The sequence below is a fragment of the Pelodiscus sinensis genome, chromosome 18 (assembly GCF_049634645.1).
Source record: "Pelodiscus sinensis isolate JC-2024 chromosome 18, ASM4963464v1, whole genome shotgun sequence".
Classification (NCBI taxonomy): domain Eukaryota; kingdom Metazoa; phylum Chordata; order Testudines; family Trionychidae; genus Pelodiscus; species Pelodiscus sinensis.
This window is the reverse complement of record NC_134728.1, coordinates 2,008,808-2,146,578: the sequence shown is the minus strand read 5'-3', so window position 1 is coordinate 2,146,578 and position 137,771 is coordinate 2,008,808. Positions and strand designations below refer to the sequence as shown.

Genomic DNA, 137,771 nt, shown 5'->3' with positions numbered 1-137,771 from the left:
TGTGCCTCTCCATAGAACCTTGAAACTTTGTATTAATCCATATAACCTTGTAACACCTAGATCCATATAAACCTTCTAACTTTGTATTAGAACCCTACATAGAAAACTTGTAGAAGAATAAGATTTTCCCCCCACTCAGTAATCAATTGCCCTGTTGAATGAATGAGGTGTGAATGAGTAAGACTTGGGAGCCAAGCACCTCCAGACAGCTACAGGAGTTGAAGAGGGGGTGGAAGCCAGACCCAAGGTGTCAAGTGGGCTGAAGAAAGGAGAGCAGACATACTGACTGCCTTGGGGATTAGAAGCAGGCACCTTCTCTGGAAAACACCCTCTCTGCAGCACAAAGGGACCAACGGACACAGACCCAGAGTTTGAATCTGGGATATATATTTGCATATGAAAGGGATGCTATAAAAGTGAGGTGTCTTGCAGAGGACCCCGGGTTTCGTCTTGTCACCATCAGAGCATCGATCCGGATCGGCAGAAGCCCGGCTCCACCCCTCCCCCATCTAACTCACCTGGCCAGTGCAGTTAAGGGGAGCAACTTGTTGGTAACAACAGCAAGATGGAGTGTGCTTGTGTGTGTGTGTGTGTGAGTGCATGAGTGACTTATATATATATATATCATATGCACATGATAAGTGTTAATTATTCTATGTGTGATCAATAAATGTGGCCCTGAAAAAGATCCCGAGTACTTCTTTTAAGTACAACATTTGCTATCCCTCCCCTTACGCAGGTCCCAACTGTCAGGGGGGTCAAACACTGGAATAAATTGCCCAGGGAGGTTGTGGAATCCCCGTCTCTGGAGATATTCAAGAGCAGGGTAGATAAATGTCTAGCAGGGATGGTCTAGACCCGTGGTCCCCAACACGGTGCCCGCGGGGGCATTTGTCTGCGCCCGCCAAGTGCTCAGGGCTGGCCTGGCCCCGGGCACGTGGCGCATGCGCGGTGCCGGAGCCAGCCCCGGGCACGTGGCGCACGGTGAGCGCCGGCCCCGGGGGCGCCGTGGATTGATCCCCCGCGGCGCATGGGGGGGGGGAGAGAGAGCCAGCGCCGGCCCCGGGAATGCAGCTATTGGGGGGGGGCCACTCGGGGGGAGCCCCGCCCCCCGGGTGCCCTGCGGGTGAACGGCCACGCCCCCTGGTGCCCGGCAACCCCAAATGGTTGGGGACCACTGGTCTAGACAGTATTTGGTCCTGCCGTGAGGGCAGGGGACTGGACTCGATGACTCTCGAGGTCCCTTCCAGTCCTAGGGTTCTATGATTCTATGACATGCACCCAGAAATGTGGGGGTTGAAGATGGACATTATGAGAAACTTTCTGCCTGTCCGGGTGGTGAAACACTGGGATAAATTGCCTGGGGAGGTTGTGGAATCTCCATCCCTGGAGATACTGAAGAGCAGGTTGGACAGACGCCGGGCAGGGAGGGTCTAGCCCCGTGGTCGATTGGGATCTTGGTGCCTCTGCCGGGTGATTTTGACTGGGTTGGCCAAGAGGCTGTCAAGAGCAGCACTTCATTTGCCCCTCCCCCCCACTGCTGCGCACCTGCCTCCCTTTGCCTTGGAGCTGCCCCCGCCCCCGCCCGCCTGGAAGCCTCCCGCTTGCAGTGCAGAGCAGGGGAAGGAGAGGAGGGTGCTGAGATCAGGGTGCCCCTCTCCCACCCTGTATCCTATCTCTAAAAACCGGGGGAAGGGGGGTGCAACAGGGCTTGGAATGGAGGGAGTTTGCTGGCTGCTTTTAGGAGTGGGGCAGGGCCAGGGCAGGGGGGAGCTGGCCTTAGCCCCACAGCCCCCCCCCCCAGGAGCCACCTGGGGTAAGCAGTGTCCATCTGGAGCCAGCTCTGAACCCCTGCTCCAGTCATGAACCCCCTCCTGTACCCCAAGCCCCTGCCCTAGCCCTGAGCGCCCCCAACCCAAACTCCCTTACAGCGCCCGTACCCTGAACCCCTCCTGCATCCCAACGCCCTGCCCTAGCCCTGAGCGCCCCCAACCCAAACTCCCTTACAGCGCCTGTATCCTGAACCCCCTCCTGCACCCCAACGCCCTGCCCTAGCCCTGAGCCCCCCGACCCAAACTCCCTTACAGCGCCCGTACCCTGAACCCCTCCTGCATCCCAACGCCCTGCCCTAGCCCTGAGCGCCCCCAACCCAAACTCCCTTACAGCGCCCGTACCCTGAACCCCTCCTGCATCCCAACGCCCTGCCCTAGCCCTGAGCCCCCCGACCCAAACTCCCTTACAGCGCCCGTACCCTGAACCCCTCCTGCATCCCAACGCCCTGCCCTAGCCCTGAGCCCCCCGACCCAAACTCCCTTACAGCGCCTGTATCCTGAACCCCCTCCTGCACCCCAACGCCCTGCCCTAGCCCTGAGCCCCCCGACCCAAACTCCCTTACAGCACCTGTATCCTGAACCCCCTCCTGCACCCCAACGCCCTGCCCTAGCCCTGAGCCCCCCGACCCAAACTCCCTTACAGCGCCTGTATCCTGAACCCCCTCCTGCACCCCAATGCCCTGCCCTAGCCCTGAGCACCCCCGACCCAAACTCCCTTACAGCACCTGTATCCTGAACCCCTCCTGTACCCCAATGCCCTGCCCTAGCCCTGAGCGCCCCGACCCAAACTCCCTTACAGAGCCCGTATCCTGAACCCCCTCCTGCACCCCAACGCCCTGCCCTAGCCCTGAGCCCCCCGACCCAAACTCCCTTACAGCACCTGTATCCTGAACCCCCTCCTGCACCCCAACGCCCTGCCCTAGCCCTGAGCCCCCCGACCCAAACTCCCTTACAGCACCTGTATCCTGAACCCCCTCCTGCACCCCAACGCCCTGCCCTAGCCCTGAGCCCCCCGACCCAAACTCCCTTACAGCACCTGTATCCTGAACCCCCTCCTACACCCCAACGCCCTGCCCCAGGGCTCAGCTCAGAGCCCCTCTCACACTCCAAATCCCGTAGCCCAAGACCAGGGCCTGCGCCCCAACCCCCTGCTCCTGCCTGGTGAAAGGGAGGGAGGAAGGGAGGACAGAATGAGCAGGGGCGGGGCCTCGGAGAAGGGGCAGGAAGGAGGCGGGGCCAGGGCGTTTGGGTTTGAGGTGGATCCTGGCTTGCACTTACATTCAAAGAGCGATCCCCTGCTCAAACAGGCTGGAGACCCCTGCGCTAGACGGTGTGGCCCTGTTGGGAGGGCCGGGGCCTGGACTGGACCTCGCAAGGGCCCGGCCCGTCCTAGGGTTCTGGGAGTCTATGATCTGCTCAACGTGGCTTCGTGGCCCGAGCAGGCTGGTGAGCAGCCAGAGGCGCCACGTCCAGGCGTGGGGCTGGGGCCCCGGGGTTTGGAACCGTCCCCACCGGCGGGTGACTGTGCCAGCTGCCCTGCGAGGCCCCCGCTCCCTCGGCAAACGGACTCGCCCCACGGGGCTCAGGAGCCCAGCAACAGGCCCCAGAGGCTGCTCCAGTCCGAGGAGCCGGGTGCACCGGGAGAGCCTTAGCTAGAGACGTAGGCAGACGTGTCTCCTCTCCCCCTGCCATTGGCCCCAGCATGCTGCTCAGGGTAGTTCTCAACATAAGAGCAGCCCAACTGGGGCAGACCAAAGGCCCATCCAGCCCAGTGTCCTGTCTGCCCCCTGTGGCCAGTCCCAGGTGCCCCAGAGGGCGTGAATAGAACAGGGAATCATTGTGTTCCCCTGTCGCCCATTCTCAGCTTCTGACAGAGGCTAGGGACACTGGCTAACAGCCATTGATGGACCTAACCTGCAGGAATGTAGCTAGCTCTTTTTTAACCCTGTTAAAGTCCTGGTCTTCACAACATCCTCTGGCAAGGAGTTCCACGGGTTAGCTGTGTGTCGAGGGAAGAATCACCTTTCTCCTCGCCCTTTCTCCCTATCAAAAATCCTCCCCCTACAGTACCCATCTCTGTAGAAATAGCCAGGCATTCCCCAGCCTTACATAGGGTTGAGTGCCCAGCTGCTGCTTGTCATAGCTAGGCTATCAGCCTCTGCATGGGGCTACATATCCATCCATCTGCTTGTCTGCCAAATCTGTGGGTCTAACAAGCCCTTCTCTGAGCTGTGCCTGTCTGTCATGTCTAAGGGCTGGGGCCAGGCCGTGACCCCACGTGTCCACCTCTCTGTCCTTTCTAGCCCCCCACCCATCCCTATGTCCATCCTCACCAGGCAGGTGCCTGACTGTCAGGGGTATCCCTGCTTCCGGCTTGGTTCCAGCTCTCAGAGGCTAAAGAAAAGGTGAAATATACGAACGTTTCAGGGGCTGCTGCCAGGCGTAATTTGCCAGGAGTCCGTGGGTTCCTTATGAACTGCAGTGACAGTTCCTGCATGCCGGAGACTTACTTCCAGCTCAGACTGAGCCAGGGAGCTGCTCCTGGAAGCAAACTCCCCTCCTGCTGCTGTTAAACCTCCCCGCCCCCCATGGACCTTCCTCAGCCAGCCGCAGGGAGATCCAGGCAGTGCCAAGCCTGGAGGAATTCACACCTACCCTGCCTGACTCTGAAACACCCCAACAGGCCTCTCTCAGGGGCAGCCCAGCCAAATGGCCACCGAGCCCCCCCCAAGCAGCAAAACTCTCCCAGGGGGAAGGGGAGGGAGGGAGCTGGGCCAGGGACCCGGCACGCTTGCAAGGCGGAGGTGTCCCTTGGCAGTGGGCTCAGTATGGTCCGTCAGGCAGAGAATGGAGCCGCGGGGAAGGCTCCATTCCTGGAGCCGGTGGGGGAGCCGAGGAGCGATCAGACCTCCCTGCGGTGGGATGAGGACCCAGCCAGCGGGGTGCCTCTGGCGGATGGAGGCCTGGCAGGGTCACTGCATAGCAGGGGCAGCGAGGGACTGAACGGGAGCCCTGGCAGCATCTACATAGTCACCCAGGGTGCTGGGGGGTGGGGCAGGCAGGGCCTACCCCACGTGCTCTGCCCCCCCATAACCTGGCTTCTCGTTCCCTTGTGACTCCTCTCGGCGCCCCTGCTGAGACTGGAAGCTGTCTGGGGCAGGGCCCCATCGCCCCGCGACCTACGTGTGAGTGCGGGGCCTAGCTCCGTCCCTGCCTGCAGCCCCAGCCGCAAGGCCATGCCAGTCATGAACAGGAAGCTGTGACTGGCGCCTGGGGACATTTTCATGAGGCAGGGCCGGGCAAAGCAGCTCGCCTCCCTGGGACACCAAGCGGCTCTGCACGGGGGCGCGGGGCTCTCCCTGGAAAAATGGTGCGGTCCCAGCTGTTCCTGCAGGGGTGGGGGGCTGTACGTCCTGATGGGGAGGGAAAAGAACGGTGGCTCTCGCCCTGGGGAGCCCTCCCCCGGGGCCGGGGAATCCCGAGAAGCCAGATTCTGCCCTCGGTGACGCGGAGAGAAATGTGGAGCAACCCCAGTGACGTCCAGCTGCAGTGCGGACCGGGCCGCAGGCGCGGCACCCAAAGACAGACTGTAAGGCACCCGCTGGCTGGGTGCTCACCCCTCTCTCTGCAGCGAGGCTGTGGGGATCCCCCTGCGGCGGGAATGGCTACGGGCCGGCAGACGAATGGGCTAAGAAAACACCCCTGCCGCAGCGCCACGGCCGTGGGGCTCTGCAGGGCGGAGGGGGCAGGGCACAACAACCAGGCCAGGAGAGGGGACTGCCCCCAGCAGCAGCCGCACACGGCGGCTCCGCAAGCCCCTGCGGTTGGAACTAAAGATCATTGGGGCTGGTTAATGCAGAGCAATGCACATGCTGGCCCGCCCTTCGGGGGCGAAAGGTCAGCGCCTTCTGCCCACTGCGCCCCCAGAACCAGGCCCCTGGCACATCCTCGCCCACCGCTCGACTCCAGTGCTTTGCCCGGGCTGTCGCGGGCATCGTGAACGAGCCATTTTCCAGAGGATCATAGTCCTGCCAGGCTAGAAGGTATCTCGAGAGGCCGTCAAGTCCGGCCGGCTCTGGGGAGGCAGAACCAAGTCAGTCTAGACGATGGGTTCCCAAACTGGGCGGCGTCCCCACTGGGGGGGCGTGAAGAAATCCCAAAGGGGGGGGCGTAAGGCGACTCAGCCTCTCCCCCTTTAAGTCCCCACCGTAAGTTTTGCTGCTATTTTTGTTTTTCCGCTCCGGTCAGTTCCTTTTTTTTTGCTCAACAAGTTTTGCTGTGATTGGGGGGGGGGGGAGCGTGAGGGTTTTTCAAAAATCAAAAAGGGGGCGTGATGGTCTAGACCGTCCCGGAGAGGGGTTCATCCAGCCTGGGCTTAACAACCTTCAGTGATGGCTGGGATTTCACCGCTCGCCCTGGGAACGTGCCAGGGCTTAACCCCGCCGGCTGGAGCTTCCCTGATGTCTAACCTCCCCTCCCTGCTGTAGCTTAAGCAGATTACTGCTGGTCCAGCCTTCCATGGATAATTGATCCCCATCCTCTTCACACGGGCTCTTAACAGACGTGAAGACAGTCTAAGCGGTTTGTCTTTTCCCTTCTACAGGAAGTTTTTTTATCTCTTGGTCATTTTCGTTGCTCTCTCAACTCCAGTCCAGCCACGTCTTTCCCCACAGCCAACAGTGGGATGCTGTTGCAAAGAAAGCACAAACATGATTCTGGGAGGCATGAACAGGAGTGTTGTGAACAAGCCATGAAGGCTGTGTCTAGACTGGCCAGTTTTTCCGGAAAATCAGCCGCTTTTCTGGAAAAACTTGCCAGCTGTCTACACTGGCCACTTGAATTTCCGCAAAAGCACTGACTTCCTACTGTAAGAAATCAGTGCTTCTTGCGGGAATACTATGCTGCTCCCGTTTGGGCAAAAGTCTTTTTCTGAAAGACTTCTGCACAAAAGGGCCAGTGTAGACAGCTCAGATTTCTTTTCCGCAAAAAAGCCCCGATCACGAAAATGGCGATTGGGGCTTTTTTGTGGAAAACCACGTCTAGATTGGCCACGGACGCTTTTCCGTAAAAAGTGCTTTTGCGGAAAAGCATCCTGCCAATCTAGACTCTCTTTTCCGAAAATGCTTTTAACAGAAAACTTTTCCGTTAAAAGCATTTCCAGAAAATCATGCCAGTGTAGACGTAGCCGAAGACTCCTTCTTCCGCTCTACTCTGCGCTGATTAGGCCTCACTTGAAGTCCAGTTCTGGGCACCACATTTCAAGAACAAGGTGGAGAAATTGGAGAGGGTCCAGAGAAGAGCAACAAAAATGATGAAAGGTCTAGAGAACATGAGCGACGAGGGAAGGCTGAAAGAACTGGGCTTGTTTAGTTTGGAAAGGAGAAGACTGAGATGGGACATAAAAGCAGTTTTCAAGTATCTAAAAGGGTGTCACAAGGAGGAGGGAGAAAAATTGTTCTCCCTGGCCTCTGACAACAGGACAAGAAGCAATGGGCTTAAATTGCAGCAAGGGAGGGTTAGGTTGGACATTAGGAAAAACTTCCTACCTATCAGGGTGGTTAAACACTGGAGTAAGTTGCCTGGGGAGGTTGTGGAATCTCCATCCCTGGAGATATTGAAGAGCAGGTTGGACAGACACCTGTCAGGGATGATCTAGACAGTACTTGGTCCTGCCGGGAGGGCACATGACTGGTCTCGATGGCTTCTCAAGGGCCCTTCCAGTTCTAGTGTCTGTGATTCTATGATAAAACGCGGCACCCAGCACTGGACACAGCTCTCCACCGGAGGTCTTGGCAATGCTGAATATAGCAGGACAATTACCTCTGGGTCTGACATACGACCCTCCTCCTAATACACCTCTGAATGATATTCGCCTTTCCATCCCCCCACCCCATCAGAGCGCTGACCCACATGCCATTCGTGATCGGCTGTAACCCCCAGATTTTTTCCACTGTGTTACCGTCTCCCTAATTACTCCCCATTTGCTAGCTGGGCATTTGATTTTTCCGTGCCAAGTGCGCTCCTTTCCGCTTGTCTTCATTGATTCCCCCACCCCTTGTGATTTCAGATCAATTCTCCAATGTGTCAAGGTCCCTTTGAATTCAAATCCTGCCCTCCCAAGCCCTAGCCACCCCTTCCCAGTTGGTGGCATTTGCAGATGTTAATAGCATACCTGCCACTGCAAGGGCCAAGTCATTCATGAAAATACTGACGAGTCCCAGGCCCGGGACTGACCTTGTGGACGCCTCTCAGTTCCCCCTCCCAGCTGGCCACTGAACCATTGAGAACTGCTCTTTCAGGACGATCTTTCACCCACTTTACAATCATGTAACCCAGGCCACCTTGGGTGGGTTTGTTTGTGAGAATGGCATGTGGGACTGGATGAAAAGCCTTATAAAAATCAACACATCTGCCACTTCCCCATAGCCACCAGGCACCCGATCAAAGACGGAAATTAGGTTGGTTTCTCATGGTTTGGTCTTGGCCCCCTTCCCCCTCCTGGATATTAACGCACCCTCTGAAACTTACAACGTGATTGTCTCATAATTTGGTCCATAATTTTGTCTCTTTCCCACTACCGAAGCCAGGCTAAATGGTCTCTAATGCCCCAGGTTCTCATAGACTCATAGACTCTAAGGTCAGAAGGGACCATTATGATCATCTAGTCTGACCCCCTGCACAGTGCAGGCCACAGAATCTCACCCACCCCTCCGAGAATAATCCTCTCACCTATAGCTCAGATATTGAAGCCTTCAAATAGTTTGAAGACCCCAAGATGCAGAGAATCCTCCAGCTGTGATCTGTACCCCATGCTACAGAGGAAGGCGAAAAACCTCCAGGGCCTCTGCCAATCTACCCTGGAGGAAAATTCCTTCCCGACCCCAAATATGGCGATTGGCTAAACCCTGAGCATGTGGGCAAGACTCACCAGCCAGACACCCAGAAAGTTCCTCTTTTTAAAGACAGGAATGATGTTTGCCCTTCTCCAGGCCCATGGGACCTCACACGAGTCCCTGAAGATAATTGTCCCTGACAGTTCCAAGATTGCTTCAGCTACTTCCTTAAGCACCCTCGGGTGCATCTCTTGGGGGTCTGCCAGCATGAAAATGTCCAGCTTATCTAACCTTTCCGTAGCCTCTTCTTTCCCTGATCTGGCCGGTTTTCCTTTCCCCTTGTTAACACTAACTGTGATGAGAAGCTGGTCACATTCACATGTATCGATTAGTAGCTCTCTTGCCCCACAAAATAGACAACCTACAGTTTCCTTTGTCTTTCGGTAGCTCCTCGTGTATTTAAAGAATCGCTTCTGATTTCCTTGTATGTCCCTTGTTTGCTGTAAATCCCTTTGGACCTTTCTAATTTTATCCCTCAGTGCCCCTCCTTAGCAATGTGTCACCGGTTTCCCGGTTATTAAAGGGCTCTGGTTGGAGCCATATGGGTCTCCCTCAGAGCCGCCCTGTCCATAGGACAGTTCGGGGCAATCGCCCCAGGCCCCGTGTTTTGGGGGCCTTGCAGGGCTCTGGGTGGCCCAGGGGACTTGGCGCTGGAGCTGGGGTCAGGCTCCCCAGCACTCTCACCAGCAGCCACTGGAAGAGGGGTGATCCGGCCCAGTCCACTCCACTCCCGCGGCTCCCAGCTGTGTTGCTGGGGGGGGGGAATCCCCCCCACGCTCACTGGTGGCAGGAAGTGGAGTGACACGGCTGGGAGATGGAGGAGCCGAGTGGGCTGGGGCCGGGTAACTCCACTTCCCATGGCTGCGAGTGAGTGGGGAGGGGCTGACCCCTGTTGCTGGTGTCCCACCCCCCTTCCCAGCTAGTCCAACAGCCCATGTCGCTTGGGGAGGAGGCTGGGGGCAGGGCGGAGCAGGCTGGGAAGCGGCTGGGTGGGAAGGGGACCTGGCGGACAGGGGTCCCTTAGGGATGGCCTTGGCTTCACTGTTCCTCTCTTCCCTTCCCACTGGGACCTTTGGCAGTTGGGCCTTTAAAAGCGTCAGTCCTGGGAAACGCCCCTCTCTCCTGAGCCCCCTTCTCCCTGCGGATCTCCCCCTTCCAGCTCCTTGCTAATGCCTGCTGCTTTGAATCCCCCGTCCTTATTCGGCGCCCTCCCCCGCCCCCGAAACTCTCCCAGGCCGTGGTGAGGTGCACCCAAGCGGCCTGCCTTCTGGTTCTCCACCAGCTCCTCCCCTGGGTGCATCCAGCTGACTGCCCTCCCCCTTGACCCGGGCACTGGTGCTGGTCTGCCGGGGCTGAGCCCTGCCGGGATCTGAAGAGCCCGGGGGGATGGGCAGCACGGGGAGTGCTCGGAGGGACACTCTCTGGGATGTCGCCCAGGCTCCAGACGGCCAAGCCCTGGCTGGCAGCGGGGCACCTCCGCTAGGCCCTGGCACCGCGTGGCAGTTCCAGCAGAGAAACCCCCGGCCAAAACACAGAGCCTGACGCAGCTTCTGCCTCACCGGGTCACTTGTGCCCCTGGCCGGCTCTCGCCCTATTGCCCCCCTGGCTAGGGGGCAGGCCGACAACCCCACGGCCACCCCAGGGGGCACTTGGCTGACTTCCCCCCTGCCTGGGCGCTCTGGGGCGCGCCCTGCTTGTGGGCGGAGGGCGAGAGGAGGGGGGCGGCGGGGAAGGCGAGGGGAGGGGAGACCGGAGAGGCTAGCTCCGCCGAAGAGGGGAGGCAGGAAAGGAAAGCTGCCAGCAATAACTCCTTGGCTCCGGAAGCCAGCGAAGATCAAACTCTCCTTGCGCGAAGGGCTGTCCCGCCCTCTCCGCGCCCCGGCGGGCTTTGGCTAACCCCGGCCGGAGGATGCCTTCTCGGGGGGAGGGGGGGCTGGTCTGCAGCGGGCCCGGGAGGGGGAGCAGCGGAACCCCCACGTGAGTTCCGAAGCTTTCGCCGCTCAGCTCTCGCTCCGCGCCAGGAAGAAGACTTGGCTTTTCCGCTGCCGGCCGGCGCGCACCTTCCTCCGGGGCGGGAGGAAACGCTGGGACCCCGCCGGGCTCCAGCCTGGCCGTCGGGGCTGCGTCTTGGCGCACTCGGCGGCTGCTGCGGTTAATGGAACCCCAGAGCGAGGGGAACGACGCCCCGCGCCCGGCCTCGGCCTGCGGGGCTGGTGCAGGAGCACTGGGGGGGGGGGGGGCAGCTCCCGGCTACTTCACGCTCAAGCCTTTACCAGCAGGACGCACTGCCGGGGGGGGGGGCTCCAGTGGCAGCGGCTGGCCCCATGGGCTGGGAGACGCGCAATGCGCACGGGGATCTTCTGCGCGGTTTCCCCAGGCTCCCCCACAGCGGCCGGCGAGCCCAGCTGGGCCCCCCTGCAGCTCGGGCCCAGCGGAGCAGCGTGAGGGTCTTGCCGGGGTGTGTTTGAGCAGGTGGCGCCGGCAGGGGCTGCGCTCCCGGTTAGGGAGCTGGGGCCCTGGGCACCTCCGCACCTGCGGCTGGGAACCACTGGACGTCAGGCCCGCCCCGGCAACGCCCCGCGCCTGGGAATCGGAAAGCAACCAAATGGGGGGGGGGGGGGGAGAGAGAACACTATACACATGGGCGCACTATACACATGGGGGTTGCACTATACACACGGGTGCACTATACACATGGGCGCACTATACACACGGGTGCACTATACACATGGGGGTTGCACTATACACACGGGTGCACTATACACATGGGGGTTGCACTATACACACGGGTGCACTATACACATGGGTGCACTATACACACGGGTGCACTATACACATGGGTGCACTATACACATGGGGGTTGCACTATACACACGGGTGCACTATACACATGGGTGCACTATACACATGGGGGTTGCACTATACACATGGGGGTTGCACTGTACACATGGGCGCACTATACACATGGGTGCTATCGGTCGAAATTGTCACATCATAGAAGCCGACCGCCACCCCGCCCAACAGGCCGCAATCCAGGGCTGCCGGCCGGCCCAGCCTCGCCAGGAGGGGACGGGATGGGGGAGCGTTTGAAAGCTCTGCCCCCCTTCCGGAACATGCCTGCCCCAATGCCTCCATCTTCCGACCCGTCCCCCCAAGCTCGCCCTTCTGCCCGCATGCCCCTCGCTCGGGGAACGATGAATAGCTCCTGGCTCTGGGGTGGCTTGGGGGGGGGGGACAGGTGCTGGCGGGGAGAGCTCACAGGGGCAGGGCGAGCTGTGAAAACCAGCTGGGCTCCCTGCGCCGGGAGTCAGTGCGGAAGCGGCGCCCCCGCTCCGGAGAGCAGCTCTGGGGGGCGGGGGCGCGCGTCCCACCGCAGCCGGGTTAGGGCAGGGCTGCGTCTGCGGGCCACCAGCGGCCCCGATCCTGATCCTCGTCGCGGGTAGGCACGCAGCCTCCTGCGGGCTTTAAATTCCGGGGGCTGGCTCAGCCCCGCACTCCCGTTGGCCGGCTGGGAAAGTCCCAGGCAGCCCCATTGGCCGAGCTGCTGCGGCCTCGCCCCTCCCAGGACTTATATAGAGAGATTCCTGGGCATCCCACTCGCGCAGACCGTCCCACCCTCTCCCGCGCGGAAGGGGGGAAGCCGGAGCCCCAGCTGGGAAGACGTCAGGCCCCGCCGGGGGTGGGGAGGGCTTCCTGCTTGGGTCTGGGTCTCCAGCGCCGCCGGGCTGAGCCTCGGGAGGGAGCCGCGGGCGCTCCAGCGAGGAGCCAGGCGCGGGGCCCGGGGCTCTCCCAGCCTGGAGCGCCCCGAGGTGCCTGGCGGCTGAAGGCTCCCCGCGCGCAGCCGGGCCCGGGCGCAGAGCGCGCCATGGCCTTCGCCATGCTGCGCCCCGTGGCCGCCCACGTGCTGTACCCGGACCTCAGCCTGCTCTCGGAGGACGAGGAGAACCGCAGCGAGAGCGACGCCTCGGACCAGTCCTACGGCTGCTGCGAGGGCCTGGACAGCAGGCGGAAGGCGGCCAGGAAGCCGGGCCAGGTGGTGATGGTGAAGCAGCGGCAGGCGGCGAACGCCCGGGAGAGGGACCGGACGCAGAGCGTCAACACCGCCTTCACCGCCCTGCGGACCCTCATCCCCACCGAGCCCATGGACCGGAAGCTGTCCAAGATCGAGACCCTGCGCCTGGCCTCCAGCTACATCTCCCACCTGGCCAACGTGCTGCTGCTGGGCGAAGGCTGCCAGGACGGGCAGCCCTGCCTCCGCACCCTCTACGGCTCCCAGGGGGAGCTGGGCACCGCGCAGCCCCGCAGCATCTGCACCTTCTGCCTCAGCAACCAGCGCAAAGGGGTAAGGCCCGGCCCGGCCGCAGGACCCCTGGGTGAAGGCAGGCGGGGGAGGGCTGGCAAAGGGGGGGTGCTGGGGTTCGGGGGAGGGGCTGAACGCGCGCAGGGGGGTCCCTGGGACGCTGCCGGGAGGATGCAAAGGGGAAGCGGAGGCAGCTGGCGTGGGCGCGCTGGAGCCGGGGCAGGTTGAGCAGGATGTGTGTGTGGGGACCGACTGCCGCCGCTGGCAGGGCCTTGGGGAAGGGGGGGCGCTGCCGTCAGGGCACACGTGCGAGCTCCGGTGCACTGGCCTGAGCCAGGCTCCGCTGCGTCCCGGGTCCGTGCCAGCCAAGCCCGGCCCAGTGCGTCACGCCCTGGGCGCCGGGGCTTGTGCCTGAAGGTGTCGACCGTGCCCGGGGGAAACCAAGGCACGGAGGGGGGCAGGGACTCCCGCTCGCACAGTGAGTCATTGGCACCAAGCCCGGAGCCCTGGGGCTGCAGGGCCAGGCGGCAGATCAGCTGGGCGAAGCGCGCGTCTCCTTGGCCAAGCCACCGCGGTGCCGCTAAAGCCAGTGTCGGCGCACGGACTGCGGGGCTCTGAAGTGGCGTTGCCCTCCCCCAGCCTGGCCCGCGCCCCTGCTCTGGTGGCTGTGTCGGGGGTCGGGACCCCCCCGGGCTTCCTGTCTGTCTCACCCGGGCGGGAAGGCTGATCTCCCGGCCCGGGGCAGGGCGCGCAGGAGCGCTAGCCCCTTCTGGGAGAGGCCTCTGCAGGCGGCCTTGATTTCCATGCGCTTGGCTGAGATGGAAGGTCGAGCCAGGCCAGGGGGCGGTACATTGAACTTCAGAGCGGGGGGGGGGGGGGGGGGGGGGGGTTAGGCCCTGGACTCGGATCAGCCCTTGGCAGGGGTGAGACTGAGATGCCAATACCGATGTGGCTCCGGCTCTGTGCCCAGCTGCCCCCCAACCAGGCTGTGGGGGATTGCCGGCAGGGTTTATTTGCCCCGCATCCCTCCGGCTATGCACTTACTGGAGGGGCTTCCTGGCCAGTTAGCCGGGGGGAGGTAAGGCCCGCAAGAAGGCGGATCCGGCTACTTCCCAAACATTTGCTCCCCACCACGTACAGTCCGGGTTTCCACTCGGGCCCAGGCTTCCCCCACTGAAATCCTGCTCTCATGCCTGGGACATCATAACCATCGCCCCCGCAGCCAGCCATGAGGTCACAAGCAGGAGGCTGGCATGAGTGGGGGAGACAAACTGAAAGAAACAAATCTCGGGCCTCAGACCCAGGAATCAGGGAGGATCTTGAGGGCTGTTGTACGAATGGGGAAACTGAGGCACAGCAGTTGCAGGGACTCACCTACCTCATCGCAGTGAATCTGAGGAAGGAGACCCCCTCCTGTGCCCCCTCTCTGGCCTAAAGCCCGGGCCCTGGCCCCCACTGCAGGCCTGCCTTGACTGGTACAGGGTGAGAGGCGAGAAACACGGAGCCATCCGCTGCTGTATCCGGTCCAGAGTCCCTGCCTGCAAAAGTCATCTGGGCGAGTCCTCAGGATGCGTTGGATTTCCCCATCCTCCCCCCCCCCCCCCCCACGCCACCCCTGGGGCTCATGCCCTGCCCTGCCCAGGTCAGCCAGGCCTTGGCACATCATGCCGCTTGGCAGGCCAGGAGCAGGGGTACATGGACCCTCCTCCTTAGCCCAGCTTCACCCCACTGCATGGGCTCCTCCCCAGTCCTCCCTGAGACTCTTCCCCAGTTCCCCTTTTACCCCCCCCGTCCTCCCCCCTTGTCCATCTCACCTCCCTCTGGCTATTGGTGTCTTTGGGCTGATGGGTGACCCAGGTGCTCAGGAAAGGCCACGTCCCACATGCCACTGCAGCGCCCCCCCACCCACCCCCACACACACACGTGGGTCTGGAACTGAATGGTGGAGCCAGGCCCCAACCCATGCTCTGCAGCTGTGCCCGGTGGCCCAGGGCCTCAGGCAGGGGGAAGAGGGAGACCAGGCCTTACCCCCTGTGGAAACCTGCCCTTAACCTCTCAGGCCTGAGCCGCTAAGCGAAAGGCCCCTGGGGGCGGCTGGCAGGGCTGGGTTGCAGGGAGATCGGTGCTCAGCCCGCGAGGGGAGCCACTTCTGGGACCCTCTCCCCCTCCAGAGGCAGGTTTGTTCCCCATAGAACGTGTCCGGATGCTGGGGCAAGCCCAGCTTCAACCACCGGGAAATCGGAGCTCTCCCCCTCCCACGCCCGCCAGGAGCCTTCCTCCCGCTGCTCGGAGCCCTAGGGGAGGGGACGCAGGGCGCCGGGAGCTGATCTTCCAGCTGTGCCCCGGACAGTAGCAGCAGGCCGGCTTCCCCGCCTGTGGGAACATGAGCCTGTGTCTAACGGGAAACCAGCATCCGCAGCCGTGGGGGGGAAGGGGCCTTTCCCGCAGCAAGGAGCCGAGAGAGGGAAGGACTCGTTCAGCAGGATTCCCATGTGCCCCGGCCAAGGCACTTTGCTGCCACTTGGCCGGTCCTCAGCCGTGTTTGTCAGTGTCAGGTCTTTGCTGGGGGCCCATCCGCAGGCTCTGGAATTTGGGCTCAAATCCTGGCTCAGGTAACAGGTGTCAGCGACTCGTCCGGCCCCCGAGTCCGCTCTGGACATTGCAGAATCCCCCCGCCCCGCTGCCCGAGGGTGGCCGAGAGGCTGTGGGAGCACAGGGAGGCTGCGTCGGCAGAGCTTTGAGGGGGGCCCTGAGCAGTGTTCCCCAGAAACTGAGTGCTTGGGCAGCCACCCAGGAGAAATTCAGGTGGTGCCCCACTGATTAACAGAGTACCCACAGCTGGCAGCCTGTGTTTCTACTGGTGGTGCACATGCCTCGGTGCATGGAGCAAAATTTATTCCACACATGGATGGGGAAAAAAGAGGGAACAGCAGCTCTGGCCCAAAGGAGGGAGAGCTGCAGGGCTTGGCTGAGGTGCACAAGTGGGGGCAGAGGCTGCGGAGCACTTGGGGCAGGAGGAGCTGGTACAACACTGCCAGTGTTGGCTGGAGCCTGGCAGAGGGAGCAGCTGCCCCATGATGGGTGCCAAATGGCGCCGCATCTCCTGGCTGATTCCTATGGCAGAGGGTCCCTCGGGTAGGTCCAGTGCTACCGTCGCAACCAGGGCTCCCTCGTGGGCAAGGCCCCTGCCTAGAGCCAAGCCAGCTGGCATGGCCTGGTGGGTGGCAGCAGGGCAAGTTTCCTGGCCGTTGCCAGTACCAGCTGGCACCTCTGCCTGGCACAGACCCTGCCCCATATCCTCGCTCTCCTGAGACAGGCTGAGGAACCCAAAGCCCCAGCAGGCCTCAGGCAGTGGGCAGGACAGGGGGGCAATGACCCCCCCCCCGGGGGCCAGGGCACAGCCAGATGGGACGATCCCGTGGTACTCTGCAGCAGACCAGAAGTTTGTTCCTTAGCCAAAATGTCTCCTCCTGCCACCCCCGGTGTGGGACGTGCTCGGGGGTCCCAGGCGGGGGGGGGGGGGGACTCTTAACCGGTGGTTTTCCTGGCCGGTGGCTTGTCTCCTGACACCCGTGAGGCGCTCTGATGCTCACCCTCCCCGATCCCAGTCCATGGGGGCCAGCCCCAGGCTGCTTCCCTCCTCCTCCCCGGGGCTTCACTTCAGGAGACAAGGGAGTAAACGTAGCTCCCGAAGGCGTAAAGAGCTAACTGCCCAGCCAGTGGGGGCCCCAGGGAGGCAGCCAGGAGCTTCACCGTGCTGAACGTGGGGCTGCGCCAGGGGACGTCTGTGGGGCAGCTGGGGGGGGGAGGACAGAAGGGGGCTTTGCAAGGTTCTCCACTGTCCCCTTGACCGTGAGAGCTGGGCACGTGCTGTGCAGCATGCGGGCGAGGGGTCGGCCTGCCAGCTGCAGCCCAGCTCGGCCTCAGGGCCTTGCCCCGTCTCTCACGCCCACCCCTTCCTCTGCCCTGCAGGCCTTCGCCTGGCTCCCTGGGGTTCTAACCTGGCAGGTGGCCCTTCCGCTCCCCGTCTGTCCAGTGTCCAAGCCCGAGACAGACTATGGTAGCGCCCTCTGGCAGCCAGCCCTCCGTCCTTAGCTGGGAGAGGGGATGAGGGGACAGAGCCAGAGCCATGGAGCCAGACGGCCCCTCCCTGGGCGGGCCAGGCTCGCAGGGCTCCTGTGGGACAGACGCACACCATAGGTGGAGTGTGGTGGCTCTCCCCCCCCCCCCCCCCCCCCCCCATCCAAACCACTCTGCCCCTTGGCCATGGCTGCCTGGCTCTGTCTGTCGCCAGGGTCCAAACAGGGAGGAGCTCGGAGGAAGGGGCAGATCCCGCCACGCCGGTGCAAAAGGGGCTCAGTCAGACACAGGCCCCCCCAAAGCCATGCAGCTCTCTGCCGGAGGGAGGGCTTCCTGCTCCGGCCTGGCGTGCTCCTCCCCAGAGCGAGCTACCCCAGCCCACCGCAATCTCTGTTCCCCGAGTGTCTCTACCTCCCCCCTCCGATGCCATCGTACCTGGGCTTGTCTGTCTCCTGCTAGGCCAGTGGCGCGGGGCACCGTCCCGTGGACACGGCCTGGGCATCGTGTCTCCAGCTGTCCCCTTCCTTTCTTGCAGGGCAGCCGGCGGGAACTTGGGGGCAACTGCCTGAAGGCGCGAGGGGGGAACCCGCTGCGGGGGCCACGGAGATGAGCCAGAGCTGCAAGAGCATCTGCCTGAGAAGCCAGGCCAAGTGGCCAACCCCCCAACACAGGAGCTGGATGGTCCCAAGCGGGGTGGGGGAAGGGAGCTCCAGAGAAGGAAAGGCCCTGTGAGACCAGCCCCCTGCACCAAGGGCGGCAGAGACCCTGGGCCTGGAAGTCAGGACGATGCTCTCGAAAGAGGAAAAAACTCCTCTGCCCTCCCCTGGACCTGTCCCTCGCGGCCAGCTGGGGCCCGCAGGGCTCACTGGCCCCGGGCAGGGGACGTTGGCCCAGCGGCTGCAGGACAGAGGAGCGGGCAAGGACGAGAGTGTAAAATAGCGTTCCATGGGCAGTGTCCATGCAGAGCTTTAGGAGAGTGACGAGTGCCGGTCTCCACGGCCCCTGCTCGCTTCATATTCAGCAGGGTGGAAAATAAAGTTATTTTTGGATCATGTGCGGGCTCGTTTGGGTCCCGGGTTCCCCTCGTTTGCTCTCGCCCCCCGCAGCTGCAGTCGGGGGCGGGGAGCCAGGAGCCGAGCTCTTTGGGCGCGGGCCGGGCGAGTCCGCTCGCGTCGGGCCTGCTGGGGGGGGCACCCGGGCTCTGCCGCCACCCCCCCCACTCAGCACTGCCAGCCTGCAGGAGGGGATCATGGGAAAGGTGTGACACGTGGGGGCGGGGCCACGGGCGTGTGACTCAGTGCCTGTCCCATACAGCTGTGGGACCGGGCAGCTGGGAGTCGCTTCCCAAGCACGCTGCATTCCCTTTTATGGACCAGACCTTCCAAGGTTCCCTGGCCAGGGCCAGCTCCGTGCTCTGGGACCCTCCCGCCCGGCTCAGTCCCCAGCCGCCGAGAGGCGAGGTCTCTCCCTGCGGACGCGGGCTTAGAGTCACTGGGGAGGATCGAGGAGAGCTGGCTCTAAGGCGGGGTGGGGAACCTACGGCCTGGATCAGTCCCCGAGGCTCAGGGCTTCCTCCAACATTGGGGACGCGGTGCGGCTGCTCCTGCCACTCCCCTGCCAGGCTGGAGCCCACAAGATCTAGGCGAGGGGGTGACAGGCCGCGTCAGGCGTCCCCCCAGTCCTGCACCCCGTCTGCAGCAAGAACAGTCTCCGCCAGCCAGAGACTAGAGAGGGGTGTATTGCTCCTCCAGGGTACAGCCCAGCCTGGACGTGGTAGTGCTACAGGAGTCGGGGCTAGGATGCCCCATTTCCCTTGGGTTGGGGGGGGTCCATCTCCCTCCTAGATCTCGAGCCCTCCCTTTAGGTTCACTCCCTCCTGTTTCCTAGCCAGCAACTCCCTTCCCCACAAGCCTCCTGTTGGTCTCTGCCTCCCTCCCTTTGTCCCTCCCCCTGGGACTCTCCCCCCCCCCCAATCTTCCCAGGCTGAGCCCAGGTGTCTGGGTTAATACCCCTGTGGGTGAGTGAGTGGGAATCACAGCCCAGTGCAGGGGGACCCCGGTGACAGAGCAGACAGCCCCCCACTACGCCACATGGGGTATGTGGGGAGGGTCTTTCTCCTTCTCAGCTGGGCCACGGCTCGTGGGTGCAGCCCCGGCTGATTTTTCTGAGGGTCAATGGCCCCCCGACCCACCCAGTGTGCTAAGGGGGGCGGAGAAGGGCTCTGCCCGGCTCCTCGGGCCCACAGGCTCTGCCCCCCCATCACCCTTGAGTTGCCAGCTCCCTTTCTCTCAACCACTGGGGTGAGGGAGGCATTACACCCCGGTCCAGGCCCCCAGGGAACCCCAGTCCCTACACATGGGCCTGCCTTGCTGAGAGCTCCCTCCCCCGGAACCTCTGCATACGTGGCTGCCCTGGCCCCCCAGAGCAGCAGAGCGGGCGAAACGGCAGCATCCCCGGCCTGCCGCCATCCCCTAGGGCCAGAGAAAGGGGCAGCGCGTCCTCCCCCCCCCCCGCCTGCTCCCTAGAGACAGCTCCCTTCCCCCAGGGTTTGATTTATGCAGTGACAGCTGGGCACAGCTGTGAGAGCCAGTCCCGCCAGGGACCCGGGGGGGGGGCCTGTTCTCAGTGTATCTAATCCGGACCAGACCCCCCTAAACGGCCGTGAGATTCTCTAAACATTTCTGGGACACTGAATCCCCAGCTTTGGCTTTATGGGGGGCAGGGAGCTGGGGGGCAGAGGGGAGTCTCAACAGCCCTAGCTAGACCCTCAAAGGAAGGTCTCGTGTTCCTCCCAGCGACCCCAGCCAAGGCATCGCAGCTTCCTAGCGTGTCCCAGCCACTGGCTGCGGGCTGGGAGGGTGCGTCCCAGCAGCTGCTGGGCTTCCAGCTGCTCACCCCGGCCAGCAGCATCGCTGCTCTGCTGCTCGGGTGGCTAGTGCCCAGCCCCTGGTGCACTCCAAGGTGGGGGGCATGAACCGGGCGCACAGCCGTCCCAGTGCTGGGTACGTGCAAGAGAGGGCTGACTCCAGCCGGGCACAGATCCCCACCATTGCATGGCCGCCGGGCAGGCCAGCAGGGAAGGGGTTACGCCAGGCCCACGCGGGCTGGCAGTGGAAAGGGGACGGGACGGAGCACGCTTGCTGGGGAGGGTCATACTCTCTTCCTCCCAACCCACGGGCGTGTTCAGCTCATCCCAGCTCCGTGCCGGACGGCCCCGCGCTCTCCGCCCGCCTCTCGCACTCCCGCGCCCTCTTCCTGCTCCCGGACCCCCTTGGAACGGCTCCTGGCTGCTTTCGCTGAGACAGGAAGGTGTCCCCGAGTCTCAGGAAGGAAAAACACTCAGCGCTGAACCCACAAAGACCGTCTCCAAGGGGCCGGGGCTGGACGGCCTCCAAGCCTGACATCACCTGGGAACTGGAACCCGAACTGCAGCTGCACTTTGCTCCTCGGGTTTTTTTCCCCTGTAACTTGTGTTTTCAAGCATTCTTTTAATAGCACGCCGCTGCCCCCTCCCGCGTCCCCTCCCAAATACTTCAGGCGCTTGGAGAGGTTAACCCTGAAGGGCCTACAAGGCCGGGAAGCAGAGCGGCTGCGGCGTCTTCCCGCCTCCTCTCCCCGCACCTCGGTAATTGTGTGTGCCGGAGGCATCAGTGGCAGCCGGGGGAATTTGGAGCCGGCAAGGAGAACGGCGGACGAGCTGCGTGAATGTGAGGGGATGGGAGTCGAGCACAGGGGAGCCCTGCTCACCCGCTAGAGCAGGCAGGTCGTAAGAACAGCCAGGCAGGGTCAGACCAAAGCTCCATCTAGTCCAGTGTCCTGTCTGCCCATGGTGGCCAGAGCCAGGGGCCCCAGAGGGGGTGAACAGAACAAGGAGTCATCCAGGGATCGCTCCCTGACAAACAGAGGCTGGGGACGCCATCCCTACCCACCCTGGCTAAAAGCCATGGATGGACCCATCCTCCATGAATGTACCTAGCTCTTTTTTGAACCCTGTTATAGACTTGGCCTCCACCACGTCCTCCGGCAAGGAGTTCCGCAGGTCGACTGTGCGCTGCGTGAAGAATAAACTTCCTTTCGTTTGTTGTAAACCTGCTCCCTGTTCATTTCAGGAGGTGACCCCTCGTTCTTGTGTGACGGGAACAAGTCAATAACTTTTCCCTATTCACTTTCTCCACCCTAGTCATGATTTTATAGACCTCTATCAGACCCCCTCTCTTTTCCAAGCTGAAAACTCCCGTTGTATTAATCTCTCCTCACGTGGCAGCCGTTCCAAACCCCGCGTCACGTTTGTTGCAGCACAACATGGCGAAGACGTGGAGTTTGACACTGGAGTTGCAGCTGACCCAACATCCGGGGGGAAATCAATATGACGTGGGCTGGAGACTGCAGTGCCATGCACTCCTTTGGGCCGGACTTGGCCTAGCGCCATGCCACGGCCTTGTGTGTTTGTGTGTGGGGGGGGGGAACTCCAGGGCCGACTTCAGCCCGGTGCCGCATGTGGAGTGAGCAGAAACCAAGCCCCAGGCTGTGACCTGAAGGTGCCGAGGGATGGGGAGCGTATCTGGAAGATGGGGTGTGACGGACCGGGCAGTGTCTGGGCACAGCTGAGGGCGTCCGCTCAGGGCAAATTGCTCAACTTCAGGGCTCCTTGCAGCCCCCAGACTGGAGACCTTGCCAATTAGGCCACAAACCCCTCCGACACCCCAGCAATATCCGTGCCCCAGATGGCCCCGGGCCTCATACACAGGTGGGGGGTCCTAGCACCCAATCCCACCTACCCCGAACAAGTTCTGTCCCGTTCCAAGAAACCAGCCACAGATCCCTGGTCAATTTACTCTCCGGATCTTACCCACAAATCACGCTGAGCCAATCCTTTAGCATCTAACATCTAAAGGTTTATTGCTACCAGAAAGAAAAGCAGGAGAGTGAGGTTGTTAAGGAATAGTACGTTACATGCATCGAATCTCCCAGTTCTCGATGCAGGCTCTAGCAGAGATGTTACAGCTGCTGGCTTAAAAGTCCTTGTTGCACATCCTAGGATCAGGATGGGTCCACAGTTCATTCTGGCCCTTCAATCCCTGCACTGCTGCCTCTGGGATGAAGTGCTGAGCTGAGAACCAAGATGGAGTCCCCCACATGGCCTCATTATACCTCCTTCCTGGTCTCTTCTTGGCTGCAGCGGGTCACCTGGCCAGCAGCCTATCCCTGCGTTCCTTGCTGGCAGCCCTCAGGTGTCAGCCCTCATTCTTCAGGTGTGTCCTTGGCCCATTGAGTGCCATTGTCCCACAGGGCCCCGCTAATTAGCATGTCCATAGGCCGGGCTCTGCCCAATGCTCAACCACATGCAGAGAAATAGTCAGTAGCCACACAAAATACATGCTTATCATTTCACACACAGGGGCTGTGTCTAGACTGGCCAGTTTTTCCAGAAAATCAGCCGCTTTTCCAGAAAAACTTGCCAGCTGTCTACACTGGCCGCTTGAATTTCCGCAAAAGCACTGACTTCCTACTGTAAGAAATCAGTGCTTCTTGCGGAAATACTATGCTGCTCCCATAGGCAAAAGTCCTTTTGCGCAAAAGGGCCAGTGTAGACAGCTCAGATTTGTTTTGAGCAAAAAAGCCCCGATGGCGAAAATGGGGATCGGGGCTTTTTTGCGGAAAAGCGCGTCTAGATTGGCACGGACGCTTTTCGGCAAAAAGTGCTTTTGTGGAAAAGCGTCCTGCCAATCTAGACACTCTGGGTCTGTCTACACTACACTAGTTCAAACTAGGGTGATTAATGTAGGCAACCGGAGTTGCAAATGAAGCCCGGGATTTGAATTTCCTGGGCTTCATTTGCATCTCGCCGGGCGCCGCCATTTTTCAATCCCCGCTAGTGTGGACTCCGTGCCGCGCAGCTACATGCGGCACGGACTAGGTAGTTCGGACTAGGCTTCCTATTCCGAACTACTATTACTCCTCGTTTCACGGAGTACCCGGAAATGCCCTTCCTCTCCAGTGCACACCTAGCCCTGGGCTTGCTCAGCCTGCCCGTCCCGGCGTCCCAGCCCAGCCCCACCCCGAGTCCCAGCCCAGCCCAGAGTCCCCTCCTGTCCCAGCCCATCCCCAGAGTCCCAGCCCAGCCCAGCATCCCAGCCTGTTCCCAGCCCGTCCCAGCGTCCCAGAGTCCAGTTCCCAAGCGGGGACAGAGTGACACCACAAGGCCCCAGCTGGTCCGTGCTCTGCCTTGTCTGGGGCTGGCCCAGGACTAAAAGCCAGAGGGGCTGCAGTTTGACGGTTTGCCAGGCAGCAAGCCAAGAACTCGCAGAGCCGCCCGGCCACAGCCCGGATCCCTCTGCGGGCGGGTTGGAGCCAGGGGGCTGCGTCCATCACCAGCTGGCCCTGCCTCGTGGGGCGAGACTTCAGCCTTACTCCCGCCCTGAGACGCCACAGGAGCCGCACGTGCAGCCAGTGCAAACCAGGGAGCCCAGCCCTCCTGCTGTCTCTTGACCCTCCTGCCCCACGCTGCCGGGGCGCTCTGGGGGGTCTGGCGGCGGGGCTGGCGGTTGCTCAGGTGGTCGGTGGCGCCGATCAATGTCACAGGTTCCTGGAGCCTCGGCGGGGTGTTTATAAACCTCCAGGTAGATGAACAACCTCATGCTCGCTTGTCCCTCACTGCCACCCTCTGCCCCCCCCCCCCCACTGCCACCTGCCAGGCTCCCTCCTGCCCCACGCCCTGCTCCCAGCAGCTTCCTCCCTGACCCCACAGCCTTGAGGGCTGGGGCACGGGCTGGAACGCTGCAGGGACCGGACGCCAGGGGGTTGGCGTTTCTGATGCATTCTCATGCAGTTCCCACCCAGGTGCTCTCTCGCTGGCGTCCCCCCATCTCCCCTCCAGCTGTAACCCCCCCCCCCCCGCACTGCACCTCCTCTGTGCGACCAGGCCCCGAGTGGCGCGCCGCTATCACGCTATTCCGTAGCTGACATGAGGACAATCGCTCCCACAATGCAACGCAGCGAGCCTGGAGACAAACGCCCTGCGGTGGGTTTCTTGGCCTGGTTGCCTTCGTTGAGCATTTATCTCCTAACCCGGGGTGGGCAAAAGGGCCTCCGTGGGCTGGATCCGGCCCGCCAAGAGGGTTGATCCGGCCCACGGAGGCCCGGATGCTCCCTCCACCTCCAGGCCAATCAGGCCCAGGGGGCCGGGGGAACATGCAAAGTTTCCTCCGCCCTGTGCGGCACATGCGCCATTTAGAAGCGCCACGTGCTCCTGGCGGGGTGGGAGGAGACTTCCCGCGCTCTCCTGCCCCAAATCCTGATTGGCCTGGGGGCAGGGGGAGTGTGCAAAGTCTCCTCCCACCGCCGGGGGCATGGCGCCTAGGCGGAACCTCCGGGGTGGGGGGCAAAAGCGCTCCCCACCCCCGGACCAATCGTGGTCTGTGAGTGGGAAAGCAAGGAAGTCTCCTGGCCCCGCCCCTTCCACGTGAGGCCCCGCCCCTTCCACGTGAGGCTCCGCCCCTTCTGGGATGGCCTGGGGCCACTTAAAAAATGTCTGAAATGGCTCCCATCAAAAAACGATCGTCCACCCCTGCCCTAGCCAGTCCCACGTGGCACGGGCCCACGGGAGGCTGGCTCACCCCCACTGCCCCCCAACTCCCGGCCAGGCTGCTCCTCCATTTCTTTGTATTGCTCCATCCCAAAGGGCTCTCCATGGAAAGCGCCTACGCAGCCTTGCGCTAATTAGTATTGTTGTTGGAAAGGGAAATGAAAGTGCCCAGAGGTTCGGGTTTTCCTGCCTCCCGGTGGGCGAGGGTACCGTGCTCGGGCGACGCGTCCAGACTCTCTAGGAGTGACGGGCTGTTTCGAGTGGATCCCTCTTCCGCACCCCACACTCCCAGACCCCTTTCTCCCTCCCGCCGTCGCCCCGGCCCCTCTCCGGCCCCAGGTTTGCCTCCCTCTTGTTTCCTTCATCTCTCGTGCTCAATCCCCAGCAGGGACAGGGTGTGAAACATTCTGCGCGGGGTGAAAAGCAGGTTAATTTCCAAACGGAGCTTCCCTCTGAAAACAATAAGACAATGCCCGGCCAGGGGCTGCCTGCGTAAACCAGCCCCGAGGAGGGGAAGTTGTAATATTTGTATTTAGCAGTCAGTAAATTGAAAAAAAACCCACCTCAAGGCAATTAGAGCCATTCCTGGCTGGTTCCTTCCAGGGCTGTCCAGGAGGGGCCCCTGGGGATACTCAACCCCCTGCCTGAAGGTCACCTAAGTGGCACTGGTTGCAACAAAAGGGCAGAACAAAGGAAAGAAGGAGAAGAGGCTGCCACCCTCCCCCAAACCGCCTCCTGGAGGAGTCACGGCCGGGCGCCTGGGCCCTCTGCTTCTGACGAGCCCTGCTGGAGAGCAAAGCGGGGCTCTGGCTCCGGGCAGCCGTCTGTGACAGTGGAGATGGGGAGGCCTCCGGAGGGAGCCCTGCACCTTAACCAGGGCGACCCTAGACCAGCTGCCAGCAACTGGCGCCCTGGGTGAACCATGCAATCGGCGCCCCCCCAAACCCCTCGATGATCTTGCACCACCATTCGGCGCCCCATTTAACTTGGCGCCCTAGGCTCACCTATATGGACGGGCCGCCCCGACCTTAACCTTTTCCCTGCCTGCGTGGCCGTTCTCTGGCCGCCCAGGGCACACAGCAAGCTGGGAGAGGCGGGGGTACATTCCCCATGCTCCTTCAGGCCGGTGCCCCAGCTGGCTCCATCAATGCCGCGCCACTGAGTCCGGCCAAGGCGCCGGACGCCGGGAGAGTTAAGTGGGACTGGACAGGTGGCCGGTCAGCGCCTGTGTCCTGCCTCCACTGGCCAATACATGATGCTGCTGGGGATGGTGTCAGAAAGCAGCCTCCTCCCCAGAGCCAGCAGGCAATGCTGCCCCTGGGGGTGGGAAGGAAAGATCCCTGCCTGACCCCCATGACCCTGAAGCATGGAATCGCGTGCCTCTTCGCACACGGGACAGGTGCTATTGCTTAGCCACAGCCAGGCCCAGCTTTCCACCACGGCTGCCATGCAGCTCTGCAGGCAGGAGCCTGGGGGCAGGTGGGTCTGCCATGCCTGGAGGGGGCAGTGGCCCTCACCGGGCCTTCTGCAGCAAAGGGCTCGGGGTGGCGCTACCCTGAGCAGAAAGGAACGCATGGAGCCGCGCAGGGAATGGCTTCCCTTATGGACCGGAGCCGGAGTCAGCCCGTGTGCCGGGCTCGCCTGGCCCACTCCCCAGGGGCAGCCCCTCTCTTCTCACGCTGCCTGGTCCAGTTCCCTTCCGGTTTGCCCCAGGGGCCTGCAGCCACACGTGTGCCCCAGGCCAGAGCGGCAGGGACACCGGCCCTTCCCGTGGGGCGCAGTGGGCTGTGCGGAGAGCGGGGGCTTCTGGTTTCCATTGGACTTTGCCAGGAGGGTCCGCAGGGCCTGGCGGCGAACATCCCCGCCGCCCTCTCTCTGCAATCCCTGGCCTGCCTGTTCGGAGCCCGGCCTCCCGGTCGGAACGCTTCAGGAATTCCAGGCCGCTGTTTTGCTGCTGGGGTGCTGCCCAGAGAGTCCCCTGAGAAAGACTCAGTGTTTCCAAGGAACCGGAATGCCTGGGCCCGAGCGTTCCTGGGTGAATCAGAGCCAACGGCTGTGGCTACAGTCACAGCTGGGAAGGAGACAGACACGAGGGGATGAGTCACAGAAAGGGTGTCTGACCCACCTCAGCCCTGAGTGAGAGCAATGCAAGGCCCCGAGCATGCAACAGGCAGGGCACGTCCCATGCGTTCGCACACCAGGGTGTAGTACTGCCACGTGTGCGAGGGCAGGGCACATCCCGAGCGTTCGCACACCAGGGTGTAATACTGCCACGTGTGCGAGGGCAGGGCACATCCCGAGCGTTCGCACACCAGGGTGTAATACTGCCACGTGTGCGAGGGCAGGGCACATCCCGAGCGTTCGCACACCAGGGTGTAGTACTGCCACGTGTGCGAGGGCAGGGCACATCCCGAGCGTTCGCACACCAGGGTGTAATACTGCCACGTGTGCGAGGGCAGGGCACATCCCGAGCGTTCGCACACCAGGGTGTAATACTGCCACGTGTGCGAAGGCAGGGCACATCCCGAGCGTTCGCACACCAGGGTGTAATATTGTCACGTGGGCAAGGGCAGGGCACGTCCCAAGCGTACACACACCAGGGCTGCAACCATAGAATTACAGAATACCAGAACTGGAAGGGCTCTCGAGAGGTTATTGTGACGGCGCGTTGGGGTTTTCCCATCTCCTGCACCCCGGTAATGGCATGGACAGACTCCACCAGCCAGTAGAATAGAGGGAGTTTATTGCTTCTCCGGGATACTGCACAGCACAGATGTCATCTGGTTACAGGGCAGGCCTAAGATGCCTCAGCCCCCCTTGAGATGGGGGAGACTGGGCCCCTAAATTCCAGCCCCTTTCCCTAGGCTGTCTCCTCCATGATCCCAGCCAGAAACTAACTCACTCTTCCAGCCCTGCCCCCAGCCAGGGCTCCACTCCCCTTCTTCCCATTGTTCCGCTCCCTGGGAAATAACTGGTCAGACAGGTTCTTAGCCCCCTTGCATAATGACTCACCCCTGCCCTGCTGGGCCGTGCTGCAGCCAGCAGCCAGTGGAGGTCACTCACAGCCCACTGCCCAGCATAGCAACCAGCAAGGTACCCCCCACTACGTCACAGTCGTCGAGTCCAGTCCCCTGCCCTCACAGCATGGCCAAGCACCATCTAGATCATCCCTGACAGGTGTCTGTCCAACCTGCTTAAATATCTCCAGGGATGCTGATCCCACAATCTCCCCAGGCAATTTCTTCCAGTCTGTAACCACCCTGACAGGCAGGAAGTTTTTCCTAATGTCCAGCCTAAACTTCCCTCGCTGCAATTTCAGCCCATTGCTTCTTGTCCTGTCCTCAAGGGCCAAGGAGAACAATTTTTCTCCCTCTTCCTTGTAACACCCTTTTAGATACTTGAAAACTGCTACCCTGTCCCCTCTCAGTCTTCTCCTTTCCAAACTAAACAAACCCAGTTCCCTCAGTCTTCCCTCATAGCTCATGTTCTCTGGGCCTTTAATGATTTTTGTGTCTCTCCTCTGGACCTTCTCCAATTTCTCCACATCATTCCTGAAATGTGGTGCCCAGAACTGGACACAAGACTCCAAGTGAGGCCCAATCAGCACAGAGCAGAGCAGAAGAACGACTCCTCGTGTGTTGATCTACACTCACAACACTCTTGTTCATGCCTCCCAGAATCATGTGTGCTTCTTTTGCAACAGTGTCACACTGTTGACTTATATTTAGCTTGTGGTCCACTCTGACCTCTAGATCCCTTTCTGCTGTATCCTTCCTAGACAGTCACTTCCCATTCTGTGTGCATGAAATGGATTGTTCCTTCCTACGTGGAGCACTTTGCATTTGTCCTTATTAAACTTCATCCTACTGACCTCAGCCCATTTCTCCAGTGAGTCCAGATCAGTTTGAATTATGACCCTCTCCTCCAAAGCACTCGCAACCCCTCCCAGCTTCCACAATTTTATAGGAGTATTCTCTATACCAGTATCTAAATCACTGATGACGATATCAAACAGAACCAGTCCCAAAACAGACCCCTGCAGAACCCCACTTGTTATGCCCTTCCACCCTGACTGTGAACTGTTAATAACTACTCTCTAAGAAGTTATCCAACGCCCCCACGCGTGCAAGGACAGGGCATGACCAGAGCGTTCCCACCCCAGGGCTGCAATGCCCTCCAGGTGTGCACGGGCAGGGCACACCCAGGGCATTCGCACACCAGAGCTATGCCCCCAAGTGTGCAAGGGCAGGGCATGCCCAGGGCATTCGCACACCAGAGCTATGCCCCCAAGTGTGCAAGGGCTGGGCATACCCAGAGCATTCGCACACCAGAGCTATGCCCCCAAGTGTGCAAGGGCAGGGCACGCCCAGGGCATTCGCACACCAGAGCTATGCCCCCAAGTGTGCAAGGGCAGGGCACGCCCAGGGCATTCGCACACCAGAGCTATGCCCCCAAGTGTGCAAGGGCAGGGCACGCCCAGGGCATTCGCACACCAGAGCTATGCCCCCAAGTGTGCAAGGGCAGGGCATGCCCAGGGCATTCGCACACCAGAGCTATGCCCCCAAGTGTGCAAGGGCTGGGCATACCCAGAGCATTCGCACACCAGAGCTATGCCCCCAAGTGTGCAAGGGCAGGGCACGCCCAGGGCATTCGCACACCAGAGCTATGCCCCCAAGTGTGCAAGGGCTGGGCACGCCCAGGGCATTCCTACCCCAGGTGTCAGGACTCTGTAGCAGAGCCTCCCTGCTAGTACCCTAAGGGCACTGCCGGCCTAGGGCAGGCTGCCTGATGGGTGGGAAGGGTCCAGAGAACAATTGTTGAGCTTAGCAGCAGCAGCCGTTCGGTGGCTGTTCAAAGCATTTGCCCAGGGGTGTGATGGGTCCTGTGCCTGCTATTCCCCTTCTCGCCCTGCCCTGGTCCCAGCCGTGCTCCTGCCTTGGCTGCAACCTTGCCCCTGCCTTGCCTCCCTCCAGACCTGCGGCTCCAGTTCCTGACTTTGACTCCGAGTCTTGGCTCTAGCACCTGGCCTCCAACTCTGACCCTGGCGACGGACTTCTGCTGTGACCACTAGCCATGACCACCCACATCACCGCCTCTGGCACCGGGGCTGGGTGAGGACAGGGCATGTCTGGTGCATTCCCGGAGCAGAGCTGTCAGCAGAGCTCGCAGGGAACTCGGGGTTTGGGACACTGCCCTGGAAAGAAGACATGGGGAGCAAGAACTTTCAGGGGACCTGGGACAGGGTGTTTGCCCTGCACTGGCCCTTTAAGGGCAAAACCCCAGCCCTGAGCAAGGGCTGCAAGCGAAGCCCCAGCTGAGGCAGCTCTGGCTAATGAGGGCCCAGCTGGGGGTGATATAAAGAAGGACCCCCTGGCAGGAGATGGAGGAGGGACTGTTGCTACAGTAGGGATCTGACTGCAGGAGCTCTGGCCAAGCAAACTCCCAGGCTGCAGGGGGGAGCCATGGTAGGTAGGTAGGCAGGCAGGCAGGCAGCAGGTTCACACCCCTTTGCTGGTGATGACTGGCCATTACAGATGGGCTGTGTCTAGACTGGCCAGTTTTTCTGGAAAATCAGCTGCTTTTTCTGGAAAAACTTGCCAGCTGTCTACACTGGCTGCTCGAATTTCCGCAAAAGCACTGACTTCCTGCTGTCTGAAATCAGTGCTTCTTGCGGGAATACTATGCTGCTCCCATTTGGGCAAAAGTCCCCTTTGTGCAAAACTTTTGCACGAAAGGGCCAATGTAGACAGCTCAGATTTGTTTTCTGCAAAAAAGCCCTCATTGTGAAAATGGCGATCGGGGCTTTTTTGCAGAAAAGCAGGTCTAGATTGGCCATGGATGCTTTTCCGCAAAAGCGCATCGTTATAATGCAAACTCCGTGCCAATCTAGATGTGATTTTTCCGAAAATGCTTTTAACAGAAAACTTTTCTGTTAAAAGCATTTCTGGAAAATCATGCCAGTGTAGATGTAGCCAAGCAGTTTGCGCCTGAAGCAGGGGCTAGATGAAGACTGCCAAGGGGTCACTGAGACAAGGTGGGGACAGGGGAACTGGGTGTTTTCTGGGAGGAGAATTGGGTGCCCTGTGGGGGGGAGGACTTTGGAGAGTGCAGATGGGTAAACAACACCCGCCCCCACCTTGGGAGGGAGCTCAAAGAGACTGGAGTGGGCACTGCTGGAGGGTAGTGTACCGAAGAGAAAAGAAAAACATGGGGAGACACAGCTTGAGCAGCATTTCCCAACCTTTTCCAGAGGGGGACCCATTCTGACAATTCAGGAAGACTGGGTGACCCAAGGCAATTCAACAACGGGAGGAGAGGGGACAGAGCCACCTGGGGACACACTGGGTGACCCTTTTGAAATGTAATGGCGACCCATATTTGGGTCCCAACCATAGGTTGGGAACCCCTGCACTAGAGGGAGGCGTCCAGCCAGCCAAACAAGCTAATTCCCAGGACTGCTGGCTGGAGGCAGTGTGGTGGTGGATCAGTCCCCTGACAGGACCCCACGTTCCCCAGCAAGCAAGCAGGCGTACGGACGCAGAGTTCCGGCCCATTGCAGTCTGGGAATTGGGGTGTCTCTCCGGTAAGCCCTGAGCCCGGCACGCTGCCAGCGGTGGAATTCTATCTCCCGCTATAGAGGCGAAAGGGCAAAGGCAAGCCCAGATGCCTTCATTTACCTGAATTAGAATTAGGGCCCCGCCAAATTCATGGGCCATTCTGGTCAATTTCATGGCCAAAAGTCCTACGTTTCATGCATGGGCATTGGGTATGTAAGGCAAGGGAAGGCTTTGCCTTCTCAAACCGCCAGGTACAGCCCTAGCCACGCTCCGCCCCCAGAACGCCTGTTGTGGGCTACTGGGGTTGGAGTGTTGCTGCCCCAGCGCCTGCCCTCCCGCTGTTGGAGAGGCTGGGCAGCGCGGTGTGCCCTCCTCCCTCCCCCAGTGCTGGGGCCACACTACATGTCCTCCGTTATTGTCGAGGGGTTGCGGTATTCCCCCCGTGCTGCTGCTGGTGGCAGTGCTGCCTTCCGAGCTGGGCCCCAGAGAGCCCCCCCCCGTCAGCAGCAACACAACGTGAGGCCGGCAGGGTACGTTGTTGCCGCCTGTACTTTGGTGGTGCTGACCACACGCCCGATGCCCGTGTTTGCAATGTGACCCCCCCGACCCTGCACCCCGTCTGCAGCAAGATGAGACTCCGCCAGCCAGTAGAACAGAGAAGGGTTTATTGCTTCTCCAGGACACAGCACAGCATAGCCGTGATGTGGACATAAGGAGTCAGGGCCTGGCAGCCCTAGACCCCTTGGGGTAGGGGTCCACAGACCCCTGAACCCCTAGCGCTCAGCTTAGTCTCTTCTCTTCGGCTATGTCTACACTCGCAGATTCTTGCGCAAGAATGGCTGTTCTTGTGCAACAACTTGCCTGCTGTCACACTACACGAGTGTGCTTGCACAAGTAAATGTACAGTCTAGCATTGTAAAACAGGGCTTCTTCCGGAAGAGTTATTCCTCTCCCCACGAGGAAGAAGCCCTGTTGCGCACGAGCTCTTCCAGAAGAGGCCAGTGCAGACAGGCAACATGAATTTCTTGTGCAAGAAGCCCCTATGGTTAAAATGGCCACCGGAGCTTTCTTGCGCAAGAGCGCGTCCATGCTGCCATGGATGCTCTTGTGCAAAAGCACATGGCCCTGTGCACGCGCTCTTGTGGAAGGTTTTTTGCACGAGAACTCTTCCACAAAAGAGTTCTTGCGCAAGAAGCCACCAGTGTAGACATAGCCTTAATGTTTTCCCCTTCTCCAAGCCACGCCCTTCCTTTGTTCAGACCCCTTCCCTGGACACGTAAGAACCGGTGGGCCATGGACTACGTGACCTCAGGGTCCGCTGGGCGACCCCCGCTGGGCAGTGCTTACAGACACAGGCCAGTAGGGGTCACCCACAGCCCAAGCCCAGCGACCAGAGAATGGCCGAATGGACAGCACCCCCCACCGCATGACCACAAGGCTGACCACAAAGGTGACCAGGGCGGGGTTGTTTCATCTCATTTGCTGGAGCCTGGCGTGGCGCTGGCGTGTGCGGTGGGATTTGTTTATTTGAAAAGATGGCCCCTAGGCGGCCTGAATCTGGCCCCTGGCGCAGCGCTGGATTTTTCCGCGGCTCCCGGCAGGGCCCGCTCGGTCCCGCGGACAGCGTTTAAAAAAGGGGTAGAAATTGGACCCACCCCGGGACCGTGCCAGTGACGCTCAAGCCCTGCCAGCAGGATGGAGGGCTGGCTGGTGACACATCCCCCGCTCCCCTGGTGCTTTCTGCACGTGTGTGCGAGGGGGAGCGGACGGCAGCGCCTCGGGGAGATCAGTCACACCTCTCCGGGGTGCAGGGATTCCAGCCGTGAGAAACGCAGCCTGTGGGAATCCAGCCCGGGTTTCCTTGAGACAGACTAATCTGCTCCGGCCCCAGGGGACGCCATCTGCAGTCAACAGTCAACAAGGATCAGCCGAGAAGTAGGGCACGCCAGAGTCCTGGAGGCCTGACCTGTGACGCTGGGACCTGGGCTAAGTGCGGCGCGGCCCAGGGGTGCAATCGGGATCTGGATCCGGCTTTGGAGCCCACCAGCCTCCATCTTCCAGTCGAAGTTCAGCAGGGTTGAGATGCCGGCGGTCGGTCCTGACCCAGCTCCCGGAGCAGCCTCCCAGCCACACGGAGAGGAAACACAGGGGCCAGCACGTGGCAGCCACGTCCACAGGGGTGCAGAGAGGCGGGTACCCCTTCTGCGGCACCGGCTTCGTGCTGCCAGAGAAGCCTGTGCAAGGGGACGGACCCAGGGCAAAGGCAGCAGGAGCGGGGAAGGGGCCACGAGGGAGGAGAGAGACAGCGACGGAGCCAGGAGCCGGGGCGGGCGCAGTGCTGTGGGACAGGAGCCCCCGTGTGGAAGGGGCGCTGCCACGCCCTCCCTCGTGGATGTGCTGTTGCACCAGCCGCGGCTCGGACACTAACGAGCGGCTGTCGGTGCCAAGTGTTTTGCAGCCGCTCCCAGCGGGCCCGCAGCCCCGTCCACCTCCACCTACCCCATCGCTGCCTTTGTCCCCCCCTCGCCCCCACGTCACTGCTGCGGCGTAGGTGTCGGAACAATCGCCTGGCCAAGGGCTATTCTTAGCGGCCGGGGCCAGGCGCGAAGCTTCAGCCAGCAAGCTGACAATGGGGGGAAGGGGCCTGGGCTTCCCTAGTGACCACTCGGCAGCAGAAGGACCTGTCAGGTTTCCTCGATGACCCAGGCCTGTACAATACAAGGAAAGCAACACAGGGAGAGACCCACGCCAAGGCGATCTGCTCCTTTACCTAATGGGCCTGACCCCGGGGGCAGCGGGGGGGGGGGGGGGCTGGGAGCGTCCAGGCAATCAGGGAAAGCAGCCGCTCTCCCAGTGCCTCCCGTGAGGCTGAGGCTCCCACCCCAGTGGGAAAACAGTTTCCATGAGGGAGGTCCAGCTGGGCTGAGGTTTGGTGGAGCCTTGTGTGGCGGCTTGTGGGGGCCTCGGGCCAGGCTCCTGTATGCCTGCGAGACCACGCAAGGATTCTGCAGAGACTCAGCCACGGGGCCTCACCTCTGGGGGGGGCGGAGGCGAGGGGCCCGGCCCCGGGAGCAGGGCCCACCGAGGGGGCTGGCGAGGTGGGACGCCCATTCCTGGATGTACGCAGGTGTGGAGGGGCCTTGGCTCTCCCCACCCCCGGCCCCTTCAGAGTGACGCTAGGGTTGCCGGTTGGTTTAACCAGAAATACCGACCCCCTCTCTCCCCTCGAAAAAAACACCGGGGCAAAATGCCTTTGAGGTTTTTGGGCTGTAACAGGCTGTCGGCAGCCGTCCACCATCTCCCCTGCGGAACCAGGTAAGCACCCGGGATTTTTGCTTCCTGGCCAGGGGAAAAATCAGAAAATCCCGGACGTTTTAGGATATTTTAGGTGTCCGGTATTTTCTGAATTTTTTTTTACCAGACAGGAGGCAAAAATACCAGATTGTCCGGGTCAATACCGGACACCTGGCAACCCAGGACTCCATGGGGAGCTTGTTCTCTGCAGCCTGGCTTGGCCTTGGCCTCTCTCCTGCGGCTGCCAGCAGGGGCCGTGAACCGCCGCGGCGTGTTGCTCCTCTGCTCTCGGCTGCGCCGTGGAGAACTCTACTCCAGCTCCTAGCTAGAGGTCTTGTCTCTTCAGCTCAAGGGGCAAAGGTTCGTGTTCTCCCCAGCGTGGCGGCTGTGACGGGACTCGAGCCTCCGGGGCACTGGCCAGGCAGCTGCCGGCTCATTGCTCGCAGGCTGCTGAACCACCAACAGCGTGTGGCCGGCTGCCTCTGGAGCCAGAATGAAAGCAGCGCCTAGAAGGCCTGTGTCTCCGTCTCGGGCACTCGGTCCCCCTGAAGCACCCTGCCTGGCAGGGAGGAACCGCGCCCGCTTCCCGCGGGGCCAGGGCTGGGAGCCTTCCATCTGCGGGGCAGCTCCGAGGGCCGCCTCTGCCTGCTGCGTCGGGGGAAGGCCGGACAGAGCCTCCCTCCGCTCCACCCCGCCACCGGCCACTCCGACTACGGCCGCTGGTGGAGCTTCTCCCATGGAGGCTGGCAGGGGATGCATTGGCAAATACGGCCCCGGCACCTCGCCGCTGCTGAGGCTGGGGGTGCACATGGCCAGGGCTGGCTCGAGCCATTCCTGCGCCCCAGGCAGTGGCCCCGCCCCCGGGTGCATGGCACATGCGTGGCCCCGCCCCCGGGTGCATGGCACATGCGTGGCCCCGCCCCCGGGTGCATGGCACATGCGTGGCCCCGCCCCCGGCTGCATGGCACATGCGTGGCCCCGCCCCCGGGTGCATGGCGCATGTGTGGCCCCGCCCCCGGGTGCATGGCGCATGCGTGGCCCCGCCCCCGGGCATGCTGCGCACCTTACGGCTGCCATCAGGCACGCGGTGCCCCTTAGAGCTGCCATCAGGTGCCCCCCATAGGTTGGTGCCTCGGGCAGCTGCCTGGTTAGCCCCCCCCTTTTAATCCGGCCCTGCGCATGGCTCATCCTGTGACGGGCAACAAGGAGTGCTGTGGCGCCTTAACAAAACGATCTATAGCCCCGGGCGCTTTCGTGGGCAAAACCCACTTCCTCAGATGGGCTGGGGACGGACAACAGAACCCCAGAATTTATAACCGAAAAAGAAGGGGGTGTGGGGCAGGTACCTGTCAGGTGTAGGACGGGGTGCTAAGGAGGCTGATTAAGAGGGCAGGACGTGTCCCATGATTCGCTTTTGGTGTAGACAGGAGGGGTAATGTGCAGGGCAGCCGGCTTTAGAACGCGACAGCCAGGGAACGCCTTTGTTCAAGCCCAGGGAAACAGCGTCACGTGCACAGCTGAATGTCAGGTCAGGACTCTCGCTCTGCAGTGGGCGGGTGAAACAGGGCCCCATTTCAGAAGGGCAAGTTCTCCTGGCCCTTGCCTGAGAAACCTGCCCGCATGACCTATCTTGCACTGGATCCATAACAGGGCTGGTAAATTGCAAGTAACTGACTAATGGAATAGTCGGTGCATTTTGCATTGACTATTCGATTAGTCAATAGGGCGCCTCCGCCTTTGAAGTGTAGCCACAGCCCTAGGGCTGTAAAAGCGAAAGCGCCACATGGAGCCCGGCGTCGGCTGGGGATCCCCTGCTGACCCTGGGCTCCATGTGGCGCTGCCGCTTTGAAACGCCACGTGCAGTGTGGCCCCAGGTTCCAAGTGGTACTGCCACTTTGAAGTATCCCCCTCCTTCCTCCTCTTTGCTGCCTCTTTCTGATAGTCAGTGGCGGGGGGGAGGGAGCGACTAGTCGATGAGCCTGTGGGCTAGTTTTTCGAATCTCTAATCCATAAAGGGGTGGGGGATGTTATTCAGGGACAAGGACATTGCAGCCCACATCTAGCTCCATCTGAATTCCTCCGGGGTCCTTCCCAGCTGGCCCTGACAGCCAGGGGTTGAAAACTTTCTTTTCTAAGCTGAATCACTGTTGTGGTGGGAGAAGAACGCCGGGGGTGAACTGACAGGCTTATGGGAGTGGGCTGAGGAGGCTGCCTACAGTGGCATGCAGCCAATCTGCGGCTGCTAGCAGCAAATAGCGCCAACATCCAGGGATGGGACATAGGATGGGGAGGGCTCGGCGTTACTACAGAGAATTCTTTCCTAGGTTTCTTCAGAGGGAGGGGGGTGTGGGTCTTTCCCACGTGCTCAGTGTCTAACTGATCATCTGGGTTGAGGTCAGGGAGGAATTTTCTCCCAGCTCAGAGTGGTAGAGACCTGGGGAGGTTTTCACTTTCCTCTAATAAAAGAAAGTTTTTCTTCACACAGCACGTAGTCAACCTGTGGAACTCCTTGTCAGAGGAGACTGTGAAGGCTAGGACTATAACAGAGTTTAAAGAGAAGCTGGATAAATTCATGGAGGTTAGGTCCATAAAAGGCTATTAGCCAGGGGATAAAATGGTGTCCTTGGCCTCTCTTTGTCAGAGGCTGGAGAAGGATGGCAGGAGACAAATCGCTTGATCATTGTCTTCGGACCACCCTCTCTGGGGCACCTAGCGCTGGCCACTGTTGGCAGACAGGCTACTGGGCTAGAAGGACCTTTGGTCTGACCCAGTACGGCCGTTCTTATGTTCACTACAGCATGGGCCACTTGCAGGTTACACTAGTGTCAATGGTGGATTCTCTGTAACGTGAAGTCTTTCGCCCACGACTTGAGGACGTGAGTAGCACAGCCCAAGACTGGGGGTTTATTACCAAAGTGGGGGTCAGACTGAGTGAGCCCGGTGGCCCCTTAGGGCCTCACAGTCGAGGGGGCGACAAGAAATAACGGTTCGCAAACTCAAGCCATAGTTTGCAACGGTCCCGAGGGGCCTTGCGGCACGAGGCTGGCCAGGAGAAGATGAGGCAGGGCCGGTGGTGGGTCTCACTGGGAGGTGCCAGGCTTGCAGCTGGAGGCAGAGAACGCCGACACTGGGATAATCCAGTCCCATCTGAGTGCCCCTGGGCAGGAACAGCATGGAGTCTAGCTCCTGGGTTTTCCACCCTATGCTGAGACTGCACCCCAGTCTGGCCCTCGTAGGGATGTAAAAACGTGTTTAAAAATATGACCATGTAACCACTAAAAATCCTAGCGTGACACGGATACATGCGCTGTGGCCGTCCCCACTCCCGGGGAGCCAGCGTGTAACCTGCAGCGAGACGGGCCAGGCTGGGCCCACTATAGACAGGGGCTGCTCTAGCTAGCCAGCCCCTGCCAGCGGCGGGGTGGGGGTGGGGGGGGTGAGCCCCAGGAGGTGGAGCAACCGGGGCTGGTAAGCCATTTACAGCCCTAGGCCCTAGAGAGAGAGACTGCCCATGTGTTTCCCCCGCAATGGTTTGAACATGCCTGGCGCCTCTGAGCCTCTGAGCACGCCACCCCCAAGCCAGGCCTCGCCAGGGACTCCGAGCAGACCGCTCAGGGCACGGTCCCAGGGCTGCAAGCAAGGAGGAGTGGGGCTTGGGAGAGTCAGTCTTGTTCACAACCACAAAGCTGCCTCTGCAGGACACGGTACCGCCGCTGATTCAGGCTAACGCGGGGGAGCAGGGAGAGACAGGAAAAAGGACACTGGTGGGATGAATGCTCCGTTTACTGGTAGTGGATGAGCTGGATCTGAAATCCCGTCAGGTGAACCAGGGGACCCCGGATTGCCCCTGGCAATATGCTGGGAAAACAGACGCTGCCTGGAAGCACGGCCAGAAAATCATTCATCTACCACCACCCTCCTCTCCTCCCTCCCACTTCCCACCAAAAGGCATGCAGCCTCTCTCCCTTCCTCCTGCGGGCCCCGCCCCATCGTTCGAATTCCAGCCCACGCCACTAGAATCCTGCATTGCTCCCTGTCGGTTTCCACTGGTTTCTGTTGGCTCAGTAGCCAGCGGGCCACCAGACCCACTGCTCTGTACCCAGCCGGCTGAAACTGTCCCACTGGGATTTGGTGGCTCTCTCTGTCCCCTCTCCTCTGAGCCGAGGCCCACAGGACGCCTGCAGCGCTTTGAGCTAGAGTCAACCCTGACCCTGCCCTGTAGGTCTCTGGTTGCTCATTTCGGAGGTTTGAGCAGGCTGACAAGGCGTCGGCACGTGCAGATCAGAGCCAAAGCCGTGAGCCCGGCAGCCGGGATCTTTTGGTGAGGGAAACAGAATCCCATCCTGTCACCAGCTCTCACCGTGCGGCCGAGAGACCCTCCGGCGCTGCCCCGCGCTGGACCTGTGTCACACGCGCCGCACTCGACTCTCACCCAGGGAAATCTGGGACCGGCGTCTGATGCAGCAGGCCCAGCGCCCGTCCCCAGCGGAGCCAGTCCCTCTCCCCTAGCCTTTTCCAACCTTCTCCAGCCTGCCGGGCTGCGCTACCTGGCTTCCTTTAGCTCCAGGGTGGGTAGTAGGCTCCGGGTGTTGCAGGACATTTCCAGTGTGCAGATAGAAACCCAGCACTTGATGTGTGGCCAGCCTGGCAGGGTTTAGCCCCGGCATCCCTGGGCCTGGCAGGTCAGAGCCCCGCCACCCCTGGGCCTGGCAGTTCATGACTCCAGCACCTCTGGGCCCAGCAGTTCATGACCTCAGCACCGCTGGGCCCGGCAGTTCGTGGCTCCAGCACTGCTGGGCCCGGCAGTTCATGGCTCCAGCACCTCTGGGCCTGGCCAGTCATAGCCCTGGCAGCTGGTTTCAACAAAAATACCGGGCACACTTGACATGACATCACCATCTACATACATCTGCTTTAGAAAATCCTGGACATTTCTATTTTCTCAATTTGTTTCCCGAACAGAAAGCTCACATACTGGACTATCTGGTTCCAAACTGGACACCTGGCCACCCTCCCGGCACCTCTGGGCTTGCTGCATGGGTTTACCAGTGTTACACACACTGCTTGAGCCCGGCCCCAGCTCCATTGCAAACAGAGCCCTGTGGACACCTCAAGATTTCTGCCAGGACTGAGCCGATGGTCCTGGTCTGCATCATACCCTGGCTTCCCAACTGCATTCCCTCATCCCCCCAGCGCCCCAACACCGCTTCTGCCACAGGGCAGATCCCAGGCTGGAGCCAATTCCCTGAACTCCTGACCCTTCCATGTCCCTCCCAGGCGTGGTGCTCTCCACGCACTTCTGCAGCACTCCCAGGAGCTGGAAGCCGAGTGCCGGCTGGCGCAAGTTCCAGGAGGGGGGCTGGTGGGAATGGAAACAGCATGAAACAAGACACCCCGGGGATTTCCTTGCGAGGAAGCAGCCCTGCGCCCGCAGGAGAAGGCCAGAGCTCGCCTCCTCGCCCCCCGTCCCTTCATGGAGAGCAGCTCTGGGACGAGGGCTTGTGAGAAAAGAGAGAAGCGGAGCAACAACTCAGCCCCAGCTTTTCCTTCTCTGCCCACAGGGCTGCAGCTAGTGCGCTCGCCCTGCAGTGGGAGGCTGCCGGCAGGGACTGAGGCAGCGGACGGGCTCTGTGACAGCCCATATGGCTCTGCCGCTGCAGCTCAGCCCCACCAGCCCTGTTCCAGGTCCCCCACCCCCAGGCAGCCCTGCTCATGCTGGCTGCAGCCAGGCCTGGGCGTAGGGGGCTGGGGTCTATTCCACACACTGAGCTCAGGCCCCGACTGAGGTTTGCATCCAAAGCCCGCTTCTGTCTGCACTAGGGATGTAATTGTGCAAGCGATTTACCGATAAGCAAAAGCTTACAGGTTAATACTCCCACCCCAGTACATTCTTGAGCAGGCTGGCCAGCAGCCCGGCTCAGTCCTGGCTTGCACCGGGTCTGGGACCTACCCCTGCTGCAGCTCTGCATTTCAAGTGTATTAGGAGCCAGGCGGGCAGGCAGCCCGGCTCAGTTTAGGCTCATGTCGGGTCCAGGAGCTCAGACCCTCCCCTGGACAGGGGCTGCTGCCACCCCGCACTGCTGCCGCTGGATCAGAGGCAGCAGCGAGGGGCGACAGGCAGCCGGTCCGTAAGGGGAGCTGGTTTTTAAACTGTCTCCCCTCGCGGACCAGCTCCCGCCTGTATCAGAGGCAGCAACACGGAGTGGCAGGAGGCTGCTCTCAAGTGCAGCCGGAACACACTGGCTGCCAGCCCCACCCCCAGGGACTATCGAATAGTCAAGTAACCGATAAGAATTCACGAGGTTAATTAACTAGTCAATTAACCAATATTTAACATCCCTAGTCTGCAAACAACTCTGCCTGACTCTGGTCAGCAAGCATTCGGGACCCTGGGCTTAGGGACCCCTCTGGGGGTGGGTCAGAGTGGAGTCCAGCTGAGATGCTGGTACAACCCCGTCGCTTTGTAGTGTAGACACGGGTCAAGCAGCAGGCCTGAGTCAGAAGGTCAGTGTAGTGCAGTCGGGAGGAGTTAGGCCGGCTGTGAGACCTGGTTTAGCGTGCAATGTGGAACCACCCAGTCCCCCAGGCTTTGCGGGCAGTGTCGGCATACCGAGTGTGGCCAGGCGCTTTACCTGCATCCCGACGCAGTTCCGCCCGTCCACCAGTGTCACACCAGCCCCTGGGACACACTGACACCTTGGCTAAGGGTCCCCGATTCTTTGTGAGCAACTCGGGTCTGAGACCGTCCAAATTCACTCAACCAAACACACTTCTTGCAGGGCACTTCTTCAGAAAGAGAAACATGGATGGTGCGCAGCGTGTGCATGGGCGGGATTTAAGGATAATGTTAGGCTGTGGCTACATTGGTGCGATCTTGTGCAAAAGCGGTTGCTTTTGCGCCAAAACTTGCTGCCTGTCTACACTGGCTGCGAGTTCTTGCGCAAGAACACTGACGTTCTAATGTGTGAAATCAGGGCTTCTTGTGCAAGTACTATGATGGTCCCGCTCAGAAATAAGCCTCTTGCGCAACTGTTCTTGTGCAAGAGGCCAGTGTAGTGCAAGAGGCCAGGCAACATGAATTTCTTGCGCAAGAAAGCCCAATGGTTAAAATGGTCAGAGCTTTCTTGCACAAGAGAGCATCTATGCTGGCACGGATGCTCTTGTGCAAAAGCACATCTCTTGCGCAAAGGCACATGCCAGTGTAGACACTCTCTTCTGGAAGAGTTTTTGCACAAGAACTCTTCCGCAAAAGAGTTCTTGTGCAAAATCATGCCAATGTAGACGTAGCCTAAATGCATGGAAAATCTGCCTTGTAGTAAGTCAGGGTTAAAGTTAATCACCAGGGTCTAACCTATCTCTGGGATGTGCCACTACAGCAGGAGGGAATGGTCACCCCGTCCCATTGCTATAACGCAAAGCTCAAAGTTGTCCATCCTTGCTCCATCCATGGAAAACCACCAGCGACAACTGCAAACGATCAAAGCCCACGATAAAACAGGAACTTACAACAGATCAGAGAGCCCGCCTTGCCTATGCATGGAGATGAGACTCTTTCAGTACAACCCTGAATGGAGACAGGCATTCTGGATGCATTCACTGAACAAACATCTTGTAGAGTGGGGGTGTTTTCACTGAAGTGTAGTTCCTGGTTCCTACGACACCAGCCGGCTCTGCAACAGATTGAGCTTCAGTGGGGGAGGGAGGATTTATTACACAGGAAAGGTGGAGGCATGTTTGATATTCATAAATGTAGGCCCTATGATTTTGGTTTGTGTTGTCGCCATTTGTCCCCTCCAATCAACCACTCTTGTTTCTAGTTGAATCTTTTCAATAAACCTGCGTTTCTTTCACTGAGTGCTCAAAGGGCGGTGCATCATATAGGAGCAGTGATTTATGGTGAAACTAGTAACTGGGGGACACTGCTCCTGGGGGGGGGGCGGGCAGAGGATCTGGGATTTCTTTGAGTAACCAGTGTCAGGGACTGGATATCCCAGAGGAATGAGTCAAAGGGCCATAGGGCTTGGTACGCACATACTGTCAACCTGCCTTGCCTAGAGAAGCATGCTTGAGAAGCTAACAGGCTGATGGGGTTAGGGAGCAGACCCCCAACACCACGGGCAAACCGGCCTTCCACTGCAATCATGGGGTGACAAGTGATTCAGTCCAGGATACCCCGAGACCCATCACGCCCCCGCCCAGTGTCAGCATCGCTCAGTCCTGGCCCACAGGACGTCCACAAGTCCTGTGCTGCTCTCCCCACTCCTCTGCCAACCTAAATCCAACAGGTTCAGTCCCGACAAGCAGCATCAATGCGCCTCACGTCCGCCCCACCCCCAGTCTGAGGCAACCTGCCTTTATCTTGACCTTCAGCCTTCCCATGGCGGATCCCTGCTGAGCAGAGAATGCCAGTTCTTCTGACTTTTGCAATGAGAAGAGGGCATTCAGGCCTTGATCCTGCAAACCAAAAAGTATGCATGTCTTCAGGGGCTCTGCTCACATCCAGAAATTATACAAAGGGTTGGGTGTTGCCAGGAATCTTCACTTTAAACCTCCGTTCCCCTTTGGAGGTGAAAGGCAGGTGTGTGTTGGCTCTGCTAGGCCATGTGCTTTCCCCACATGCATCTTGGGGGTGTGCCTCTGCTGCAGTAAAAGCCTCTGCAGAGACCTGACAACTCTCGGAGCATCCATCCAGAGAAATATTTAGGAAGAATGTAATGGCTTGGATTCCTGACAGCGTCGGAACTGTAGCTCAAACCTACCACCTGGTGGCAGACTCTGTTAACAGACTCGTTTGCTCCCTCATGGCCAGGGCCCCAGGAGATGATGCGCCCGTTGGAAAAAGAAAGTTTAAAGAACCACTTGGGCTTCCTATAGCCAAGCGAATGCCTTACCCAGTTTCTACACAGCGCCCTGTTTTCCAGGAAGGGCAGAGGCTGAAGGAATGACTGGGGTGATCTCATGAGATTTATAAAGTATGTCTCCTATTTTACAGCAGCAGCTGTGTATTTGGGCAAGCAGTGGACAATTATTGAAACAGATCCCTAATTCCTTTCAAAGGTTTCATCATCCAGTGTGGAATATACAAGCCTATCTCTGAGTCTTGGCTGCTGAGACTGTTCATTATGCAGCGAACAGCCATGGAGATCCAGGAAAGCTGACAAATTAGACAAAGGTTGTTTGCAATTTACAAATAAATACATAAAAATCTTAGGCAATTGAAAAAGGCTTTAAAATATGATCAATACCATGATGGAACTTGGGTGGTAGTTAGCTTCTGGCATCATCTGGGACAAATAACTATCTTAAGAAGGCACACTCCTCCTAGAGATCTAGGAAGAGACCACTGGAAATTTTAAATCCAATCTGCTTTTTGAGGTTATCCAAATGGGAGGGGGGTGAATAGGGAAGGTATAATAAAATCAAAACATGGTGACTGATATCAATAGGTTTTACACTTGGGGTTTTTTACAGCTAAAACAGAGACCGAAAAAATCCCTCCTCCAATTTTGCAAAAGAGTTCATGCCTGGATATGATATAAAAATGTACCAGGAAAGCCCCTGATCACTCAAAGACTTATGAATGCGCCTAATTTTACACACCTGAAGATTTAGGAGACCGATCACTGTGCACAAAATTAAGCACAGACCAGAGTTAAAAGCAGCTCTGAAGAACAGAAAATTATAAACAATATTGGCAACCAGGCTATCCATGGTTTATAGGGCACGTCCTGTGTGACGAGCTTGCTCGCCCTGACACATCCTGACACAACGCTTGGGCTGCACAAACGATCGGTGGGACAGGATGTTTTTGATGCCCATACAACGTTTTGTTCAGCATCCCGCCTCAGCCTGGCCCCTCGTGGCTTCGGTCCAGCGTCGCTAAGGCACAAAGTGGTTTCCAAGTGACATGGCATGTGACCCGACACCTTTGGCACGAGGCCAGGGGAACATGCTGAGGCAGCTTTCTCACTTTGCGGCATGCTTGGCATGACGTCATCGTGCCCTGCGGGGCTGACCTCACATTTTGCTATGACATCACCAGACGCCGTGGCGTTGACCTCACGTTCTGCCAGGACAGGATGAGCTCACAGGGCAGTATGACATCACTAGCGCGGCCTGCTTCGCTGTCATTGCCCCCTCAGGGTGGCCATGCCACAGGCTGGCACTCCAGGGCCATGAAGTCTGGCTAAACAGAGCAGCTGAGCCCCATCCAAACCCCGGGGGGAGGGGAGCCTGGGAAGGAACCGAGAACTACATTTCCCAGAAGGCAGTGCCGTGGGTTCGCACAGTGCGCATGCGTGATTTCCTGGCGCGCGCCGCACGCTTGCCTCCCCCCGCTCCCCTCCACAAGCCCCGCCCCGCGTTCCCAGCTTCCGCCGCAGCACGTAGCGAGCGAGTGTGGGGCGGGGCAGGGTTTCCGATTCCGGCCAGCCTCGCTCTGGTCCCTGCGGCTGGCTGCCGAGCCTTGTGCCTCCGCCATATTGTCTGTGTGAGGCCGGTGGGGAGGGAGGCGAGAGCGGCGGCCGCTTCAGGTACCGGCGGGCGGGGCGGAGCGAACCCCCCCCCCCTCCGCGGGCCCGGCGGGGCGGGGGGCGGAGGGGGCCGTGGCCCCCACCCCGAGAGGGGAGGGGGGCGCCCCTCGGAGCGGAGGGGCCCCTCCCCGCTGCCTGTGGGGCCGGGCGGGGGGCGCCCCGAGGAGGGGGCCCATCCCGCCTCCCGGCCCCAGGGGCTGCCGCCCTGCAGGGGGGGGGGGCTGCCCCGCCCTGCTAGGGGCCCGGGGGGGGGGGGGCTCCTGAGGAGGGGGGCCCGGCCCCTTCACCGCGCCCCGTGACGGGGAGGGGGGCAGCTGGGGGGAGGGGCGCTTAGTTCAGCCTGAGGGGAGGCCGCAGGGTCCCACCCCTCTTGGTTGAGGGGGGGGGCGGAAGTGGGGTGCCCTGTATCCTGGAGAAGAGGAGCCCCTCCCCACCCCGGCTCTGCGGGCAGAGTGCAGACCCCTGAGAGAGGCAGGGTCCCCACCGCTCCCTTTTGTCAGTTCCGGGGGGGGGGCTCCATCTGCTCCGCCACGATGGGGGTGGGGGGAGGAAGGGTCCACCTCTTTCTGATGCTGTCAGGGGAGTCCGTCTGCTCCCCATGTGCCACAGGATGTTTCTTCTTTTAGCCTCATTGGGGGTGGGGGGGAAATCTTGTCCCTTCAGCTGTGTCTCTCCTCGGCTTTGTGAATGGCAGGGGTTTATGTCCCAAGGAAATGTCCACTTATCACTGCTCTTCTCACTCCCATTATTGTGGTTCAGAATAATTTTATTGGCATAGCAAGTTATATTGCCATTGCTCAAGCATGTGATTAAAAAAAAAAAGACTCGTTGGGTTAAGAAAGTTTAGGCCACACACATTTTTCTCGTCAGTCTTTCACTGGGAGATTTGTACAAAGACCGAGGACGGAATATGATCCTTATATGTTAAACTTTTGGGCCCTGATCTTGTGTCAGGGTCCAGTAGTGCAGTCCTCTGCTCATGTGGACTCCCATTGACTGCAGTGGAACTCTGCAATGATGCAGGGGTTTGCACTATTGGAATGTGATGCAGCTCTGAGGGCCTCAAAAGTTATTGTTGTAATCCACATCATTTAGTAATAAGTGGTGCAGTACACTGTTGGGACCACACTACTCCTATTCTCTTTTGTTATACTCTCTTCACATTGCAGTTACCTGATTTGTGCACATACAGATCTTAATTGTACAAGTTTGGTTCACAACATGACCTACGTTATTTGAAAAAGTGGCCCATAGAGAATCATGATCAGGTTTAAGAGTCAACACTCCATTTAGATGACTGGGGGAAGTTCACACCTCTTCTAAAGTTGCTATTTTAGGCAACTTGCAGGCAACTGGAGACAACACATCAGCTTTGCACATGCTTACACTCAGACCTGATCTAGACTAAAAAGTGACATTGACTCAGCTACTTTGCTCAAAGATGTGAAAAATCCACATCCCTGGGTAGCGTAGTTAAGCTGATCTAATGCCGGTGTACGTATTTCTAGGTGGATAGAACTCCTCTTCTGTCAGCGTAGCTCTCACCTTCCAGGGAGGTGGATTACTTGCGCCAGCAAGGGGACTCCTCCAATCACAATAGGTAATGTCTATGCTGAAGCTCTACAGTGGCCCAGCTGTGCTGCTATAGCATTTCAAATGTAGACAAGCCCTCTGTCCAAGTTTAAAAGACTGCCTTTGTAAGCATAAGGGCTAGAAATATACTCTTTAATTAAAAAGAATGCGAAATCTGCAAAATCAGATAGTTATGGAGCTATGTAGTACCTAAGGCAGGCAAGATGTGCTCATGGGCTGAGTGTTTGGCTCCACTGGCATAGACTGGGCATTTGTAATAGGTAGGTATCAAACATCTGTCCAGTAAATGTATCCCTTTTCTGTTGAGGCACACACATCTGACACCTCAGGACTCCTTGTAGGTTTTGCAGATACAAAACTCTGCCACCCCTTTGATTCATTTCATAGCTCTTTTGGGGGTAAATGGGGTCTGTGAGGAGTGTGTTTACATCCCCCTATGGCCGTGTTTCTCAAACTATGGGTCCCGACCCCCTGGGGGGTCGTGAGCAAGTTGGGGGGGGGGGTCCCGGTATCACACAGTTTGAGAATCCCTGCCCTGTGGTGAAGAAGGGCCTTCCTCTTCCTTGGAAAGTTAGGTGTCAACCTTTTCTTACACCTGTAGCAGAGAGAGGAGGGATGGATTTCACTGTGAGGTGAGGTGGAGTGTAGCTGTTTGAGGATGGAGGTCGGGGTCCTTTCCCTTGCTCAGTGGTGGGAAGATAAGTATGGTATGTTGGGAGTGGACATAGGTTTTGGTATTTTATACATATTAGTGGAAACTACATTTTCCAAAATCTTGGTGCAGCAAGGGTGCAAAGCTCTTATGGTGCCTATAATATAAACTTCTCCTGGCTGTGGGTTTTTAAAAGGATGTGTTTTTTGAAGAGGAATAATTTATTTGCAGGTATAATCCCATAATGGCGTGGGTGGGGTGTATTGGAAAGGAATTGATCCTAAAAATGAATTGAGGGAGGACATAAAGAGCATTCCAAACCAAGGGGGTGAATGTTCAGTGGCAATGGTTGTGGTCGAAAAAAGAGGGTGCTTTGACAGCAGTGGAGAGCCAGATGATCTAGTATGGCTGGGATTCCAAGTGGATGGAGAAAGGGTGGTGAAATTGCTGATGTGGAGGGGAAGTATATGGGGGAGAAAAATAGGGAAATTTTGGCAGGGGTGCAATTGAAGAAGGTGGAGGTTATATAATAAAAATTGGGGAAGGAGTAGATCCTGGTGGGGGGGCATGGATATGTGAAAAAAGAGTTAGATCATGGTGTGGTCGGATTGGGGGGAATTAGATCCTAGTATGCAAGGAGCTAGGGAAAGAGGTGTCACTTCTTAGTCAGGAGGTATGAGAGTTGAGAATGAAGATGTGCTCCTGGGATGAAGGAAAAACATGTAATAAAGGTAATTTCTTAGGGTAGAAGAAGGAATTACTTTGAGTGTTAAGGATGTGTGTGGGGGGACATGCTCTGAGATCCGTTTCTGAGAGAAGGGGTGAGGTAACCAAAAAAGGATGTGAAAGGATTAAGAGTAGGTGACAGTGTAGAGGTGTGATTAGTTTCCACATCTCATTTCATCTGTAGGGAAGCGTGGGGATCTATTTCTGGGTTATCAAATGTGTCATTCTTTTTATCCAAGGATAGTGGATTGCTTATATTAATGTGTGTCCTTAATGGGGCTCTTGCGGTGGCATTGAGCTCTTCCAAATGAGAAGTAATTAATAGATTTTAAGTCCAGGAGGGACCACTATGAACATCTAGTCTCATCACAATGATCATCTAGATTTGATTACAAGGCAACTAGGCAACTGCTTTTTATGAACTACCTGGGTGCCAGATTAATTGCCAAAACCTTAGTCTTCTTCCTTGATGACTTCGGTGCAATTATGAGTTGTTTTGTTTATATAGACAACAGATAGTCAGGATGCTGTAAAACAAATGGCGTTAAATATAAGAAGGGCTTCTATCCTGATTATCTTCCATTTAACAAAACTTATTTAAAAAAAATGGAAAATTTGGCAATTTACCATAAGACTGCCACAGATTGGTCCCACACTACGAGAGAAACAGGGTGGGTGAGGTAATATATTTTTTATTGGACAGACTTCTGTTGTCACATTATAAGGAGACGAGCTTTTGAGTTTAGCACAGAGCTGGGCAAGATGTGGCACAAGGGCTGGATCCGGCCTGCCTAACACTTTGATCTGGCCCTCAGGCTGCATCTGACTGATTTCTGTGTGTATCCTGCTGCCTGTGCCACCACATTTCCAGGCCGTGGCTCAGGCAGCAGGAGCTATGTAAATGGCTCCCGGTTCCTGGTCGCAGTGCTACCCTGGAAGGGGCCGGAGCTATGAGCCTTTTAAATAGCCACAGCAACCTCGGTGCCTGTGGTAGCAGTGGGGACGGGAGCCGCAAGCTCTTTGCTCAGTTTTTACTTCAAAGCCTCCAGCCCCAGACAACTCTGGAGGGAGGGCTAGTCCCCAGCCCCTCCCCTTCCACCTCAAGCCCCCCCACTTCCAGGGGTGGAGCCGCCTCATGACCACCTACCAAAATTCATTGTGTGGCCCTCCTGCAAAACCCACCCCTGGTTTAGCACTAAAGAAGAGCACTGTATAAGCTCAAAAGCATGTCTGCCAAGAGCCTCACCCGCCATGATTTTAGAATACGAGAACCTTGACAAAAGAGGGTTCAGTGACCTCGTTAGTGAGACACTGAGGTGTTCAGAACAAATTAACTTATGAGGTTGGTTATTGCCAGGGCTTGCCAAGCCGCGGTGAGCCCTGCTCGCCAGCCGCGTTGTCCAGCGAGCTGCGCATGCGCAGATCACCCAAACCCGGCTCTTCTGGGTTGTAATCTACTCGCCAACAGCGAGTAGATTACATAGATTGTCGAGGCCTGGGTCTTGCTAATGGCAGTATGATCTCCACTATATTCTACATTTTTAGGACATTGGGGTATGTCCCTCTTGACAAAGGCACATACATTTGTACTATTTTCAGAATGAATAACTTGAAACAATTAGTTGGTAGGAAGAATGTTGCTAAGATGGAGGACAAATTCTCCTTAGAACAATTCACAATTGTGTGGTTTCTATATTTTGTATGCTAAGGATGGACTTCAGCATTCATATCCCTACTGAGTTGTAAAGATTGTTGAATACTGCTAGTCTTGTAAATTTAGTTGTCTTCAAAAGTGCTGGTATGCAAAGCAGAATTATAATGTGACATGCTCCTTAGTGGATACATTTCAATTGCCCGCTCTGTCTTAGGGATGTTAAATTGCAAGTAATCAGCTAATTGAATAGTTAATGGAAATTCCATTGACTACTCAATTAGCCCCCGCTGAGGCGCTCCCTTTTAAATGTATTAAGTGCCGGTGGCTCTTAATACATTTAAAAAGCAGAGGTGCAGTGTCTAGGACTGAGCACGAGCCGCGAATCAGCTGATTCCTGGTTCTCATCTGGTCCCCTGCTATACCTCTGCCCCTGCCCCGGAGATGGTGCTAGGGGGAACTGGCTTTTAAGCTGGCTCCCCCCAGCACCGACTGGCTCCCCACCCTCATTGTCTCTCTTTGATAGAGGCAGCAAAGGGGAATGGGGTAGAGCGACAAGTTGAGTCACTACTCGACTGTCTGATAAACATATGCTTATCAGGTAGTCGACTAGTTGCTTACATCCCTACTCTGTCTGAGAGATCTGCCCTAACAATAATTATGTAGGGTAACACTTCCTTGTACTGTAATAGTGACATAATAGTGGGCATTTAACACTGTTTTATGCGGATCATGGCTGTTTTTCTCCTCTGGTAGTATTTATATATGAACTTCAGGGAAGTTTAAGTATCAGGTTTGACTGAGTCAGGGTGAAAGTAATTTAAATTTCTGACAGTGGTGGGGGGTGGGGTCTGAGTGCGAAGGAGTTGTGATACACAGTACCTGTAAAAAATGTAAAAGTGGGATGGAGTGTAGGGAGCTCAAGGCAGGGGATGGGGATATGTGGGGGTGCAGGAGTCAAGGCAGGGACTTGGGGGAATGGACAACTCAGGGCAGGATGTATGTGTGGGGGGGAGTTTGCAGGGATCATGGTTAAGAGTATGAAAAGGGTCTTGGGCAGAGGTTTGGAGTGTGGGGGAGGGTGCAGGAGTTAGGGTTGGGGTGAGAAGGGGCTCAGGGCAGAGGATGGGGGGACCAGGAGCAAGGGTGGGGGCTGGTAGGTGTTGGGAGGGATGAACCCTGCCCCCCAGTGATTTGTATCAGAGCTGCTTGCTCTTCCCCTCTCTGTCCCTGTCAGGAAGCAAGGCGAAAGTGCCCAGCTCGCCTGCCCCCTGCCCATACAAGACAGAGGGAGAGGAATGCAGCAAACTGCACTTTCCCCTCGCTCTCCGACAGTGACAGGAAGGGGAACAGTGATCAGCTTCTGCGTATGAATATTGCGGGAAAGGGGAGGAGAGGAGAGGGCTTCAGCCCCTCTCCCTAAATGGTGCCGGAGAGCAGGGCATAGGACTGGGGCAGTCCCGGACAGAGGGGGGCGCACTCCAGCCTAGTGTGGCAGCCCGCAGCAGAGCCCTGGAAGCCATGCTGAGAGCGTGCTGAGCTTTCCCCTGCAACGGAACACCGTAGCCTGCCGTCTCCTTGCCAGAGTGGTACACCGGGATGCACCAGCTTACTTTCACCTCTGGTCTGGGTGCAGGTGTTTTAGGGAAACATATGTTTATGTATTGCAACTCCTGCTCTAGGATCTGGGACAAGCACATACTTTTCCTGCCTTAGTTTCTTTTGAAAATGACTTGAGGCTCTGGCTTGCCCTCCAGTTCTGTCAGTTTCTGATGGTAATACATTTTCTGTTGAACAAAGTTTACAAATGTTACCCACTTGACGGGAACAGCCAGCCAGGAGGATTTCCCAAGGTGAAATGTCCAAATAGTAAGAACTTTTTTCCTTTTGGATCCCAACTCCATTAGTACGTGGACCAGTTAAAAACTGTAAAACAAGCCCCCCAAAGCCCATAGTTAATAGCTGTGGCTTTGCTGTTTGAACTCCAGAGAATCCGTAAATAATCCATGAGGGAAACCAGGTAGGAGATTGCATATCAGTGCTCTCGTAGAGCCTGCTTTCTAATTAATAAGAAAAGCCCCTCATACAATGCAACAATTACGAGGTGGGGTATGATTTTCCAGAATTCAGCTGGATGGGAGGCCACTGTTAATTCAGTTGCAGAGATCAGTTGCCAAGTGAATATAGTGATGCTAAAGTCTCCCTTTCTAACTTGAAGGAGCAGTTATTTACTCTTGCCAAGTGTGAAGTTCGGCTGCCCCACATTTGGTAAAGGCCAACCAAAATAGGTTTATATTTGGTAGATTGATGAGGAGAGAAAAATTCTTTGCACTGGAATTGTTGCAAGTGCTTTTGCTTTGGGTGGTGTCTATTACAAATTAGCTTTTTTAATGCGTTCCATGACTTTCCGCTTTTGGTGCATGACTGGTTCAGTTATCCTGTGTGCTGTAATATTCTAGGGGCACAGTATCAATTGGTACAATGTGGCATTATGGGGAAAAGCACAATAAAGTGTACTGCTGTCTTATGCTAGATGTATTAGTTTGGCAACATTTGTCTACTCTGCTATGTTAATAAAGTGACTGACTGAATTTCTTTTCTGCCAGCAACTTAGATAACATATAGCACTAACACCTGCCATACTTTGGGGATACCTACAAGCAATAAGATGAAAGCTCCTTCAGCCCAGTTCAGAAGTGGGAATTCAAGAGAGCTTGAGCTTTAATAAGAGTACTTGGGGTTGGACTTCTGGCTGTGATATGTCATCTTAACAGAACATGATAATGTGAGGAGATTCAATAGACTTAATCTAGAACAAATCTTAGCATTTTTGTATCTATAAAGCAATTTCCCAGATAGCTTTCCTTCCTCCAATGTAGTGATACTCAGACTGAGGCTTGGGAGCCACAGGTAGCTCTTTGCCGCACAGGATAGTAAAATGCTGGATGATTTAATTTATCACCCAATCAAGAGGTTGTTACTATGTTAACCAGTTGTAGAATACTTGGTCATTTCGCTGTGAGAATTGTATAAATAATGCTAAATGGAAGCAATGAATTCACTCTGCTGTGATTCTTCTGGATGATGTGGATCGCTAATTTGGTTCCTGAACCACTGAGATTTGAGTATCACTGCTCTCCCGTAACTGACTTCTGCTGTTAAAGGAGGATCAGTGAGACTTTGGAGTGGAAGGGGGCAAAACTCCCAAATTTAACAGGCTATATGAAGTGTGTGGAGAGTGGAGTGGGAGAGAGTGAAAGGAAACCTGACTACTAGCAGTGTCCTGTTGCAGTAGTAGTTCCCAGCTGTTTTGCCAGGTTGCATATGTCTCTGCCAACCCTCACACAAATTTCCTCATCTAAACTGGGGACCATTGGAGGGATCTGTGTGTATTCCACTGAAATTTAGTCTTTAGAAAGTTGTCTGCAAACATCAGCAGGTTGATTGTGGCAGTGAGGACCCCTGTGAGATGGGTGTGGTACCTTCTCCATTTTATAGATGGCAAACAAAAGCAGAAAACCTGTTTTGCCTGAGACCACTGAGGGAGCTACCATCAAGTGTGGGATTACAGCAAAGGTGGTCCCTTGTTCTCCATCCTGTGCTTTGTCCACTAACCTGCGCTGTTTCACTCTAAGGCAGGGTGGGGAACCTAAGACCAAGGGGCTGGATAAGCCCCTGCTGGCCTGGATCTGGCCCCTGAGGCTCAGAGCTTCCCCCTCAGCATTGGGGAGCCCACACTGGTGCTCCAGCCCCCACCCCAGCCCCCACTGTGGCCTGGAGCACACAGAATCTACTAGCCTGGACTCTCCTAAGCTGTGGGGTGTGTGTGTGTGTGTGTGTGTGTGTTTGTTTCTCTTCAATCAGTGAGGGTTTTGGTGCCCCCCCCCGTGGGTCAGTAGTAGGGATATTAAGTAGCGTTTAATTAGCTAATTGAGAAGTTGATGGAATTTCCAGCAGCTACTTGATTAGTTGATAAGGGGGGGTGCTTGCTATCCCCGCTGTGCTCCCCCCCTCCCACGCTGCTTCTGATACAGAGGCAGCATTGGGGAGGGAGGGAGTAATCAATAGTTGTCTCGACTACTCATTTACATCCCTAGACAGCAGCCTCAGACCCCCAAAATGTTCCCACCCCTACTCTAATAGCCAGATACAGCTTTGGCAGGTCAACAAAAGAGCCAGCTGAACTGGTAGGAAGTTTGTGGCATTTTTAGTGCTCTCAGTGTTCATTTAGAGAGCACGCTAATACTGGAATTACTCTAGGGGAGTTGCTCCCAATTTCTTAACTAAACTTTCCTCCTATTTCCAGTTACAAGGGCTCAATCAAATTTTGAGTTTGTTGCAAATTCTTCCCTTGCTACCTGAGATGATAGAGAAGGTCTCAGGTTTTATAAAATCTGACTGTATTTCTCCACAGCTGAGCATCACCACCTGTTTAAAAAACCCTGGAAAAATAGCATTGGCTCAAAATGTACCTCAGGAAGCAGCAATGGTGAGAGGAATAGAGCGGGTGTGGTCAAACCCTCTGAACTGCATATGTCAGTCTTCAGAAGTTTGAGAGCTGTGGCACACCTGTTGGGGGCTCAAGGCTTCAACCCTGCTCTTGGTGAAGCCCCAATTCCTGGTAGGAGTGCCCAGTGGGGCTGGAGCCCAGAGACTCCCCTCCCTGCTGAGCAGAAGCCTCTATGCCACCACCCCACAGCAAGGCACAGGTCCAGCGCTCCCCCCACAAGTCTGGTAGGTGGAGAGTTGGAGAGCAGTGTGGGGGCTCCATGAGCCACTTGAACTGTAAAAGAGTCTCATGCAGCTCGAGCCATGGTTTGCCCTCCTTGGACTAGACTTGACTATTCAGGACCCATGGGGGGGCAAGAGGGCCATTTGGCTCAAAGGGGCCCTCAAATTTAGACACTTGTTGGTTTTTCTTGCACAGAAAAAGGCTAGAAAAGCCTTTTGTTAAATAAAAAATCAGATGGTCTCACTTTTTTTGTGCCTTATTTTGTTTTCATGTATCATTTTTTATTATGGCTAGGGGCCTCAAAATCTGGAAGTCATCGAATCGTAGAATCCTAGGGCTGGAAGAAACCTCAGGAGGTCATCAACTCCAGCCCCCTGCCCAAAGCAGGACCAACCCCAACTAAATCATTCCAGCCAAGCTGAGACTTAAAAACCTCTAGGGATGGAGATTGTTCCACCTCCCTAGGGAATCCCTTCCAGAAATGGGTGACAGGAGAGGGATCATGTGAGGGTTACCTATTGCGTTCCCTCTCTTTGGGACACCTGGCATTGGCCACTGTCGGCAGACAGGATACTGGGCTGGACGGACCTTTGATCTGACCCGGTATGGCCGTTCTTATGCTCTTATGAGGATCAGTGCTTCACCATCCTCCTAGGGAAATAGTTTTTCCTAATATCTAGCCTAGACCTTCCCCTCTGCAACTTGAGACCATTACTCCTCCTTCTGCCATCTGTCACCTTTGAGAACAGCTTCTCTCCATCCTGTTTGGAACCCCCCTTCAGGTTGTTAAAGGGTTCTATCAAGTCCCCCCTCACTCTTTGGTGCTCTTTAAGTAAGCCCAAATCCCTCAGCCTCTCCTCGTAGGTCATATGCTCCAGCCTCCGAATCATTTTGGTTGCCCTCCGTTGGACTCTCTCCGAAGCGTCCACATCCTTTCTGTACTGGGGGACACACTACTTGAGAAGTGGCCTCACCAGTGCCGAATAAAGTAGAATAATCACTTCCCTCAATCTGCTGGCCATGCTTTTCCTAATTCACCCTAGTATGCCATCTGCCTTCTTGGCTACAAGGGGACCCTGTTGACTCATATCCAGCTTCTCATCCACTGTAAACCCCAGGGCCTTTTCTGCTGAACTGCTGCTTAGCCAGTTGGTCCCCACCTGTACCAGTGCTTGGGTTTCTTCCATCCCAAGGGCAGGACTCTGCACTTGTCCTTGTTGAACCTCATGAGATTACTTTTGGCCCAATCCTCCAATTTGTCTAGGTCACTCTGGACTAAGCTACCTTTCCCCCTAGCTTAGTGTCATCCACAAACTTGCTGAGGGTGCAATCCATCCCCTCATCCAGGTCATTAATAAAGATGTTAAACAAAACCGGCCCTAGAACCGATCCTTGGGGGACACCCACTTGAAACTGACTGCCAGCCAGACATTGAGCCATTGACCACTACCTGTTGAGCCCAACAATCTAGCCAGCTTTCTATCCACCTTGCAGTCTGTTATCCAATCCATAGTTCCTTAACTTGCTGTCAAGAATATTGTGGGAGACCATATCAAAAGCCTTGCTAAAGTCAAGGTATATCACATCCACCAACTTCCCCATGTCCACAGAGACAGTTACCTCATCATAGAAGGCAATCCAGTTGGTCAGACGTGACTTGCTCTTGGTGAATCCATGTTGAGTGTTCCTGATCACTTTCCTCTCTTCCAAGTGCTTCAAAATGGATTTGTTGAGGATCCCTTCCATGATTTCTCCAGGGCCTGAGGTGAGGATGACGGGTCTGTAGTTCCCTGAATTGTCCTTCTTCCCTTTTTTAATGATGGGCACTACATTTGCCTTTCTCCAGTCATCTGAGACCTCTCCCGATCTCCACGAGTTTTCAAAGATAATGGCCAAAGGCTCTGCTTTGACATTTGTCGATTCCCTCAGTACCCTCGGATGCATTAAATCTGGACCCATGAATTTGTGTACGTCTAACTTTTTTAAATAGTTCTTAACCTGTTCTTCCTCCACCGAGGCTGCCCACCTCCTTCCCATACTGTGTTGTCGAGTGCGGTAGTCTCGGACCTGCCCTTGTCTGAAAACAGAGGCAAAAAAGTAGAGTACTTCAGCTTTTCCCACATTAAGTTACCTCCCTCATCTAGTGAGGGTCCCACAACCTCCCTGAGCACCCTCCTGTTGCTAACATGCCTGGAGAAACCTTTCTTGTTCCCCTTCACATCCCTTGCTAGCTGCAATTCCAATTGTGCTTTGGCTTTCCTAGTTAGACCCCTGCATTCTTGAGCAATATAGTTATACTCCCAGGCCTCTCTGGACCTCGGAAAGGGCCTGTTAACATTTCGTCTATTGGTAGTGGGGTTTTTAACCTTTGACTTTCAATACAATGTTTTGTTTGGATTTTAAAATTTGATTTTATTTTTAAGTTGACGTCCCTTTAATGGGCAAACGAGTTCCTGTGAGGAAAAAATATGCAATACACCAGTCCTGGTAATTCCAAACCAATTTCCATTTCTAATTGGATAATGAAAAATTCAGTTAGCTAGTTTCTGTATTCTGTAGGCATGCAAGCCAAGTCCCTGTTGCCAAATCAATTTGTTTTTTAATGTCTCCCATAGTCATTAATCCTTCTGTTTTAGAGTTCAGAATGAGATTGAGTGCTGAGTGAAGGAGACGCTACCCTCTTTTTGACCATCCTCTACAGCGTGTTAGATGTTTTATTTAGAGTAACATGCACTTTGGGCTAAGCCCTTTCCAGGCCCAGGAAGGAGGGCTCCTACTCCAAGGAGCCCACAGTTCAGGCTAGCCAGACAAGGAGGCAGAGGTTAGAAGAAAGGAAGCAATGACAGGCAATCTGTATGTGAGACGAGTAGATCTGCTTTTTAATTGTTTCCAGTAACACTGGACATCATTGGTTATTTCAGAGGTGGACTGAAGCCTTAATTCTGAAAGGTGGGTTTCTTCCTCCAGTGGTGTGGCAGACAAATAGATGCAAGTTTGGAAAGGATTCTGTTTTATTCTTGCTGCTTTGGCCAGCTGAGGAGAGGGGGGGTGATTCATCATAATTTTGCACCTCTCCGATACCTGATAAAAAGTGGTATTTCTGACTGAACAGGCTGTTTTATTTCCTAGCCTCGTGCCTCATGAGCACTGCTACAATTGCAGCTGTTAACAAACTTGGGAGGGGGGACACAGGGCCAGGAAACCACAGCAATGTCCCCGGCAGACATTCCCCATGGGGACAGGGCAGCATTGGGACAGCTGGTAGGTATCGGGGTGCTGGATGGGTGGGGGAGGAACTCTGAGCTTTCCTGATGGAGAGAGGCCAAGATGAGCTGGAGTTTCTCCATACGCCTTGGGCCTTGAGAATCCTGGGGGATGGGGCACTTCCTGGTTCCACCCAGACCAAGCCAGGTTGCAATCTCTCCATAGAGATTATAAAGAGAGGCTAAAGTATGAAGAGAGGCTAAAGCGACTGGGACTTTTCAGTTTAGAAAAGAGGAGGCTGAGGGGGGATATGACAGAGGTATATAAAATCATGAGTGGTGTGGAGAGGATGAATAAAGAAAAGTTATTTATTAGTTCCCATAATAGAAGAACTAGAGGACACCAAATGAAATTAATGGGTAGCAGGTCTAAAACTAGTAAAAGAAAGTTCTTCTTCCCACAGCTCATAGTCAACCTGTGGAACTCCTTGCCAGAGGAGGCTGCGAAGGCTAGGACTATAACAGAGTTTAAAGAGAAGCTAGATAATTTCATGAAGGTTAGGTCCATAAAAGGCTATTAGCCAGGGGATAAAATGGTGTCCCTGGCCTCTCTTTGTCAGAGGCTGGAGATGGATGGCACAAGACAAATCGCTTGATCATTGTCTTCGGTCCACCCCCTCTGAGGCACCTAGCGCTGGCCACTGTCGGCAGACAGGCTACTGGGCTAGATGGACCTTTGGTCTGACCCAGTACGGCCGTTCTTATGTTCTTGTGTGGGGAAAGTAGGAGTGAGTGGAAAGCCTTTGGACTCATCTAAGCAATCAGCCTTTGCTCTAGTTTTGTTTTTAACAAGCCCTGTTTGGTACATGCTCTTTCCAGGCTGATGAAGGAAGGGGAAGATTTCCCTGGATCTCTGGGGGCAACAGGCAGCCACAAGGAATAATATTAAGCGATTGGATGTTCTTGTCAGTGCTCCTCTTGTTCCTCTGGAGACATTCTTTGCCAGCTTAGTCTGACTCTTATAACTGGGTCATCTTCTGTAGTAATTGCAGACTATTGAAAAGAGTTCAGCAGTGCTCTATCTAGATAAGCTCAGAGCTTTCTGGTAATACTGTCGCTGGTGGAAGTAGCGAGGCAGTGTTTCTGCTACCCACTGTAGGGATTGTTATTGTTTAGTGATGCTTGTATCCAGGGATGTCTTATTTATACACTTACTCAGAAAGGTCAGGAGTTAGACAGCTATTGCAACATTCCTGAGGAAGGGACACCCAGTCTTCTAGGAAGTTCTTGGCTTCCAGCTCCTTTAGTGCCCGTGGAAGCACTCAGACTCAGTGTGACTTGCTTTAAGTGGAAGAATCCCATGCTCAGATTTTTCTGCAAGGTATGCCTGATTTCAGAAGAACTTGACTGAAAGGGAAAACGCATTCCCATAATGTAGCTACACTCTCAATAAAATGTACAAAGTGCTTTTTCAAACCAGTTTTCCGAAATACCTGCCCTCAGAACTGTGAAGGATGCTGGCATCTAAAAGGCAGCTTTGTTTTGCTGACATGTTGTGTGGAATCCTTCCACTGAGAAGTAAATTGATGCACAGGAATTGGTACTCGTCTTATTACTTTTTTGTGCTGTTCACCCTTTGGAAAACACAAATTTTGTGATGAGGGGCTTACTACTTAACAGGAGCTGCTGAAATTTCTTCAGAGCTATACTGCATTACTACAAGCCTCAAGTACCATGCTGCTTTGCTTTGGTGACACTTGGCTTTCTTGCTTTGCAGTGCTTAGTGACCCAAGATGCTTTTTGTCTTGTGGGCAGGATGACAATTTTGTGTATTGTTTGTGTATTGTGTATCTGCTGAGGACAATAATGTGAACTGTAAGTTAGAATAATCCAGCTCCTGGCATTTGTCTTCATGTGCCTGCCTTTCTGATAAGAGGGGCACTGTTTTCAGTCTTACATGTGCTTCTGCTGAGGACGAGGGAATTCAAATACCCTCAGGAGTATTGACCACTGTTGCTTTTAGGCTCTGTTTATGCTTCAGCTTGTACTGAGTCAGTTAACTGGAATGGTTGACTCTGGCACACAATTGCCTTCCTGCAACCAGTTCAGCACACGTCGTATTTCACACTGTGGACACGAGCCATCCCCACACACATTTAGGTGACTAGTTTGGTGGCTTCTTCTTTCTCCTAGCTCTCTGTGCAATAGGACATCCTGCGCATGGAGCGATGCCCTCCTCTTGATGCCACACTGCATTTCCTCCATGTACTCCAGCCTCTGAGACTCCATTTTGCCTAAACGAATAGGCATCGTCAGGCAGTTTGGTCTGTGCAGATGCACAAATGAGATTGTGAAGTCTAGAAAGTTGTTGTGTGGAAACAAACCTCTCTTGCTTGTAACCAGTTTGACAGTGCCTGTTAATTGGTGGCAAAACCACAGGTCAGAAATAGTGTGAAGAAAGGCCCGTGTTCTGTCTTGTGCTTGTCCCCATCATTTTTGTTGTTTGACAGACTGTGCATTTCGTTGACTTCACTGATGGTTGGTTATGGAGGGCGGAGTGCCCGCCAAGATTTGAGAGCATAAATGAGAGAAGCTGGGAGTGGAGGTGGTAGTGTTCATGCAGAAATAAACAAGTCACATGCTACATGTAGGCTCTGTCCACACAGTAAGACCTAGGCACAACACAACTGTTTGAAGCTTTTCTTCCTCACAGCAATGGGCTGAAATGTTGCGTGTCCACCATCACCACTTTCCCTAACCATGGTGGTATCAATACATTTTGGCCAAGAAGTTAAATCAGCTGCTTAATTTGTCTCCTTGGCATTGCAAATGAAATATGTATTTGAGTCTCTCTCCCCCCCCCCCCCCAAAAAAAAAAAGTTCTTATGAAAGATGACAGAATTTGACAGTGCTGCTCACTTTGGGGTTGAAAGGAAATGGAAGAGGATACGTGTGTAACGTTACATTTACTTTACAACCAAAAATGATCATTCCTGTTAAATTCTCTCATCCTTTCTCATATAGAACTGGAGGTGAAAACATTTATCCTTCCAGTCTCAGAAGTTTGTGTGGAACTGGTGGGGAAGCTCAGACTGGTGGTGGTTTCTTAAGGTGCCTTTTCCGAGCAGGCCTTCATTCTGTACATCCTGAGCCAGCCTATAACTTACATGACTTATGAAGCCACTTACTGTGAAATTTGTCCTGTCTTTAAGTAGTATGACTCGCTTTTTCAACAAAATGAAGTCATTCTCCTAGAAGAAGCTAGATCAGATGACGCACTCTAGCATTCTTATTGACACTTACATCCTTGTAAGAGTTCAAAGTAAGGCTTTGTCTACACTGAAAACATGGGGCAGCACTTCACACTGAAAGTGTGGCCAGGGCACGAGTGCTGTCTCCTACACTGTATGTAAACCACCTCCACGAAGGCAGTAACTGACTTGCTGCACTCGGATTGGAGGGGGTGTTTTTTCACACCCCTAACCCAGAAAGTTACAGCACTGTAAAGTGCCAATGTAGACTTGGCCTAAAACAGCCAGGTCAGTTTAGGCTAGCTTAGAATCAGCTAGTTCTACAAAGAATATTACTAGAAAACTCTACTTTGCTGTTGTGCCTACAAAACTTAACAATGATTAGTCTGCTGGTGTGTTGAGACCATTGCATATCATGCTGACTGAGCTTTTCTCATTGTTTTTGTAAACCCTTCCCTTCCCCTATCTGTTTCTCTTCATCTGTTGTCTTATCTTATACTTGGAGTGTAAATTCTTAGCGGGAGACTGTCTTTTTGTTTTGCATAATGCCTGGCACAATAGCATCCAGGCCGGTGACTAGGCTCCTAGGTACTATGATAATATAAATAATCTCAAATTAGAAAATTAACCATCTGAAAGATTGCTAATTAGTTTTATATGGTCTGTGTGCAGCCAACCAGCTAGGTTTCTAATTTTAGCTCTTTAGTTGCTTACATTGAAAGTCACTGTCACTGCTGGGCGGGAGCAGGGTGAGAAATGAATAAAAGTTTTGACAAGAAATGTAAGATTTTAATGGATTGCATTGTAAGTGCATTTTAGTAAACTTGTGGATTCTTTCACTGTGTAATTACACTTCAGGGGTTTTTCGTCTATCTGCCCTCCTGACTTGTAGTTGTGTAAGTCACGCAGAACCACCCTTGTGACTTTAGGCCTTAGATGATTGCTGCATGTTTTTTGACAGTAATACTAGTTTGTTGCAGTGGCATAATATTCTCTCTCCTAGAAGAGATTTTCAGTTGGTGATCCAGGCCTTCCCCACTCAGCTAAGCTACTCTGAAATGCACCAGTAAATGAACCCTTATTCTGCTTTTATTGGCGATGTTACTCGTATCTCTGATTCAGACTGTGCCGTGAGGATGCGCACCTTTGTAACCTTGAGGTAACCTTACATTATCATGGACTTCTACTTGGAGCTACACTTGAAAAGCATCTGCATGCATCAGTTACTGCAAAATGCAGCAGCCCATCCCTTGAGTGATATGATGGAGCCACTACAAGTGCCTAACCAATGCTGGGAACAGATGTTTTTTCTTGGGTGTAGCTCAAGATGTGAATGCCAGTGAAAATGGGGTAGGAACCGAAGCTAAAATAGGGCAAAAACAAGCTAAAAATTACTGAGACAGGTTAGATGTCTTCAAGTCACCAGAGCCTAATGAAATGCATCCTAGAATAGTCTAGGAGCTGACTGAGGAGACATCTGAGCAGGTCCCTTCTAGTCCTATGATTCTGTGCTGGTTACATTCTACAAAGTCCAAGAGTCTTAGATTTAGGTCACGTAAGAAATTGCCTCTCCCTTTGTGCTTACGATTGAGCCAGTAAATTGCTTCCTGCAGTTGGCGTGTCATCTATTAAAGGCTGAAGATGCTGTGCTCTCAGTAGAGGATCTACAGCTCCATGAGTTGCCCCTCTGGTTGTTTGGCACAACCCATATTTAGTGTACTTCAGAGTGCTGTGCATAGCTAGTTGCTAGAACCATAGAAACGTAGGGCCAGAAAGGATTTCAAGAGGTTATATAGTCCAGCTTCCTGTGCTGAGGCTGGACAAACTATACCCAGACTGTCCCTGACAGGTGTTTGTCTAACCCAGGGGTCTCCAAACTTTTCTGCCCGAGGGCCGCATTAACTATCAAACAGCAGTTCGGGGGCCGACTACACACTTGAGGTCCAAATAAAAAACAATCAAAACATGGATGTTGTTTTTAATTATTTATTTAATATTATTTTATTCAGTTATTATTTAATAACACATTGATACACTACACATGAACACCTGTATTAGTGTGAATGGTGAAATTGTTTCCTGGATGCCAAAATAGAGCCCAGCCCACTAGTGACCTCATGAGAGAGCTAGCCAATAGGATAAGAACGCACTGGCCAATAGGGAGCAATTGTCCACGCCAAGTCCCAACCCCTCTTGCTGTGAGGGACGCGCAGAGCCCGGGCTCGGCCGTCGGTCCGCAGGGCGTGTGGCCGTCCGTTGGCGGCTCCGATCCCCTGCACCCCCGGCCGGGGAGTCTCGCTGCCCAGGGCAAGGGCTGCGCGGGTCCAGAGTCCCTCCTCCGTCCCGCTGGCTCCTCCGGCTTCCCTCTCCTGGCTGCCTGCCCAAAAGAAAGTGAGTGCCGGCCGCCCCTGTCCTTCCGGCCCCTCCCCCTTTTGAGCCGGCACGCACGGGGCGTGCCGCTCACCCTGGCGTCCCTGCCCCTTCTCCTCCTGGGTCCTGCCGCCTTCCTCGCCTGCCGCGCCTGCGGCTGTGCGCCCTCGCTCCCCTCCCCGTGGGCTTTCCCCTGGGCTCCGCTGCGCTGCGCCGCTCGGCGCTTCTCCGGGGGAGGGGCTGTCAGTGTGGGGAGTTTCTTCCCCGCCCCAGCTCCGCGGCGCTGCGCCGTTTGGCGCTTCTCCAGGGGAGGGGCTGTTAGTGTGGGGAGTTTCTTCCCCGTCACAGTCTCCACGGGCCGGATGAGAGGGCCTCGCGGGCCGTAGTTTGGAGACCCCTGATCTAACCTGTTCTTAAAAACCTTCACTGATTACAAGGCTTCCGCAGCCTCCATTTGTTACGTATTCCAGTCCGTAATTATCCTGATATGTAGGAAGATTTTCCTAATTTCTTACCTAAATCTCCCTTCTTGCAGATTGAGCTTGATACTACTAGTCCTACCTTCAGTGGACATGGAGCCCAGTTGATAAGAACATAAGAATGGCCGAACTGGGTCAGACCAAAGGTCCATCTAGTCCAGTAGCCTGTCTGCCCACAGTGGACAGTGTCCCAGAGGGGGTGGACCGAAGACAATAATCAAGCTATTTGTCTCGTGCCATCTTGTGTTCTTATCAACTGGGCTTGACAAACAGAGGCCAGGGACACCATTCCTGCCCCCTGGCTAATAGCCTTTTATGGACCTAACATCCATGAATTTATCTAGCTTCTCTTTAAACTCTGTTATAGTCCTAGCTTCCTCTGGCAATGAGTTCCACAGGTTGACTATGCGCTGTGTGAAGAAGAACTTTCGCTTATTAGTTTTAAACCTGCTACCCATTAATTTCATTTGGTGTCCTCTAGTCCTTATATTATGGGAACTAATAAATAACTTTTCTTTATTCACCCTCTCCACACCACTCGTGATTTTATAGACCTCTATCACATCCCCCATCAATCTCCTCTTTTCTAAACTGAAAAGTCCCAGTCGCTTTAGCCTCTCTTCATATGGGACCTGTTCCAAACCCCTGATCATTTTAGTTGCCCTTTTCTGAACCCTTTCCAAGGCCAAAATATCTTTTTTGAGGTGAAGAGACCAGATCTGTACACAGTAGTCAAGATGTGGGAGTACCATAGTTTTATACAGGGGCAGTAAGATATTCTGTGTCTTATTTTCTGTCCCTTTCTTAATAATTCCTAACATTCTATTTGCCTTTTTGACCACTGTGTGGACATTTTCAGAGAACTCCAAGATCTCTTTCCTGATTTGTCATAGCTAAATTAGCCCCCATCATATTATATGTGTAGTTGGGGTTATTTTTTGATCACCATCCTATTTATAATATAATTGAAAGCTTTCCTCAGGTCTTCCCTAGTTGTCTTTTCTCAAGACTAAACATACCGGCTGTGTCTACACTGGGCCACTTATTCCGGAAAATCAGCCGCTTTTCCGGAATAAGCTGCGAGCTGTCTACACTGGCCCTTGAATTTCCGGAAAAGCAACGACGCTCTACTGTACAAAATCAGCCACTATTCCGGAAAAACTATTCTGCTCCCGCTCGGGCATAAGTCCTTATTCTGGAACACTGTTCCGGAAAAGGGCCAGTGTAGACAGCCCAGTAGTCTTTTCCAGAAAAAAGACCTGATCGCGAAAATGGCGATCGGGGCTCTTTTCCGGAAAAGCACGTCTACATTGGCCACAGACGCTTTTCCGGAAAAAGGGCTTTTCCGGAAAAGCAGCCTGCCAATGTAGACGCTCCTTTTCCGGAAAAACTGAAAACTGAATAGTATTCCGTTTTAAGCAGTTCTGGAAATTCATGCCAGTGTAGACACAGCCACCCAGTTTTTTAACCTTTCTCCATAGGTCAGGTTTTCTGAACTTTATCACTTTTATTGCTCTTCTCTGGACTCTTTCCAGTTTGTCAACTTTAGGAAAAAAGTGTGGCACCCAGAACTGGACAGTTCTCCAGCTGGGGCTTTACCAGAGCTGAGTAGAATGGGACAATTACTTCTGGTGCCCAGCATATGACATTCCTGTTAATACACTCCAGAATATTAGCTTTTTTCACAGCTGCACCATATTACTGACTTGTATTCAATGTGTGATCCACTACGACTCCCCCTGATCCTCTTCAACAATACTACAATCTAGCTAGTACCATGCTTTGTAGTTACACTTTTGATTCTTTCTTCTGAGGTGTAGTGCTTTGCACTTCTCTCTAGTGAATTTCCCCTTGTTGATTTCAAACAAGTTTTCCAAGTTGTCAGGGTTGTCTTGAATTCTAATCTTGTTTTGCAAAGTGATGACAGCCCCTCTTGTATTAGTGTCATCCAGATTGGATAAGCAAATGTCCATTCATTATCTGAGTTATTCATAAAAATATTGACTTGAACTGAGCTTTATGGGCCCTCATTAGATACACCCTCCCAGTTTGTCAGCAAACCATTGATAACTACTTTTGGAATATGGTCTTTCGACCTGTACATGCCAAGACCTTGAGGACCAAAGGAATGACTGTTGTTACTGTGCTGTTTATCTTACATTAATGTGTCATTGCTGATTTTTGTGTGTAGAGGGTGTCAGTGTTGGGACATTTGTGCAGAAGAATATGAAAATAGCGTAGAAGTGTCTTTCTTTTAGAACAAGAGGAACCTGGGACAACTTTACAGCACAAAATAGAAATAATGTTCAAAGGAGTGTTGGGTTGACTTCAGTAACTTTGTTGCTGTTAAGTTGCCTTGGAGGGCCTGGTCACATTTTGAATCTACTAAACTTAGACTTTTATTTCCTGAGAAAGTAAGAAAACTATGTTAAAAAGTCTGGTTATTTCTGGTTGGCACCAGCCTTTTCAGAGAGAATTGTGGTCAGTAGAAATTATCCTGCTTAGTTATGGAAGGACCTTGCTCTGAAACAAGTATCGTAAGGCTTTTTAGACACATTATGGGAGGTCTAATGAAGGTGATTAAGTTGTATCTAACTACATAATGGAGGAGTTTATCTAGTTATTAGCTAATTCCTTAAGAGTCATGGAGAAGCCACAGCAGTGACTCAGGGCCGGTGAGTCTATCCATTCCACAAAATGGATCCATGTACAGTAGACTTCTAATTATCTGGAATCTTTGGGACCTAAGTGGTGCCGGATTATCGGATATGCCGGACTATCAGGAGGTACTATAAGATGGTTTTTTATATATATATATATATATATATATATATATATATATATATTACCCTTTTTGCTCGGTTCAGCTGCTTGCCTTGTGACTCCTTTTTTGCCAACACTCACTCACTAGGCTCTTGCCATTTTGATGCCAGACTATTGGGGGTGCCGGACTATTGGAGTTTTACTGTAGTAATTAAAGCATAGCTCCTGCACATTAGCCTAAATAAAATGCTTGGATTTGGGTCTGTTTCTCAGTGGGTAAGATGAAGTAAATTACAGATGACAAGCACTGGGAAGCAGTAGGGAAGGATTTGGTTTACTGCAGGATTGTTGGCTGAGACACTAAGCATCAGTATTTTTGTTCATTAACATTGTCTCCACGGTGTCCTAGATGCTTTAGGGGTAAAAAGCCATAATCTCTGCCTTGAGGAGCTCTCACTTTAGATCTAAAACTGTTTTGAAAAGTGAAACGTGTGTAAGTCTTGATGTTCTGTGACTCTTTCTTTGCTTTTTACAGACTTGGGATTTGTTGGATGTGGAAAAATCAGGATAGGAAGTCAGGACCCTTGCATTTCTAAACTTTTACTGGTTTTCCCTGGTATTTTAGCAATAGATGGAAATTATTTTGGGATTAGTCTGGAATTAGATTGAAACTCCTGGGCTTGAGAGTAATAAAAAGCAAGCATAGGGACAAGGGGGAGTCAAAATAATTGTCTAAGCCCGTGGTGTCCAGCCAGTTCTGAAGCAGTAGCCACTAAGCCACATAATTCTGAAAATGTAAATAATTTTGAGAGCCAACTAACCACACTCAATCAGCCAAACTGCCATATGTGGGTAGTGTGTTGGACACCACATGTCTAATCCTCTTCTTTCATGCATATTTTCACTGCAAAGTAATTAAGTCAAACTATTTTTGCTCCCAATGCATTTCTAATTCTTAGACACAATTATAAGTAAAGGTTAAAATATTTAAATACAAAATATTGATGTAAATAGTCTATTCCAGAAAATCTGTCCTTCATTCCCCTGTACTATGCAGCATCATTTATCACTGCATTACAGATAGATGGTGGATTCTAGTCATATATGTTATCTTGTCGTGTGGATTGGGCTCTTCAACACACTGTGACTTGGGCATTGTTTCTCGACTGGAGGATTAAGGAGTTGGATGTTGTGCTGCTTTCAGAACATGGTTGATGTGAGTCTGTCGTCTGACCACGCTGCATTAATTTCCATGTGCAGGCATGAAAGTTAGAAAACTTTTTTTAAAGTGAAATTTTGAGTCAGCCAAAACTGATAAGCTAGTGTTACTTCCCACTTCCTCGGGCCCCGTGAGCAGGAAAATGCTCCAAGGAACAACCTATGTCCAGTTTCCAGTTCTGCTGGACAGCTTTTAATGATTACATTTAAACATTTTAATATTACCTTGAGATTTTAACCTTTGTTCATTTTTTCTGTAGCTGGAAAAATCAAAAGGCCCCACCCAGACATTCACCCTGTGTCCGGCTTTGAGATCAGAGGCTCTTAAACACCTAATACAACTCCACCCAGCAACCTGTCCGACATGTCAGGACCCGTGCCAAGCAGGGCCAGAGTTTACACTGATGTAAACACGCACAGACCCCGAGAGTACTGGGACTATGAGTCACATGTTGTCGAATGGGGGTAAGTGTTTTCACTTCGTATTGACTGTGCTGGGCAGGGTTGTCCTTATGGATCTGTCCAAGTGGTGTATGGGAAGCTAGCCGATCGAGCACCTAGAGTGCTTAAGGTTATTCTATTGATTTGCCAGTGTTCTAGTGTGAATGGTGTGTGGTAAGGTTGCAAGTTTTGTTACCATCAACTCTAGAAATAGCACAGTGCCTTGCATAGTGTCTGAAACATTTTCTTGTGCCACTATTTTAAAACCTCAGCAGCATAAAAACATTTTGAGCAGCCCCCTCTTTCCTTTAAGTTAGCTGCCTTTCAGTGCTGGTAGAAAAACTAAGATCTTATCCCTGGGTGAATAATTTGAAAAGCTGTCAAGGTACTTTTGTAAACCGGGTGATAATTGAAGAGACTTGCATAAGACTTTTTTTTTATGATGTCTTTGTGTCAGTCTCATTGCTCAGCTCTCTGCCAAGTCTGGAGAAGTTTTGTATATTTCATTCAAAGGAATGGAGTGCTAAATTGAGCTTGTAACGAAAACCTCCCAAGATTCAGATAGCATTGGTTCCAGCTAATATTGCTGCGTTGCTGCTTTTACATAGCAGCATCTGGGCTGTGTAGGCACTTCCCTGAGCCTGGCCTCTGAAAAGAATGTTATCTTCTGAGCAGAAGCCGTGCCCTACACTCAGTCCATTTGAAACAGGTTTTATATCCGTTTTAGTGCTGTCTCCCTTAGTCATTTTAATTGCAGTTAACAGTCTACATTTGATTTTTGTGATGTGCGTGGAAGTCCTGTACATCAAGTCTGTGCTGGAAGGGTCACACACATGCATCTGGGATGGTCTCAGTTGAAATACTTGATTGCCCCAGCCCCACATTCAAGGAGATGATCGGGAACTGGGCCTATTTTGTCACTTGTTCAAGGAGAAATTGATCAGCTCAAGTGAATGTGGTTCTTGTGACATCCTAGGACATAAATCCCCCATCCAAGGAAAGATGCAAAACAGACAATGACAGTGAAAGGTTTCCTCTCCCAGTGCGCTTCATCCCTGAACAGGACGGGCCACTTCTGAGGGTGAGGGTAGTTGTCTGCATGGCCCCTTTTATCTTTGACCCCTCTCCAGGTAGGAAGGTGGAATTCCTGTTGTGTAGGAACTACACAAAGACCAGGTCGTTACAGGTAGGCAGCTACCTGCTCCTCTGGTCGTTACTCACCAGGACTGAATTTGTACTGAGGTGGAAAGGCAAAGGTCGACATTTCTCAACTAGTCCTTGATCTTTTATTCTAGAAAGAGGAGTTCAGTCAGCAATTCTATCTAGCTTGTCTAGAAGGCAAGGCAGAGAGCTGATGTCTGGAGAGGACCGTTTTGTGAGAGAGGACTGATTGAGCTCCTTGGGGGGACTCTGTGCTTGTATCTCTTCGCAGAAATCAAGATGACTACCAACTTGTTCGGAAATTAGGCCGGGGCAAATACAGCGAAGTATTTGAAGCCATTAACATCACAAATAATGAAAAAGTAGTCGTTAAAATCCTCAAGGTGAGCAAGGGACCAGGTGGAAGGTGGAAATCTCTCCCTGGGGTACGGTGAACATAAAGTGCAGAGCTTCGAATAGGACATCTGAGTCTCCTGAAATAACTCGGTTATAGGAAATCTTACCCTGTGTGGCACGTGGAACCCCTTTGTTTCCTGTAACTCTGCACTAGATGCTGTCAATCCATGCCACCCCTCTGCTTACTTACTATGTCAAATCTGTCTACAGAAGACCTCTGCTTGAAGCAGCATCTGTTTCTGTGCCTATCCTTCCAAGGTGCTACCCTGTCACGGTGTGCTGTCATGGCTTTCTCCCCCCCCAAATTAGGGAACGAGGATTTGTTTAAGATCATTGCTGGTACACCAGACCTTCACTTTTAGAGCTGAGCTGCCGACATCAAAGGGATGATTCTTGCCCTGTGAGATGCAGTGAGCACTCTTAGGTAGTTCCCCCTTCTGAGCAGAACAAGAGTCAGGCTGGAATTGTTCCTCCTGAAGGCCACTGATTAGCTAAATTTTAGTCAAAATAGTCTTGCAGCACCTAGGAGACTAACAAAAAATGTAGATGGTATCACGAGCTTTCGTGGGCACAGCTCACCTCTTCAGATGAAGAACAAGTGGGTTGTGCCCACGAAAGCTCATGATCCCATCTACATTTGTGTTAATCTGTAAGGTGCTGCAGGACTATTGGTTGTTTAAGTTTTTCCAGTTACAGACTAACATGGCTCCCCCGCTGAAACTTCTAAACTTTAGTGACGACTAACCTCAGAGCATTGCTGACATTCTGTAGAGAAGAAAAGCTTAGTTAAGGATGCAAATTCAAGAGGTAGGCTCTCAACTGCTAACCGCTAAAGACCCTGGCATGTTGTCTCTGGCTAATAAAAGATTGTTAGCACCAGAACACAGATATCTTAGATCCTTAATTGGTGAACTATCGAAATCCATTGTTTCTCAAACTTGTATTGCTCGTGTTCCACTCAGAGCTTGCTGATCACATGGTGCTATTTTTCATTTCCATCTGTCTGATCATATAGGTAATTAAAAATACAAAAATCTCGATACTGCTATTCAGGTCATAAGTGGCTTTAGCTGTGGTTCTCACCAGGTGATTGATCAAGGGAGAGTGGAAGGAGAGGTGGTGTGCTGTCACATATTTGAGAAACCTCCCCCTTCCAATGCATGCAAAATCAGATAATGAAACTGGGAAGGTTGGCTATTTAACCTCCGGGTTCTGACAGCCACTTTTGAGAGACAGATGCTGAGTTCCAGTTTATCCATTAATCTTGCTCACTGGAATGTTCTGTTTTATCAATGCTTTGGGTTTTTATTTCAGCCAGTAAAAAAGAAGAAAATCAAGCGTGAAATCAAGATCTTGGAGAACTTGCGAGGTGGTCCCAATATAATCACTCTTGCAGACATAGTAAAAGACCCTGTGGTGAGTATAACTGGCTTAGGGATGAGGCTGAAATTGCTGGGTTGGACTTCAGTGCTGGCCTGTCATCACTATGTTTTCCCCTCTTAATTCCTGTTTTTAAATTGGTTAATCAGATCAGCCTTCTAATCGGTTTAGCTTCTTTCAGAGGGGGCTGGGGGCGGGGTGCTCGGCTTCCTGCCGCCACTGCCAAGCAAGTACAGTGAATTGGGAGGGTGGCAGAGCAGAGTGGAACAGGCTGCTGGGTCTCTCCAGCTCCCACCACCATAGTGAGTGCAGGGAGGGCTCGACCCCTGCCCCAGGCCCTCTTGTAATCCCCTGGCTTGCAGGGAGGGGGGTTTAGGGAAAAGGGTGCATGGGACAGGGCAAGGGTGGGAAGAGGTGGGATGTAGGTGGAGCAGAGGCGGGGCTTGGGGGAAAGGGTGGAGGTGGGATGGGGCCTGCGGGGGGAAGAGGGGAAGGGGTCCCAGACCCTGCAAGGCATGGCCCTGGCTGGGGGTGAGATTGAAATAGCTGTCTCTCTCAGGAGGGTGGATTTTTCACACCCTTGAGAGGCATACTATGCCAATGTTACCTTTTTGGTGTAAACTATGGGGCTGGTCACGCAGAACAGAAATGTGTGAATTCTTTCTGCAAACACAGGGCCAAAGTAGAGTAGTGATGGTTTCAGCTGTGCCGAATCTGTGAATCTTGGAAAACAAATGAAGTATATAAATTATCCAAGGGAGAAGAGATTTTAATGATGATCAAAGGAAATGACCAGATTAACTCATAACTATATACACAGATTGCTTATCAATGATTCAACATAGCTAAATACGCCTTCCTTTCTTCCTAGTCGCGGACTCCTGCTTTGGTTTTTGAACATGTAAACAACACAGACTTTAAGGTACAGTCTGGGACATCTGCTTGCAATTGTGTTCTTTTCCATTTGAAAGCCACCCCCCTTAATTTTTATTTATGGAGAGGGACAAGTACCTGGGTCTTGGACAGGTAGTTCGGTGGCTGTTTCCTTTTGACACATAGTCCTGGAATTAAAGATGCCTGATCCTGGGACAAAGGTTTGTAACTTGCCCATTTGTCATGTCTCAGTAGTACAGCATGCAATAGAACGCAGGAATCTCAGCCCACGTCCCATTCTGTTAAATGCTTCTTGTGTATCTCCCCAACATGCGTCACATTTGCATTCTAGCTCAGGTTCCAAGCAGTAGTTTGCTTTTACTCCTAATATAAAACTTCTTGCCTTGCTTACTTCCCTGATTTGAAAGGAGAAAATGCATGGTTCTGTGGGGAGGAGTTACGTGCTTTTTGACCTACCTTTGGAGTTATTTACTCCTTCACATAAAACAAGGACCAGGGGTCACCCAACGGAAGGAAGCAGCAGCAGATTTAAAACAAAGGAAGTACGTCTTCACTCAGTGACTGCCATCCCGTGGAACTTGTTGCTAGGGGACTTTGTGAATGGCAAAAGATAACTGGGTTCCAAAAAGAATTAGGGTTCATGGAAGGAAAGGTTTGTTAATGCAGTGGTCCCCAGCACGGTGCCCGCAGGCACCATGGCACCCCCTGGGCCTTTTCTGTACTCCTTCTGAGTGATCGGGGCTGGCCCCGCCCCTGGGCACCCGGTGCATGAGCAGCCCTGCATCCGGCAGCCCCAAAATGTTGGGGACCACTGTGTTAATGGCTACGCACCAGGATGGTCAATGATGCAGCATGCTCCAGGTGCCCCTAACCCTCAGACTGCCAGAAGCTGGGACTGGCTAATCCAGAAGGGATCAGTCAATTGCCATGGACTGTTTATTCCCTCTGAAGCATTTAGGTTTGACCACAGTTGGAAGACAGGGTAGTGGGCTAGAGGGACGGTTGTTCTTACCCACTATAGCCACTCTTCTGTGAACACCACCTGGAATAGTCTTAGTTCTGCAGAGGTCTTCAGCCTCTGAGAGCCAGCCTGCACGCCGTTGCTTTTTCTGACGCTGCACTGACGGGCTGCAGGTGTCTGTAGGAAATGGAACCAGAACTGCTCTCCTTGACAGGGAGCTGTACTCACGCTGTGTGGTACAGCTGAGTAATGGGAGGAACGGGGAAGTGCCGGAAGGCCGGTGGGTTGAGGAAGTGTTGCTACTGCTGTGAATGCAGTTGGAGAAACAAAGCTGCAGGAATCTGGTTGTTTGATTCTGTATTGGCATGACTGTGATCTCCTGCTGTGTTCTTAAACTGAAGCCATGTCTGTCTCCCACAGCAATTGTACCAGACATTAACAGACTATGATATTAGGTTCTACATGTATGAGATTTTGAAGGTAAGTGGATGTTCTCCAGTTCATCGATTTGTATCAGTTTTGTGTGGATCTGAGCTTTCCCCCTTGCTACAGTCCTGCGGTCGTTGGCGTGACTAGTCAGTGATGGAAAACAAACGCAGGTGGAGACAGATCAGGTCTCTGAATGACACAAGTGAGAGGGCTGATGTCAGGGTCACAGGATCTGGCCTGTCTTGTACCCACATATTCCAACTAGGAGTGTGTTTAAAAAAAAAAAAAAAAAAAACCACCACACCCCAACAAACGGTTAATAATGTAACTGTTAAAAGTGTTCATGGTTACATGCAGCTGGCTCCCTGGAGTGGAGCCAGGAGTCGGTGCACACCAGCTCCCGGTGCACGCAGGCTGCTGGCCCCAGTCCTGGGGAGCCGGTTGTATTGCAAGCTCTGCAGTATAAGGTTTATATTACAGAGCCCGGGGTGCAGGGCAATAACAGAGCCGGCAGCTGGAAGCCAGTGCACGGTGGGAGCTAGCTTATGCTCACCGGCTCCCAGCTGCTGGCTCCACTCCCAGGGAGCTGGCTGCCTCCCCCTGCTGCAGGCTCTGAAACAGAGCTAGCAGCTTAGGGCAACAGCTGACTCTGAGAGCGGGTCCAGGAGTTGGGGTGTAATTATAACAGAAACCGATAAGCTGAACCTTTGAAACAGTTACACTCTTACAGCCCTAATTCCAGCCCTGGGGGATAGAGGGGCTACTGCCTTTGAATTGTGGGGTACATTGAGACAAGTTGAAATACTAAATCATAGATGTGTGCATACAGCCTGCGGCAAAAGGGGAAATCTTGGACTGGGAGCTATTATATACTGGCTTCCTGCCTTGATGTAGCCTGTGAACTGAGTGTGTTTACAGCACAAAATCCTCTTGCATATGCATATTGGGAATAAAGTTCCTCTTTCCCATTTTGTAAGCGTGTTTAATCCTTGGTGCCTCATAGCTCTGCTTTTAGGGCATTATTGAAATTTCACTTACATTGGGAAGCATCCGAGTTAAAGCTAGAAACATTGCTCTGCCCAAAACATATTGATGGACCTATTTCTGGGGAGAAGGTATCAAAAAGGAAGCTCTGTAGGTTTTCTTTTTAGTAGGAGTCTGACTTGAACAGATCTTTGTTGATGGTCAAGATTCCGATGTGAAGAGATTGGAGTATGTATGAAAACACTTCCCCATTCGCTGGGTTTGAAGAAAGCTGTATCTCAGACATTATTCCTATATCCAGTATTAACTTGACAAGTATTAGGTGCATCAATCTGTTGTCTGAAGTAGGGAGTTACCTATTTGTGGAACCCCTCCTGCAGGTTCCTCCATGCCAATGCATGGGAGCTTTGTCAAGGGGAAGATCTCAAGCAACACAAAATAGTGGGGTTCCCTTGTGATTTCTACATTGGTGCAAAAGAAAGCTGATTACCTGTATTGAATGACGTCGTCTTTTCCTCTGTGCTGTACACAGGCTTTGGATTACTGTCATAGCATGGGGATCATGCACAGAGATGTCAAACCCCACAATGTCATGATTGACCATGAGCACAGAAAGGTAAGGAGCGGAATGCTGAGTGGGTTTCAGTTTTTCCTTCAGTTCTACAGCCATCGCTGTGCTGTAGTGCTGCAAGAGATCAGGGCTCAAAGTGGCAGCTTTTCCAGCATGTGAATAAATTCAAAATGGAAATCTGTAAACGGCCTTTAGACAACGAGGAGTCCTGTGGCACCTTAGAGACTGACAGAAGAAGAACTGGAGTGGAAGTTAGCGGCAGAGGTGTATGTATATTGTGTTAAAGAGGCTAATCAAGCCACTTCTCCAGTTTCATCTGATGAAATGGGTTCTACCCATGAAAGCACATGACTTTATAGATCTGGTACTCTCTAATGTGCCCCAGGACTCCTTGTTGTTTGTGCAGATACAGGCTAACATGGCTACCCCTCTGAGACTTTCAACTAAATAGCTACAGTTCTGTATAAAGTTCGTGATGGTTCTTCCTCACAGCCATTCACCCTGCTGTAATGTTCATACTGTAATGTGTATTAGGGATGTAAGCAACCAGTCGACTATCCAATAAGCATATGCTTATCGAATAGTTAACTAGTGACTCTACTAGTCGCTTCCCCTCCCACTCCTCCGCCACTTCTGTCAGAGAGAGGCAGCAAGGGTGGGGGGAGCAGGAGCTGGCTTAAAAGCCTGGTCCCCCCCCCTCTCTCCCCTCCCTTCCCCGGCACCATCTCCACAGTGAGGCAGGAGAGGCAGAGACGTAGCAGAAGACCAGGTGCAAGCTGGGACAGCTGATTCCTGGCTCACACCCGCTGTCATCCCCTAACGGCTCTTAATACGTTTAAAAGGCAAAGCTGCAGCAGGGCCTGGAGCTAACCCTTCTGCAACTTTGCAGTCCCCCTCCACTCCTTATCAACTAGTCAATTAGCTGATTAAACGCCATTTAACATCCCTAATGTGTATAGCTAAGGGTGATTACGTGTACATACGTTCAGGATTGATTCCTCTGTGTGGTTGGAAATATGGCCACTGCTTTTACTTGCAAGTCTAGCTGTGCTAATGATTATAACGTGGTTCCTTTGTCCCTCATAAACTACTCTTCTACGAGATGCCCCTGCTCTCTTAACCCAGACAGAAGCAGCTTGTGCTAAGAAATGTTTCCTTCCTACCATGTTAGATCTTGGACCTGAAATGCAGGGCTCCGGCTTGCTCAAATAGTCTCAAGCGTGTGGGAGATTTCCTGCACAACGATAGAGCAGTGTGGAGACTAATCCTCTATCAAGAATCAACACACGTGCTTGTGATCTCACTGCTAGCTGACCCAATGTGTGTCTAAAACGTTCCCAAATTGCAATTTTCCGAGACACACTGTGTAAAAGCATTAGAGAGCCAAGGCCCTGATTAGGCCTTTTCACCTTTTCCTCTTGCATTTCTAGCTGAGGCTAATAGACTGGGGTTTGGCTGAGTTCTATCATCCTGGCCAGGAGTACAATGTCAGAGTGGCTTCCCGATACTTCAAAGGGCCTGAACTCCTTGTAGATTATCAGGTAAGAATCAAGTGAGGTTCAGACCCAAGTTGCTTTGCTTTGGCTTATAACAGGGGTGTCCAAACTTTTTTCAAAGAGGGCCAGATTTGAAGAAATGAACATGCGTGAGGGCCGTCCCCGCACTCTCAGCCCCAAGGCGGAGGGCCCGTGGGGTTGGAGGCGGGCGGAGAGCGCAGGGCACGCCGGCCTCACGCTGGCCCGGGGGCAGGGCGAACCCGCAGCCGAGCGGGGGAGCGGGGCTGCGGACGTGCCCTACAGGGCAGGCTCTAGGACCGCGGAGGCCATGGGCGGCGGCAGCGCGGCCAGAAGCGGCGCGCTGAGCACGCCAGTTCAAAAGAGCGCCGGGGAGCCAGGAGAGGGGGAGGAAGCGGGGGCCATATTAAATCGGAACACGGGCCGCAATTGGCCCGCGGGCCGGACTTTGGACATGCCTGGCTTATAAAAAGTAGGAGACTAAGGAATTAGGACATCTGAAGACTTGTCAGAATTCAAGAACCAAGGCAGGGGGGGGAAAAGGGTACTTGGCACCAGTGGACTGGAGAGGCGAATGTATCTAAGAGGCTCTAGAGAAAAGCCAAAAAACGTGTAGGCTTGCTTCCCTGATTTCAGCAGCAAGGGAAGATAAGGGGACCAGCCTTGTACTAAGGAAGAGCATACAAAGAATTGAACTGGATTCATGTTTACACGCAGGGTAACCGAATGTATGGCATACATTGCTAAGCGAGGCCATTAAAAGTCTTAGCTAGGTTATTGCTGTAGTTCATTTTACCTACAGGCTGTTTCCATTGTGGAGGGTTACAGACTGAGTGCTGGGGACGGAAAGGTTTTACTGGCCCAGCACTCCCGGATTCTGTTCTGCTTCAGGGCCAAGCCAATTTATTCACCGGCCACTTTTTCCTAGAGGGGAGGTTTCTAGTCTTGCTTGCCCTACATGGCGTTTCTGGCAACCCAAATGCACTGCCAGTTGATCAGGTCCCTAGTATCTGCTTCCAGTGAGTGAACTGAGCTGTGGGAGAGCTCCAGTTCCATTGAGACAGAACGAGAGAGGGTATCTGCCACTGTTCTTTTAAATGCCACAAGTCCAGTCTAAGCCAGACAATGTTTTCTAGGCTTGCGTGGTATGAACATGTTTCATTCTTTACTCCTAACATCATCTGGCCGATCTAGTATATGGACAATGCTCTCACTAGCATTGGAGTCACTTAGGAAGTTAGCTTGCCTGAAGGAGTGACTTGTCTTTGCTTTTTCCAGATGTATGACTATAGTCTGGATATGTGGAGCTTGGGTTGCATGTTGGCCAGTATGATCTTCCGAAAGGAGCCATTTTTCCATGGCCACGACAATTATGATCAGGTGAGTTTGGCAGGTGCAATCCCTATAGGGATCCGGTCTCGGGGTTGCATTTCCAGCTGCTACAAAGAGGCTGAAGAATTAGCATGTATCATCACTAGTTTTCTTCATCTGACACTGTTTGGCCGCTCGTCAATGTGTAACATTTATCTGCATGTTAAATAGAAGCGTTTGGCTAGAAGGGGATGTACATCAGTTGAGCCCTGTCTCAGCAGGAGTGTCTGAAGTATTTGTCCTCATCAAGAGCACTGGTTGTATTTAGCCTAGTAGATAGTTGTTTCAGAAAAATGGCATGGACGTATGGAAAGCTACTGACTTCACACTAACTTCCTTATTTATCCCGTTGAGTACTTGGTACCAGAATTATATATGTTCTAAGACCCTGGGCCAAAACTTTCAAATGGGACACGTCTAAAATTAAGCCCGATTCACTTGCCGCTCCCCTGGATTTCGGTGCCTAAACCAATATCTGAAGTTACAGAACGTCGGCTGCCTTGTTCAGACCTTCGTTGCAAAGCCCTTTCAAAGAGTTCATTGCCCTGCAGTTGCTCATTCGGGGCTTCTGCTTTTTTTTCTCCAGTTTTATTCTTGCCTTCCTACACAGTTGCTATTTTGGGAATTTTCCTCTGCAAATTGGATTAGAATATTGCACGCTCTCCTCTAATAGTCTGCCATGACTGACAAGAAGAACGGGAAATTGGTATGGAAATGGTTGCAGCGTTTGTGACCGGCTCTATGCAGTCTGGGGAGTAGAAGCCACAAAAGACCACCTTTGAACATGGACTCAGCGTTCTGGAATAGCACTTCGGTGCTCGTAAGGGCATAGGCTGTGTTACTTTCATGCTTGTTTGTCATCCTCCGTCCCCTTCATGCTGGCTTTTTTGTTGTTGTTGGATACCAGTTGGTGAGGATAGCCAAGGTGCTGGGGACAGAAGATCTATATGACTACATCGACAAATACAACATTGAGCTGGATCCACGCTTCAATGACATCTTGGGCAGGTAAGCCAAAATCTTGGAGCAGGTAGACTAATGCTGTGGCAGGTGTGCTTTGTTTAGATGCAGGCCACTGACTAGGGAAGAAAGCCGCTCTAGGGCTCTTAAAGGTAACCCAGTTCATATGTGATACCAGTCTATTTGAGCCATGCAGATCCCTTGAAAAGGATCTTGTGTTGGCAGATGTGGCCGAGGCCAGATGTTGGCAGATTCTGGGAGGCAATAAATGTACAGGTGGAGTTAGTGACTAGGCGAATGCTACCACTCTTCAAGGGAATTGCATGAGGTAGCCATTGGCTTTGGCAATAGCAAATCCATCGCTGCCTAGGCCGGGATGGATTTTTTAGTACAGTGACCATGTTGGGTGGTGACACCCACCAAACTAGGCAGGGCAGGAGAGACGGGAGGGGGAGTAAGGAGAGAAAGTGTGGGTTTAAAGTGTGGGCATTGTTTTCACAGCCTGGACCAGTGCGCTCTTAAGAGGCCATGATGACTACTGCGCCATCCAGAGGTGGCAGGGTGCACTTCAACTTTATACTCTACTGTACAGTTTTGATTTGACTTGGTGCTACATTGATTAGTGACTGTACCTCTTGAGGTACATCTGACCAGCAGGCCCTGTTTAAAAAAGAGGAGAAGCCATATTCAGCAGTGATGTTACAGCCTCCTTTCATTTGGCTTTCCTCCCTCTGCAGGCACTCCCGTAAGCGATGGGAGCGCTTTGTTCACAGTGAGAACCAGCACTTGGTGAGCCCAGAAGCTCTGGATTTCTTAGATAAATTGCTGCGGTATGATCACCAGTCACGACTCACAGCAAGAGAAGCCATGGAACACCCCTACTTCTGTAAGTGCTGCTGACTCTCGTGGTTAGTGATGATGGAGATGGGAAACTGAGCCTTGTCTCTTCAGATGCTTGCATAGGAGCAAAGAGACTGTGTAACTCTGACGGCGGTCGATGGAGTAGTAGTCCATCACCACCTATGCCAGCCTGGGCTTATCTTGCTGGGAAAGGAAGGCACTCCCAGGAGGAAGAATGAGTTGTGGTTTATGGCCGTGTTTCTCAACCTTGTGATAAAGTACCCCTTAAAAAAAAAAAAAGTATAAGTACCCCCAGTACCTACAGTTTTCAGACACGCACATTTTTTTTTTACCATTGCAACACATGTGTTTAAACAACTTAATCGTAGCTGGGTGGGCGATGAAATGTTTGGGTGTAAAAAGTACAAAAATAATAAAGCGCTATACAACTTAAAACAGAAATTCAGTTTTCTCCAAATTTCAGTTGTGTTGACGCACCCCCCCCCCCCCCCAAACTTCTCTCAAGTACCCCTGAGGGTACTCGTCCCACTGGTTGAGAGAAACTGGTATATGGCACAGTCAAGACAGTGAAACTGTTGCCTTGATAATGAAGACTCTGTGTGGTGCTGCTTTGGTGATAGCCTTGTAATAACTACACCACAGATGGCTGACTTCTCATCTGTCTCCCATGTTTTAATCAATCCAGGTGAATAATACCTCATCCCATTCTACTGTTTAATGTTTAACTTGAATGAATAGCCTGTTCAGCTTTTGCCTTTATTTTGTTTAAGCGTGTGGCAAAATTCTCGAAGGCATTTGTTCAAACTTACTTGCGATTTCCACAAATCATTCTTGGTCTGCAGATTTTTCGTGAACAGTTGTAGCAATATGAAATCTGATTATTTGCTTAGTAAACACTGATCACATTGTTTTTTTGCTCCTTGATTGACTCATACAATTAATCCACACCAGTCTACAATGAAAATTGTGCAGTTTAATGTACAACTTAGTTTGCTTTTGGCAAATGTTAAAAAATTGATTTCCATGGGTATTAACAATTGTAATGCTTGAGGGCTAGAACTTTCATGAACAGCAAATGCAAAAAGACTCCTAGAAAAAAAAGTTGAAGAGAATTTTATTCCAACTATGAACAAATACATGCAGAAAATGGTTTCCAAAATGGCTCAGCTCTAACTTTACAACTAGGACAACATTTATGGTTATTTGTGCTGCTGCTGCAGAAATAGGGCTCTGGGTCTCTTATCAGCCATGGGTGTGGTATTGTCTGTCTGCAGCTGGGAAGAAAAGGGGCAGCTGACAAAACAGACATTTTATGAAAGATAAAGACCTAAAAAGCAAGTGTCACCTGACATGATTGTATCGTGTTAGACCTTCAATACACTGAACAACTTACGGTTGTGTTTAGAAATTACCAGTTAATTTGGGATCAGTCTTGCTCTCTGGCCCACTAAACTCACTTCCAAAGATCAGATTCATTACAAGTCAAGTCACTTAGGCCAGGTTCACACTACAGCCAGAGGAGGGCTGACGGTACGCAATTCCAGTTAAGTTAAAAACATAGCTGGAGTCGACATACTTTAAGCTAAGCTTCAGTGCTGTCCCTCAGTGGGAAGTCGATGGGGAAAAAAATGCTCCGGTTGACTTCCCGTACTTCCCATGAGAAGTAGGAGTTCCGGCATCGACGAGCGTTCTATTTAGTGGGTCTTTACGAGACCCCGCTAAATTGAACTCCAGAAGATCGATTGCCGCAGCGTCAATCTTCTGGGAAGTGACGACGTGGCCTCAGTCGTTCCTTGCCATACGAGCTGTGGATGTATTTCCCTCCGCTGCCGCAAGCACACACCCACGGAAACAAAGTGCTGCATGAATGTAGTTTCAGGGATGAAATGCAACCCTCGTGCACCTATACGCCTCTTACTGAAGTCGGTGGGATTTGCTTCTGAGTACCAGAGGGCAGAATCTGACATTCCATACAAGAATACTCAGTGCATGCTTATACAGTGGTTCGTGGTGCAAATACGTTTTGCAGGGCTTGTGCTTCTGGGATGTGGTCTGGCAGAACAGAACCTAACCTCTCGTCCGTTGTTCTTAGACCCTATTGTGAAGGACCAGGCTCGTATGGGCTCGTCCAGCATGCCCGGTGGCAGCACTCCTGTCAGCAGCGCAAGTATGATGTCAGGTCAGTTCCTTCTTGTGAATGCTGTAAAAAGTCCTGTGCGGCAGCCAGCCGTGAGGTGAGGGAAGCGGTGGAGAGTAGTGAATTCTGCAGGCAATGCTCCTGGCCTTCAGTGACAGGGGGAGGGTTCCAAAGGAGTGGGGGATGAAACTGGAGGGAAGGATGGGTAGGATTTCTCTGCCTTAATCTGTTATGGTCCCTGCTTGTTCTGCAGGGAAGGCCTCTATTGTTGAACATCTTGAGGGCAGGTTTGAAAGGTGTGGAGGGGGGAGGATAATGCTTATCCAGAGTCAGGTGTCAGCCAGGAGACAAGTGTACAAGCATGGGTGCTCCTTCCTACCCCTGGAGCCCAATGGGGATTGTGTCGAGACCAACGAAAGCTCTTTTCAAATCGTTCTGGAGAACGAGGGGCATTTTGTTATCCTCCCAGGGTAGCTGGCCTTTAGAAGCATATTGGGTTGCCTTGGGTCTGATGTGCCACGTCCTCTAATTCATACTGACCTGTCTTCTTGCAGGGATCTCCTCAGTGCCAACACCTTCGCCCCTTGGACCTCTAGCAGGCTCACCAGTGATTTCTGCCACCAATACCCTGGGGATGCCGGTTCCAGCTGCTGCAGGAGCTCAGCAGTAATGATGGGTTTTGTCTCCAAATGCCTGAGTTGAGTCAGGTGGGGAAGAGGTTCCCCCTCTATCTCTCCCCCAGGATGCAGCTTGCACCTGGCGGGGGAAGGGAGGGAATGGAACACGTTGGAGGCACCGTGTCTGAACAGTTGCTTGTGGATTTATAGTAGTTCAGTCATTATATAAAAAAATTATTATAGGCTGATTTTTTTTTTTTTTTTTTTTTTTTACTTGAACTTTTCGTAACTCAGGGGAATCCCTGAAAATACTGCAGATGGAATATTTCTCGGACAATTTTTTTCCCAAACGCCTCATCACTTGAGAACAAAGATGAACCAACTACATTTCCAGGCCGTTGTATCCTGCTGGAAATCTCTTCTCTTCATAGTCCCACCATTACTCCTCCACCAGCCCACACCTGAGGGGGAGGGAGGGTCTTGTGCTTTTCCTCTGCCGTCTACCAGACCAAGTCTGCACAAGGCAGTGGAAGGGGGATTCTTAAAGTACCAGTCACTTTAACACCATATTCTGCATATGACTCAACTGGGGTATATTGAGGAGACAACTTCAGTGTGTAGAGATGGTAAAAGCTTACAAGAAATAAGTGCAGATAAGGCCTAAAACCCAATTCTGTCCTGTATGAATCATGTCTCCCCAGGAGCTAACCAGAGCGCCAACTCTTGTCCTTGCATGTAATTTTAGTCTTAAAGCATAAAGTTACCAAACCAGTTGAAGTTCTCACCATCTCCTGTTGAAGGTGCTCCAGTAGGGTAAGCTGTACTCTAATCAATACCTTTCTCCACATAAGGTTCTTCTGGCCAATCCCTTGGCTTGGAATTCTGGAATTAATTTGTTACTGAGTATATTGTTTTTTAAAAAAATTGTTTATAGAGAATTCAAACTGGTGGCTATTTAAAGAGCTGGAAAATCAGACTGCGCCAAGTCACGTATCAAGTCATCACCCACCACCCCTACCCTCATGTGCCATGTGGTGAGAATACTGGTTACCTCACAGTCTTGTAAATATGCACTGAGAGGAAGGAGTGAGTAGACTAATTTAAACTGAAATGGTAGACCTGTAATTGTGGACAGATATTACTATTGATGACAAAGCACCCTTGTTACAGCCTTGCTATCCTTTGCTGTGTATATATACTTTGTCCTTCATATGTGAAAGATCCAGTGTTGGAATTCTTTGGTGTAAATAAACATTTGGTTTTATTTATCAAGGTTAGATTTAAGTTCCCTGTGTAGAGGTCTCACTGGGTTGGTGTTGCACACTTTTACACAGGCGTGGCCTGCACCTTCATATGCACCTTTGTATGATCAGTTGTAGTGAGCAGTGCAGAGAAGCCTTATAGAAGCATCACAAGCCAAAGTATCTCCTGAGATAAGGATCTTTTGCCATAGAACTCCTTTTGTTTCACGGCCACGCTGGGATTTGTGGCAGGGAAACAATTCCCAACGTTTTGTGCGTTGCTGTTCACTGAAACGAAACCACTTAAGCTTGTCAGGGGCTCCACTGGAGAGACTTTAAGCACAATGGCACCCATCATGTCTGGATCCTCCTTTTAATGCCACTGCAGCAGCTGCTGGTTCTGGGCATTGAGTGCTCTTCTAGTTCTTGCAACAAGTCCTGAAGCCTTGGCATTTCATGCCTGCTTGATTTCTGAGCGTCTACCACTTTAATTTTTTTTTGGCCGGGGGGGGTTCAACTATTGTTTCTTTATTGAGTCAGTTAATTCTGCAGCATAAGGCAGTGATTAAATTCAGAGAAAGTGGCCAGCATGGAACCCATAACCCCCTTCCCATTAAGATCACCTACATGGGAGATGTATTTTTAATGCACCCCAGGGTAACTTTCTTCTCCATGATGTCATCCAGTGGAAATGTATTGTACTTAATCTTTTTTCTATCCTAGAACGATGTGAAAATCGGACCATGTTGACTGTTTCCTTGATGTGCAGTAGCTAAAAGCACCAAGTATGGCAGAGATGCAACTTGTGGTTTGTTTGCACTAGGTTGGGAGCTACACAGGACACTTAACCGATTTATTTTTTGTAAATGAGGGAGGACTGTAAATCAAAATACTTGCCTCTTTCCTAGCTGAGCGCGCATACTTGTACAAGGAAACCACAAACAGCTCATAGTCCTTGTACCCATCAAGCCTTGCTAAGGAAAGCAAGAAAACGAGATGAGAATGGAAGGACGCCGTTCTGGAGGTGACACAAGCTCTTTATATCAAATGCTATGTCAGATTCACTGCACAAGCATGCAGCTAAACAGACTGGGTATAGTGTGTCCAAGCCATGAGGGGTGGGCAAGGGTTTACAGATTGTAACAACTCCTGTGTTGTAAATTACCTCATCTGTATACCTTGTATTGGAACACTTGTTTCTCCGCACCACTTGTGTCTCTGCATTGTGTTAGATGGCGGGAAATCAAATGCCAAGATATTAGTCCTGTTGGCAACTAACTTCAAGGTCTTTTTTAAAGGTTTTTTTAATCTTGTTTGAAGTGGCCCATTTTTGTTGAAGTTAGACTTTCTTTTCTCTTGATTTATTGGTTGTAATTGTATTGTAATTGTTATAACTAAACCTAACCATGCTGGGAAGAAGTTGTGCCATGGAGGTCTTTAATTTTTTTTAATAAAAACATTGAAACAAAAACATCCCCGCAGAGTGAGCAGTACAGTAACCTGCAGCTAGTTACACATGCGCACTTAATTGCTTTGATGTTGCACAAATTAAACTGGTGTCTTCCAGAAAAGGAAATAAAGATAGAATGTTGATGTATCCATTCTGATGTGGCAGAAACGTGTGCCCAGCTCAGACAGCACTTTATCTTCTGTACCCATACCGAGTGCACACAAGCAAGCAGGTCCTGGCATGTCAGAACTTGGATGGGGCCTCCAAAGAGCATCTAGGTGCTGCAAGAAGTGGTGTTGATTTGGCAGATGCATTCTTTCCTCTGAGTCGGTCTCTGTGGCGATTATGGACGAACTATTGTTGGCACCACTGTCACTTGGATGAAGGATGAAAACAAAAGTTCTGGTCGTTTGTGGTCACTGAAAACCTTGTTGGTCTTCGTAAGTATTAGCTTTTGTGGAGGAAAGTGGGGCTAATTTGAATAATGTAGCTTCTGCACCCAGACCGCTCTGCAGTTTCAGATGGATTAAGTCACTGACTCTCAAATTGTGGAATTAGAGGTGTGAAGAGCCCTTCCTCTTAACCCATGGAAAGAAATTTCAGGAACACAAGTAGTGTGATGATGGAGGAGGAGATGTAGTTAACTGAAGAAGGATCTTTGTCTGACAAAGCAAATGTTGAGCTTCTGGTGATCTGAGTATAATTCCTGACCTAAGATACGGGGGTGCTGCTCAAGAGTTACCACATTACAACCCAGAGGCAGCTGTATTTAAATAGCAATTGATGCAATCTCAGAGTTTCTTTAACTCCAAGAGGCTCCAGTGAGGATCAGGACCTCGTTGTGCCAGAAATTGTACCAATACCCACTGAACCTGCAGGAACTCCCTGTGTGTAAAGTGGTGTTAGTGGATGAGGTGCTGAAATGGGGCCTGAAATGTAGGGGGGGAGGAAATGAGAAGGGAGGAAAAGATTAAAGCAAACTAGCAGTAGAAAATTCCAGCTATGCTATAACTGTGTCTCAGTTGAGATTTTAGTACAATTACTAGTGACATCTGTTTCTGTACAGTCTCATTGGTGGTCATGTTTGCTTATTTTCATCCTAGTTTGCAGTGTAGACAGGAGCCCTTTGGAGTGTCAATTGATGGATTTGGCTTCTTTCTCTGTTCTGCATAAAGTTTCTTTGGATCACCCTCTCTCTTTTTCCAGGTACTGACCATGTGGACTTTACTTGCTGTGGAAGCCACATTTCTGATATTCTTAATGTATCCTAAGTTTGATCTTAGTCCTCTTACCATATTTGATGCTTAGGGTTGCTTTGCTTTCCATAGAACTTCTTCTGTTGCAGAAACTCCAATAAACTCTGAGCTTTCTCAAGCTTTGACTTTGGAATGAAATAATCGAATCAATTTTCTTAAACATCAATTTTCCATGACTGTTCTATAAAAGAACAGATATGATGCTGGTGTTTAGTATTCATATTTTTGTCAGTGTCAATCTTGCCCATTTTTCCAAATCTCCAATCTTATGACAGTTGTTTTCTGCTTATAATCATTTCTTGACATGTACCATGGTGTTACCATGTCTGTCCTATGAAGGTAAAGTGATTTTTATTTTGATGGATGCTTGGGTGACATTAGTACTCCTATATTTTGTCTTCCTGTTAATGAACATTCTTGTCTTGATGTGCTTGCCAAAACCTGGGTGTTTTCTTACTTTAAATTATGTGTTGAACTTAGCAGAACAAAGTCATCGATTGAGATTGATCATTTGTCCATAAAATTCCTCAGTTGCCTTCTGCAGTTACTTTCCTCATGGTATAGCAAATGATGAATGCAAACAGTAGTGAGGACATAATACATCCGTATCTTACTCCAGGTGTTGCTAAAAGCTATTGGCTGTTGCCACCATCTCTGGCTGCACGTTCAATTATGAACATAATGACTCAAATTATTGTTATTGTTATTCCATAGCATACCATAATTTTGCAAAGACTGTTTCGGTGTGCACTGTCAGAAGGCTTCTGACAATAAAATGTATCACATGGTGTTCACCCTGCCATACTTTGTTCTGAGAACAACAATACGATCCCAATGAAAGAGGAACAAGCAGGCTAAGTTGGAGATGTATCTGCTTATTGATATGCTCCACACTGCATTATTTATTATTATTGATATGCTCCAGGCACTGAGTAATGATTCCTCTTCAGCTGTGGTAGTTGGTAACATCACCTCTTTTTGACAGTTTTACTTAAGGACTTTCTTTCATTGGATTAATTTTCTTCTATTTTATTAAAAAACCCAAGAAAGTCTGCAAGCTGTTTTTTCAGCACTTGCTTTGTGTCTTTTCGGTAGCAATATTCTCTCCCCTTGTTAAGGTTACAGGTGGCTTTTCTAACATCCACTGTAATATCTCCTAAATTGATACCTAACTCGGGGTAGGCCTGACACGAATGTCTAGTAATTTGCTTGGGCTTGGTCAGTTTAAAACAGCCTGAAATTGTTTTGCCCAACTTTTCCTCTGTTTTTCCACACACAATCTGTCCATTTGCATCTTTAATAGGACTTCCAGTACTGCTAATGGTTCTTTTGATATTTGATCCTTATACAAGGATGTTAGGTCACTCTTTTGATATGTTTTGTATCTCCTCTAGCAACCCTTTTTACCTCTCTGGCTGGAGCTCTGTCTTCATCCCCATGCTTATCTGTCTTAATAACAAGCAAGAGTTTTTGTTTATGCTGTTTTTCCATTGTTGCCCCAGTCATATTGCTAATCCATTTTTCCTTTTTAGATGTTGTTGCTGTTAGGATTCACATTGCAGTTTCTAAATAGTACACTCTGATGTCTTCCTGCAGAGCATCTGTCTTGATTTTCTTCAGTTGACTACTAGAATGAACTGAAAGAAGACTGGTTTCAGCAAACTCAAATGAATTGCTCTTTTAATAGTGTATGTACAGTCTTCTACCCTTTTCATCCTCTTGAACTTGTTTAATGATACCAAGGTTATGGTCGCTGCCTGCATCAGCTCCTCTGTACACGTGTACGTATGTCTGCCAACAAACTAAACTTTGAAATATAGGTGTGATCTATCTGATCCTTCATAGAACCTGTGGAGGAGTTGTCACTGAATTTGAGAGAATATTATTCCGCCTGTCATAATATGAACATCTAATTGTTCTTCTTTTCATTTCTACACTGCTACTATACTCCCCCACTACTTTAAGCTAAACCCTCCTTGCTACATGCAACTTCTGTTAGAATTAGCCATAGATACACACAGTGGGGGGGGGAGGGGGAGGCCTTGGTTAACATGTGCTCTAACAAATCATAAGCATATTTTTCCTCTTCTGGATTTTTGTTCACATTAAGTATTGCTGTAAAGAATGTAAGGTGAATGTGAGCACTAATTCATAGAACTGAAAGAGACCTCAGAAGGCCATCAAGTCCAGCCCCCTGCTCAAGGCAGGAAGCTCCCTGTTTCAGGGCTGGGTCCTTCAGTGCCTGCTTTACATAATTCAACCTGGAAATTGATAACAGTAGCTTGAGGTCTGTCATCTACCTACTCCTACTAGAAAACAGCCTTGTTTCCCAGAACAAACTAGTTGAGTCTTCCTCTGATTATGGATATCATCTTCCTGGCTTTGAGATCAGTTTCTCCACGACTGTGTCTACACTGGGCCAGTTATTCCAGAAAATCAGCCGCTTTTCCGGAATAAGCTGCGAGCTGTCTACACTGGCCCTTGAATTTCTGGAAAAGTAACGACGCTCTACTGTACAAAATCAGCCGCTATTCCGGAAAAACTATTCTGCTCCTGCTCGGGCATAAGTCCTTATTCCGGAACACTGTTCCGGAAAAGGGCCTGTGTGGACAGCCCAGTAGTCTTTTCTGGAAAAAAGCCCCGATCGCGAAAATGACAATCGGGGCTTTTTTCCGGAAAAGCGCATCTACGTTGGCCACAGACGCTTTTCCAGGAAAAGGGCTTTTCCGGAAAAGCAGCCTGCCAATGTAGACGCTCCTTTTCCGGAAAAACTGAAAACGGAATAGTATTCCGTTTTAAGCAGTTCTAGAAATTCATGCCAGTGTAGACACAGCCCACGTGTCTGGCCAGTGTTAAAAAATCTGTTTTCCAAAGGCCTGTGAGCTGCCCTTCATGTCTGTCTCCTGAAACTCTGCTAGTCGAGCTTGCTCTGCCCCGCGCAGCCTGCAGAACATTTGCTTTCTGTCCACATGCGCGCACCCCCTCCCCGCTGTGGCTGCAGGTGCTAGTTTGGGCTAGTCTAAGTCTGGCACCAGCTGGGCAAAGCTCTGTCTCTGTCACCCCTTCTGCCCCCCCCCCCCCCCCGGTGCAAGCTGGGGGGGGGAGGGTCTCCCCGCCGTCCGCTAGCCCTGCAGGGATGCAGAAAGCAGCGCTGGCTGCGGCCAGGGCCATGCACGTGCGGGCTGGAGCTGGCCGGCGCGTGCTCCTCCCCCGCCCGGCACGCGCCGTTTCAAGCTGGAGCCGGCGCTGCGCGGCGGCAGGAGCATTGCAGGGGAGGGGCGGGTCCCGGGCTGGAGGAGCGGCGCGCGCATCTGCCTTCTCTTCCCCGCCCCCCCCAGCCCGGAGGCGGTGTCAGCCCGAGGCGCACGCGCAAAATGGCTTCGTTCTGCTCGCCGCGGTGACGTAGGACGTAGGGCGCGCGCGCGGAGGCGGGGCGGAGCTCGGGGCAGGAAGCGGAGCCGGGCCCCGCCCGGCCGGGATGCGCCGCGGCTCCCGGAGACCATGTCCCTGCGCAGGCCGGCGCCGCCGCACGGTACGGGCCGGGCCCAGCGGGGGGGGGACCCGGGCCCCGAGCCGCCAGCCCCGCCCCCCGCCGGGGCCCCTCGAGCGTTGCGGCGGTTTCTGGCGGGGGGGGGGGCGGTGTTAACGCCCGGGGGGCGGGGCTCCGGGTGCCCTGGCGCTGCGGCGGGGGCGGGGCTTCGTGACCCGCTGCGGGGGGGTGGATCCCTCGAACCTGTTCCCATCCCTGTGCGGAATAAATTTTGTGCGGTGCACCGGGGCCCGCGCGGCGGTGCACCCCCGGGAGGGAGGCTGCGGGCGCTCTGTTGATCCGAGGGGCGGCGTTTGACTCTCGTGGGCAGCCACCCCAGCTGACAGGCCGCGCTGGGGGTACCCCCAGGGGTCGTGCCTGTTGGTCCCAGAACTAGGCGCAGATCCTGGGGGCGCAGGGCCGGACTGTGATGATCCCGGGAAAGGGTCAGTGGCCTTCCAAAGCGTTTTTAGAAAGCAAATCGCACTCTGCCAATAGGTAGTAGCAGAGCTGCTGCCTTCCTCCAGTCACCCCTCTTCTTCCCTTCCTGCTGTCGGCTGCCTTCCATTTACCTCCAGCCAGACTCTGGGGCTCATGTGTTTGTCCACCCCCTACCACCATAGGGCCCCGCTCTCGTGTGCTTCTGAAACACAAAAAATGCACCTTTCGCGTCATAGCAGTGCCGTTGGCCCAGTCTTGCTGCTGTGCCCATGCTTATCTTAAAGCGCCTGAGTCCTCCCAATGAGTGTTTAGCAGAAAAGCAAGTCAAAGAGGGAAGGCTTAGTTTTGTGTCTTGACAAGCGGAACGTAATTCTTCTTCCATTGCCTGGGATCTGCGGGCTCAGCGACTGGTTTGAATGTGGGTCTGGAAGCTCTGTTCTCGGTAGGGCATGGGACAGTTCCTTTAGAAGTCTTTGAGCCTCAGTTTTCTCATCTGTAAAATGAGAGAATATTTGCTGCCTTCATAGGAGGGCTGCAGTCTTTACAAAGTGTTACTTACACGTTCAATATTATCACTGGGGAGCCAGTGCCGTCTCTTTCCTCGTACCATTGAAATGTAGAGTTCTGCAGCATAATTGCTGAAATCAGAAACTGGAACATGTGACCCTCTCTATGTAGGCCTTCAGCAGCCTTGGTGATCATCTGCATCTTTGTTTTATGTCTTTATTTAGCTGTTGGAAAGAGAGCATCTGTCCCAGGCTCTTTAGTCCTGGACATAAAACAAAATCCACTAGCCAGCTGAGCCTTATTTTTATGGAGGACCAGGAATTACTTGTATAATAAAACCCATCTCATCCCTGTGGCTGCACGTTTCTCTCGAAGAGGGTGTTGGTGATTGATACTTGCTGGGGACTTGAGTAGAAGTTGGTGGTGGATCAAAAACATGTTTGACAACATGCATTCTTTCCACCCCCACACAACGGTTCTTGATGTTCATGCTGGTAAAAGTTAAAAATAATTGAATGTGGGGGAGGCCAGTGCAGCACATATTTTCTTTCCTTGGTGTTGCTGCTTAAATTCTTTTAGTATAAAACAGGAGCTTTCTCTTTTGTAAGCTTTCTCTCCTCCTCTTCCTTGATTCATTCACTGGGTGCCAATCCCATGTTTGTGCTGACATTCAAGCGTTAGGCAGTAACTGAGTAGAAAAAAGGTAACTTCTTGGTTGTGCGGCCAAAAGAAGGAAATACATGGATACTAGAACTGCTGGGTGTGGTTTTGATAACTTTCTCTGCCTATTGACATCAGGAGACTTGTTTCTTATAAGGGAGCTGCAGTCCTGTCAAAAACTAAACAGAACTTGGTTGAAAAACAAGCTATACAAAAAAGTGAGTTTTGAAAGGGGGGCTGTTTAGATGGGTCCCATCCACAACTTGACCTCCTTGCTTGTTTGCAGGTGTTTGAAAATCCTGTCATGCTCATTTCTCTCCTTCAGAGACTTCAGAACATAATGTGCTAAACTGAGCACTCTGGAGTAGCTCTCCAGTAGCAAACAAGTGTGCATGAGCAGGGGGCAGGAAACACCTCTGGTGTCAAATGTTCAATGGGCTACTGTAAACTTCAGTCAGTGAAATCACGGTAGGAAAATGAACAGATTTCTCCATTAGGCCAGTTTCAGATCCCCCTCCCCCCATAAAAAAAATCCCATCCTGACTGACTTAATATGAATTGAATACAGTTCAAATCAAAAGGGCCTTATAATGGATTGTGAGAGGGGTTTTGACTGAAGCTGCAAAAACAGGATCCTGTTGGAAAAGTTTCTGAAGGCAGGCTGGATCTCAAACAAAACCTTCACACATACAGAAGGATTTTGCTGCCAAAGTGTATGGAAATCAGCTGATTCTCAGCTGCCTGCCTTTTCCCAAATATAGAATAGTGCTGGCAAGGAACCCACTGAAAATATGGCTGTGCTGGAATCTGCTCTAAGGAAAGATTTCTGTATCCTGTATCTGTTCAGTCCATGCGTTATGTGTCGTCCTTTTCCCCGCCTCGTGTCCTTAAAGATCAAATGTCTTACGAAGGCATCATTGTGTATTTGCTGGATAGTGCTTAGCCCTGACATTTCACTTTACAAATATTAATTTGACCAGTCCTAGCAACACGGGGGGGGGGGGAGGGGGGGGCGGCTATGATCTGTATGAAAATGGAGTATAATTCTAATGTAAATAAGGTCCCCTGAGTGCATAGGGCAGCATGGGGAAATTTTCAGTTAGGTGGTATTTCTAGGTACCGATTTGGTGGGGCAAGCTCAACCGAACAATACTAGAGTCTAGTTGCCAGCCAGTAGGAACACAGACTGCGCCCCAGTCTTGTAAAACTTTTGACCTCTCAGCTGGAAGCTGAGCCATCCAGGCCATGAAGGCAAACAGTTGTAAGTGACTTTGAATAGTAACTACTGCATCCGGTGCAGTGGCAGTTCTGTTGACACCATGTTTGAATTGAAGGACAAGAAAGTCCTGGTAGCATTAGCGATTGCAATAGGCACTACAGTTCTGCAGATGCAAGCAGAGAGATCTCGCAGGGGGCTGGGAAGGAACTTCAGAGCTGGTAGAAGGGAGGAGGCGCAGTGAAAGTGCCTCTGTTCTGCCTGGCCATTGGTCAAGATGCTTTGGTATCCATTGATGATGGGTTCTATATAATCTGGCCCTGAAGAAACAGAGTGAATCATCTCTTAGGCCTCTCCCATCTCTAGACAGAGTGACCCAATGTGTGTGTTCAATCAGTTGTCTTATATAGTCTTTGCATTGTGAGCTAAGTCAGTCTGTGCCTTCCTTTTGCATGCTGGCCAGTAGCTGGAAGCCTAACCCTTTGGGTGGTGTGCCTCTTGCAGACTATAATTCTAAGAAGCAAAGGAAAGTAGCGGAGATTTATCAGGCCCTGAACAGCGACCCTATTGATGTGGCTGCACTCAGACGAATGGCAATCAGCGAAGGGGGTCTCCTGACAGACGAGATTCGTTGCAAAGTGTGGCCAAATCTTCTCAATGTGAAGACAGAGGATCTGCCGCCTCCGCCAGGTACAGAGTCGCCCGTTGTGCTTTGGGACCAACTTGAGAGATCTTTGTACGTACTTGGGGCTGGAGTTCTGCTGTTTGTAACTTGTGGGGTTTTTCCTGTCAACGAAGATGCCTTTTCCATGATGCTTGCTTGAGAGTCACAATTGCACAGACTGATGCCCGTGGTTTTACCTGTGTTAACGTATTTAATTATGCTAATAGCAGATCCAGGAATTACCTGAATTTATTATTTTTCCATTGCACTGTAAGAGCCCTTTTACTTTTAGGCCACATTGTGTGGAACACAGCTGGTGCAATCCGGTGTGATTAGCTTCCAAAATGCATGTTAGTTAAACCAAAAAAATGCCACGTTGCAAATATATCTAGTTTAACTTCCATTGTCATAAATGGGAGCGTGGTTTCTTGAATACTAAATGGAAGTTCCTATCCCAGGCATGGGTGAAGCAGTGGCCAAATTACTGTAAATTGAAGCTTGTACATAGAAGAAGTCACATCTGAGGGAAGGAAAACTTGCTTTTTAATGAGACACAGACATGGAGGCTGTATTCCCTGTAAGCTGAGTGCCTGAGTAGTCACCCAAGAAAGATTCAGATGCCGCCCAGCTGATTAGCAGAACGCCCACAGCCGAACCATGTGTTTCTAATGGTGGTGCACAGTTGCACCTGCCTTGGTGCACAGAACAAAATTTATTCCACGCAGGAATGGAAAAAAGAGGGAACACTGAATGGAGGCGTTCCATATGTGGTGTTTTTTATTTCCACTGCTCCCAGAGCATAAGATGGGTTTTTGTGAGCAGAAGTATCTGTTCAAAAGTGTGTATATTCCTGGTTGTCCTTGGATAGCTATGGTTGCTGTAAAAATGCAGATCAGGAGACCTGGGATTTATGTTCAGCTCCACGCAGCTGCTTGCATGGCTTATGGCATGCTAATGATTTCTTTCCACTTACAGTGCTTTAAATATCTTAACTACCCATGCTTCATTTCACTCAGTTTCTATTTATTAAACGTGTGAGTTGCGGCTGCTCTGTGTCATGTCTTAGCTATATTTTGCCTAACTCCAGTGGCATGGTGATGGAGCAAGAACTTAGCCGAAGGACAAAGGAGAGATGATGTAAGGATCTTGAAACGGTATTTGTACCAAAGAGATTAATGTCTTGGTGTCTGGCTCTGGAACGGCGTACGTTGGTATTGGCCACGCCAGAGTGTACAGCAGTAAAAGGCAGAGCGCTGGGCTTGTGTGTAACAAGTAGAAACGGGGATCTAAAATTGGGTTCAGGAGCAGTTGCGGCCTACGTTTCAGCCTTGACTTGTACAGCGTTCTTCTCTGGCACTGCAGATGCTGCTTGGTGGCCTGCTTGGATTTGCAGTGTGCTTCTTTCTCCATCAGGGAAGGAGCTGCGAGAGGACAATGAAGACTACCAGCAGGTGCTGCTGGACGTGAGGCGATCCCTGCGCCGCTTCCCACCCGGTGAGCTGGTCTCTCTGTTCTGTGGCCACCAGGAGCACCTTGTCCCCCCAGCTCCGTGCAGTGCAGCCTCTCTTCTAGGGCCACAGCAGAGCTGTAGGAGCAACCCTCCAGGGGCCCGCCGAAATGGAAAGGCCTTTCCCCTCTGTTTGCCCAACACCCACTTCAGAGATGGCCTCAGGCTTCTCCTTGCACTGCAGCTGGTTTTCAGCATGTTCTTTCCACACAAAATTCTCATCCGTAACTCGCTGATTCATTCTGCTGGCCCCTCTCTTGCCGTTAAAACTCTCCCTGTATTTAGAGGGGCCTGACTCAGATATAGCCAGCCCTGCCATGTACTGCTGTTCATTCGATGTGACAGTCATGTCTGGTGTTTGAGGGGTTTACCATTGCCTCTGTGTACCTTGGGCAGAGACACATCTGGGTTTGAAACCTGCGTTCGCTACTGATTTAAATGGATTTTGTTTTTTAAGCGTTGCTAAAGTGTGTTCTTTCCAGTGACTCTCATGCATCAGCCTAAAACAACTCTCAACATTTAATGACAAAAGCTTCTTGCATTTGCTTAGTTCCTGTGGTTGGCTGGTGCCTGGTGTTATTTATAGACCCTTTTGCACTCGTCTGACTTTGCAGAGCAGCTGCTTGTTGCTCCTGGGCAGGAATTGGTTTTCACTGCCTGCTTTTTTCTTCCATATAAACAGTCAGCACGTTCAGCTTATCTGTATATTGTGGACACCCTGCAGATCTCTGCAGCTCACGCTTCTGCTAGCACCCTATTGCTCTGGAATGGCCGTATTTTGACAATGCTTAGAGATCTTTGTGTTGTCTGAACCTTGCTTGGGCTTGCGAGATGCTCGTTCCGCCGTGGGGCACCGTATCTACTTATACAGGTCCTGGCCAAAGGGGGTGCGTGTGCTGTTTTCTCTACATGTGGTGTTCTGTTCCACAGATGCATTCTGTCCACACACAGACCCCTGTCTAGAGGTGGGCAGGACAGTGGCGCCTGTGAGTTTTGCACACTCAACAGAGTTTTCACAAAAGAGGATTGTTTTATTTCTTAGGACTTCTGGGATACTAAAAATAATTAATTTAACCTAGGGATGTGAACGACTAGTCACTTTCCCTGTCTTGCTGCCTCTCTCAGAAGGAGGCAGCGGGGGGGGGGGGGGTACTTGAAAGCGGCAGCGTCCCCAGGCGGCATGTGGCATTTCAAAGTGGCAGTGGAGGAGTCCCTAGCTGATCCCAGGCTCCACGGGGTGCTACCACTTTGAAATGCCACGAGGAGCTTGACGTCAAGCTCCCCGCGGCGTTTCAAAGTGGCAGGGCCGCACGGAGCCCGGGGGAATCCCCAGCTGACCTCAGGCTCCATGTGGCACTTTTGCCTTTGAAGTGCAGCAACTTCAGACGCCCTATCGACTAATTGAATAGTTGATGCAAAATGCATTGACTATTTGTTTAGTCAGTTACTCGCAATTTAACATCTTTAATTTAACCTTCAGGATGCTTTACGAACACTAGTAAATACCCCCTTTTTCTTGCAAAGGGAATATTAATGTTCCCATTGTGCAGGTGGAGAAACTGCTGCACAAAAGGTTAAGCAACTCTGCAAAGGCCATTGGGGAGCGGGAGGTCCCGGAACAAGGATGAGAACCCACGAGTTGCTGGTCTCTAGCCCCATGCGCAGGCCACACTCAGATAGGGCCAGTTGATAGCTGTCAGGCCCTGGAGATTGCAGCGTGTCTGCATCCAACGGCTGGTGAGACGTGGCTCCTGTGGGCGGATGATGCAGTACGTGGCAGGCACCTTGTCAGGGCTCCGGCTCAGCCTGATGCAAGGCCCATCTGCTGCTGTCCCCACAGGGATGCCAGATGAGCAGAGGGAAGGGCTCCAGGAAGAGCTGATCGACATCATCCTGCAGGTGTTACAGCGCAACCCGCAGCTGCACTACTACCAGGGCTACCACGACATCGTGGTCACGTTCCTGCTGGTCGTGGGGGAGAGGCTGGCGACGGCTCTCGTGGAAAAGCTTTCGACTCACCACCTCAGGTACGTCAGCGCGGCTCCTGCAAAGCGAGGGGACGAGGGGCTGCCTGCGCCTTCGCTGTCAGTCGCCGCCTGTGGCAGAGAAGCCTTTCCTGCCATTTACACGGGGACTGGAGGGAGAGTGACGACCCTAGAGCCTGAGAAGCAAAGCATGCGCAGCCTGGCTGCTTTTAGCCAACAGTGGTAACAAGGCAAGAGATGCAGGAAAGTGCAGGAGCAGCAGCCTGAATAGCTCTTGGCTTCAGAGCCCTGCCGGGGGGAAGCCGACCTGAATGCACTGTGGGCAAACCCCCCTGTCATAGCCCTCCTGTGGCCACCCCCTCCACGTCACTCCCACGGCTTCCCCCAGGGCGGCCTAACACAGTGATCACTTTTCATGCGGTGCAATGGGCTGTCCTGGACCGGCTCAGTGGTGAGTTCGGCCTGCGAAGGGGGGCAGATCAGAGTCGGGGCGATGGTGTGGCTGCTGGGCTGGAAGCGGCCTCGGCAGTGCGACTGGTTTTGAAGGGAGTCTCCTCACTCTCCGCTCAGGTGCGTGACGTAGCCAAAGACAGGAATAAATCCAGACCTGTAATTTCAGTGCAAGCTTGTGGCTCTGCCATGTAGCTGGTCCTGCTTGTGATCACTGGTGTTGCGGGAGAGAGGCAGGGTGGAATGCAACAAGGAGAGCACCGTGAGACGCAGCTGTAGGGACACACACGCACGCACCTTGCTCAGGCGGGTTGCAGGTGTGTTAACTTGTGGCTTGCTCTGTGCGTCGTGCGCTCGTGGTGGCCAAGGGGAGCGGAATGGCCCGGTCGCCTGATGGGGCTTTTGTCCGTCTTCTGACAGGGATTTTATGGACCCAACAATGGACAACACCAAGCACATTTTAAATTACCTGATGCCCATTATAGACCAGGTGAACCCTGAGCTCCACGACTTCATGGAAAGGTACCTTGAGAGTCACCAAACCTTTCCCTGTCTCAGGGGGCGCCCGGCCGGCGAGCTGTTCGCACGGTGTTATCCCCCGGCGCGGTGTTATCCCCCGGCGCGGTGTTATCCCCCGGCGCGGTGTTATCCCCCGGCGCGGTGTTATCCCCCGGCGTGGTGTGGCCCCGCTGGGGCAGGACCCGCACAGCATCCTGGTGCTTTTCTCAAAACGGAGCTGAGGCCCCACCCGTGAGCAGTGGGGGAAACCCTGGTGGCCTCCGTTTTCCGGCAGCCCCCTGCTTTTGGAGGCCTCCACACTGCGTCTGGAGGCCTGGCTGCTTAGCTGTGCCTGCAGGCCAAATGAATAGCAGGTGGGGGGGCCAGGTAGTCTGTCCTGACGGCCTCGCGTGGGGTGTTGAGACCTCTGCGCCCAGGGCCTTTGCAGCGTGTCATTGGCTCTGAGGATCCCGGGGGCGTCTTTTGGGAACGGTGCAGGGTTGAAAGCGGGGGAAGGCGGGGACCCATCCAGAGAAAGCAGCAGGGGTGTCTCGTGCCCGCTAGCCATGTGGCTGTGCTGTCCAGTGTGCTAGCAGTGTCTCCGGAGTGGGGAGGCTGGCGGCAGACTCCCAGAGGCGGGAAGGTTTGTGCCACGCACTGTGCAGGGTGCTGTACGCTCCCTCTTAACCCCCTCCTGGAGAAGGAGCTTTGGGAAGGGGCCGTATGCCTGAACGAGCCCCTGCCGCACGCTGGCGATGTGGAGCGTGGGAATCCAAGCCCTCGTGTGACACGCCGAGATGCACCCGGGCGAATGTGGGGCAGCAGCGGCCTTTCCGTGATGGGCGGGTCTGTCTTTCGGGGGAAGTGGGGCCCTAACCTCTCATCAGTGATGGTCAGTGGCCTGCCCTTACCAGAAGTGGAGGACGCCCTGGCATTAAGGGGACGCCAGAAGGTGTTTTGATCTGCACTGGAGGGGGATCCCTAGGGTCTGGCGACGGAGCTGCTGACTAAGTGTCTTCTGATTGCACAGTGCCGAAGTGGGGACCATCTTTGCACTCAGCTGGCTGATCACCTGGTTTGGGCATGTCCTGGCCGACTTCCGACACGTGGTGCGATTGTACGACTTCTTCCTGGCGTGCCACCCGCTGATGCCCATTTACTTCGCTGCCGTGGTAGGTAGCCGCTGTTGTGCCTGCGGAAATGAATGAAACCTGCAGGGCCCGTTATCGCTTCCCAGATGGGGCTAGTGAATTCAGCTTGGGCGTCCGACCCTGCTCCCTCTGCAGCAATGTTCCCCAAATGGTTTCGAGGGATCCCCGGGGTTCCATGAAGTGAAAATAAGGGTTCCGCGAGAAAATTCCATTGCAATCACATTTTATGATTTTTAAAAAAATAATGATATTTAAGCATTTGTGAATTTTATTGAAAACTATTGTCATCTGTGTTGGCCACAATAAGCGTCCGGTGTAATGCGCCTCGCCAGAGAGTGGGGACAATGACGTCACGTGCGTGCGCAGCCAGTGGTGCGATCACCTGTTCAATCCCCCGTAGATCCCCGGACTCTCTCTCCGGGAGCGTGGATCACGTGGGTGACTGAATACGAATAGACTAGCGCCGCGTCGGACAAAATCGAGGCTTCGCCTGTCAAACCAGTTGCTCTTCTTAGGGGTTCCACAAAATTCTTCCAAGTTTAAAAGGGTTCGGTGGCCAAATACAGTTGGGAAACTCTGCTCTAGAGGGCTGGGGGCACCCGAGGCCCTTGGTGGGGGGGTGTTTAGTGAATTCAGCGCCCCCCTGGGCCCACTGCCCTGATCTCTGAACACCGCAGCGGATCTCCTTCCTGCTGGTCCCACAGGGGCCGTCACCATGGCTGCACTGCATGGCTAGGAGGGAAGCCGGACTTCCAGCAAGCTCAGCCCCAGGGTTTCATGCGACAGCAAGGAGTGAATGCATGGGGCAGAGCCCTGGTGCAGTACCGACTGCAGCTCCTTTCCGGGGCACTGCCCCACGGCAGCTTGCGCTGGGGACTTTCCCCGGCTCCGGCAGGCTTCTGTCTTGTGGCCTTGCGCCGTTTGTCCAAGTGCCGCCGACACGCGGATCGAACCGGACAGGCCCCGGGGCGCTCAGCTGCTCCTTCCCTTTGCAGATCGTGCTGTACCGGGAGCGGGAGGTTCTGGACTGCGAATGCGACATGGCCTCCGTCCACCATCTCCTGTCCCAGATCCCACAGGACCTGCCCTACGAGACCCTGATTAGCAGAGCGGGGGATCTCTTTGTCCAGTTTCCACCCTCGGAGCTGGCCAGGAAGGCAGCGCAGCAGCGTGCCGAGAGGTGAGCGCTGGCGGCGGGCGTGTTTGGTGCCCGGCGGGAAGCCCAGGGTCCGGCTCAGAAGGCGCTCGCAGGGACGGAGTAGGACTAGGGCGAGAGGGGTGCTTTGAATCCTCGGGCCTCTGCGGTGGGCAGCCAGAATGGCCCCTTTCACCTGCTCCCCCCTCTGTAAAACAAAAACAAGTCGAGGGTTTGAGCCCCGCCCTCAAGCAACATGGACCTGGCACCCTTGGAGAGCTAAGGAGGGATAAGGGGGGCCCAGATCATAGGGAGGTTGGGGGCTCCTCCAGTGGCACAGTGGACAAGGTACCTGCCTTCGGAGCCAGAGGTCAAGGGTTCAAGCCCCACCCCCAAGCAACATCAGGGTCCACCTTTTCCTCTTGCACACAAACACCCTGGCAGCTCCCCCTGTGCTGCCCTTCCCTGCTGGATCTGCCTCTCCTGGGGGCTGGGATTCCTCAGCTCCAGAGGCAGAAGCCACAGGCCCCCGCACAATCACAGCCCCGTAGCACTCGGTCGTACGCGCAGGCAGAGCCTTGTGCCAGTGTGCTCTGTGGTGACACCCCAGGGGGCTGGTGCCCACAACCCCAGCAGCACCGTGCGCAGGGACTGAGCCCTTCGCGGTGGCTGTTGTGGATGCCTGCTCAAAGGCCGCACTGCCCCAGGGAGCCGCTCTCCATGCCCAAGGTCTCTCCCAGGCTGTCTGGACCAGAGTCCACCCTTCGCAGCCACTTGCCCTGTGGTGCTGGCCGTGGCCGGGGGCAGCTGTTGCGACCCGCATTTCTCTTTGCACTTCGGTCCGTTGCTGTCAGGACAGCATGGGGCGGCAGGGCTCCCCGTCAGCCAGCGGGAGGAGGATGCCGAGGAACCCCCCCGCCGCTCGGAGCAGCGTCCGGCCTGCTGAAGGGGGCCTGGGCGCAGCCGCATCTAATCAGCTCCCCACCTGTCTTCTGTCTCCCTCGCAGGACGGCCGCGTCCACCTTTAAAGACTTTGAGCTGGCCTCCGCCCAGCAGAGGCCGGACACTGTGCTGCGGCAGCGCTTCCGGGACCGGCTCCGAGGGGAGGAGCGGACAAAAGCCATCTTGACCAAACCCAGGACCAACCGCTTTGTCAAGCTGGCCGTGATGGGGCTGACGGTGGCGCTGGGCGCGGCTGCGCTTGCCGTGGTGAAGAGCGCCCTCGAGTGGGCACCCAAGTTTGAACTGCAGATTTTCCCCTGAAGGAGGGAGAAGGGTGCCCTGCCGCCGGAAACGTCACCTCCTGCCGTGGCCAGAGAGGACGGGTTTCCTTCACCGAGGGGGAGCGTTTTCTAGGCCTGCTGCCCTCCAGAACCCGGCTGGCCCTCGTCCCCGAGGCAGGGCAGGGGGGCTGGCCCAGCAGCGGTGCTCCCCTTGTTCTCGCCTCCCTGGGCAGCAAGGAGATGCCTGCCCCCATTCTGAGGAGTTGGAAGCCAACACTTCCTGAGCTGGCTCTGCCTGGACCAGCCTGGCCGCTCGGGTCCCCCCCCAGCAACCGGCGGCCTGCAGAGCTGTGGGCCTGTCGCTCTCTGATGCTCTCGGATGTTCTCTCCGATTCCCGGGTGGATGCGTGGTCACGTCTGCAGCAGGAATCCGTCTGGGGGCTCCAGAGCTGGTGGGGACTCCAGGCGACTGACGTCCTTAACTTTCTGGTTCTGTCGCCCCCTTCCTGCCCTGTCCCCGAGCGCTCCGCTGTCCGCCCAGTCCTGGCTTTCCCGGCACTCATTGATTTCCTGCTCTGTGGGCCCCGTTTTAGTAGAGCAGAGCCCTCGGAACCAGTTCCTGTCCTGCGGCTAGAGCCCCCCCACCTTCCGGACTAACCCTAGGGTGCAAGGTTGTCGCCACTGTCTAACAGCATGCGCTTAGGACACTAATCTCCCCAGGCTGTTTATGGAAAGTAGCATCCCTGGGCTGTTGGAGTCCCTCAGCCAGCATGCCAGCTGGGCTGGGAAGAAGTGCAATCGGTTCTTTCCATTCAGAGAGCTAAGACGGCTGGGTGTGAGCGATTCGCCTCAGGTGAGAACAGTTATCTGCCAGGCCACACCAGCTCCTATGTCACTGTAGCTAGAGAAGCCTTTTCGGTGGCTGACGTGTAAATATTTCAGCAGCCTTCGCAGGGAAAACGGGCTCTTTCCACCCTGCGCAGTCGCTTCTGGCGGGACGGAAGCCACTGCCCCGGGAACCTCTTGAACACCTCTCTCGGCTAACTGCAGACTTTCACGTCCTGCAAATGCTGCAGGCGAGCGACTTTTCCAGAAATTGAGCCCACTTGTTCCCCAGACCTGCTGGCGGCTTCTCCTCCTCCCAGCCCCAGCACCTCCAAGCACCTAGTTCTTGTCTAACTTAAACTAAGCCAATAGACACTACACATCTCTACCTCCTCCCCCACTAAGCCCCCCCACAAGTGCCCTTACACGGCCACCGCTGCCCAGTGGCTAACCGCCCCCTGCTGCGCCCCACCCAGCGCCCTCTGTTCCCTGCCGTTCCACGCCCCCAAGTCGGGCGTTGGTTGAGGAGGTAGAGGCTTGGGCCCTGGGGTAAGCTGGAGTCAGTTTTAGGGCGCGTTGCTCTGTGCCCTTGCTCCGCATGGCCCCGTGTCATCCAGAAAGCAGGGACGGCCTAGAGAGCACAGCGCCGTGCACCGGAGACAAGCGGTGCGCCACCGGATTGGAGCAGGGCTCCGAGCAGAGCCAGCGCCCTCGGCACCTGCCGCCGCTCATGTCTGTGGCACGTGTTGATTCAGCCAACAGAGAAGAGGCAAGCAGGAATTTTGCACTTTCCCCTCTGTTGCTGGTACTTGGTCCCAGGCACCTGTCTTCTGGTGCCCTCTGGCCAGCCAGTTATTGGGTTTCCATTCAACCTAGCACTCCCCTTGGCCAGCACGTCTTCCAGCATGCTGCCTGTGAACGGGACTGTACGTTTCTGGCTGCGGGCGAGTGGGTTGCCCAGCCGGTGGCGTCCTCTGCGTTGCAGTGCGGGGAATGGGGGCATGGGCAGAGCTGTGAAATGAAGCACTTTAAAAAATAACACGCCCCTCAGACAAGGAGGGCGCTCGGCCCTGCTTTGGTTGACGTTCCTGGCCTGCCTCCACCCCGGGCCCTGCTTCCAGCCTTGGAGCCTTGCCGTTGGTTTCGCTGAGTCGAGGCCCCTTTCTGTAGCGTGAGCCCGACGAGCCTTTCTGCAGGGTGTGTGAGGGGCCCTCGCCGGGAGTGCCAAGGAGGGGCCGCGGGTGGGAGGCACTGGGGTGTGTTGGGAATACGAGCCCCCTCTGACGGGTTTATGCTCCTAGTTCAGAATCCTGCCCAACCTGTGCCGTTAAAACTAGGGGGCCGTGGCCTTTCCCATTGGGGCAAGGCGGCACCTCCCCCTTCTCAACATCTTTGCCCTTTTACATCAGTAATTGAGGCCTTTGCTCATGAGTCACGGGGCAGCTGGAGGAGGGCTAGCACCAAGCCATGCTGGGTGGCGCAGTCGGCTTTTAACCGGGCTTCGCCTGATAACCCCGCTAGCGCCCGCGCCAGCCCCACAGCTGGCAGGAAAGCTCTGTTAGTCCGTGCCCCAGTGATCGGCCGGGGGAGCTCTAGCTCCAGCACCCCCAGGGAATTGGCTGTTACCCAGCCTCCTGAGGGGAGACACCCGGTAACACCCGTGCTGGTTGGCGTAGGAAAGCGAGGCCGGGCCCTGTTGCGGCGCTGCGTGTGCCCGTGCGTGTACGGATCAAAAGGCCTCGTTGCTAGCCTGGAGCCGCTGCTGGAATCCAGCACAGATTGGGGATCCAGCTAGCCACCCCCGCCTTACAGCTCAGGTGTGAGCCGAGGGGGTCCCGGGCCTTCGGGACCCCGGAGCTGGACGGCTGATGCGCTTGGCTTGCACATGGGCTCTCCGGCGATGCGGCAGCTTCGTCCTCTTCACGCCTGCCCCACGCAGGCCTGGCCGGCCCCTGCTGAAAGACAGTGCGCTCCAAGCGGATTCCTCTGGATCGCGAATGTACAGACCCCTGTAACTGCTGCTTTGTACAGAGCTGTGTGAAATAAAGGGCCAGACCAGTCCCTGCAGCCCTGCCCCTGGGCCTGCCTCGTGCAAGCAGTTCTGCCTGCCTTTGCCTGGGGCTTGCGGCTTGGGAGGTGCCAAGGGGTTTCTCTGTCCCTGCCCTGAGCCTGGAGCCGGCCTGGCTGCGCCGGGAGTCTCCCTGGGCTTCTGCCCCCAGCGTCTCGCTGCACAAGCTTCCCCGCTTGCACGGGCTGGGGGGACCTGAGTGTTTGACACCAGCGCATGGCGCTCTTCATCCAGCCGTCAGCCCAAGGCAGAGCTGCTTGGCCCCGCTGCTCCTCCGGCACCGGGGTGGGCGGGAGAGTTGTAGGAAGGGCTGGGGGGCGCAGAGCTGTGCAAGTAACATCTGTCTCCGCTGCTCTAGGCGGCTCCCTTACCTGGGCCCTGGGGGCCCAAACCCGATGCACGAGCTGGAAGAACAAATGAAATCTCCAGGAGCCGTGTCCCCTCTGAGCTGAGCAGCGTCCAAGGACGGTGGCAAAGTGTCCTGCTCAGAGAGGTGGGCAGGCTCCCAGGACCACGCTAGTGGAGATACTGTGGCACCAGCCAGTCCACGGACTCTCCAGTCACCCCCAGCCTGGCAGCCCCGTCCCCCACTGAGCGGGGGAGAGTCCATTGGCAGGCGCTGCCGGCGCCCGTCTGCCTCGCGCTCAGGACCAGGCCGGTTCCCAGAGGGGCTGGTGCTGTTTGGTGCGGGCGGTGCCTTTCTCTCCAGGGGGAATTGGCAACGGCCATTGTGGGCTGGGAACGGCCCGGGCAGGCTGTCCCTCCGGAAGCAGGCACAGCACCCGTGGGTGGATCCACACACTTCAAATCCAAGTTGCAGCCCTTTATTGTTAATCCAGGTGGGGGTGGGGGCCACGAAAGCTGCCTGCTCAGAACCAACCCCACCCCAACCACGGCCCGGCGGGTTCCCAGTGCCCGCCAGGGCACCCACCTCTGTGCCAGCCGACTGAGACGTGCCTCTGAGCTGCAGGGGGCAGGCCTGGCGTGGCCACCCCACTGCCCTCTGCGGGGGGCTGCCCCTTTTCTTTGCTTGGCCACTGGGAGATGCAGGGCACCAGGCACCTTTTCACCGCGGCTGGCAGCGTGGGTCTGGCTGCGATGCTGCCCTGCAGGCGGGGGCAGTGTTTCCTGGGGTGGGGGGGGGGGCAGGACTCTCTCACCCTGCGGGCTACCAAGCTACCTGCCCCTCCCTTGAATGTTCCCAGTCCGCTGCCAGCCCAGTCCCCTCCTTTCTGCACAGCTGCCGCCGACCGATGAAAGGCGCCGCTCCTGAGATGGGCTCCCCCCTGCCCTCCCAGGACACTCGGGTCCGAGTCGCTCAACCTCCCATCCAGAAACAGGAATGTGCCGCTGGCCCCTTGGCTGCTGAGCCACTGGCCTGCCCCAGGGCCGGGGGGGGGGGTCCAGGAGCCTGGCCCCTGGCAGTGAAGGTGCAGGCGGAGCGGGGCCAGGGTCTGCTGCAGGCGTCATTCCAAGTGCCCCCTAGTGGGGGCTACATGGGGCGCGGCCGGTTCCTCTTGGCTCCCGCGTGCTCAGTGGCAGTTCTGGCAGTGGGGGTGGCATGGGACGCCGTTCAGCCTGCAGCGGCAGCCGCCGCTGGTGTCGCCCGAGCCCTGGGAGAGCAGAGCAGAGATGAGGCAGCCGCAGGGAGGGAAGGAGGCAGATGGGAGCGAGGCAGGCAGGCCAGGCCATGGGCCAGATGCTGGCCGGGCTGTTTTGGGCAGCTGGCAGCCGAGGAGGCTCTTGACACTGAAGTTCTGGGGTGGAATCTTGTTTTCCTCCCCTTTGTGAGGTGGGACAGGCAGGAAAACATCCTGGGGGAAGCGCTGGAGTTAGCCCCCCTCCCTGCAGCCAGCTGAGCTGTGAGCGGGGACAGCCCTGGCTCCTGCAGCCCAAGTCAGCTGCAGTCAGTAGGGTTCAGAGTGAACAGCCTTGCCGCACATGGGCTGGGCTGCCTGCTGACATGAGAAGATGGGGCCACAGGGGCTCGTGGTGGGCAGGTGTTTTAAACTCTGAGCCAAGCAGCTCCGCAGAGGAGCTGGGGTCCCCAGGTGGGGCCTACAGCCGCACGCGTGGGTCCCTGCTCCAAACCTACCGCCGGCCCCCAGCGCGGGCCCTTGGTCACCCAGCAGATCTCCGTGTGGCAGACGGTGCAGCGGATCCAGTCGCAGCCGTCCTTCTTCTGGACAACGATCTTACAGGTGGGACAGTACATGGCCTCCCCTCTCTGGACCATCGTCTGGAAGGAGTCGGGACAGTGACATCTACCCCGGGCAGACGAAGGCCCGGGTTTCCCATCCCCCCCTCGCCCGGATCCCAGCAATGTTGCCTACCCGTCCCAGCTGCTGGGGCTAGCATCCGGCTGCCCCGCGCTCAGACTCAGCTGGCTGGCAGCTTTACCCTGTCTCGGCAGCCGCTTCCCCCTCGCTTTGGACCAGCGCCCCGGCCGTTCGGATCCCCGGCGGAGCAAAGCACCCAGGAGCGGAGCCGTGCGGGCGCTGAGCGGTGCACTCGCTTCCCCCGAGCGTCCCCATCTCCCACCCCACAATCTGACCAGCCCCCTTCCTAAAGCAGAGGGCTGGGAATGGTCACGCGACATCACCAGGCCCGGCCCGGCCATGCCCACAGGGCTAACCTGCCGCCCCTCCCCCCAGGCCTGGCGCCCCTCGGCCTGTGGGCTCCTACCGTCAGCATCTCCGTGGTCTGCCTGGCAGCCTGGTCGTTCTGCGCCCGGAGCCTGAGGTCGTCCTGATACTCCTTGCAGTTCATGTTCTCGTGGATGGCCTGGGGAGAGCACCCGGTTAGCTCCCGCCGCCCGGCCACATGCCACGCAGCAGGCGCCACGGCCTGGACGCGCATCCCCACGGCTGCTGCCCCTGCCGCACCGAGCGCCCAGGCCCAGGGCCAGGGCAGGTCCCGGCTCGCAGCCCCTCCTCCCCGCTACAGCGAGTGTCCCCTGGGGACCTAGGTCACGGAGCTGGAGTGGGACCTGGGTACCCCACGCCCGGCAGGGCAGGGCCAGCGGACGCAGCCCACGCCTCTGGGGTGGGGCAGGGCGATGGGGCCGGGGCCGGCTCCAGGAGGGGGCTGGGGCGCTGAGCGGGGGTCTCCCAGCAGGGCTCTGCCACGGCTGGTTTCATGCTGCCCCGACTAGCAACCTCTGGGGAGAGTCCTTTGCTGTCCGGCCCGGACTTTGCACTCAGCTGCTCCAGGGAAAGGCCCCGGGGCCAAGCAGCCACCCTGGGACCCCTGGCTCTAGGGCTGCTGCTTCAGGGGCGGCGCCTCCCCCTTTGGGGCTCGTTAAAGCCCTGGGCAGCTCCAGGGGCGCCACTCACGGCTCAGAGGCCACCAGCTGCTTTAAGACTGGTCCCCCCCCCCCCCCCCCCCCCGCCGGGGCCCGGCTCTGGACCCTGCAGCTGCCCGCGCCCGGCGGTGGCCTGGCGGCGTCTCCCCCGTCCGGCGGGCGCTCACCTTGCAGAGCAGGCAGTTCACCCGTCCGCACACGGGGCAGGCAAACTCGTTGACGTCGTCCTCGAAGAAGCACCAGCCCCGGCAGTCCGTGGTCTGGCAGTGGTAGCTGCTCTGGCTGCGGTTCTCGGCGATGGAGACGCTCACGTCCAGGAAGCGCTGGTACTCGGCAGAGCTCAGGAGCTGCGCAAGGGACCCGGCGCGCCCGTCAGCCCAGACGCGCCCGTCCCCGGCGGCAACCGTGGGAACAGCCCAGCCTCCTCCCAGCCCCCACGCCGCCCCGGCTCTGCCCCTCCTGCCCTGCCCCAGGCCCGTACCGCTTTGATCTCCCGCTCCAGCAGCTGGCCCGTGCAGGAGTACTTCTCGTCGATGTACGGGCAGGGCACCTCCGGCTCCGGGCTGTTCAGGATCGTCCCCTTCAGACACTCCCTGTGGGGAGCCAGCGTGAGAGGGCACCAGCCCTGGGCAAGCTGCTTGCAGGCGGAGCGGGACGGGCCGCTCGGGCCCAGGCTGGGCAGCGCCGAGGGAAGGGGGGGATTCCACCCACTGGCAGGCCTGGGACCCCGGGGCCTCTCCTGGGGCAGGCCCAGAGGGGCTTCCAGGGCGCAGGCAGCCACTGGCACCCCACGCGGGATGGACCGGTCCATCCCTGGCACCCCGCAGCCAGCTCCCGCGCCGCTCCTTCAGAGCCAGCCTAGCTCCAGGGACGCCGCCGGCTGGTGCCTGCCTGCCCGTCACTCTGCCTGGGGGCTCGCGGCTGCAGCGAAAGCCCCGGCAGTGGGGGGTAACGAGGAGGGCGGAGGCCTTGGCCGCGGGGATAGGGCGGGGGGGCCGGTCAGCACCCAGCCACCGTCCCGTCCCGGTTTCACCCACGCGGGGCCGGTGTGAAGCCACCAGTGGCTCCCCTCTGGCAGGCCCCGGATCCCCTCTGGGTCGTGCTAGCCCAGGCCTGGCCAGGCCCCAGCCCGGCTGGTTCCCGGCTGCTCCCCATCGTTGGCCACAGGGGGGCGCCTTCCCCAGCTCCGCTCCCAGGCAGCAGACGCCCCTTGGGGGGAGCTGTCGGAGGGGGCCCTGCCTGGTGGCAGCGGGGGGGGGCCGGGGTTCCGGAGTGCAGGCTGGACGGGCAGGTGAGGGGCTGGGCAGAGGGCGGCGGGTGGAGGGCAGGGGGGCGAGGGGCTGGAACTCCCAGGCGAAGGGTGGGGGGGGCGAGGGGCCCGGGCTGGAGAGTGGGGGGAAGGGACAGGCTCCCGGGCAGAGGTTGGAGGGCAGGAGAGCGAGGGGGGAGGGGCCAGGCTCCCGGCTGGAGGGTGGGGGGGGTGAGGAAGTGGGGAGTTTCGGGGGCTCAGAGGGGGGGTGCTGCATACAGGGGGGCGCTCAGTGCCCAGCAGTTACTGGTTCAATGTGACAAGGGGGGAGAGTTTGTTGTTTCTGAGAACAGCCCAGAACTGGAGCCGAGGCGTCTGGTGTCCTGGTGTCCCCGGCCCTGCGCAGAGGACACGGGGGTTCTGGCCAGAGGCAGACAAGGGGCTCAGAGAGGGACCCAGCGACCGGCCCAGCGGGTCCCAGCGGGGGGAGAACATTGCACGGGGAGGGAGGCAGAAGAGGGGCCCAGCGACCCTCTTACCTGGGGAGAAGACAATGGGCGGGGAGGGGCTGTTGCGGGGGGTATTGGAGGCTCTGCTGGGAGACGGGGGCTGTTTCGGGGGGACAGGGCAGAGCAGGCAGGGCTCAGCGGGCTGCAGGGAGGCTGACGTGGGGCGGGGGGCCCAGGCCAGCTGACCTGAGGGACCCGTTGCTGTTCAAAGCTCCATAGACCCCCCTGTTGGGTGCTGGCTGAGTCGCTCTGCTCTAGAGAACAGGGGGGCGCTATCCCTCTGGGGGTGGAGGCCCCGGGGGGCCAGAGGGAGGGGACCCCCCGAGGGGGCTCACGGCGGAGGCAGGCGGCGGAAGGCCCTGAGACGTGCCGTGCCGGACCCCTAGGTGAGAGTTGGCCCCCCCACAGGAGGGTCGCCGCCATGGAGGGGCTCCCCGAGACGGGGCTGCCGCACTGGAGAGGGGGGATCCGCCCAGGAGCCGAGGGGCCAAGTGTGGGCACGACCTGTGAGCCGTTATGGGGCGAGGGGCCGGGGCTCCCAGCTGGGGGGCTGGGCTCCTGGCTGGAGGGTGGGGGGGGCGAGGGGCCGGGGCTCCCAGCTGGGGGCGGGTTGGGGGCTGGGCTCCTGGCTGGGGGGGGCGAGGGGCCGGGGCTCCCAGCTGGGGGGAAGCTGGGGGGCTGGGTTCCTGGCTGGGGGGGCGAGGGGCCGGGGCTCCCAGCTGGGGGCGGGTTGGGGGGCTGGGCTCCTGGCTGGGGGGGCGAGGGGCCGGGGCTCCCAGCTGGGGGCAGGTTGGGGGGCTGGGCTCCTGGCGGGGGGGGGCGAGGGGCCGGGGCTCCCAGCTGGGGGCAGGTTGGGGGGCTGGACTCCTGGCTGGGGGGGGGCGAGGGGCCGGGGCTCCCAGCTGGGGGCGGGTTGGGGGGCTGGGCTCCTGGCGGGGGGGGGGGCGAGGGGCCGGGGCTCCCAGCTGGGGGCAGGTTGGGGGGCTGGACTCCTGGCTGGGGGGGGGCGAGGGGCCGGGGCTCCCAGCTGGGGGCGGGTTGGGGGGCTGGGCTCCTGGCGGGGGCGGGCGAGGGGCCGGGGCTCCCAGCTGGGGGGAGGCTGCGGGGCTGGGCTCCTGGCTGGGGGGGGCGAGGGGACGGGCCCGGGGCTGACCCACCTGCAGAAGCTGTGCAGACACTCCCGGAGGGTCACGCCCTCCCCGGGCTGCAGGGTCACGAAGCAGATGGGACATTCGACCACTTCCTTGGTGGGCACCAGGCTCTGCCCGTCCAGCTCCAGGAGGTGCTGGTAGTTCTCCCTCTTCCGCCGCTCCTTCACCTGGGCAGGAACCACCAGTCTCAGGGGGGCTGGAGCGGGGGGGGCACTCACCTGCCCCCCACCTTGACCCTTGCTGGCCTCTCCCCGCCCCAGCAGCCTGCAGAGGGGGGCGCAGGGGCAGGACCCAGCCGGGCTGGGCCTGGAGGGAGGGTAGCAGCCCAGGCCTTACGCCAGCCCGGTGCCTGCCCCCCCGCCATGCCGGAGGCTCCCAGGCAGGAGCTAGTGAGGCCGCAGGGTCTGGCGCTATGACAGCGAAGCCTCCCAGCCCCATGGAGCCTGCCCCACGCGTCTCCTTAAAGCTCCCCCAAGGGCCCCTGCCCTGCGCAGGCTGCCTGTTGCCAAGGGCAGCGGCAGGGCCCAGCTGGGGCAGGCCTCTGGGCGGCACGAAGGAGCCCGGAGACTAGAGTCTTCTGGCTCCGGGGCAGGGCTACAGCCCCAGTGCTGGAGACAAGACCCACGTGCACCCAGCCCAAGCGAGGGGGGGCCTCTCCCTCCTGGCCAGGGTGGGTCTCCCTGGCCCGCCCAGGTGCAGGCCGGGGCTGTGTCTAGACTGCATCCCCTTTTCCGTAACAGGGATGCAAATTAGACACATGGCAATTGCAAACGAAGCGGGGATTTAAAGCTCGGAGCTTTGCCGGAAAAAAGCGCCTCATTGTAAGAGGGATAAGGGATCTTCCGGAAAAGGCTTTATTTTCCGAAAGATCCGCGTCTAGACTGGCGCTTTTTTCCGGCAAAGCTCCAAGCCGGAAAAAAGCGGCAGCCATGTTTATGCAAATGAAGCGGGATGGGGGGGATTTAAATCCCCGCTTCATTTGCAATTGCGATGTGTCTAATTTGCATCCCTTTTCCGGAAAAGGGACGCGGTCTAGACACAGCCCGGGTGTCTGCCGCCGGCGCCGCTGCACAGCTGAGTGCTCGCGCCGCGGGGAGCCCCGCCCCTCCGTCCTGGCGGAGAACCGGCGCCGCCCAGCAGAGCTTCGCCTGGAACCGCCCCCGGGCAGCCGGGCATCGAGAGAGGGGGAGAGCCAGGATCCCCCGTCCCTGCCTCCTGGCCAGTCTGTGCGGGGGCCCCTGTGTCGAGAGAGGCCCCGTGGGACCGCCCCATGGAGCCAGCGATTGCTTGCCCCTCGGGGCCAGTGCACGAGGCAGGCTCAGCCCGCGGGGGCCCTCCCCGCCCCGGCCTCCCACCTGCTCGTACTGCCTCGTGGCTTCCTCCTCCTTCCGCATCCTGGCCAGCTCCTCGGCGTCGGGCTGGTACGCCGCGGGCACCGTGTAGCCCTCCGGCCGCTCCTTACAGCAGATCTCGCAGCCGGGCCGGGTAGGCTTGTTGAGGTAGGTGCAGCTGGGACAGACCCAGCCGACCTAGGGAGAGAGCCGGGAGACCGGGGAGGTGAAAGAACCGGGCCGGGGGGCAGGGCCCTGCATCGGGGGCTCCCTTACCTTGGGTGGTTGCGGTGGAGGGGCGTCTTCCTTCTGCAAGAGCTCGTGGCTCTGCTCCACCAGGTCCAGGCTGTCGTGCGTCCCCCCGAGCGCCGAGTCCACCAGGTCCTGGCCCCCGCGAGGCTGCAGGGTGATGTCTCCGAAGCCCAGCTCTACAGGGAGGGAGACGCTACAGGAGGTGGGTCTCCGGGCGGCTCCCGCAGGCCCCGAGCCAACACTCGCGGCAGCCCCGGATTTCAGGGCCTGCCTCTTGGCCTCGTCCTGTGTGGGACGTCTCCTCTCGAGCCCACAGCTGCAAAGCCAGCGCCTCCCTCTGCGTCCCCAGCGCTGGGCCCTTGTAGCCAAGAGGGCTAATGGCATATTAGGGGGCATTAGGAGGCGCATGGCCAGCAGATCCAGAGATGTCATTATTCCCCTTTATTCGGCTCTGGTGAGGCCACATCTGGAGTATCATGTCCAGTTCTGGGCCCCCCACTCCAAAAAGGATGTGGATGCATTGGAGAGGGTCCAGCGGAGGGCAACCAAAATGATTAGGGGGCTGGAGCATATGACTTATGAGGAGAGGCTGAGGGATTTGGGTCTGTTTAGTCTGCAGAAGCGAAGAGTGAGGGGGGATTTGAGAGCAGCCTTCAACTTCCTGAAGGGAGGTTCCAGAGAGGCTGGAGAGAGGCTGTTCTCAGTGGGGGCAGGTGGCAGAACAAGGAGCAACGGGCTCAAGTTGTGGTGGGAGAGGCCCAGGTTGGATATTAGGAAAAACTCTTTCCCTAGGCGGGTGGGGAAGCGCTGGGCTGGATTCCCTAGGGAGAGGGTGGAATCTCCATCCCTAGAGGTGTTTAAGTCTCGGCTTGACAAAGCCCTGGCCGGGTTGATTTAGTTGGGATTGGTCCTGCCTAGAGCAGGGGGCTGGACTTGACCTTCTGAGGTCTCTTCCAGTTCTATGGTTCTATGGACTCTGCCTTCTGGGTCCCACGGCCGCTCCCCACTCACCCGCCAGGACTCGGCGCTCGTGCTGCCTCTGGGAAGCCTCTTTGCTGAGCCCGGCCTCCTTGGCAGTGCGGAGGTAGAGGTAGGCCGTGTCGCCGTCGCGCTGGATGCCGTTGGAGTGCAGCGTCTCCTGGTCCCTGGGCAGCCTCTTGCCCACCACCCACTGCTGAACACTGGGCGGGAAGCCGTAGAGGAGGAATACCTGGGCCAGCGACACAAAGGGACAGCCTGCATCTCACTCGGAACCGGCCGGCATCTCACTCGGAACCGGCCGGGGCCTCGCTCAGAACCGGCCGGCATCTCACTCGGAACCAGCCTGCATCTCACTCAGAACCGGCCGGGGCCTCGCTCAGAACCAGACGGCGCCTCGCTCGGAACCGGCCGGCATCTTACTCGGAACCGGACGGCCCCTCGCTCGGAACCGGACGGCGCCTCGCTTGGAACCAGTCGGCGTCTTGCTCGGAACCAGCCAGCGCCTCGCTCAGAACCGGCCAGGATCTCGCTTGGAACCGGCCAGCACCTGGCTCGGAACCGGACGGCGCCTCGCTCGGAACCGGACGGCGCCTCGCTCGGAACCGGACGGCGCCTCGCTCGGAACCGGACGGCGCCTCGCTCGGAACCAGTCGGCGTCTTGCTCGGAACCAGTCGGCGTCTTGCTCGGAACCAGCTGACACCTCGCTCAGAACCAGCCAGGATCTCGCTTGGAACCGGCCAGCACCTGGCTCGGAACCGGACGGCGCCTCGCTCGGAACCGGAGGGCGCATCGCTCGGCACCAGCCAGGGTCTCGCTCAGAACCGGCTGGCACCCGGGTGCTGCTCAGGGCACTCGCTCAGTGACCTTACGCTGGCGCCCATGGGGAATAGGTGCCCTGGCTGGGAGTTGGCCGATCACGCCGCACAAGCCAAGCAGAGCACAGGGCAGCCCAGTGGGACTGGCAGGCAGGCGGCAGTACCACGAGGGATAGTCCGCCACCCGCCCACAAGGCAGCTTCTACCTGCCCCCCGGGCGGTGATCACATGCTCGTACACCCCTGTGCGCACCAGCCACGTGTCTGGCATAGGGCTGCAGCCTTGACAGCATCCCAGCCGCATGGGAGGCAAAGAGCCAAGGGTTCCAGCGCCGCTGGAGCAGCTCCCGGGAGCCCCCTTCCTCAGCCTGGACCCGCCTTCTTGGGGGCCAGGCGCCTTCTGCACTCGCACGTGGTGGTGACACGTGAGGCTGCCTTGCTCACGCTCAGGCCCCCGTGCGAGGTCGCAGGGTCTCAGCCTGCCGGGTGCTGTGAGTGCCCCGGTCCCGCCCACGGGCCCGTACCATGTCCTTCAGGGACGCCAGCGTCATGTGCGGACTGACTTTCAGGTGGATGGGGACTGTGGTCATGTGGGCGTCTTCCACTCCCACCCACAACCTGCAAGTGGAAAGGAGAGAGGCCGTGAGTGGCTGGCGCGTCCTTGCTGCCAGCCCCGTGGTCCTGGTGCCGCCTGCCTCGGTTGCCAGCTCTCGTGCGCCTGCTTAACCCCTGTCGCTGCTTGCGAGTCCCCAACCGCCTCCTCCCGGTGGCCAGGCTGGGCCAGGCAAGGCGCTGGGAAGGGAAAAGCCGTCGCCTTGGTCCTCTCTGCCCAGCCCAGGGCTGGAGCCGCCCCATGGTTCCACGCCGCCACCGAGCCAACAAGGGGCTTAGATCCAGGGAGATCCGTGCGAAAGGGGCACCCGCCGGTCCTAAGTCCTTTGTGTCTGCCGGGGGGCCAGTGGGGTCCCCTCCAGGCCGGCTTACCCCTGACACCGCCGTGCCCGACTGGAGAGCGAAGGAGCCAGGGCGCAGCAGGGAGACCCAAGAACTGCAAATGGGCAGCCCGTCGCTGCTGGGGAGGGGGCGGCTGCACCCCCCCCCCCCCCCCACCTCCTGCTTCCTGCAGGCCTGAGTCGCTCGGAGCAGGCCTAATGCAGCTTTAAAGCAGGAGCGGGGAGGCTACGGCCCCCGGCTTCCCTGAACCCGGCCCCTAAAGCCTGGCGCCCCCCCATCATTGGGGAGCCCATGCTGGCGCCAGCCCCCCTCCCACCCCCTTGAGGGCTGGAGCCCACAAAATCGGCTGGCCTGGGCCCCCAGGCAGCGGTGTGCAAGGGGAACACGGGGACGGTCTTTCCGCGCTCACCTGATTTCCTTCTTGGGGTAGGCCTCCTGCTTCACCTGCACGCTCAGGGGCGCCCGCAGCTCGGCCAGCCGGCCCGCGCTCTGCAGCGCCAGCGCCTTGTCCCCGCCCTCGATGGCCTCCGCCAGCGCCAGGGCCAGCTGCTCCGCTGCACACAAGGAACAGGCTGGCTGGGCCGGCTCTGGGCCTGCGCCAAGAGCCACCGGCCCCGTCGAGGGCCTGGCAGGGCCACGGGGCACCCGGGGGGGGGGGGGGCGTTCCAAGGTGCCGCTTGCTGCCCCCGGCTAATCACCGGGGAGGACTCTTAATCGTTAGACTTAGGCCACAATTAAGAGAGGCCCCCACAAACGACGCTGCCCTGCAGAACCGTGGGCTCCCCTCCCCCCACCCGGGTGCCCCTCCCCCGCCGGGTCCTGCAGCAGGCGCGGCTCGTCCCCTGGCCCGGCGGGATGGGGGGATCGGCCTATTGGAAAGCGGGGTCCCCCCCCCCACCAGCCGGGGTGTATGGCACCATGAGAGACGGTCTCGGCCCGCCGGCCTGGCCGTTCCCCCCCCCACACACACCAGGGCCCCCACCTGTCTTCGTCGCCTCCTCCGTGAATTTTGTCCCCATGGCAGCAGAGTCCCGGGGCTGTTGCAAGCAAACAGAAGCCCGTCAAGGACCCCAGAGCCCAGCCAGCCGAGCGCAGCGGCACCAGCCGCCCCCAAAGGCAGCGGCCCGGCCTCCGAGCTGGGCTAGGAGCAGCCAGGGCAAGCGACCAGGGCTGCACCCTCCCTTCCCAGCCGCCGGCGCCCGCCCTGGCCCACCCGGCGGTGCCCGGAGCCCCCGGCTCCCAGAGCCCGTCCCGGTGGCAGGCTGCGGGGTCAGGGTAGGGCCCACCCGGGGGGTGCAGGCTCGGTCACCGTGCAGAGCCGCCCCGGGGACCAAACTCAGCCCCGCTGCCCTCCCAGCCCCTGCCACGCTTGCCAGCCCCCCGGGTGAGCGCCGGCAGGCCCAGCAGCGGCCGAGCCCAGCCCCCCCCCCCCGGGGGAGAGGGAAGCTGCACTCCCCGCACGCTGCTCCCCCCCCACCGCCGGCTCCGCTCTGAATTCCTGCCAGGCGGCCGCTCCGCCGAGCCTTCGCGCAGGGCTCCCCCCAGCCCACCCCGGCAGGAAGAGGAACTCGCCAGCAGGGAGCCCCGTGGGCACCCCCCCCCTCGCCAGGCTGGAGAGCAAAGGCCGGCCCCGGCCCGCCCGCCCGGCTCGCCTACCTCCCGCCGGAGCCCTGCGCCCGGGGGGCCGGATTCCGGAGCCTGGCGGCTGGCCAGGGGTCAGGCCCCGCGGAGGGCCGCAGTGAAAAGCGAGCGCCGGAGCCGAGCGAGGAGGAAGTGGAGCGGAGGCCCTGGAACGGGGCAGGGCGGGGAGCAACAGGAACAGACCCAAAGCAGCCGCGGCGAGGACAGAGAAAGCGAAAGTGCCGCTGCCCCGGGCTGAGCCGAATCGCTGGGCGCTGCCCCCCCACCGGCGGCAGAGCCCGACCCCCGCGGGGATCCCCGCCACCGCCCCCGGAAGGGCCCGCCTGGGCTTTGACGCCGGGACGGGGAGGCGCCGTGCCGGGCTCGGTGGGGAGCTGAGGCAGGCCGGGACAGGTCTGGGGGAGGCCCAGGGAGCGCCGCGGAGCCACCCAGCCCCAGGGCTGCCGTGCGTGGAGCCTTCGTCAGACGCAGGCCGGCGCGGACACGGAGGACGGCGAAATCACGACGCCCTGCTACAAAACGGGGCCCGGGGGGGGGGGGGCCTGCGGGGAAGGAGCTGGACCCCCAGTGCCCACGGGGGAGCCATGGAAAAGGCCGAGCTCTCTCTGGGGGGGACCCTTCCCCGGGGGGCCACCCTCCTGTGCTCTGCCCAGGCGAGGCCGCGGCTGGCGCCGGGGGCCCAGTCCTGCGCCTTAGGAAGGATGGAGGAGTCCAAAGGGGAGCAGCCGAACTGCCGGCAGGGCCCCAGCCCCGCGGCTCTGGGGACGGGGCAATAAACGGGGCACGTGCAGGCTTGGGGCCAGGGGCCGACATGAGGGTGGCGGGCTGCCCGAGAGAGGACTGCGCTCACTTGCTCTCCGGGTGCCCTCAAGGCGGGACAAGCAGCCCCGGGCTGAGGGGGCAGCCAGGGCGGCGGCGGGAGAAGCTCACGGACGCTCGGAGCCGTGAGGCCCCGGAACAGGCTTTCCGGGGGCTGTGGACACTCTCCTGGCAGGGCATCAGGGACAGGCTGGACAACCCCCCGGCAGGGCGGGCCTAGGGCGACTGGGTCCTGCCGCAGGCCGGGGCTGGACCTGAGGAGCTCTCCGCGGGGCCCCGCGTCAGGACTTCTCCCCCTTGCCCGGCGCGGCCCCCTGAGGAGAAGGGACGGGCGGGGCAGGAGCCCTGAGTGAGTCTTGGTGCCAGGGGTGCGAGTAGCCAGCCCACGCTGCCTGCTGGTAGGGCTGGGGCTATGGGGGGGGGGGGGCTGACTGCTAGAGGGAGAGGGGAGAAGCGGGACAGCGGGGCTGCCTTGTGCCCCAGGCCGGGCGAGGGGCCGGCACACCCACACCGGTGCCGAGGCTCTGGCCGCCTTGCTGTCCCGGCTGCCCCTTCCCGCTCAGCCGGGCTCACGGCCCACCCTCCCGCGTCCCAGCCCCGCTCTCGGCAGCCCCGACGTGGCTCGGGAAGGCCCCTCTCCGCAGTGCTCAGTGCGGCTCACCCCAGCACCTCAGCCTGCCCGTGTCCCAGCAGCTCGGAGGGCCCCAGGACTGCTAATCCCCTTCTGCAGCTTTCCCAGCCCGCTCCTCCCCCGGGGATGGGGGAGGAATTGAGGGCGCTCCATGCCCCGGGCTGGGGAAAACCCACTCTCCAGGGCAGGGGGCAAAGCTGCAGCTGATTTCATTTCCACGGCCCTCTGGACATCCCCTGTGACCCCCGACGCCTGGGCCCAGAACCAGCTCCTCCCGGGATGGAGGGAGACAGGCCATGGCGCTGGAGCAGTGGAGCCTGGTGTCGGCAGGAGGGGTGGGGGGTCTCCCCTGCAGGGATGGGGGGAGGGGAAACACTCCTCTCCTGGCTCTGTGGGGCAGAGATCAGCTGGCTTGGTTGCTGCTCCACAGGTGGACAATGGAAGGACCATGGTCTCTCGTCCTAGGAGCACCGGATTGCCACCGGAGCAGGACAATGGCCCACGGGGTCCTGTGATGGGCGGCTGCCCCGCACTATCCCTTTAAGGCCTGAGAGAGGGCGGGGGCAGGTATTAGCCAATTAGGGCCCAGCTGGGGCTGTATAAATAAGGGCTCCTGAGGCCCTTCATTCCCACTTGCTAGGGAGCAGCAGGATTTGGCTGCTAGGGAAGCTGGAGGTTTCCTGAGCCAGAGCAGGGCTGGGGAAAGGCAGGCAGGGCTGGGGAGCTCTGGCCAGGCGAACTCCCAGGCTGCAAGGCCGGAGGGTCCTAGTGCTGCAGGGAGGCAGTCAAGGAGGCAGGTCCACACCCTTGCCCATGCTGAGCAGCCATTTCAGATGCAGTTTGCCTGAGGCAGGGGCTAGCTGATGACTGGCAGGGGGTCACTGAGGCAAGGTGGGTCTAGGGAGCTGAGGGTTCCCACAGGGGGAGGACCTCATAGTGTGGGGGTCTTGCGGCAGGGCGGTACCCAGAGGGGAGGATGCCACCATGTGGGAGGGACGTGGGTCCTAACGCAGTGGAGGAAAATCAGGTAACAGCGGGGAGACACCAGCCGAAAGGGGGCCCTCAGCACTGAGAAGCTACTTCCCAAAGCGTCCAGCAGGAGGCGGTGGCAACGAGGCGTGCCGTGTTACAGGTTCCTTCTGCAGCAGCAGCCAGGCCGCACTGCCCAAGGAAGGTGTCAGCTTACCCCTGAGCCTGCCCTAGCCCGGGGGAAGTTTCACTCTCCGCTCTGGCATGACATGCCTGTAAGCCAAGGGTCGATAACCCTTTTGGGACAGCCATTCCTGTTGTCAGTACAAATGTTTCATCCCTCTTCCAGCCGGAGAACCCCTTGGACTCTGTAACGTCCGGTAGCAGTGAGTTCCACCTGCTAATCCTACACAGCTTTTAACATTTAGTGCTTTGAAGTGTGTTTATTCGGCTGACCCTGCTACTGAGGGGCCCGACTAGAGGAGAAAGAGAAGCATCCACTTTTCATGCCCATTGGGGCATTACTGGAGATTTTCTTTCTTCCTGAATTCCTCTGTCAAATACGACGGTCCTAATTTCTCCTCCCCTAGAAAACTTTTCTGGTCACCTGCTGCCCTTCCCTAGAAGCTCTGCATGTGCCTAACCCAAGCGTGTGCAACACAGAGGTGGGTGATCCGATCTCAACAGGCTATGCCTGGAGAGGAGGTCACGTTACAGCATTTGCAGTAGTATTCTCACTCCCTTTCTACTTGCAATCAAATGTCTTGTTTGCTTCCCCCGGCATTCATGGAGCAGCTGCTGTTACTGACCCGTTCACAATGAGGGCCAGGCCTCTTTTCTGAGCAGCTACAGGGAATTTGGATCCCGGCCACGTGGAGGACTGAATCTGGAGCCAAGTCCTGGACCGCTTTCTGTAAATCCCCTTGAACTGCCGGGCTAGGCCCACGTGGATCAGGGAGCCTTTGCGAAGCCAAACCAGAGCCCAGCTCGGCGGCAGCCAGGCCACAGAAGTTCCAAGCGAGCAGCCAACAGAACCTTTTATTTGTCAGAGGGCAGGACACCAGGTACAGGGTGCTGGGTACAAAAGGAGCTGGTCTGGGCTCTGTAGTGTCGCCACGCGGCTCGGGGAGAGGCGGGGCCCCGGGCCTGTGCCCGAAGGGTGGCAGGTGCCCAGTCGGGCTGAGCCAGGGGGAGCAGGCAGGTCCATTCTGTGCATGCCAGCCGTGCCCCCGAAACCAGCAGCCTCACAGCTCCCTGAGATGCGGGCGGCACAGTGCTTGTGGGCTGCCGGAGTGGAGGGCGGGCGGCCCAGGGGCTTGGGAGGAGCGAGAGCAGAGCCAGCAGCCTGCTTCAGTCACAGCACTAGATTGGGGGGGAAGGGGGGAAGAGGCTGCATGGCACCATAGTGCAAAGGCTGCCTAGCACCCCCCACCCACCCAATCGCTCTCTGCCCTCCTCCCCCACCCCCTGGTGGACTGCGGGCAGTGCCCCTTCCGTGCTGCTCCAGGGAGAGCACGGCATGCTGGGACTTGTAGTCCAGCTGGGGTACCAGGGGAAGGTGGCACCACACAGGCTGCATTCAGCGCTCAGGCTTGGCTTTGATGTGACCATGGAAACCCTCTTCCTGCACCCTCCGCCATCCTTGCTCCCACCCAGCTGCATCCCCCTCTGCCCAGCAGAGGGCAGCTGGCGGCCCCTTAGTGTTTCTACCCTCCCCGCCCCACATCCCCGGTTGTGGGTCCCAGGCCAGGCCCAACCAGGGAGCTCCTCCAACGCTCTGCCCCGCAGGCGGCCCCGCTCCAGGAGGCTGGTATCCCTGCTCAGCCCCCTCGGCACCATCCTGCTCCTGCACAGACAGCGCCGAACCCCGAGATGGCAGGGCCTGAATGAAGCCGAGGTCGGGGCCTCGCTCCCCTGCCCAGGGCCGAGAAAGGCACCGTCCTGCGAGGGTGTTGCTGGTGATCAGAGTTTGCACAAGTTCTTTGGCACGAGTACGTGGGAGTCCCAGACCAGGCATGCTGGGGGCTGGCTCCCATCCGCCCTGAATCAGGTCCAGAGACTAAGGCACCTTCCTGCTCTGCAGGATTCACACGCACCTGGACAGCCACAGCTCTCCCCCCTCCCTCCCACCCCCCAAAGGCACGTAGGTTTGTAAGTCCTGGCTCCAGGCCCTGCTGGGACCGAGAGCCACAGTGTTATCCGGATCAGAGCAGCTACCCCCATTAGCCAAGCTGGCACCAGCCCGGCTCGCCTGGGGCATGGAGGGCCCTGTGCCGATGCATCCATGGGGATCCTATGACTGCCTAGCCGTGCGGGTCGTCGTCCTCCTCCTCCTCGTCCCTCTGGCTCCAGGTGTCTGGCACAACTTGCTCCAGCCCCCGCTCCCCCGAAGCGTTTGTGCACGAGTACTCGGAGGCGGCGCCACTCGCTAGCCAGGGGTGGAGCAGGATCTCCCGGGCCGTCAGCCTCTCGGACGGGTTCTTGCGCAGAAGGCACCGGATGAGGCACCTGGCCTGGGGCGAGAGGCCCTCCGGGATGGAGAAGAGCCCCCGGCGGATCTTGCTGAAGAGCGTGGCTGGCTCAGTGTCCAGGAAGGGGTAGCGCCCCACCAGCATCGTGTACAGCACCACGCCCAGGCTCCACATATCCGCCGCCTTCCCCGAGTAAGAGTTCTTGGCGCTCAGGATCTCTGGGCCCACATAGGCCGGGCAGCCGTGCTTGTCCGACAGAGAGTCATCGGGGCCGCTCAGGAGCCAGGAGTCCTCCAGGTTCTCCAGCACCAGCGTGGTCCTGCAGAGAGAGAGGGAAAGCGCCAGGTAGTCGCATGCCGAGGGCTGCTGCGGCCCAGCCGGGAGAGGGAGGCCGCTCAGAAACTCTTGGCTCCCACACAGCAGCTCTGGCCACGAGACAAAGCCACCGCCCCGTAAAAGGAGGCAGGAAACTAACTTTGTAAGTGACCGAGATGGGGACTGGAGTGAGGCGCCCTGGGAGGAGGCATCTGAGCCAAGCCCTGGTAGCCGGCAGCTCAGGAAGAACCCAATCGCATCCCTTCCTGGCTGCACGAGCAGATCTCTGGGAGCTAGGCAAGGACTTGATGGGGACTTTTCAGCTTGGAAAAGAGGAGACTCGGGGGATCGGATAGAGGTTGATAAAATCATGATGGGTGGGGAGAAAGTGACTAAGGAAAAGTGATTTACTTGTGCCTGCCACATAAGAACTGGGGGTCACCCACAGCGTTCCCTCTACGATGGGGGACAGCCCAGCTTCACAGGTGATGAATGAGCCCCGCCCAGCCAGAGGCTCAGGGCTCTGCACCCAGCTGACTGAGTGGGTGGGGCTAACTAATGGCCAGTGAAGCTGTGCTACAGCCCCGCTTAGAGAGAACACTGGCCACCAAGTGAAACGAACAGGCAGCAGGTTTAAAACAAACAAAAGGAAGTTTTTCTTCACGCAGTGCATGGTCAACCTGTGGAACTCCTCGCCAGAGGATGTGGTGAAGACTAGGCCCTTAACAGGGTTCAAAAGAGAGCTCGATAAATTCTGGAGGCCAAGTCCATCAACGGTTATAAGCCAAGCAGGATGGGAATGGTGTCCCTAGCCTCTGTCAGGTGCTGGAAATGGGCGACAGGGGAGGGATCACTGGATGATTCCCTGTTCTGTTCACTCCCTCTGGGACACCTGGCACTGGATGGACCTTTGGGCTGACCCAGTGTGGCCGTTCTTGTGTTCCGAACCAGAACTGAAGCCAGAACGCCACCGAGCTCTGCTGTCGGGCCTGTCGCTCGCTGCCATCGGTGGCCGTGTGGACACTAAACACGAGGCATCTGCAGTGCGTGCAGGGGGCGCGAGGGCTCAGCCTAGCTGGAGAAGCAGGTTTGCAGTAAAATGAAGCTGCTTCTGGGCCCAGGAACCCCGCCCTCCACTTGCGCTGATGGGGCTGGCTGGCTCTTCCCCTGCCTTTCCTGGGGTCAGACCCGTGTCACAGCCAGGCCGCTGGCCCCACACAGAGAGCCCAGCCCAGAGCGTCGGCCAGGCTCTGCGTGGCCATCGGGTCTACGAGGAACACGGCCCTTGACACCCCCCCCCCCCCCCCCCGCTGCCACCAGCCCTCACCTCTCCTCGTCCACGAAGACGAACTTGCGGAGTTTGAGGTCCCGGAGGACGAGCCCGTGGTCGTGGCAGTGGGCGAGTGCCTCGGCCATCTGCCGGAAGAGCGCGGCGGCCTCCCTCTCGGGCAGGCGCTTGCGGTGGCGCACGTGGTTGTGCATGTCCCCGCGCCCGGGCTGGAAGAAGACGTAGACGTGCTGGTCCCCCTGGATCACCTCGGCTACCTGAGCCACGTTGGGGTGAGGCGGGAGGCGCCCGTACGGGGCTGTCAGCTCTGGGTAACTCCTTGCTGGATACACCTGGAAGAGGAGCAAGGCCGGGCATGAGGACGATCACCCGAGAGAGAGGCTAGGGCAGTGGTCCCCAACCTTTTGGGGCTGCCAGGCGCCCGGGGGCGGCACTGTGCTCGCGCTGCGTGCCTGGGGTGGGGGCCACGTATGCGCCGGGTGCCTGGAGTGCAAGAATGGCTCAGGCAGGCCCTGGTCACTAGGCAGGTGCACATAAATGTCCTGGCAGGTGCCGCATTGGGGACCACTGGGCTAGGGGATGGGGTAGTGCTCTTGCCAGCCAGGTGCCTGGAGGGGTCCTAAACCTCCCCATGTAACCACCAGGAGGCAGCACTGCTCAGGCAGAGCAAGGCAAAGGGAGGGATGGGTCTGGCGTCTCCCCATCCGGGCCGCTCGCAGACGCCCAGTCCTTTCCCATGGCCCACAGGTTGGAAGGTGGAGCTGATACTGGGGGGGGGGGGCAGGGACAGCTGTGGCCGCCCCTTTGCCAATGCCATTCTCTGCAGCCAGAGCCCGTGGGGCCCCCGAGGGCCACTAGCCCCCTTTGCCAGTCAAAACGGGCTGTTGCCCGGGAGGCTGGTGCAGGGCAAACTGCTGTGCAGGAGTCCCCGGGGGGCTCTCAGCAGCATTCCCCCAAAACGACCCGGATCCCACAGCCTGCCCCCCGGCCCGTACTCTCCGTAGCGTCAGGCTCCGATGTCCTGCTCCGGGGGAGCAAGGCCAGGCCCCATCACCCCACTGTACCTTGCAGCTGTACTCCGTCTCCGTGGGCCTGTGCACCGCCCTGTAGGAGCGGCCCCCGTCCTGGGGCTCCAGAAGGATGTACGGGCCAATCTGCAGGACTCTGGAGTCCTGGTCCGCAGCACACGGGGTCCGGGCGAGGGGCTGCAGGCATGGCGTGAGCCCTGACACCGGACTCAACCGGGGGCGCTTGGGCTTCGGGGCCTCCGAATCAGGGGGGTCCTCGAAGTCCAGCCGCTTCTTCCTCAGCGGAGACACCGCAGGGATCACCTGGACGTTCAGGCTCATCTGCAGCACAAGAAGATGAAGCGGTTGCAGCGCAAAGCTAGCCACTTAGAGAGAGAACCTGGGAGGCCCCTGCTCTGTGCCGCCCCCACGACGCTCTAGGAGCACAGCTCTTTCCCAGCGTGCTGAGAGCACCTAGCGCCTGGCCAGGGAGACCTGGGTGGAGTGGCCATGTGCCATGGGAACATACGTACACAGCCAGGCTGGGTCAGACCAATGACCCATCCAGACCAGTGTCCTGTCTGCCCAGTGGCCCCAGGGGAGGGAACAGAACAGGGAATAATCCAGTGATCCCTCCCCTGACACCCATTTCCAGCCTCTCAAACAGGTTAAGGACACCATTCCTATCCAGCCTGGCTAATAGCCATTGATGGACCTAACCTCCATGAATTTATCTAGCTCTTTTTTGAACCCTGTTCAAGTCCTGGTCTTCACAACCTCCTCTGGCGAGGAGTTCCACAGGTTGTGTGCTGCATGAAGAAAAACTTCCTTTTGTTTGCTTTAAACATGCTACCTATTCATATCAATGGTTGACCTCTAGTTCTTATGGGAACAAGTAAATAACTTGTCCTTAGTCTCTCTCTCCACACCGGTCATGATTTTATTAGACCTCTGTCCTCTCCCCCCTTAGCCTCCTCTTTTCTGAGCTGAAAAGTCCCAGTCTTTTTAATCTCCCCTCAAATGGCAGCCATTCCAAACCCTGCATCATTTCTGTTGCCCTTTTCTGAACCTTTCCCAGATGTGGGCTACCATGGATTTATACAGAGGCAAGGAGATATTCTGTCCTATTCTCTATCCCCTTTCGAATGATTCCCAACATTGTTTGCTCTTTTGCCAGCTGCTGCACATGGAGTGGATGTTTGCGGAGAACTCTCCAGATGTGCTATATTTAGCTCTTGATTTCCAATTTTACAGTCTTAAACATTCAGTTTTGATCAGATGCTTCTGCTCCCTGGGCAGGTCTGTGGCACCCAGAGCGAGGAACTCAGGCCTCATGAACTACAGAGACAACCCCGACTGGAAGACAGGCCTACGCTAAGCGCGAGTGTCTCCCCAGCCAGCGGCGAAGTGTCTGCGCGGGGGAGCGACCGGCCACCCCCTGCCATCCTGTCCAGAGTGGCAAAGGCTCCAGCCAGGCTGCGCCGGGGGGCATGTCTGAGGATGTCGCGCATTCACAGCTGCTGATGTAATGACACTGCCTCACAGTGTAATAATGGGGAGAGTGTGTCATGGCCGTGTGTCTCCCTTGTGTCACAACAGTGAGCGCACGTGTGTCTCACAGGGTCCCCGTGGTGAGTGCACGGGTGTGCCAGCGCCATGGGGGTGTGTCACCATGTAACACAGTGATGGGAGGGGGCACATGCCAGTGTCTCTCGGCCTAGGGGTGCGGGGGGGGGGGGTTTGGCCAGGGAGGGGGGTGAGTCCCGGTGTGTGTCAGCGCATGACAGGGAGGGGGTCTGGCGGTGTAACAATAGCGGTGAATGGGTGTCTGGCGATGGGGGGCGCCCCCCCAGCCGTGAGCCCCCCGCTGCCTGCACCGAGCCCTGCCTGCTCTCTGGCGCCGATCGCTCCCCCGTCCCGCTGGGCAGTGCCCGGCTGCCGCCTAGTTACCGTTCCCGGCACCGGCTGGCAATGGGGGGCCCTTCCCCGCCAGACCCCCCCCGCTCCTACCCGTGCGCGCTGCCCGCTCCCCGGACCCTGCAGCCTCCAGCGCCCGCCCGGCCCTGCCGGCTCCGATCCCGGCCGGCCAGGGCGACTCCGCCCCAGCCCCGCAGCGCCCGAGTCGGGCTGGAACCCGAGCGCGCCCCGCGCCCCGCGCCCCGCTTTGTACCTTCGGGCGGGGACGGAGCGATCCCGCCGCAGGCCGGGTCCGGGGAGCCCGGAGGGTCCTGCCCCCGGAGTCTCAGACGCCCCGGTTCTCCATGGTCCCGGGCGGCTCTGCGCCGGGGGTCCTGGCCCCGGCCGGGGGGCTGCCGCCGGGCTCCGCGGCTTTACGCGCGGGGCTGGCGCCGGGGCAGGCTGGCACGTCAGCCGGGGCCGATCTTCCTGCCGCTCTCCTCTCCCTCCGGCTGCCCTCTCCCGCGCCGGCTGATGCCGAACTCACTCCGGATTGCAACATCCCCGCCCGAGGCCCGCCCCTTTGCTTTCCCTTCCATGATGACACCGGGCGCTGGGCGCTTGCAATACCCCGGCCGAGCGGAACTGCGCCACGCCGCGCCGGATTACTCAGACCCGCCGCCGGATTACAGCAGGGTTACACGGGCACTGCCCCCCTCCCCGGCCGGCTGCTGGGCTTGGACCCCCCCCCTGCCCGGCCTGCCTTTGGGGATCTGGCACAGCAAGCCCAGAGCCAAACCTCTGTGCGGGGGGAAGGGAGAGGCAGAGCCCTGCCCTTCATGTGGCAGATCAGCCGCCTAGTGACCCACACGGTGCCCCCAGAGCTGCCCCTCCCCCTGCACTGGGACCGGCCCCTGTGCAGAGCGAGTCTAAGTGTGAACGCTCCCCTCCCCCGCTCCGAGTCCCTCTTGCCCAGCCTCCTGCTGCTGTTGGCGAGGCAGCCGGGCGGACTGGTCTCTGCCCCCCGGCACACGCCGGCCTCGCCATGGAGCGAACCGAGGCGGTGCCAGATTGTGGGGGGCGCCACTTGGACCCAGAGTGTAGAAAATTGTGTCCGCTGCTGGCGCAGAGGTAGGCAGGAGAGCCCCCACGAGGGGAGCAGAACAGGAAGGAGGCGCAATTGAGACCAAGCGAGGGGGCCAGGGGACGTCATTTGAGCTCCCCGCCTCGGTGCCAGCATGTGGGCCAGGTGCCAAAATGTTGCGGGCCAGCCCCGCCCCGGATCAGGGCCGCATTATGACTTTCGTGGGCCCTAGGCACTTTTGTCTTCGTGGGCCCCTCCCACCATAATAATATCAATACTAAAAATGATTTTTTATCTCACTTTAAATACGTCAACATTTTATTTCTTTTCTGTTTTAGGCAAAATGTAAGAGATTTTCGTGGGCCCTAAAAGTTTCCTTTTTTTCTGATGTGAGAAAAAAATTAAAACATTTTCTTCCACCCTAAAAGTTCAGTTTTTTCCTTCTGATTTGAGACAGAAATTAAAACATTTTCGTGGGCCCCTAAAAGCATCGTGGGCCCTAGGCACTGTGCCGAATGGCCTAATGGATACGTCGGCCCTGCCCACGGATCTCCCAAAGCAGAGGGCGGTGAGGGCAGGGACCGTGTGAGGCAGCCGCGGGCGCTCACACGTCCTGGTGCATGCAGATGGTGCCTGCAAGGTCTCCTGGTTCACTTTGGATTAGCCTGATTGCGCCCCCCTCGCTGCCGTGCCAATCACTAGCCCAAAATGGAGCCTGCGAGTCTGCAACGGTCACCTGGCCAGTGGTCTTGAGCCCCTGGCGGGAGTGCGCCAGCCTGTGACCGCCCTGCACCCCTACTCACCCTGCCTGTCACCATGTGTGACAGGCCACGCACACCAGCCCCCACGTGAACCAGGGACGGGTCTCAGAGGGGCAGCTGGCAGAGCCTGTAACTTAAAATAACGTAAAGAAGGACGAGTGGCACTGTAGCCCCATGGGGCATGTCTACACTAGGAAATCATTTCAAAGGAATAACTCCCAAAATAACTCTTTCGAACTAGCGTGTCCACCCGGCAGGGAAGCCACGAAATGCGTCGGAGGCAGGCTCCCTTAAGTGGACGCGCTGCCTCGCCTTCGAGCCCCAGCACGACTGGCGCGTCATCGCTTCGAACCGCTCGGGGGAGTCGTCATTTCGAAAGAGCGGCGGCGGCGCGCCCACACGGCCCCTCTGTCGAAAGAACTAGTTCAAAATTAGCAGGAGGAAAGCAGGAGATATGATTTTGAAATAACCAGCCCCTTATTTTGAAACCACAGGCTTGGCCATGCGGACGCGCCGCTTGCTATTTCGAGAGAAGGGGGGTTATGTTGGACTAACTCCCCGGTGCAGAGTAGGGCTCCGACACTCACAAAGAATATCGACAGCATCGTGCATTTTGTGGGCACAGCCCACTTCTTCACATGATGAGTGACGGGTGTGCACCGGGGTGTTATACTGAGAAGCAGGCTGAGAATAAGGTGACCCGGAGGCCTGACTCCAAAGGCCACCTGGAGCTGCACAGAGCAGCTGCAGGTGAGTCAGAGCAGGCATATTCTGCCCCGCCCCCGTCTAATTTCCCTTTCTAATGACTTTCCATTGCCGTGGGGCAAACCCACCGGAGCCCTGAGTTTCGCTCCCAGCCAGCATCACGGATCCTACTCTCTCCTGTTAGCTGTGCTGGCCCCACGGCGAGCCGGCCAACTGGAGCAAATCCACCCACGTTTCTGGCACTACATTAGGACATCGGTGGCTACAATTTGCTCCTGGCCAGTTGAGCCTGGTTGTTCTTCTGCCAACGTGGCCCTTCCTCCTGGGGGGTAGCCCCGATGTAGCTGTAGGGGGCCGGCAGATCCCCTGCTAGGCGAATCAAGCCAAGCTCTCTCGTCTCTGCTCAGAGGGCAGCTCCCCCCCCCCCCATCCCCTGACCGTCCTGCGAGCCCTTCTCTGCGCCTGCTCCAGCCTGAATCCGTCTGGCTTGAACACGGATGCCCCGGGGGGGACGCGGGATTCTAGGCGTGGCAGCCCCGGCTTGCAATCTGGCAGCACGCCAGGGCAAGCCCCCCAGCTTTTGCCCAGAGTTGTGTTGGGAGAGATTCTCAAGAGCCCGGAGCGCTCAGGGCCCTGGTTTCCATCGGGGGTCAAGGCAAGAGCAAAGTGAATCGGCGGAAGGAGAGGCGGCCGTCCCCTGCGGCAGCAGCCTGGTTTCTCTTTCATATCGCACGCCTGTTACGTCTGTGACCAGGCGCCCTGCCAGGGGAGGTGCTCCGGGGAGGGGCTGGCCGCAAGTGCTCCCAGGCTGCTCTGCCTGCCCCTAGGAGATGAGCCAGGATAGGACCTTTCTTTGTAGCGTGCCAAGTTTTTGGCAAGGCACCCTGCCCCGGCCCGGAGCTGGCCGGCCCACGCGGGCTCCATGCAGAACACGGTGGGTCGGTGTCCACACAGAGGCTGTGTCCAGACTCAGGGGTTTTTTCGAAAAAACTTCCCCTGCGTCCAGACTCAAGCCGCGTTCTTTCGAAATTAATTCAAAAGAACGCGGCTTTTCTTTCGATGGCGGTAAACCTCATTTCACGAGGAAGAACGCCTTCTTTCGAAAGTTCCTCTTGTATGTAAATAAGGCTTCTTCAAAAGAGAGCATCCAGACTCACTGGATGCTTTCTTTCGAAAAAGCAAGCCGCTTTTTCGAAATTTCTCCGTGCAGTCTAGACGCTCTCTTTCGAAAGAGCCTCTTTCGAAAGAAGCCTGCAGTCTAGATATAGCCAGACACAGGAAGCCTGTTGGGATCTAGCCGGAAGAGTTTGCTGCGCTCACTGAGTCCCAGCGGGCAGGGCACCGCGAGGAAATGATTTCCAAATCGTTCAAAATCCCTCCCGAAATCACCCCGTCGAACCAGCCTGTCCCCACCACAGGGGGAGCCTCGACATGAGTCCGAGGCAGCTCCGTTACTGTGCACGCGCTCCTCGACTTAGCGCCTTGGGAGCACTGAGGAGCCCTTACTTGCAGTGACTCTGGGGAGTGGTTATTTCGAAAGGGCGGCGGTGGTGCGGCCGCAGGGCCATTGCGAAACAAGCGCTCTGCCCCGAGGAAAGCAGGAGTCCCGGTCTCGAAATAAGCTTGGCAGAGTGGACGCTCCGCTTGCTATTTCGAAATCACTCCCTGGCGTAGACCAGGGCAGCGAGAGCTGGCAAGACCGCCCCTTTCGGCCCTGCAGCGGGAGCAGTCGAGGAAGCATTTCCATCCCTGTGCAGAGTGGAGCTTTGTCGGTTTCGTTCTGACCGTCCCTCAGTGGGAGGCAGAGCCCATGTTATTTCTCAGGCCGGTTCCTTTATTCCCTGGGCGGCAGGATCTAGGGGCCTCTGGGGGGAGAGAGCACGTTTCCAAAACCACAGAGCAGCAGAACGGTTCCCAAGGGAGCCCCGTGCAGTGTTCCTGGTTTGGGGGGCTGCAGTGCTGTACGAATAGGGGAGGGGGTGCAAAGCAAGGGGGCTCCCCGTGCATTTGGGGATCCTCAAAGCTCTGCCAAGTTTGTGACACTCCTTCCTGAGCACTTCCCTGACACAGGAGCAGCGTGATCTTTGAGCCATTCCCGTTCCAGGCAGTTCCTTCCAGAGAAACGCTGCCTCCATCCTGCTCGGGGTGATGAGCGGCTCTTTTTCCTTCCGGACTTTTTCCCTGGAACACGCGCTGATGAACAGCCAGCCAGGTTAGGCAGAGCTGAGCTCATCCCGGACTCAGGGGGTTGGGCACCCCAGGCCCTGGCTGCAAACCCTCTGCAGGCAGCCAACCCTTTGACAATTTCAGCGCCCTGGTCAGTTTCGGTCATGAGCAAAGTCGGCAGCAGGTGCCTGGAGGGTTCCTGTGAGGACTGGTGTTGGTTAATGAACCAGGAAAGGGGGGCGCTGCGGGGTGCTGACACATGAACGTGGCCCGTGTTTATTTCCCAGATGGGCAGGAAAGGAACCAGGGCATTCCCAGCGAGCCAGGAGAGAATAGAGGAAGACCAAGCTTGGAACGTCTGTAGTGCCTAGTGCGCTGGAGTGTTAGAATCGTGCCGTGTCCTTTAGCATCACAGGACACCAGAACTGGAAGGGACCTCGAGAGTCATCGAGTCCAGTCCCCTGCCCTCACGGCAGGACCCAGCACCATCTAGATCATCCCTGATAGATGTCTGTCCAACCTGCTCTTGAATGTCTCCAGAGATGGAGATTCTACAACCTCCCGAGGCAATTTATCCCGGTGTTTAACCACCCTGAGAGGTAGGACGTTTTTCCTCCTGTCCAGCCTAAACCTCTTGCTGCAGTTTAAACCCATTGCTTCTTGTCCAAGCCTCAGAGGCCAAGTAGAACAATTTCCCCCCCTCCTCCCTGTGACACCCTTTTAGATACTTGAAAACCGCTCTCATGTCCCCTCCGTCTTCTCCTTTCCAAACTAAACAAGCCCAGTTCTTCTCTCATAGCTCATGTTCTCTGCACTTTTGATCATTTTTGTAGCTCTCGTCTCCAATTTCTCCCCATCTTTCTTGAAATGCGGTGCCCAAAATGGGACACAACACTCCAACGGAGGCCTGATCAGCGCAGAGCAGAGCGGAAGAATGACGCCTCGTGTCTTGCTCACAACTCTCCTGTTAGTGCATCCCAGAATCTATTTTTTGCAACAGTGTCGCAGTGTTGACTCATATTTAATTAGCACCAGCTCCACAACTGGCAGGTACTTCCCTCCTCTCCCTTCTTTTTCTGTTATAAATTGTGAGCTCCCCCCCTTTTCTCTCTGCTCTGCACATCTGGGGAAGTGGGGTTTGCCCACGAAAGCACACGATCCTCTCTCTCTATATTGTGTTGGTCTCTGAGCCCTGGTCTACACCCAGGAGTTAGTTCGAAATAACAAGCGGCGCGTCCACACGGCCACGCCCGTTATTTCAAAATCACAGGCGGGTTATTCTGAAATCCGGACTCCTGCTTTCCTGGGGGCAGAGCGTTTATTTTGCAATAGTGGCCGTGTGGACGCGCCGCTGCTGCCCTTTCGAAATAACGGCTCCCCAGAGTCACTCGAAGTGATGACCCCCAGTGCCTGCTGGGGCACTGAGTCGAGCACGTCCACATTAAGGGGCCTGCCTCGGACTCACGGCAAGGCACCCCCGTAGTGGGGACGCGCTATTTGGATTTTGTTATTTCAGGACTTCCTATTTCAAATGTCGTTATTTCGAAAAAATGTCCTTGTGTCGCCCTGCCCCCACGGTGCTACGAGACGGCTCTTTGTTCTTAAAGTTACAGCGTCACACAGCTACCCCTGGAGACTTTTAAAGCCCGGCCCAGCCTTTGAACCGTCCTCACTGTGTCCCTTGGGTTACAGCCTCCAGCGCCCACTCAGAGCAGCAGGAGGTTGGTTTGCACGTAATCAGCAAGCCCAGGTACGTGCGCCCTTGGGAGTTCTCCATATTGATTTGGGTGTGCAAAGAGCAATAGATATTTCCATAAGGGTGGCCAGACTGCAGGGATGGGGAGTCTTTTTTGGGGCGGGGGCTGCTGACCCCCAGACAAATCAGTCCGGTGGAGGGCAGTGGGGGCTGGAGTGCCCGTGAGGGCTCCCCAATGCTGAGGGAGGAGACCTGAGGCTTGGGGGGCAGATCCAGGCAAGCCAGGGACCGCATCTGTCCCCTGGGCCTTAGGTCCCCCACCCCTGCTATACTGGGTCAGACCAAAGGCCCATCTAGCCCAGTGTCCTGGCTGCCGACAACGGCCAATGCCAGAGACCCCAGAGGGGGTGAACAGAACAGGGAAGCCTCACTCTGGCAAACAGAAGTGGGGGACCCCATTCTTACCCGTCCCGGCCAATAGCGATCGACGCGCTGTCCCCATCTGCCTCTCGCGGAGAGTACCGGCCTGCTCGCCTGGGTCCCGCACAGCCGTTCTCGCTGTACATGGCTGACACCAGATGGTAGCTGGTGACATGAGGATTTTCGCTGTTATCTCGGGGCCATTGCTGTGAGGTTCAAAGGGGCGTCTTGCTGGCCCAGTGGGGAGGCGAGCGGGAGATGCTAGCGCGACGCTGCAAGAGGAAGTGTCCTGTCTGAGCCAGGCGTAGTAAGACACGGAGTATGGCCACTCACTGGGGCGAAATCTCTCCAGCAGTTTTCCTGGGAAGGAGAGACATTTTCTGCCTGTTCGAGCTGATCACCAAGGAAAAGTTGATCGGGCTTCCTGCGGGGGTATTTTAGCACAAGCTCTTACTCCTTTTTGGTGTTCTCCTGGCTTCGGAGGATCTCAGAGCACTTTACACCCAGGGGCTGTGTCTAGACTGGCAAGTTTTTCCGCAAAAGCAGCTGCTTTTGCGGAAAAACTTGCCAGCTGTCTACACTGGCTGCTTGAATTTCCGCAAGAACACGGACGATCTCATGTAAGAAATCAGGGCTTCTTGCGGAAATACTATGCTGCTCCCGTTCGGGCAAAAGTCCTTTTGCGCAAAAGGGCCAGTGTAGACAGCGCAGATTTGTTTTGCGCAAAAAAGCCCCGATCGCGAAAATGGCAATCAGGGCTTTTTTGCACAAAAGCGCCTCTAGATTGGCACGGGCGCTTTTCCACAAAAAGTGCATTTGCGGAAAAGCATCCGTGCCAATCTAGACACTTTTTTCCGCTAATGCTTTTGACGGAAAACTTTTCCGTTAAAAGCATTTGCGGAAAATCATGCCAGTCTAGATGTAGCCAGGAAGTTTCTATCCCCATTTTACAGATAGGCCAACTGAGGCACGGCTGAGTAAGGGACTTACCTAAGGTCACCCAGCTAATCAGCCGCAGAAGTAGAAATAGAACCATGCTGTCTTGCCACCTGCTCTAACCACTAGGCAATGGCATAAGTAACAGGCTGACTCCGGCACCAGGGCAAATCAGCGAAACACACCCCAGAGTCAGAATAACACGGGACAGTACGCAAATGGCTAACGCCCATGGCTGCTCAGGACATGGCTACACAAGGAAATGATTTCAAAATAACTACACTTGAAATAAGAACTCTCCAAATAGCCTGTCTCCTCTACGGGGGAGCCTTGAAATGCGTCTGAGGCTGGCTCTGTTATTGTGGACGCCCTCCCTCAACTCAGCGCCCCGGGAGCACTGGGGAGTCATCACTCCGAGTGACTCTGGGGAGCCGTTATTTTGAAAGGGCAGCAGCAGCGCGTCCACACGGCCACTATTGTGGAACAAGCGCTTTGCGCTGAGGAAAGCAGGCGTCCTGGTTTCGAAAGAACGGGCTTGGTCGTGCGGACGCGCTGCTTCGAAAGACGGGGGGTTATTTTGAACAAACTCCCTAGTGCACACCAGGGCTCAGTGGAAAAGAGGAGTGGCACTTCGCCCGGGGGGCACTTGGGGAAACAAAGGCACAGAGACAGGAAGTGACTTGCCCGGAGCCAGGAACAGAACCCTGCAGCCAGCTGGGATGAGATACGCAAGGTCCTGGCTTCCAGAGCCAGGCTCAGGCCTCTGGACCTTGCTGCTGGCTGTGAGAGCACAGGGCTGCCCCAGGGCTGGCACACACAGCGCCATCCTCCATCACGTCCACCCACGCCCTAAGGACACAGCCAGGCCAGCACTAACGCGCACGGCAGGGGTGGCACGGGGCTTCAGGTGCCAGTTTCCAGCCAGGTACCATGCAGCGCCACTCCCCGCACCTCCATGGGGTCACCTGGGGTCTGGGACAGTGAGCTGCCTCCGACCCTGGGGACCCTGTGCTCCTGCCCCTTTCCACGGGCGCCGTGTCAGTGCAAGGCTGCCCTCAGAGGACATCCCACCGGGCTTGGCGGAGGGAACCCACCACCCGTGTCCCCTCTAAGGTGCGCAGATTTTGAGGCCCGCCCACCTCTTCTGCAGAGCCGCTCGGTGGCTACTCAGCTCATCCAGGGCAGGGCTGCTCCTCTGGCATCCAGGGCTGGGGCCTGAGCCGCCGCATGTTGGCCCCGCGTGAAATAGACCGGCAGCCTCTCCACCCAGGCCTCTCCGTCACCCGACTTATGGCCACAGTCGCCTTCTCGTGGACGGATCTCAGCGGAGGAGACAGCTGCGGCGTGTCAGCGGCAGGGCCTTGGTGAAGCCAGCACTGTAAGTATAACCCATAGAGCAACGGGGGGTGCGACAGACTGGTAGAATGTCGCGAATGACTGCGTGAGTCGGAGGAGACACACTCTCCACTCAGTATAGATCATTCTTTCAATATCTAATCTCACATAGATTTGCATATAGTAGGTAGCAATAAATGACACCTACAGGTGTGCCAGGAGCAGAAATATACATAACCGGTCCCTGTCACGCATTAGCATGTGCGTCTAAGAACCCCACACTGCCTATGCGATCCAAGTGCGTCGGATCACACACACATAGGCAGGCAGCCGTCTCGTTGGCTGTAGTCTGGACGGTTGATCTCATAGACCTAAGATTTCTCAGAAGTCTTGGGACGTGTCTGGATTCCCTCCCACCTCCCCAAAAAAACTTGCCACCTGCTAGATCCGGTAGGGTTTTGAAACCAGTACTTGCGTGCCCTGGCAATGTATAGTGATAGAAATGCAGCCGTGTTAGTCTGGTGTAGCTGAAACCAAAAACAGGACTATGTAGCACTTTAAAGACTCACAAGATGGTTTATTAGGTGAGGAGCTTTCGTGGGCCAGACCCACTTCCTCAGATCAAATATGATTATTTGATTAGCATTTTCTCGTGCTTCATTTGCATACTCTCTTCCGATCCGTTTTTGCATTAGGGGTTTTTCCACAAAAACAAGCAGCGTGGACGTTTGCTTTTTGCGCAAAGACCCCTAGCACAAAAACAGATCGGAAGAGTGTATGCAAATGAAGCACGAGAAAATGCTAATCCGGGCTTAATTTGCATAGGCTCTTGCAGCAAAACTCATATTGTAGATGTAGCCTCAGTGCGGGGGGTCTCTGTGGGGGTGTGTATTTGTGTGGGGCCGAGAGACTGGAATATTTGTATATTTCGAGGTATATTCCTCTGTACATGTGTTATGAATTAGGGAGTGGGTTAATGTGTGTATTGTTTCCATCTGTGTGTTGGGAGAGCGTGGCCATTTTTAGTGTACATTATTAGTTTCCCTCTCTGTGTCGTCCAAGTTTGTGGTCAGTGTGTGTTGGCATCTTTGTTGTGTGTGAGCTTGTGTGTCCTTCAGTTCCCATGGGGCTTTCGATTCCCAGGCTGTGTTAGGTTGTGCATTAGTGTGTAGTTACGGTAGATTGTGTTAACGGGGGTCAGCAGTGTGTTGTGTTAGGTTGTGCGTGGTGCTTGTGTGTCGTCTCTGTGTTAAGCCGGGCGACCCGTGGGCGGGGGGTCAGAATCAAATGTTCTAACAGTGGCAAAGGGGGCACAGGCTGGGGTGCTGGGGTTGGGAGCAGGGTCCCGCACCGTGTTAATTATCCCTCGTTTCCGCGTTTTTTCTGAAACAACCATTTAAATGCGGTGCCCGTCCGAACCAGCACGCGTGGCGCCAATACTGGTCCCCACGACCAAACTCCCTCCGCTCACGCATGGGAACCCTTCGGGGGAGCCCGGCCCACCGCCCCGGGCAGGCGGACTGGAGGCAGAGCGGGTCCTTATGACAATGCAGCCAGCTGCCCCGTGGATGCGGCGCAGGGCCGGTTCCCCCTCTAGATCCGGGAGGGGTCCAAGGGATCAGCCCAATTTCAGCAGGCGCCACCCGGCATCTCCAACCAATGGGCCGGCGTCCAGCGGGGCTGGGCCCTGGGTGACCCCCTGACTCCCAAACTCCCAAGTGCCAGGACAGGCTGGGTCAGCGGCGAAGCCAGAGAGGCCGGGGGCGTCGGAGCCTTTGCCAGGCCCTGCTGTGGGAGGTTCTGGGCCCGCTCGCTGGCCCGGCTCAGGGGCGGGGCCCACGCTGGTGCCTCCGGCCCGGAGCTGGCTCTGGGGCACCTCCCGATGGGGGTTGTTTGGGGAGGGCCCTTTCTGAGCAGGCAGAGGAAGAGCCACCAGAGGTCGGAGGGGGAGGGACACGTCAGCAGCGGCTCCAAAGCGGGGGGGCGGGCGACTTCCTAGCAGAACCGGGGGGGCGTCACGGCAGCCAGAGCGCCCCCGAGGAACCGCTTGTGGCTGGAGTCTCGTGGCTGCGCTCAGCTGATAACGCGTCAAAGCGGTGCAGTGCATGCTGGGGGAGGGGGATTCCCCTCCCAAAGGGCAGCCTGGCCAGGCGGGGGGAGAGGGTGCCGGTGCGGGGGACCTGGCGAGGACACCAGGCAGCCGTGGGAAGAGGGAGAGCCCTCGCTTTGGGCCAGGACCAGCCTTTGACAGAAGGGGAAAGTCTCCTTGGGGAGGGAGTTGCAGCCTCCAGGACCAGACGGCCAGAGAACTTCCCCAAAGGAGCTCCCAGAGCAAATCTCTTAAGCTGGGGGAGGGGGGGAGCCGTGTTTGGGTGGGAGGGGGGCGCTGACCCACAGAAAAATCAATTGAGGGCCACATGCTGAGGAGCTAGACACTCCCCACTTTCCCCTGGCACAGCAGAGGCTGGGGGGGGGGGGGGAGCTGACGGATTGTGTGCTCCAGACCTGTGGTGGGGCAGTGGGGGGTTGGAGCGCCAGTGTGGCCTCCCCAATTCTGGGTGGGAACCCTGAGCTTTGGGGGCCAGATCCAGGCAAGCCAGGGGCCCCCTTGTCGTAGGGCATGTCTCCCCTAGGCAATTGTTTTGAAATAGCTACATTCAACTTAATAACTCCCGATTTTACAACACCGAACTCGCCTGTCCCCTCTACGGGGGAGCCTCGAAATGCGTCCGAGGCAGCTCCGTTAAATGTGGACACGCTCCCTCCACAGCACCCCCGGGAGCGCTGGAGCGTCATTACTTCCACCGACTCGGGGGAGTGGTTATTTCGAAAGGGCAGCAGCGGCGCGTCCACACGGCCGCTACTGCGAAGTAAGCGCTCTGCCCCGAGGA

General features: G+C 56.0%; 5 protein-coding genes across 9 annotated transcripts; 3 read left to right on the top strand and 2 right to left on the bottom strand.

Moving 5' to 3' along the window:
- The first annotated feature begins 12,314 nt into the window (after positions 1-12,314).
- Positions 12,315-18,632, top strand: TCF15 (transcription factor 15). The gene is made up of 2 exons (XM_075900890.1): positions 12,315-13,067; positions 17,641-18,632. Exons 1-2 carry the CDS (start codon positions 12,591-12,593, stop codon positions 17,713-17,715), a joined length of 552 nt encoding a protein of 183 aa, XP_075757005.1. The 5' UTR covers positions 12,315-12,590; the 3' UTR covers positions 17,716-18,632.
- Positions 18,633-44,915: 26,283 nt separating this feature from the next.
- On the top strand, positions 44,916-83,660 carry CSNK2A1 (casein kinase 2 alpha 1). Of its 2 annotated transcripts, XM_075900888.1 has the most exons (14): positions 44,966-45,073; positions 46,582-46,673; positions 67,972-68,176; positions 69,585-69,696; positions 71,024-71,125; positions 71,961-72,011; positions 73,365-73,424; positions 74,890-74,973; positions 76,359-76,469; positions 77,721-77,822; positions 78,721-78,821; positions 79,511-79,659; positions 81,727-81,813; positions 82,326-83,660. In XM_075900888.1, the coding sequence occupies exons 3-14, from the start codon at positions 68,076-68,078 to the stop codon at positions 82,439-82,441; spliced, it is 1,176 nt and encodes a 391-aa protein (XP_075757003.1). In that variant the 5' UTR covers positions 44,966-45,073; positions 46,582-46,673; positions 67,972-68,075; the 3' UTR covers positions 82,442-83,660. The 2 variants fall into 2 exon arrangements, with proteins under 2 accessions (XP_075757002.1, XP_075757003.1); XM_075900887.1 differs by lacking the exon at positions 46,582-46,673 and having other exon boundaries at positions 44,916-45,073.
- A 6,049-nt stretch (positions 83,661-89,709) lies between these two features.
- Positions 89,710-103,125, top strand: TBC1D20 (TBC1 domain family member 20). 3 transcript variants are annotated; one of them, XM_075900885.1, is made up of 8 exons: positions 89,710-89,867; positions 93,193-93,378; positions 94,766-94,846; positions 96,700-96,886; positions 97,715-97,816; positions 98,823-98,964; positions 99,939-100,123; positions 101,086-103,125. In XM_075900885.1, the coding sequence occupies exons 1-8, from the start codon at positions 89,837-89,839 to the stop codon at positions 101,339-101,341; spliced, it is 1,170 nt and encodes a 389-aa protein (XP_075757000.1). In that variant the 5' UTR covers positions 89,710-89,836; the 3' UTR covers positions 101,342-103,125. The 3 variants fall into 3 exon arrangements, with proteins under 3 accessions (XP_075757000.1, XP_075757001.1, XP_006139398.1); XM_075900886.1 differs by lacking the exon at positions 94,766-94,846; XM_006139336.4 differs by lacking the exon at positions 89,710-89,867 and having other exon boundaries at positions 93,126-93,378.
- A 1,877-nt stretch (positions 103,126-105,002) lies between these two features.
- Positions 105,003-116,537, bottom strand: RBCK1 (RANBP2-type and C3HC4-type zinc finger containing 1). Of its 2 annotated transcripts, none has more exons than XM_075900883.1 (13): positions 116,397-116,537; positions 115,723-115,777; positions 115,150-115,294; positions 114,311-114,404; positions 113,002-113,200; positions 112,015-112,166; positions 111,763-111,936; positions 110,414-110,574; positions 107,980-108,091; positions 107,666-107,845; positions 106,880-106,978; positions 106,290-106,433; positions 105,003-105,807 (listed from the first exon to the last, which is right to left on the bottom strand). In XM_075900883.1, the coding sequence occupies exons 2-13, from the start codon at positions 115,757-115,759 to the stop codon at positions 105,727-105,729; spliced, it is 1,578 nt and encodes a 525-aa protein (XP_075756998.1). In that variant the 5' UTR covers positions 115,760-115,777; positions 116,397-116,537; the 3' UTR covers positions 105,003-105,726. The 2 variants fall into 2 exon arrangements, with proteins under 2 accessions (XP_075756998.1, XP_075756999.1); XM_075900884.1 differs by lacking the exon at positions 116,397-116,537 and adding an exon at positions 116,218-116,235.
- Positions 116,538-119,819: 3,282 nt separating this feature from the next.
- Positions 119,820-126,528, bottom strand: TRIB3 (tribbles pseudokinase 3). The gene is made up of 4 exons (XM_075900889.1): positions 126,052-126,528; positions 123,939-124,223; positions 122,914-123,206; positions 119,820-121,590 (listed from the first exon to the last, which is right to left on the bottom strand). Exons 2-4 carry the CDS (start codon positions 124,221-124,223, stop codon positions 121,104-121,106), a joined length of 1,065 nt encoding a protein of 354 aa, XP_075757004.1. The 5' UTR covers positions 126,052-126,528; the 3' UTR covers positions 119,820-121,103.
- Between the last annotated feature and the right edge of the window lie 11,243 nt (positions 126,529-137,771).

Excerpts from the sequence above, each read along its gene's own strand:
- TCF15 (XM_075900890.1), top strand. The coding sequence starts at position 12,591 with ATGGCCTTCGCCATGCTGCGCCCCGTGGCCGCCCACGTGCTGTACCCG. Across the intron at positions 13,068-17,640 it reads TCAGCAACCAGCGCAAAGGG|GGCAGCCGGCGGGAACTTGG; the intron begins GTAAGGCCCGGC and ends CCTTTCTTGCAG.
- CSNK2A1 (XM_075900887.1), top strand. The coding sequence starts at position 68,076 with ATGTCAGGACCCGTGCCAAGCAGGGCCAGAGTTTACACTGATGTAAAC. Across the intron at positions 76,470-77,720 it reads AACTCCTTGTAGATTATCAG|ATGTATGACTATAGTCTGGA; the intron begins GTAAGAATCAAG and ends TGCTTTTTCCAG. Across the intron at positions 81,814-82,325 it reads CAGCGCAAGTATGATGTCAG|GGATCTCCTCAGTGCCAACA; the intron begins GTCAGTTCCTTC and ends GTCTTCTTGCAG.
- TBC1D20 (XM_006139336.4), top strand. The coding sequence starts at position 93,141 with ATGCTGGCCAGTAGCTGGAAGCCTAACCCTTTGGGTGGTGTGCCTCTT. Across the intron at positions 94,847-96,699 it reads CCTGCGCCGCTTCCCACCCG|GGATGCCAGATGAGCAGAGG; the intron begins GTGAGCTGGTCT and ends CTGTCCCCACAG. Across the intron at positions 100,124-101,085 it reads GCGCAGCAGCGTGCCGAGAG|GACGGCCGCGTCCACCTTTA; the intron begins GTGAGCGCTGGC and ends TCTCCCTCGCAG.
- RBCK1 (XM_075900883.1), bottom strand. The coding sequence starts at position 115,759 with ATGGGGACAAAATTCACGGAGGAGGCGACGAAGACAG. Across the intron at positions 107,846-107,979 it reads TGGAGCGGGAGATCAAAGCG|CTCCTGAGCTCTGCCGAGTA; the intron begins GTACGGGCCTGG and ends TCCCTTGCGCAG. Across the intron at positions 106,434-106,879 it reads AGACCACGGAGATGCTGACG|ACGATGGTCCAGAGAGGGGA; the intron begins GTAGGAGCCCAC and ends GACTCCTTCCAG.
- TRIB3 (XM_075900889.1), bottom strand. The coding sequence starts at position 124,223 with ATGAGCCTGAACGTCCAGGTGATCCCTGCGGTGTCTCCGCTGAGGAAG. Across the intron at positions 123,207-123,938 it reads AGACGGAGTACAGCTGCAAG|GTGTATCCAGCAAGGAGTTA; the intron begins GTACAGTGGGGT and ends CTCCTCTTCCAG. Across the intron at positions 121,591-122,913 it reads GTCTTCGTGGACGAGGAGAG|GACCACGCTGGTGCTGGAGA; the intron begins GTGAGGGCTGGT and ends CTCTCTCTGCAG.